The 119,920-nt window shown below is 35.9% G+C and overlaps 2 protein-coding genes and 1 long non-coding RNA gene across 6 annotated transcripts; 2 read left to right on the top strand and 1 right to left on the bottom strand.

The window, feature by feature from the left end:
- Nucleotides 1-347: 347 nt before the first annotated feature.
- LOC137074049 (uncharacterized) lies at nucleotides 348-6,945 on the bottom strand. The gene is made up of 6 exons (XR_010904881.1): nucleotides 6,714-6,945; nucleotides 6,403-6,603; nucleotides 5,950-6,001; nucleotides 4,020-4,093; nucleotides 3,372-3,420; nucleotides 348-782 (listed from the first exon to the last, which is right to left on the bottom strand). It is a non-coding gene; the product is annotated as an uncharacterized lncRNA (long non-coding RNA).
- A 5,009-nt stretch (nucleotides 6,946-11,954) lies between these two features.
- On the top strand, nucleotides 11,955-48,398 carry mnd1 (meiotic nuclear divisions 1 homolog (S. cerevisiae)). The gene is made up of 8 exons (XM_067442746.1): nucleotides 11,955-12,031; nucleotides 12,944-13,009; nucleotides 13,157-13,214; nucleotides 17,352-17,500; nucleotides 20,420-20,494; nucleotides 20,585-20,699; nucleotides 41,235-41,279; nucleotides 47,548-48,398. The coding sequence occupies exons 1-8, from the start codon at nucleotides 12,029-12,031 to the stop codon at nucleotides 47,652-47,654; spliced, it is 618 nt and encodes a 205-aa protein (XP_067298847.1). The 5' UTR covers nucleotides 11,955-12,028; the 3' UTR covers nucleotides 47,655-48,398.
- A 1,070-nt stretch (nucleotides 48,399-49,468) lies between these two features.
- Nucleotides 49,469-119,168, top strand: tmem131l (transmembrane 131 like). Of its 4 annotated transcripts, none has more exons than XM_067441662.1 (34): nucleotides 49,469-49,644; nucleotides 50,342-50,412; nucleotides 61,458-61,498; nucleotides 84,229-84,300; nucleotides 90,247-90,367; nucleotides 90,524-90,640; nucleotides 93,038-93,142; nucleotides 95,750-95,827; nucleotides 96,768-96,921; nucleotides 100,559-100,617; nucleotides 100,733-100,838; nucleotides 100,957-101,059; nucleotides 101,740-101,884; nucleotides 102,349-102,516; nucleotides 102,727-102,796; nucleotides 103,586-103,706; nucleotides 103,862-103,931; nucleotides 104,921-105,030; nucleotides 105,191-105,260; nucleotides 105,367-105,482; nucleotides 107,142-107,284; nucleotides 108,523-108,709; nucleotides 111,418-111,603; nucleotides 111,706-111,852; nucleotides 112,451-112,970; nucleotides 113,164-113,294; nucleotides 114,164-114,297; nucleotides 114,688-114,864; nucleotides 116,065-116,137; nucleotides 116,226-116,335; nucleotides 116,423-116,552; nucleotides 116,651-116,727; nucleotides 116,822-116,958; nucleotides 118,656-119,168. In XM_067441662.1, exons 1-34 carry the CDS (start codon nucleotides 49,536-49,538, stop codon nucleotides 118,986-118,988), a joined length of 4,491 nt encoding a protein of 1,496 aa, XP_067297763.1. In that variant the 5' UTR covers nucleotides 49,469-49,535; the 3' UTR covers nucleotides 118,989-119,168. The 4 variants fall into 4 exon arrangements, with proteins under 4 accessions (XP_067297763.1, XP_067297761.1, XP_067297762.1 ...); XM_067441660.1 differs by having other exon boundaries at nucleotides 49,470-49,644; nucleotides 100,562-100,617; nucleotides 114,685-114,864; XM_067441661.1 differs by having other exon boundaries at nucleotides 49,470-49,644; nucleotides 102,730-102,796; nucleotides 114,685-114,864.
- The last annotated feature ends 752 nt before the right edge of the window (nucleotides 119,169-119,920 follow it).

The following is a 119,920-nucleotide window of genomic DNA, read 5'->3' as shown; positions in this document are numbered from 1 at the left end:
TTATTCATCAAAGTATTATAAAAAAGTATCACAGTTTATGAAAAAATATTAAGCAGCAGAACTGTTTCCAACTTTGAAAATGAATCATAATATTAAAATGATTTCTGAAGGATCATGTGATAGACTGGATGTCACATTTGACACTGAAGACTGGAGGAATGATACTGAAAACTCTTTGCATCACAGAAATAAATGATCATTTAAAGTATAATAAATTTAAATTGTAATGATATATCACAACATTACTTTTTTTCTGTATTTTTGATCAAATAAATGCAGGCTTGATGAGCAGAAGAAACTTCTTTCAAAAACATTACAAATATTAATCTGTCCAAACTTTTGGCCTGTACTGTATACACTGGGTGTGCTGGGTTAAAAACAACCCATGTTGGGTTGAAAATGGACAAACCCAGAAATTGGGTTATTTGAACCCAGTGAATGAAACCATTCCAACAACCCAATTTCTGGGTTTGTCCATTTCCAACCCAATTTAGAGTGTATACACAAACATTTATGTTTAGATGTGATTAATCACAAATAATTGCTTTAACAGCACTAGTTTTTTTTTAAATCCAAATGGCAATGTTCTTCACACAACCTATCTTGTATTTTACAAATGTGCTTTTAAAATAAAGTTATTTCATTATGCATCCTCTAAAAGCGTTTCCCTTATAAGGATCCAAGTGTACCTCAAAAGTATACCTCAACATGTAAAATGTGCAACATTGGATATGAGGACATGAGGATGCTGCTGAAAACAGCATCAGGTCTGCAGCAGCTACCTGTAAAACAAGTATGGGGAAAGATTATTAATACAAATATGTACCAAACTACACTGACTATGTTGCTGTGGACAAATCTATAGACTTTTGTGTATTTCTGTGTTGTACAGAGTCTTCAACAATGCTGTATTATTCATTTAAAGTCGGCATGAAACGGAAGTTGTGATCGTTTGCTCTTCCCTATTTTGACGGATATCCGAGCAAAACGGATTCTTGAGAAAAAAAATGTAGGGCGGGACTTGATTTTGTCCATAGAATTGATTGGATCAGTGAATGGTTGTGGTGTGCTGGATGTCATGTGACTGAAAGGTTGTCCCGCCCTTGCACCGGCGCACATCATCAGCACCAGCGCAGAAGAGATGTCGCTTCAAGAGAGTGTTTTTGATTAAAATATAATAATGAGCATGGATAAATCATTCATAATAAATACTGCAATATTCCATTATAAAAAATAATTGATCTCATGGTGACTTTAAGACATAAAACTGCAAAGAAGATCAGATTTGTTTCCTTTTAAACTCAATTCAGCATAAACAGAGCTGTGCCTATACTCCTTAGCTGATGTGGCCTCAGATATTATCCCTTTATGTTTATATAAACCTTAATTTGTCATTCTTGACATCACCTAGCCTTTGTGTAGCTTGCTCCCCCATAGCGATTGATACCAATCAGATCCTGGGAAAAACACAGTCTGCATGACGTAAGCTTACATTCCTGGCTTGTGGACTCTGACCCTCTGGTGTTCCCAGGGAGAGCGAGACAGAGAGTACGCAAGAGGGGAAAAAAGAGGCCCTCCTCATCTCTGGCCCGGTCGGAGCCGTGCTTCCACGCATGCCTGCTGTAATGACTACCAGATGTCGATGCTGGCAGCACCGACCCGGGGGTCAGAAGTCAGGCAGGCACAGCTTTTCTGTTCCTCGTACGCAGCCTCATCAAAACAAACTTGACAGAAGGACATAGTCTGTGTTTGTGTCTGCATTAGTAAGCAAGTGAATGTCGTTGGGTGTTTGTGTAAGAGCCGCTCGCACCTCTGTGCTGATTATGTGGAGGTCATCAGATAATACTTCTGTTTATTATTCTGTTAGAGTGCCACTTCAAAACTATTTGACAATCTACTCACTTGACAAGAGTCAATATATCACTAAAAGTGTATTTGTGTCTTGACTTTTCAGGGGTTTTTGTTGTTTTTTTTTTACAATGTGTCATTTCACTTTACAAAGTAGTGGGGATGCACAAACATGAAATGACTTAAAGGGTTAATTCACCCAAAAATGAAATTGATATCATTAATGACTAAACCTATTGTTGTTCCTCACCCGTAAGACCTCCGTTCGTCTTCGGAACACAGTTTAAGATATTTTTATATTTTAGTCCCAGAGCATATGCAGTCTATGCACACTGTACTGTCCATGTCCAGAAAGCTAATAAAACATCATAAAAGTAGTCCAAATATGACATCAGTTGGTTGATTAGAATCTCTTGAAGCATCGAAAATACATTTTGGTCCAAAAATATAAAAAAACGACGACTTTATTCAGCATCTTCTCTTCTGTGTTTCTCAAATAAAGATTCAAAAGGTTATGAATCAGTGAATCGATCAATGGTTCGGATCGCCAATGCCACGTGATTTCAGCAGTTTGGATCGTGTCAAACTGCCAGAATCACTGAAATCACGTGCATATGATCCCCAACGCTTGAGTCACGGTTGGCCTTAGTTGAGAAGCACTTATTTTTCCATGGTGTTATTTCGATTCACGATATTTACATATGAAGGAGGATGCTGTGGTGTTTGAGACTCACAGTATGTGATGTCCATGTACTGAACTCTTATTATTTTACTATTGCAAGGTTAATTCAATTTTTCATTCTAGAGCACCTTTAATAAACTGAATGTTAATAAACAGGAAATAAACAGGAAAATGTTTACACGGGGAATGTTGTTGTGTACAGTAGCTCTTGACTTGACTCTGAGGGGCATTCCACTGGAAAGTAAAGTAAGAGGTAACCTAATGTCATTTCACAGTTCCAGGAAATGATACCTTACACATTACATTACAGGGTGTGACACACACACAAACACATTTCTTCACGCTTTGTCTTGCAGTACTGCTCTGTGTTTCACATAAAAATGGGCAAAGTTTTACCATGTCCAGTTTTGCGGACCCCCATTATTTTTCAAATGTCTTTGGAAAAAAACCCTCCACAACGCCCAGAAGAAAAGGCAAAGTTTCACGTTGCTGATGAACCCAATGGCTGCTGTGTATTTTGCATTGACTGTGTTTTTTGAAATGTTATTACAACCATTTATGTGACTCTTCTTCATTACTTGGAAATGATCTGAAATGCAGTGAAATATGATGTGCGAATGTAAATAATCAAGTAATGCACAACATCTGTCACAGATCTGCCCTGAAAATTAAATATTTGCAAGCTAGTACAATGGCTTTCCTGTTACTAACCACTAGACAGCTGTCCAAGCCAATACTGTACTGTGAATATGCTCTGACTTTGTTCTAGAAATTGTGTAGCTTTCCCAGGTTTGGACTACATCTTGCATAAAGGAGGGAATAATAAGTCTAGTGTACTCACTGAAAAGCTATTCATTATATTTGGCCTGTGTCCATTTTCTTGCCTCCATCTGCAAGTAAACGATAAAAAAAACACACAGATTCTTTATGTTAAAAACATTAAACAAAGTATGTTTCACTTCTTATTTATATTATCATATAGAAATAGATCATACAGTTACACAAGCACTTCACTTTAACAGCATTGTTCACAGTACAAACAACTTCAATAAATACAGTCTTTACGTATGAAGAATGTTTTAAACCTTAACTTTGAAGTTCTGGTGGATGAAAAATGGGTTGTTTAAGTGTGAATACGTTTCAGAAATCTGCCTAAACAAGCTTCTTTCATGCAGCTGAGGAAGTTTCTTAGAGCATTTGCATGTTTTTAATGCAATTGCTCCCCCTGCTGGTCAAAGCGCAAACTTACTGAATTCACTAAAACTGAAGCCTGTTGACATTCACGTTCAAATTAAGCGTCAGTAAAGGACCTTTAGCTTTCATTTTGAAACAAGCATGTATGCTGTTGTTTTTTTAGAACATCAGATTGTGATTGTCTCTAGCACTGGTTTGGATTAATCACTACAAATGTGCAATATCTAAAACACGCCGAAGCACAGATATGGACCATGACTAAGAGTCAGAGGGCGTTAGATGTTTCATTTGTCACCTTTTGATATCCAGTTTTCCAGATCTTCCATTTCCAGCTCCATCACTGATGGGACATCATCATCAAACATGGGCCTGGGAACAAAAAAAAAAGAACAACATGCGTTTGCGGGCTGTTTATTATGAGGAAGTTATTTTTGTCTGCTGTTGGCCTGTGACAGATTTTTATCTTTAAAGAGGAACCGACTAACCATGAACAGCTTTTGTGGAACATCCATTTATGAATAGGCTATGTGAACAATCTGAAATGCCAAATCAACCTTTTGGACATTTTTGTCTTTTTCAGTTTTTTTTTTTTTTTTGGATCATTTTGTGTGTGTTAAAGCAAACTCCATAAATGTTGCCGCAGGTGTGTATTTTTATTGGAAAAATAAAAATATTTTTATTTTTCCTTCATTGTGTGTACCGCACAGCTTTGTTGGCATTAAAAGGGGGACATTTGGTAATGTGCCCAAACAAAATCTTACTGAAAGCTATTTTTTTGAGTTATCAATCTCAAATTTGGAAAACACAACTTTTATATTTTTTATATTTTCTAGCAGTTTTAGAGTTCAATGTTTTCAATACAATTTATATTTTATATTAAAAAGCATAACAATTTTATGACAGTTTTTTGACACTGACATTTTTGTCCTCTAAGGACCTCTTAGGAAAAGGGTAACTTTTTTAAATTGACACACAAGGGTTAAATATGTGTATTAGTGTGAAAATTGTGTATATTATACAGTACAGGGATTCTGTTGATGTTCACTGTGAATGTCGAAACATGACTTTCAAAGTATGTGCATTTCAGGCGAATACTATATAACTGGGATTAATAAATACATTACTAAATAAAGACACATGGCTGTAAATATCAATTAAATTATTGGAAGTTATCAAAATGTAATTGCTAATTAGTCAGTGGTACATGGTCTTAAATTAATTTTAAAAATGTATTAAAATCATGTAATGCTTAAAACTATTTTAGTTTTATGCTTTGAAAGATTAAAAAAAAAAAAATTATGAATTTGTATTCTCAAGGTCTGATAACATCCAGTTTTGCACCTCTGGTTGCTGGTTAGCACACTGTAAAAAAAACATTCAGGCCCCAATTGAAAATTTTCTAGTGACTGACAAATTTAATTTTAATTCAATTTAATTCAGTTAGGCCAACTAAAAAAAATTAGATGCGATCAGTCACTAGAAAATTTTAAATTGGGGCTTGAATTTTTGTTTACAGTGCAACAGATTCATTCCGATCATAAAAGGGACTAAGCAACATATTAACCAAACAACTAAAATGCAGGCATACTGTATATCACTGATGATACACACTGTAAATCCAATTAAGTTGGCAAAACTTAAAAAAAATTAGACAATCATTTTAAGTAAGCAGAACTTGCAGATTTTTATTTACCCATACATTTTAATTGCTTTTAAATATTTGAGTAAGCTAATTTATAATTAATTTAAATTAAAATGATCAACTTTAATTTGACTAGCTTTAACTTGAAAGTTAAACTAATGCAACCTTGCTAACATTAGCATAGCATAGAACTTGCTGAATAAGTACAGGCCATGCTCCACTCATCACCATGATGTTAACACCCCACCCCCTAAAAACCCAACATAACAGAAACTCTTTTAAACTAACATAGCAAACATTGAACACTACTAAATATCCCACTTAACATTAACCCTTTACCAAAAAAAAAAAAAAAAAAAAAAAAACATTGGACAAGACTTTCAGCATTCTCTCCCTTTTTGAGTGCATGCTGGGAAATAAAAATCCCAGCCCAGTTTCAGTTAAGTTCAGTAAAGTTCTAAATAATCATAAAAGTGAGTAAACTAATTTGTTTAGTTTGAGATGGCTTTATGGAAAACCAATTAATTATTTTGAGAATTTTGAATTTAGAGAAATATAAAATGCTCTTAAAATGTATACTTACATTGGCACCTTTTCATGGTCTTCATGATCCAAATAAGGATCTTCTTTTGTGCCTTCAAAAAAAAGATGAGAAAATAGTTAAACATTACACATTTATTAAGAAGTCATTTTCTTCATTTATAAGACTTCAGTTTCAGTAGCTTTCAAAGGAACTAAAGGGGAAAAAAACTTTTTTAGTCTCAAAGTGATGGATGTTGCAAAAATGTAAGTAATATTTGTATTATTTAGTGTTCACATTTTTTATTTGTAAAATGAATGAGTTTACAAATGCCGCCCAGTGGGTTTAAACTACTGTGCGTCCATTCTGATTTATTCTCCATTCAGTTTCATCTACTGAAGTGTAAATATTTGTGTCTTTCAGATAGCCTAAATATGTAAACACATGTAAACACCCCCTAACTGATGCATTTAGCTGGTTATTTGTGTAAGTACGTTTGAAAGCATCCTGACATACCAGCAACTTTTCTCCCCCTGCGGTACATTATGACTACACACACAACCACAGTGATGATGACGAGTGTGAGAAGCAGGGGTATGATGATCATGAGGACTGAGATGAGATTCTCTGGATCTTCTTCTTGATCTGTCTCAGCAGACAGCTCTATATTCGTATTATTAACGTTACTGTATGGTGTTTGGCCTGAATCCGGGTCAGCTGCAATTGCATAAGATTTAAGTTAAGGATCATTTCCTGAAACCTGAAATATAAAGTTTGAAATGCTTATTTCAGCTTGAGGTCAAGCATGTGAAAAGTGCAACGCGTACCCTGGTACTTCCCATCTCCAGATCCTTCCGGACTTGCTATAAAGAAATAAATGAATCATGAAAATACAAACAACAACACTTAAAACATTTTATAGCTATTATATTGACACTGTTGAACAAACAGCTTTTGGTGCCAGTGCTTTTACTGTAAATTTACAAATAAATTGTTTTTACAGTTCATAGAGATTTTCAAACTGTGGACCACAAATGGTTGACTAAATTTGAGAGAAAAGAAAAAGAACTTACGGAATGGCTGATTTTTATGAAATTTTAGGGCTGCCAAAGTTAACTAAATGCTTTAGAACAATATTATTGTGAAAAGAACATTACAAATAAATCTGAACTGCAACCGTTCTTTTCAGGTTTTCATTTAATAGTAGAAAATACACGTTTGGGGGATGTTTTTGAAATAAATGTTTCTTCTCTTATGTTAACCATGGCTGCATTTATTTGACAAAAGTAAAGTAAAAACAGTAATATTGTGAATTAATATTACAATTTAAAATAACAGTTTTCAGTGTTAATATATTTTAAAAAGTAATTCTTCATTTATGTGATGGCAAAGCTGCATTTTCAGCATCACTACTCTTTTGCATCAATTTAATCCATCCTTACTAAATAAAAGTATTAATCTCTTTCACACGAAAAAATACGGACTGACCCCAAACTTTTGAACAGTATAGTGTATAGATTATCATTTCTTTTTGTTTGTTTGTTTTGTTTGTTTTTGTACATGACAATATATAAATATCTTCTTTACATCACATATGAGGTGTCAAATGTAATTACCACCTTCTTTTTCACCTTCTGCACTGAGAATCCTTAAAACTGCTGTTAAATGTATAAACAGGTCAGATTAATTTATGAGAGAAAGTGAGTTCTCATACACTATACCTAGATGAACAAACCCATTCTAGACATACAGAACATTGCTTCAAATGAAAATTCATTTTTAGTTCTGTGGCAGTGACCACAAGAAAGTAAAAGCCTGTCTGCATCACATTGCATATAAAATAAAATAAAAAAGAAGTGTTCTAAAGCACTCACATTCCTCTTCCTCCGTCTCTCCTTCTTTACACTGAACTGTAATGACATATAACTAAATTACTTTACACATTTAAGAAAATGACTGTAAAGAAACTTCATTTGATTTTTTTCACTAAGGATTAGTTCAGACATGTTGAAGTTCAGAAGAAAGCTTTTATCTGAGCATCAGTCTCTGAATTTACCTGAGAGATTACTTACACAGGAACATTACTTTTCCTTCCTCATGAAATTCATCCATGATTTTTTTTCTTTAAAAAAGTATTTTTAAATAAACAGCACTGAAGTTTCTGTTAACGGGCAGGTACAAAAACATTTATTGGGAATTAAGGTACAAAAACATTGAAATATACATTGCCGTTCAAACGTTTGTGAATGGTAAGATTTCTCTTATGCTCTAAAATGTAAAATAACTGTTTTCTGTATATTTTAATATGTAATTTATTCCCGTGATGGCAAAGTCGATTTTCTTTAGCATCATTACTCTAGTCTTCAGTGTCACATGATCCTTAAGAAATCATTCTCATATGTTTTGCTGCTCAAGAAAAATGTATGATTGGCATCAGAGTTTTTAAAGATTTTCTGATGAACAGAAACAGTATTTACCAGAAATAGATAGCTTTTGCAACACCGAAAGTAATTGGTCAGTAAGATTATTATTATTATTATTATTATTAATTATTATTATTATTATTTTTTTGGGGGGCTTTGTGTGGGGGTCAAGAAATTACTCAATTAAAGAAATTAATACACACACACACACACACACACACACACACACACACACACACACACACACACACACACACACACACACACACACACACACACACACACACACACACACACACATATATATACATATATATATTATATATATATATATATATATATATATATATATATATATATATATATAGTTAATTCATGTTCATTCCTTAAAAATTAACTTATGTATAATGAAAGAAAATGGATTAGAATTATATATAATTTATATGTTTAAATCCTTAAATGTCAGATATTTAGAGAAAAATATAGACTAACATCCAGCAACATTTATTGTTTATTTCAAAGCTATTGTATTAAATATTGTTAATACGTGTTACTGTTATCAACATCTTCTTAACTACAACATATGCTAGCTAATCTTGATATCAAAATTCATATTCAGAAGAAATTCAAGGTAAAAAGGAAACGAGGAAACGAATGCCATAAACCACGAGGAAGATACATTTGTCCTGAATCAACATTATCTTTGCTCATCCACAAAGACGAGCTGTTTTGTGTTTTGCATGAAACCAAGAGCGACAAAATGAGTCAGAGAACTAGTTATAATGTACCGTGACCATCCTGTCCTCAACTTTATCATTGTCCATTGTGGTAAATACGACAGATCATTTGAATGCACTCTTAATGGCCACATGACTTCACAAGTGTTGTGTTACCTATAGGGGCCAATTACAGTGTAAAATCATTTCTGAGGACCCTGACGAAGAGAGCAAACAGGACAGAGGAGAGTTACTGTAGGGAAAATGGAGAGAGAGAGAGAGAGAGAGAGAGAGAGAGAGAGAGAGAGAGAGAGAGAGAGAGAGAGAGAGAGAGAGAAGAGAGAGAGAGAGAGAGAGAGAGAGAGAGAGAGATTCTACCTAAAGAAAAAAAGTACCTACCAAAGTCCAGTCCGGCTAGCTGTCAATGCCAAGAGCAGGAATAGTATCAGATTCATTTCCCAGAGTCCTTGGTTGAAGCACTGGCCCACACTATGAGTAGACAGAGACACAGACTCATTGCATAGTGACTGGAGGCTAACACGCCTTCATGACATCCTGCTTCCTCTTTCAGACCTGATTCACCTACCTACGAAAAAAAAACACCACCCTCTCGTTCGCTCCCTCGGATGTGATGCAATCAAACAGTGAGCTTGTCACCACAAGCCAAGCTGTTCCTCAGTTAGCTGTGAAAACACATTCCTGCATATATGGTATGTGACCAAAAACAGAAAAAAAGGGAAATACCAAAAGAGCTGAGTAAACAGAGGCAGCTTTAAATGCAATGACTTTAAAACAGACTGAAGAGATTGTAAAGAGTCTACACTGCTACATCTGTCTTTGTCAAAACAGTTATGTAGTTTCTTATCCACTTTTTAAAAATGGAATTACCAAAAAAAAAAAAAAAAAACTGTGACTGAATGTAGATGGAGCATTTAGATGTCAATTAAATGTAGCCTACATGTAGGCTACACACAAAAAAATTGATTATTATTACAAAATGTTAAATAACCTATCTTTCTAAACCCTGTAGTTGCACTGGTGACGGCCCGGGGTGGTATAGGCCCCTTCTTTTGCAAGGCCCGTTTCAAGTAAAAGAGGTTAAAAAAGGCCCCAACTGCCCAGGGCTGGATTAACATAAGGGCTAGGTGGGGCTGAAGCCCCAGGGCCCGAGCACAGAGGAGGCCCGTTATTGGCCGAGGAATAACTGACAGTCGATTGGGAGCCCCTAAACTTTTCCTGGTGGGCCGCTTGCCAAAATATGGTAGCCCGTTTCAGTCACAAAATTAAACTGTCTAATAGTGATTCCCCCCCCCCCCCCTACAACTTACAACTGCGTGATATAAAGTCACAATTCTGAATTATGACTTTATCACCCGATTGTGAGTTTATATCAGAATTCTGACTTTATATCACCCACTTGCCAGTTTATAACGCATAATTCTGACTTTATATCACCCAATTGCCAGTTTATAACGGCATAATTCTGACTTTATATCACGCAATTGTGAGAATTAAAGTCAGAATTCGGAGGAAAAAAATACATTTAGCCTACTCTTTATTATTTTGTGGCGGAAACGGGTTTCCATAGCAAACCAACTCGTTCAGCAGTTTCACCGCTCTATTGAATTGATAACGAGCGTCAGGCAGTCGCTTTATCCATTTGAATGTAATACAAGCACAACATCATCATGTAAGGCTTTGTGGTGAAACTAGCTGAACCAGACTGCTCCTGCTATGTAAAGTGAAGTGTTGAGGTAAACTTATAAGCTGCCTTACACGACTGTATCATGACCTTAGTCAGCTATATGAGCTATGAGTATTTTTCCAAGGTTTAAGCTACATAATAAATGTTGTGAAATAAGTGACTAATAGAGTATTAAACTACTTTTGCTGCATGCTATCTGAGCTACCCTGCCTTCGGTCGGTCACCGCTCGTCAGTGTCAGAACATTTGAGATCAATGAAGCCTTTATGTTCACATTAAGTAAAATAGTGATATAAATGAGAGTGATGAAATGAGGAGAGAGGAGGTAGCCATGACAGATAATCCTTGTTTGCTTTGACCTCATATCTGGAGTTAATACATTTATGTTGGTAATCTGTTATATTTGTGAAATATTAATATATAGGCCTAGGCCTAATTAATATTAAAATGTAATATTCAGACAGTATATTATATCTGTGCTTTGAAGATTTAGTAAAAAAAAAAATATATATTGCTGTGGTAGAAAAAGTTGTGGCACCAAGATCGGCTATGGGGCCCTTGGGTTTGTTATCCCAGGGCCCTACGTGTTCTTAATTCAACATCATATTTTGATGTCATTTAGGGTTACAAACATTGCAAAATGAATGCATAGCCTACTATTTACATAAGAAAAACATTCAGTTCGACCTCTAGGCTAACATCAATATTTTTTGTTTCACTGACCATTTGCTTATTTAGGTTCAGGCTCTTGCCTAATATGTATTTGCTCAGGCAAATGTTCTAGTAACTTTCTTATGGCTAAGGACTGAGTCATGAAGACTCTTCAAAAAGACTCTTCATATTCTGTACTAGGCTATAAACAAAACAATATGTGCTGCAGTTAACTAGCATACTTGATGATTAGGGGCAGTAGCCCAACATCCTGGAAAGCTTTGCAAACATAGAGAAGCAAAATTGAAATACTTTGGACCTTTTACTTTTCCACTGATACTACGAAGACAACACTCTTAAAATCATAAAACCTGATGTTGTTGGTGCATGAGACACACATAAAGGCATGGCAACGCAGTCAATAAATGAATAAAAATAACTGATATAGGGTTATCTAAATGGCTAATATTTTCAGTACTATTCTAAACTACAGCATACTTTTTGCGAATCTACCACCATCTTCTTCAGATAAAAAAACAAAATAAAATTCTGCCGCGCATGCGCAGTTCTACACTCAAGGAACACGCACGCGCAGTGAGTTTCCCTTCACATCTCGCGCCAAACTCAAGCTGTGTGGAAGTGTCAAACATGGTAAGAGCTTTAGTTATTGCATGTAATAATATTATTACTTCGCATATTGTTTAGAGAAAGCCGCTTATATGAATAAATCGCACTAAGGGTTGCAGAACTGTGATAAACAGGTCGAATTATGTTAGATTGTGTTGAGATCTAGAGTTAAGAGTTAACGTAACGTTTTTTGAACTGTGAATAATGTTAACTTACATTTGTCAAAATGTATTTATGACAGCCAAAAAAGAGGGTTGTATTTAGGCAGTTGTATCAAGGTTAAATTTGTTAGATTAGTTTTTGACGAATGTTTACGCTGTTGGACGAAAATGTGCAACGTTATTAATTCATGTTTTAATACGTTAGTTATTCGAACCCACTAAAGCAATATGATGATGACTGAGCATTCAGGTCGCTAGGAAGCTATTTACATCAAATTTATAATATTACATTTGTCACTCACTACTCCAATAAACACTTGTGTATGTGAACAGCAGGATGAGGTTATTTTTAATTTATTTATTTGTTTGTTTGTTTTTACAACACCATGCTCATCATCCTGATTCCTGAAGCCCCACCCCCACCCCCACCCCCTAAGACTATCGTGCTGAACATTCTGGAGCATATAATAATTGAGCACTGAGCTGTAAAAGCTGCTTTGACATAAATCAGTTTTTGAACCAATTTTTTGAGTTAAACAGCCTGAAAGAATCAATTAACAGAACATTTTTCTAACATTTTTCACCTGAAGTTCCACTTGGTTAGAAACATATTTTTTTTTCTCTCTGAAAGATATGATATTGAAAGTGTTAACAAATAAAAACAGCACAACTAATTAGTAATAATAGCTGGATTATTTTTGTTATTTATTTAATACAGAGAAATGCAGTGTGTTTAATATATTGATATGAAGGCTTTATTTCCTATAATCCACAGTCTAAAAAGAAAGGACTTAGCTTGGAAGAGAAAAGAAGTCGTATGATGGAAATATTTTTTGAAACCGTAAGTAGGCACGATTTCACGTTCCCATTTGAATATAAATTCATTAAGGTTCTAAATGTTTGGTTGTGTTCATGACTGACACATTTCTCTAATGATTCTCAAACTTTGGAAGATATTATTAATTAAGTATTATTTTCCCCCTTCCAGAAAGATGTGTTTCAGCTGAAAGATATGGAAAAAATTGCCCCCAAATCCAAAGGAATCAGTAAGTTTTATCAACCTGTAATACTTTTTAGTTTATGTTCCTGACACTGAAGGTCAATGTCACAGATAGAGGGAGCTCAAATTGATCCTGCACATTTGTTTAGAACGTATGGTTATCCACAGGAGGCGCCAATTTAATGACTAACCTAGTTGTAGAAATGCCCAGGAAGGCAGGCCAGTTGACCTGAAATGAGAGCTGTTCCTATACCCTCTTTCCCTTCCCAATACTGATTCCGATACCTGGGCTCAGAGTATCGGCCGATACCAAGTAGTGATCTGATACCTGGGTGTGTATCTGTATACAGCTGTAAAGCTCTGTATGAATAACTAGAATTATTTTATGGTGTGCTTCAGACTCATCCCTTAATAAAACATGAACAAATACATAGAGTGAACTACTGTATTTATTACAGTATTTGTATTATCTGACATGCATTTGATAGTAATATTATTTACTTTTTCTGAAGAGAAAAAGAACCTCAAATGCAGTTACAAATCTAACACCGCAAACTGAAAACGGTATTTTTGTTTTTAAATATAACTGTATAAAATCTAGAAATATAAAACATTATATATTATTCAGAAAAGAATCTCTTTACAACAAATCAAGTGAGAAATAAGCACCCATCTAAGCATAATTATTATTATTTGTAGAGACTAGGGATGTCATAAGTACTGTTAATTCTGTACCAAGTCGGTACTGAAAAAAAAGAAGTGACGATAGCATTTCTGTAGTACCAATAGTACAGACTTCCGAGTGTGTTCAGTCACTTCTGTGTTTATCTAAGCGCAGGGCTCCAGACTAGCCGAATACATACTAGTGTCTATGAATATTAAACTGCAAAATACAATTTCAATATTACTCCTGTCATATCATGAACACCGTGATATGGATTTTGGTGCCGTGATATCCCTAGTAGAGACATATTATTGCTACGTAGTAGGCTTGGGCGGTAATTCGGTAAAATGGTATACCGCGGGATCTAAAAATAGCAACGGTATCAGTTTCAATACCGTCAAACCGTCAAAAAAAAAATCAACTTACATATTGCTGATCAACAATTAATTATTAAATATTTAATAAGTTGAACTAATTAAACTATTTACATATTAAATACTATTTATTTATTAAATGCCTAAATATGTGTATGCGTTGTTGTGACAGCGTCGATGAGAGAGAGAGAGAGAGAGAGAGAGAGAGAGAGAGAGAGAGAGAGAGAGAGAGAGAGAGAGAGAGAGAGAGAGAGAGAGAGAGAGAGAGAGAGAGAGGGGAAAAGACGGCGATTCGGGCACTGAGTTATTCGGTCTCGAAAGAGCACAACTTCTGCAGTTTGGAAGTATTTTGGGTTTTGACGGTAAATACAGACGAGGCAATTTGCAAATTGTGCAACAAAAAGATGACCGCGAGAGATGAAAATACCTTGAACCTAAGGGCATATATCCGAAACCACCATCCACTCACTGCTGCGTGGATGAAAAACCGAGCGCACCCTCGGACTATGCTGTAATATTGCCGAAGCCTTTTGTCACACAGCTGGTAATGTAAGCAATAAGCATGAACTCCACAAAAATCAAGTGGACATGGGACTCACAAAAAAAAATGTCAATTGTCGGACAATTGTCTCATAACGGTAAGCATAAAACGTGCAGAGAGTTTCTCAGGGGCAGGGGCTCAAATGTAAAAAATAAAATAAAAATATAGGCCTATATATATATATATATATATATATATATATATATATATATATATATATATATATATATATAAGCCAAGCCAACAGTTTGTTGACGCTGTCTGGGCCTTACATCATAATGTTTTAATTATTCACGGTAATACCGTATACCGAGGTAAAATAGGAAGGAGGTTTGACGGTATCAAAATTTGGATACCGCCCAAGCCTACTACGTAGAGACGTAGATAAATCTACTGTATGCTATATTCTGTCAATTTCTTCACGTAAAACCAAACTTTTATTTTGGCGGGTTGCTGTGAAGACCTCTGAGTGTCTGTGTTCATGATATGACAGTTTTCTCAAATGAAATGGTAAATTCTCATGAACTGATGGTTTATATACAGTATATCATGTTATAGTGACACTTTACTACATAGACAGCGAGCGCGTGTGTGTGTCTGCGCATCTGCGCCCGTTTTCCACACAGAGATACAGAATTTGCAGGAGTAATATTTAAATAGTATTTTGCAGTTTGATATTCACAGACACTAGTATATATTCGGCTACAGTCTGGAGCCCTGCGCTTAGATTAACACGGAAGCGGCTGAATGCAGCTGCGGGTACCGGATATACAGCGGACATACTGCTAACGTGTTTTCATTTCTTCTTCTCTGCTCTAAAAAGTAGTTGCTTGTTGCAACCATAGACCGTAAACAATATGGACGACTCGGCATCATCCGTTTCCGCTTGCCCGAGTTGAAGCTTTCAGGCAGCCTGCACGGCTCTGACATCTTGGGACCGAGTCCGCGCAGTAGCGATTTCAGGACCGGAGTTGCGCAGTAGAGAGCAGATAGTAGAGCAGGAAGTACAGCTGCGATATCAAAAGCCCGCCCACACTCTCACAGATGCAGAACAATTAATTATGTGGGTGTGAAATAAACAGTTATGGAAATGTAGAAATTAAAGCTAAAGCACCAATCTGCTCCCAAAAATCCAGAAAAAAGTCTGTTAGTCACTCAGAGAAGACGTCGATCTCAACTGTCAATCATGATGTCACACCCCCGTTTTATAGCATCAAATAACTAACTAAAACTAAACTTATTTTAAAAACGAACATTCGAAATGAAATCACTGTGATGCTAACTGCCTTCAATGACAAACTAACTTTGGGGGAAAAATATTTGAAGTGTTATTTTATTGTTTAGTTGGCCTCGCATCCATTAGAAAACACAGAGGGGCAACTATACTGGGACCGGTCACCGGGGGTCGTTTGAGGCGCGAAAGCTTCAGTATCTGAGAGGGGTACTGCAGGCTTAGTTGCAACACAGTATAACTTCCTCTGTTTGCAATGCATTCTGAGCAGTGAAAATCTGTGCAGCGGTTAGGCAAAGCTAGGTCATAATAACTATGGGTCTTGTTTGAGAAAATGGTATCGGATTGGTACATGGGTTCAAGTACACACTGATAGCGATGCCAGAATTTGTTGTGGTATCGGTGAATTTGTTGTGGTATCGGTGATTTTGCCGATACTAGTAACGGAATCGGAACAGCTCTACCTGAAATTTAAGAAAAGTTCTGCATTATAGTTTTAGAAGCATCTTGTGATGCTGCTGAAATCTTCTTGAAAGAAATGATGATAACAAAAATAAAGTGGTATTAATTTTAAAATCAGAAAATCAATGTCTGTTAATCAGCACAAACGTATACCAAAGCCTCTTTAAGGCGAACATCCAGGGTAATGCAGTGGGACATTGCAAAGGAACCCTTTTTTAATGGATGTCAATGGATGCTCTGCAAACAAAACTTTTGGAATATTGCAGAAAATAAGCTCTGTATCCAAAATAAGTTTGATTTCGATTAATCGTGCAGCCCTAATTAGTTGTAGTTTTTTTTGTTTGTTTTTATTTCCTCAAAAAATTGCCATGTACTGTATCTGATATATTTATATCCAAAATAATCGATATTGAATCTAAATCAGAATTGAATCAAACTGAAAGCTTGTGAATAAAAATCCAGCCGAATTGTGAAATTTGTGTCAATATCTAGCCCTATATTGTTTACAGTTTATAGGAAGGTATTCCCATAATTAATGCAAAATGGGCATAGGAAAAAGGTGGATTACTGATGTATTTTATGTCAACATCACATTGACATCATGACAATTCCCAGAAATTGTACAGCTTTATTGTATTATAAAGTTATATTATGCATAACAGAACTGATTTTTACTAAATCAACCATGTTATCCTGGTGACAAATCAGCAAATTTTGCAGTTTTGCCATGATGTAGAGAACAGCACAGCAAACCAAATGCTTATCTTTGCAAAGTTTAAAAGTTCATGGACATGACAAGTTTTGACAAATTGTCTCAAACTTTCAGTGGCAATGCAGCACTGCCCTGAAAGGGCAAGTGATAGTTCTCGCTCACATTGTTATTGGAGAATTTGTTTAATCGGTTTCTTTAGCTCCCATGTCAGTGAAAGAGGTGTTGCAGAGTCTGGTGGATGATAACATGGTGGACACAGAGAGGGTGGGCACCTCCAACTATTACTGGGCGTTCCCCAGTAAAGCCCTGCATGCACGGAAACGTAGATTAGAGGAACTGGAGAAACAAGTAAGAGCATCTCTTTCTGATGTCTGATATCTCATTAATCTGCACTGCTGCATTTCTGCTAGTTGACATGTACACTGTAAAAAGTATGTTATATTTGCTATTTAAAAGGCAGCTGTGGTTGCTGCCTTTTTTAACAGTAAAAATTGGTGACAATGTTTGCCATATTGATGCCGTATATACCAATAAATCCAAACTAAATGCCAAAAGACAGTTTGTAATATTAACATATATTATTTCATAAAATAAAATAATGTACAGAAAGCGAGGAAAGATCGCTGCCATTAAAATCACTGAAAATGTCAATACAGTAAAATTATCATTATATGTATTTTAAAACAAAATGTATGAAGGGTTGAGGAGTGACACTGAAAAAAAATTATTCATGGGTCTTGTAATTTTCACCAAAAATAGTTGTGATAATTAAAAATAGTGTGTATTTTTTCTTAAAGCTACACTGTGTGATATTTTCCCCCATCTAGCAGTGTAAAGGTATATGACAATCCAGTGAATATTAGTTTCTGTTCCTCTCAATTCCAATTTCGTTTTAACTCCTATGGTGGCTGATTTAGTCCAAGATTAACATGGCTTCTAGTTCGACCTTGTTCATGAGTGCCATTAAGTGTTAAAACGCGAAAAGCGAAGCTTGAATTTACGGGTATGTCCCTCTTTGGCTACTGTACTTTCAAGATGAAGGGGCAACATGGCGACATTCCACTAATAATATTTAATTTATCATAAAAACTACTGAAATATTATGTAATATCTTTACCATCATTTTTTAAAAGTAGATACTGTGTAATATGTTTTACAGTGTAGATGTGTGTAATGAATAAATTACAAAATTAATGTAATTGTTGTATTACTGAGGTAAAATGTGTAATTCAGTTAGTTACTAATCATATTAAAAGGAAATTGCTTTGCATTGATAAAGTAATCCAAACCACATTTATAATGGGTAGCTTATAACAGTAAGCAATTACATTTCCAAAGTTACCTTCCTAACACTGAATGTATGTGAGATTCAACTCAACTCATGAATTTAATTCTACTTCCTGTCATTCCAATTATAATTCAACTTCCTGTGGGGCAGAGTCAATTCAATTCAAATTCCAGTTCATACATTAAAGAGAGAGACCAATTCTGAAATTCTGAATTTTGCACAAGCCTGCAACAAACTATATGTAATGAACTCTAATGTGGGTAAAAGTTGAGTCTTAATTATAAACACTGTATTGCCAAAAGTTTTGGGACGCCTGCTTTTACATGCACATTAACTTTAATGACATCCCATTCTTAATCCCTAGGGTTTAATATGGAGTTGTTTCCCCCTTTACTGCTATAACAGCTCCAACTCTCCTGGGAAGGCTTTCCACAAGGTTTAGGAATGTGTTTATGGGAATTTTTGACCATCCTTCTAGAAGCGCATTTGTCAGGTCAGCCACTGATGTTGGATGAGAAGGCTTTGTGTCATTATATTTCTCACAGATTTTTGCTCATTCTAAATTATATGCAGATTAGGGATGGAGAAAACTAAACATTTTCTTGACCAACCACCAAGCCTCATTAGCCGGTTGAAACCGGTTAACCGGTTAGTTTAAAATATGCTGCGCTATTTGAAATAACAGCCACGAGCCGCGCCTGCAATTTTGCAACTCTGTCGCATCTCTGCTGCTCTTCCTCCCGCTCTAACACACACACTGTCCCGGCGTCGCCGCCTCCCTTCCACTCACGTCACTTTTTAAAAATCCCCTACAGTGCGAAACATGAGTCCCGCAAACGCGGAGCCGAGGAGCTTGTTTGTAATCGGAGGACAAATGGCTCCTTAGTTTCAAAATGGTTTGGGTACAAGTTGATCTCGTTGAAAATAAAGGCATTTGTCTAGCGTTTGAAGCTCATTTGAAACATTGCCGCGGCTCATTTAAGAAAGTGACAGCTCCAAAGAGACGCCGCTTTAGTTCGAGGTAGTGCTAACAATAATAAAGAAAGATGATGATCACCTTATGTGTTACCACTGAAATGTAGATGTAATATATTTCCAAATGTAAGCCCATCTTATGTGGAATGCACTCTTCATACTGTCGTCTGCCTTGGCTCTAACCTCGAGTGTTTTAGCCTGTTTACTTTTTGCAAACCCAAACGGTGTTACCTCGCGCCAAATGTTTTTATTGGTTTATTAAGTACAAACAGGCGAGTTATGAAAAATTGAGTTTGAGGGATTTGTTCACTTCACACAAAAAGATTTTGGAATGAGATGGCTAACTGTAGTAGCGTTTAGTCCACTGTCTATAATAGCGTAATTTAGAGATCACTTTTTTTTTTTAACCGACAACTTTGAGTGGTTAACGTTGATACGGTCAACCATCGGTCAAACGGTCATCAGTTAACATCCCTACTACAGATAGATTAGCACAGTAAATAAAACATTTATGAATGCATTAGTGATTGCATGTGACTTAATTCTACCTTCTAGTAGCGTCTATACTAATAGTGAAGCTGTGGGTTTTAGTTATGAATATATATGCTAGAAATGTTCACTTTCTAAGCTTAATTCGTCGACATCAAGATTAAAGTGTCTTTGCAAAAGTATTTGCAACCCAGATATATAAGGAAGCTGACATGGCACTAAAACGCCAACCAACCACAGAGTTACATGATGAATCCGAGTTCATGGCCTGCTCATAAAACATAGTCAATACACATTTATAGACATTGCACAGGGTCAAAACAATGAAAATGAACTAAACTGAACATGCAAAAAAACAACTTATGTACATAGCTGCTTAATTGTGTTATCAGAATCTGCTTATTTTTGTTGGCTTTAATATTATTCTATTAATGTACATGCAGAACATTCTTTTCTGAGGAAAATACTCTTTTGCAGAAGTGTATTGTATTGATTTTTCTTTTTTTCCTGAGTAGCATGAAGAGGGAAACCAGCGTAAAAAAGCCCTTCAGCAAGCAGTTGACAAAGCCAAAGTGGGACGTGAAGTTAATGTGGGTTCACCTCTGTCTCTTTGAACTAGATTACTATACATGTGTAATGTGTGATGGCTGTGTCTAACTACTGATTTTGTGTGTGTTTAGGATGAGAGAGAGGATCTCCTGAAGGAGCTCACCGCATTGAAAAGTGAGAGAGATCATCTGAAGGTTGAACTGGAGAAGTACAAAGAATGTGATCCAGAGGTGGTGGAGGAGATCCGTAAGTAATATTTATATCCTGAATATTAAGCATGGATGAAACTAAGAAATCAGCAGTTTTGCCATTAACATTTTTGTGGGCTGCCCTTGACTAAAGATTTTTAACTAACTAGCGGTTAGTCGGCTATTAAGGGGGTAGGCCCTTCTATTTAGAAATATAAAAAAATATATCATAATAATACAAAATGACAGAAATAAGCAAGTTAAAATGAAAACAAAAAATATAAAAAGTAAAAGGTTATTTAAAATATTAACAAAAAGTATAATAGTATGTAATGTTCAAATAATACTGAAAATTAACATAGAGGAACCAAATAGTTAACATTTCACCCTCCAGATGGAGATGCAGAAAAATAGAACAAAATGCACAAAAATATTGATCCTCATTGTTGTATGCTCACATGCAAATTAAAATAGGTGGTTTGTTTTAAAGTGCTTCGTTTGTTTTAAAGTGCTTCGTTCGTCCAGAGAGACTAAAACTAAAACAGGGTTTTTCCTTTAGGCAAAATGGTACTAATCCTGATCTCTACCTTGCCTTCAAACACTGATTATCTCGTCATCATGGAAGTGTTTCTGGGTGGGATATATTAGGATTGACAAGGGCCAAATTGTGATTGCTGGATGACTGGGTCAGAGCGTTTCCAAAACTGCAGCTCTTGTGGGGTGTTCCAGGCCTGCAGTGGTCACTATCTATTAAAATAGTTAAAGGATGGAACAGTGGTGAACCGGCGACAGGGTCATGGGCAGCCAAGTTTCATTGATGCACGTGGTGAGCGAAAGCTGTCCTGTGTGGTCTGATCAAAGTAGACCAAAGGTAACGGTACAGATATTCGTACCAAACCATTTCGGTACAGGGCTTTTGGTTCGGTGCACGTGTGTACCGGACGGTTAAAAGCAATCTGCAGTCGGCTTTAAAAAAAAAAAAAAAAAAGCAGTCTGCTTTTTTTAAGCGCAGATAACACTTCAATCCGAGTTCCCAAACGAACATATGAAGTATTCAGTCCCATTTTATCATGAAATTCAAACAATAAATGCCGTTTTTAATGCTCTTTAATAGGGCTGGGTATCAATTCAGATGTCTCAATTCGATTTCGATTCACAAGCCCTCAAATCGATTTGATTTCGATTTTGGATTCTCGATTCAACTCAAATGAATATAGATTTAATACAAATACTAGGTATTTGTAAAAAGAACAGTGAACATAAGTGGGCAATTAAAAAGAAATGAAGAGCCACAAACCTGTATATTAAACTTTTTATTTTAGGTACACCTGAGTACATTAAAACAGAATGCATCTCTATATTTTAAATCCATACAATTGTTAAATACAATTTTGATGCAACTTTGTTCTAAAAAAATTATCTGAGAAGTATTTTATGGATGTTTTGATATATTTATTGTAAAACATAAAAAGGATATTGGATGATTTTTTTTTTTTTTTAGCAATCTTCAGTACACGACAAGCTTTTCTTGCGATTTTGCCGCTCGTCATGTGTGCATTTACTTTTCATACATGAGAAACGCGTTCATTATTTTTTTACAGTCTATGGTTAATTCCTGGACACGAGGAGTTGCCTTGGTAACGGACAACAATACCTTAACGTGCTGACTTGAGTTGACTGTGGACTAACTATTATTGGAAGAAATCTGTTTATAATATAAGTTATTAGGTTTTGAATTATTGGTCCTGCGCTGTATATGGACTATAATTTGAATATGTCTATAATGGCTAACCTACATGCTTAAGAGACTGCTCCTTTGTAGGATCATGCAAGGCAAATGGGTGACATCTAGTGGAGAAGACTAGTAATTAGATTTACGTTAATCTTATGTTCAATGTTAGCAGAAATAAATATGGAAAAAAATTGATTCGTGGCCTTTGAGAATCGATTCTGAATCGACCAGATTTGAAAAAACGATTAATCAAATTAATCAACAAGTGGATTTCTTGAAGGGGAAGTGAAAGAGAATTTTACTTGCCCAAGGGAAGAGACTAAAATGCTAATAACAAAAAATAAAAATAATAACAAATCACCAAAATGCAAGAATGATTCTGCATTAATTTGGTGTAAGTGGTGATTGATAGTGGATATGGATAAAGGCTAATGTAATGAACTGACGACCACAACACACTGTTGACGCTCGCGCATCTTGACGAGAAATCAAAAGAGCGCTGCTCACACATAGTAATTGAGGTTAGTAATTAGTTTTTATATTTATTACATATGATATAGTTAAACAACATCACTCAACCAAATGTGCTGTTTTCCTGAATACCATCATGACTGAAAATGACACATATACATATGACAGTTCCATAAACAATGAATTAACATTTAGTTACTTACATTTTAGATGCAGTAGTGTGTTTTCTATTTCAGCTGCAAAAATAGTTCCAAACAAAGATTTCAAGCAACAAAGTTCCAAACAGCAGAACCATAACTTGTCTCACATGTTCTGAATGATTCAGTGTTTGAATCAATTGGTTGAATTAAAGATTCAATAACCTGTTCGTAAACGACTCCCTCAATCTTAAATGAATCAATCGTTTGATTGAATCGTTTGAATTAATGACTCAATGACTCACTCATTAAGACTCACCTACTGCCACCTACTGGTGGTTTAGTTCCATATACTTTTCAACATTTATTTCTATTTATTCAAAAATACAAATCTCAATACATTATTTAATGCAGTTGTAATTTTTCCAGGTAAATAATTTAATTTGATTGGTAACAGCCCTATAGTGTCTTATTTTAATTTAATGTATAGATCAAATTTAAGAATATAATATGAAACCTGAAGCATAGCTTATATTTAATATGATTATTTTAATTATTTAATAAGATTATATTTAGTTAGTGAAGTCTGGTGCCTTTAGTCTCTTCAAGGAAGGTAGCCTATAAGGTGAAAGGTATACAGTTTATTAATTTAACAATAGTATCGGATCGGTATCGGGTATCGACACAAAGTCCAGCCATGGGTATTGGTATCGGGAGTGAAAAAGTCGGATCGGTGCACCCCTAATTAATGTTTAACATTAAGGCCTTCCCTGTACGCCACCTAGCAGGAACAGCGCCGCGTCAGACATGCTTTTGGTGTGCATAGAAAACGCCACGCAGCAGACACACAACAGAAACGCATATGTACGCAGACATATGTTCGGTTTGGCTAACTGTAGTTTAACTGTCTGCCACAAGTTGATCTTGTAATAAAGGTTGAGGAAAAACATGCTGTATTTTTGTATTCATTGCATTTTTGAATTATAAAAGTTAAATAATTAATTTTATTATTAAAGTATTATTGATTAATCCATAATTAAGTCATAGTTAATTCTTTCGAAGATCGACTAAAGGCTGGAATACACTACACGATTTTTTAAATCTGAACAGATTTCAAAAACACTAGGCATCATACACTTGCCAACTTTGTAAATGGTTACAGAGAAAAGCTAGGCATCATACACTACCAGACTTTAAAAACGTCTGGAACACAAACTGAAACAAGCGCCTGGTTGCTAGGAGACGCATGACAGACATAACAACAAGCATGAGATGATCAGGAGATGAGCGCGGTCATTTTTTGAAGCGACTATCTGTGCGCTGAGCAAAAAGTCAACAAAAAGAGCCAAAACGCACTAGACGTGGCCAGTAATGGTCAGATTACAGCGGGAGTTAGAGGAAGTGTTTTTCTGTGCTGATGAGTCAAAATACTGAGTCTAATCTGTAAGCGTGTTCTGTTTATTTTATTTTTTTACATTTTTATTGCAACACATGTAATACAGCTTTCGGATTCATGAATGAATAGATAATTAAATCATTTATTTATTTATAACATTGAGTTTTTCATTAAAGAAACGCTGTTGTTCGAAGAAGCACACATGCTCTGGTGTGGCTTTGTTTGGAACTACTTTCATTAACAATATTGAAGTTACTTATACAATAGTTTTGCTGTTTTGATTCATACACTAATCTCACACAGACAAGATGCGTGAGCATCGAGTAACGCGACCTTGTTTACGTTATTAAATAATCTGTTAACATTTATTGTAATAGGCCTACAATTAATAATTTGCAGCTATTGACACGCTTTGATCACGTTTAAACACGTAACGTTATCCCGGGAAAGCGTTAATGTAAAACACGTAGGCTAATGGTAAGTGACATAATGAATAAATTAAGACAAATGTTTACCTCAGAATTTGGATTGCGAAATATTAGTATTATTATTTGTCTTTGCTGTATCAATAGGCAATATATTTATATTTAACATGAAGTATAGGGCTTCCCTGTAAATGTACAGCAGCAGGCGGTGCGTCAGACACGCTTCTGGTGTGCAAAGACAGACCCTGCGTCTCAATCAGCTCCCTAGTTCACTAATCAGGGCACTGATCAGGACATAAGTCAATGGGCTGACTCCCTGATCAGTGCCCCGCGGCTGACACTACGCAACAGAAACGCCACGCTCACAGGCAAAAACGATAATTGTTGTTTTTTATTATTACAATTAGGCCTATATCTGCATTTATGTTAACCTACAGACTTTCAAACATGAACATGTCATTTATTAATATGTATTTGCGTCAAAATGACATAAAATCAGCTTTTTTCTTTGTCTACTACCGGTAACAGTTGTCATCCACATTATAGAGACACTCGTGCTCCTGCCACATCTGAATAACTTTTTCTTCCATATGGTGGAGTTCCACTTTGTGATCCTGCTGGTCTCCATTTCTTGTTTGTTGATTTTCGTTGGCTTGTAAGTCAGTGATTTCCGGTTTCAGTAGCGATGCGTCATGTGTTCTAAAATCTGCTCAAAATATCAAACATGTTTGATATTCTCCGACTGGATGGAATCAAAATCTGAAGCAAAAAAATTGGAGTCTATGGGCATGATATACTACGAGATTTTTCATGGAATCTGTCGGCTCAAATCTGCAGACTGGCTCTGACTTTTGTCAACTTGTGTCAACTTGTTCAGATTCTAAATCGGGGGAAAATCGGGGCAAAAATCGGGTAGTGTATTTCAGCCTTTAGAAAATTCAATCGAATGCCCATCCCTAGTCAAAACACTTACTATCAGTTAACGGTTAACAAGTTAATTATGAGCATCCTAAGTATAGTCAATACAAATGTTCAAGTTACGTTGAATTCTAATGTTTTACTCTTTTTCAAAATTTTGAAAACACTTACACAGTCATGGAAAAAAGGTGATCAAAGTCTGGGAGCCCTGGGTCTTCTGAGTTCTGCACTGTTACACTTTGACTTCTGTTGGATGATGATTCACAGACTTAATGCTCACTCTGCCTCGTCAGAAAAGAGGAAGTTCTGATATTTCTTAATGTTATCAATCTTAAATTGATTTCACAATTAAATCCATATGACACTCTTTAAAAAACAAAAAAACAAAAAAAACATCAGCACTGATTTTGTCCTCCTGTAAGCATTATCTGTGTTTGTCTACATTCTCTCATTGATTTATTATTCAGTTGTAGCTATACTCTGCAAAGAGTCCAATAGGATGTTACTGCTAAATTTAGTTTGTTTTCCTTTGGTTCTCTGTTGTAGCTGGCTGAATTTCTTTTCTAGTGTGATTTTTTTTTTTTTAATTTATTTTTTTATATATTTTTTCTTTCTTTTTATTTTTTTAATAAAGCATTCATCTTCTGTATTCTGACAAGACACTTGGGAGCATGTAGCACAATAAAAAAATCAGCTACAGACTGTGCATAATTCTGCATCATAACGGGAACATTGCTCACAGCAAGTTTAAAGTCTGACACTGATTATCTAGAAATGTACTGTTGAAGGCGGTAAATTTGTACACAAGTGGTGTTTTGATGACTGTAGCGACGGTGCTTTATAGGAGATGATTTGAGAGAATAAACTTCCCATAGAGGGAAGTTAAAAATGCTCTCCATTTGCTCAATTGTTTAATAATTGTGTATCTCTTTAAATGCACAACCACTAACAATTTTAAGTTCTTTAGTCAACTTCACTAATCAACATCATTTGGTTGTTGTTTTATAGCTTGTTGTATTCGGCACCTGGCAGTTTCTCAAGGCACACACAAAACCACAGTGTTCCTGCAGGTCCTTAAAAAGTTTTAAAATATCTTAAATTTCCCTATAGTCAATAATTGTATGCCTTAAAACTCGTTTAAATGTTTTCCTGTGAAAAACAAACAAACAAAACTTGCCTTAAAATAGCTTGAATATAACTACAACCTTGCTTCATTTAGTATATGCGAAAGAAGAATATGCAAATTAGCCCTGACTGGACTCCTCAATGCCTCCATGCCTTTTGCTTGACTACATAATCAAATAGCTTGTGCTGCTAATGTTAACCAAACCATGTTCCCATTCACCATCTCTGAGTCAGACAGCTGCTTTCTAAAAATCACCATTCTCAGAAACGCTTTGAACAACTCAGAATGTTAATGGAGTTAGGCATATAGTTCATCATAACATCGTAATAAACATCATACACCCTCTATATTCCTAAATCTACACAATTTTAGAAACACCACCAATTTCAAACCACGTTTTTTAGACTGTATTTAAATCACTGCTAGCCTTACAAGCCAGACCCACATCAAGATGTTTGGTCTGGAAACTCACCATTGACAGGGCTCAATCCAAGGGGCGGGATAAACGGTTGTCTTTTAAACTCCCTCTGCACGCATTCGGATAGCGCTAAAACCAACCAGAGCAATGGAGGTGAAGCGGAGCTAGTTGACAGATTAAAATTTCGCCGTATCCGGTCAGCAAAACTCCGAACACATCTTCCCTTTTTAAGAATGACTTCAGTGCCGTTCTTTTCTCAGAGAAAAGCTCAACTCCAAGTCTTCCAGAGTTGCGGTCAAAGCTGATTTGAAAGACCGCTGTACGCCATGGCTTTTGTTTTTACTAGAAGCACGCAAGCGCAACTCTGCCATCATTATGTTAAGCCCCACCCACCGACTCTATACACAATGTGATTGGCCTGACCAGAGTTTGGTTTTTACAGCTCAGAAGGTATTGAGAGTTGCTAGACGATACTTGCGGCAGATTAGATTTGCTGACGCTAGGGTGCGTCTAGATTAGGCTAAATCACTGCAGTTTTAAAGAGAAAATATTCTGCAATGGTGTTGACTTATGAATTTGCACATGGTTTGTCTTACACATAATTAAAACACCACATAAACATATAAACACCATTACAATCTTGATTTCCCACCACAGGGGGACTTTAAATAAAGTTTTATCAAATTTAATGTCATAAGTTTTAAGTACCTTGAATGGTATTTAAAGGGGTCATGAATTTAAAAATCAACTTTCCCTTGAGCTTTTGCTATATAACATGTCATAGTTATATAAGAATATTCTGTAAGTTTCAGAGCTGAAAGCTTCCTTGTTAGTCAAAGATTTGTGAATGTGCGTCCCCGTGACAGAGTGCGGTGAAACGTCGCCTCGAGACGAAAGCCTGATTCTGTAGCCCTGCACACCGACTTGTGCCTGATATAGATAAATAACATATCCCATATGCCTACGTGCGTGGAGCTAGACTGGATCGAACTTCCAAGCAATAAATGCAGCATAAATTTAATTCACATTGCAATATTAGGAATGTATGGTTGAACCTTTTTTTTTTAAATTATGGTACAGCTCACGTGGGTAAGACATTGCATGTTTGTTCGCTTCATTTCACTGTGGATTTGTTTGCAAACAAGAGACTGGACTTGCAGACAGAATGAGATTAAGAAAATGATGTGTGTTGGATCTGCAATGGTGCAACACACCACTTGTGTGAGTAAAACATTTTTGTATATGACAGGATTGCATTGTTACAGATCATGATGCACTGAAATGAAAATTCTGGGCCGAATCCGAAAATGTAGGATGCACTTAATTGAAGTATATATTATTGCTTGAATTTAATGGATCTGAAATAAAAAAATCACACACCAGAATAATAGAATAATCATGTTATGTTTTCCTCTCTGTAACAAAATAAACACAACAATATTGACAGCGGTGGTAGCAGAACGAAAGCATCTGATTATAACAATGTAGATATGGATGTACCAGCTCTGCAGTTGAGTACATGAAATGGCACTTTACAATAGACTGCTTTAAAGAAAACGGCTTTACAGTATTAAATATAAAACAGTCATTCTGTCATGGAATGGACTATGCAATTTCTGTTGTTGAATAGTTTAGAAATGAAAAACTGCTATACTGTGAACCTCTAAAACATATACACACAAAGAATCCTGCAGTCACTTTACCATTTCCTTTTACTTAGATTGCACAAAATAGTGATTAGTGATATAAATGATACTGTATTAATTTAATAAAACCGTTACTTGTCATGTTTTATGTATATGGTTGTTCTTTATTCTTTTAAATTATATATTTCTTAAAATACATATATTGTATTGTAACCCCTGTATTGTGATGCATATTGCATCATCAGAAAATATACTATTACTCATTCATTGTGGTGTTTTTCAATGTATCAACAACCACGCAAATGTCATCCTTTGGCCTCGTACGACCGTATAAAAAAGCCAGTTCATGATCATGTATTTTATCTTTTTATTAGGGCTGTCAAACGATTACATTTTTTAACCACGATTAATCGCATGATTGTCATGAGTTAACTCACGATTAATCACAATTTAATTGCAGATTTTTATTTGTTGTAAATGTATCTTAAATTAAGTTTGAATTAAGTTTTTAATACTCTAATCAACATGGGTATATGGACAAATATGTATGCTTTATGCAAATGCATGTTTATTATTAGTAAAACCATATAATACTTATTCAATAATAATCAATAAAACAGCATGAAGATTAGATATGTATCAAAGGTCATAGATGTTTATCAAATAATTTGTTAATGTCTCTTAAGCCTAGCTTAAAAATTTAGAATTAGCAGGGATTTCTCTCATTTTAAAAATATAAATAAAGGTAATATTACTGGCAGTTTATTTCAGAACAGGGCACAGTTCATATGAAAAACTGGCAATGTGAAAGCTGTCATGCGGACCTGTGAGCACATCAGTAACACACCATACCCGGAGGAGGTCCATATTTCACGAGTAGGAATATAGTGCGGCCCCTTTAAGAGAGACGCACTCTCTATTGAACTGCCGGTATTTTGCGTGTGCGCTGAACTATGCCTCGATTCACGTGAACAGTCTGAGAAGCGGAGTGTTCTTGTTCAGAAGAGTAACCTGTGCATTCGTTTTAGCCGATTGTAATGCATTTAGTTCAATATAACGCATGTACTTCAAGTGGTGATGTGTCAATGATTTACCTCAGACATGAGCGAGAGTGAGCTATCACCAGACCAAGCTCAATTTAAAGGGCTACTTCAGGAATTAGCATATGGCTTTCTTTCAGTAGAAACCCTGGAGTATATCCAAATGATCTTCTCAAATTAATTCTTATTAAAAGTTAAAAAGGCATAAACTGAACACGCGCCATGAACGACTGCCGTGAGCGCAGACGTGTTTACCTCAGCTCTCATCACGAGCTCATTCAGCTCATTCATCATGGGGAATATAATCTGACTCTTGCTGCGTTTGTGCTGTGACACTCCCTCAGCAGCTAAATCACATTAAACAGACACGTTCAGTTTTTAATTGTAGTGTCTGTTCTCTAACTGAACTGATCTACTACATTTAATGACCCAGTTTAAATACAGATTCATCTTCCCATTGCTGAAGTACCTCTTTAAGATTGAACGTTGGTCAGGGGAGTCTGCTCTGTATTTTCTACTACACCAGAGGCATGATCAACTGGCATTATTTGAATAACCCTGTACGCAATTGGAAAGTCCTTCAACCAGTCAGACCACAAAGAGAAATGATCAACGGGGAAAGACTTATCGCTTCTCTATCAGTCATCATGTTAAACCCACCAACAGCACGCCAGGTGGATAAGTCAGTCTGTGATTGGTTCCCGCAAAAGTGTAACAGAAGCAGTAGGAATGAATGGACAGGTTTCTAGACTGAGTTGGCAGGCGAAATCAAATCGCTGGCAGATCAGGCTGGGTTTACCCAGTCTACGTATAAATATCAATATCAGTTCAACTCTAATTCATATATTATGATGTAAATACAATATAAACCAATTTTAGTACACTGAATATACTGAATAAAACATTTCTGAGTATTTTAAAACTTTTGCTGAAAAGCAGTATTAAGTTCTTGTGTGTGTCGCAGCCTGTTTAATTAAAATAATCTGAGATGCATGATTCATTTTGAGATTATATGGTCTTGTTCTGTATGGACGTGTGTATTAACTTTATTTGTGCAGTCTTAAAAAGTCTTAAAATTAGTTAAATACTGTAGATACTTTGCAACCAACAAAAGTTCTACACAAATGTTCAATGCCTTGTTATAATATTCCTGACCTATTGAGCATTTCCTACCAAATTCAGCTATGAACGTTCTGTGATCCTCTCCAGGCAGTCCTCCAATCAGCCGTGAATAATCATCTTTCGCAGGTGCTGGTGGAGATAATGACTCTCGTCTCTTGAGAGAAAACATAATTTGTAACCTCTCTTTACATCATCCACTGTGTTCATCACCCCATCCATGCAGTTTCTCTAACAACCCCTCTACTTTAAATGCTGTGAAAATGTCAGTGGTTCCTGCAGAAATACTCAATGCTTTCTCTGCCTCTGGGGATTTGTTGTTATGTCTATATTTTAATCACATTTAGAATTGGCTCACAGACAGTCTGAATTATTGCATCTCTCTGAGGTGCGATTTTCTGAAATATGTTTAACAGAAGAGCACAGAGCACACATTTCACACAAATCAACAGGCAACAGATAAAACATTTGTATCTATTTAGTGTAGGGTTCATGATTCCCATTTAGAATTCATGCACTTATGCTCGTAGCATTGAAAGGATATTCCTTTGTTTCTTAATGTGTTAGTCATGGTTAACATGGCTGTAAACGGTTGCTTAAAGGTTGGTCTTTTTTAAAATGAATTCACTCATAGCTTGTCTCAACCTGCTTTGTTGTGTTGCTATATAGGATGTTTGGTGGTAAGCAGAGCTGCTCACATGAATTGGGGTGTGTTTTTTAATACATGGGTTTAAGTCGTTATCTACCAGTAAATTATATCAATCTTAGGCCCCGTCCACACGGAGACGGGTTTAGTTGTATATGTATACATTTTGTACCGTATCAGTGTTTCGTCCACACGGATCCGGCGTTTTGGAAGCATGAATGATATTTTTTGAAACCAGGTCCCAAAGTGGATAAATCTGAAAACGACAATCTTCCGTTTTCGTGTGTACAGCGAATCCGTATATTTTCTGCAACGGTGATGTCATCACACTACGTCCAGCATGGTGAAAGAGTTAAGGGATACAACTACGGGCACTGGGCATGCGCACATCAATATTGCGTCATTCAATTACCGCATCTGCATTATTGTAAGGGTATGTTTTGGGTTGGGGTAGGTGTAGGCATTAATAAAATACATCTGTTAAGTAGCAAATGTATTTATTGTTATTTTATTGTGAGATTTTTCACCTCCGACCACTGCTATACTCCTTCTAGCCACAACTCTTCTTCTCCGTTTTTAGTGTATTTCTGTGGGAGAATTACAGCGCCACACACTGGCCTGGCATGCAAACTACATCGTGTTTAGATATTTCTTGAAACAAGGGAGAAAAAAAAGATCGGATTGGGAAAGCTCTGGCTTCGTGTGGAAGGGGCCTTATTTCAGAGCATTGTAGAATGCTTGATTCTGATTGTCGAGTTACAGCATTCAGGGGTCAAATATTTATTATACTACGGGCTGTTGAATGCTTGAATCTGATTGGTTGGCGAACGTTCTACGTGCAATTGTAGAGGGTGTCAATTGTACCTTTAGGGATACAACAGCTTGTCACTGGGGCAGTACCCTTTATACCATTGTCTTTATTCCATTTACCATTGTCTTTATGTCTTTATACCATTTTGATTACCACAAAAAGGTTCATAGTAGTACCTTCAGGTATGCAATTGTATTAGGGATGTGACGGTGAGAGAATTATCCCACCGGTTAATAGACGTGTGAAAACAGATAAAAACGGTACCACAGACGCTAGTTTTAAACTGAAAGTAAAATGCGCATAGCCGCTCAGGCATTCATAATGGAGCAGTGCGGAGCAAAGTGAGTGTTTTCAATGAATTCTGAAAGATAGGCATGAACTGGACAGAACAGACTGGACACGCACCACGAATAAATGTCAATGTGGCTGTGCTCATTTTAGTTTCGGTTTAGAATTAGCGCCAGTTCGGGGGAGGGTTGCTTGAATTATGGGTTCATTAGCCTATATTATTTAAATCATTGTCATTTAGAGATATTTTAATGATTAATCGTGCTGCTCTAATATCTCATATTTGTATACAAGGTTACATATTCTTGTATATACATGTAAAAATGGATATGCAAGCATACACACACCTACACATGTATAGACATACAATGGTCACAAGGTGCAACATATATTACTATGGCTGGACTTAACATTGAGCTTCACTAAGCTACAGCACATTTACGTTTGAGTTTCAGTTATGCCACTTAGAAATTATTGTCCACATTTCCAATGTTGGGCCTGTGAGAGAGGCTTATAAACAGGCCAACCAGGGCTAATAGCCTCCAACTACGACTTCAAGGCCAAAATCAAACTGGTATTTAGCATTATTTAACATAGAAGGATATGCATATTGAATTGCATCTGTTTCCATTTATTTCTGATCATATAGCTTAGCTACTTTAAGCCCAAAAGAGTGCACATTTAGAAAGATTATATGTTCTTGCTTAATGTCTTTACAGATATTAAATATTACCATATATACCCGAATATAAGAAAAGGTTTGTGTCCTAAAAATAGGCTGAAAAATGGGGGGGTCGAATTATATTCGCGATATAAACAAAATCACGGGGGAAAGGGAGAAAGCAGGGGAAAACAGTAGAGGGCGGCAGCACGATAGGCTACGTAATTAGTGACAGTGTTATGAATTAAATAAACAGTAAAGTGCCGCTATGAAGAAGAGATCCTCTTGAGAAAAGAGCATCAAAAGTTGGTAAAATAAACCAACACGTTTGAAACTGTTAGTTTAATGTGCAGCATAAAGGCCCATTTGCACGGCTGTTCTTATTGCAACCTCACAGTTTGGTTTGTTTCAAGACTTTAATGTCAGATGTGTTTGATTAAAAGCAGATGGTTATTTTCTATCTATCTTCACAGTACCACAATTACACACATACATAGGCTTACATAATTGTTGTATTTTTGTGAAAAAGTTATTCATTTGACATTCATTCATTTATGAACTCATTGACAGAGTGCAATTTATTTTGACAAATTAATCCAAATATTTAATGAATGGTGTTAAAATATTTTTTTTACCCCCCAATGAATTATCAGTAGAATTTTCAAATAAAATTCTTCCACAAAAATCTATTTTTCCCACAAAAATAAGTCTTTGGGGGGGTGGGGGGACATTGTTTTTAATACAACAGTTAGATAAGTTAGATTTACTGAGTAACTTTCATAAACACAACACGTTGTTTTTGCTCTGTCAAAGATAATAGAACTTTATTATCTTTATGCTAATAGAGATAATTAATAGAACTTTATGCTGCACAGAACCGTTGCGTCTCCGAATCAGAGCAGCAATGTGTTTTGTTACTCAAAGAATCAGCATATTTGAGCGAATCAGAAGAGTAAATTAGGTTGATGCTGTCAGGCTACATATTCATAAATACAGTAGTTTATTTAGTCAAATTAAAAAATTGGTTGAATTAAAAAAAATCAACTGACTCATTAAGACAATGACTTGCCGCCCCCTACTGGCAGTTTAAGTTTCATATTTAAAAAAGTAGCCTATTATTCAATTTTTTAAAAAATAATTTAATATTGCTACATTAAAAATGTTATATTCAAAACCTTAACCTCGTAACATAATGATTGTACTGTAATTGCTATGTAAATCCATTCATGACACATCTGAGCTGCATTAATATGTGTTAATCCAAAAAATGGATTTTGTTGATACTGATTGATTTCATTTGTTTGGTAATATCCATACACTGTGCATTTATGGCATTATGTATTTAGCAGGCGCTAAAAAGCGACTCACGACTGAGGAATACAGGAAGCAATCTGTCATGAAGAAATGCAAAGAATGCCTGAAATACTAAGTTTTGGACATTACTCAGTGTAGCACAAGCTAGAGTACGGAGGGAATTTTTAAAACTATTAAGATGAGGTTAAATGCTCTCGGAAGAGATGATTTTTCAGCTGTCATTTAAATGTTGTCCGTGATTCTGCTTGAGAACAATTTGATTCTTCTGGGAAGAACGTTCCACCAGCAGATTCTGATTGAATTTGATTAAAAATTACATAATCTGACATAAAGGTACACAGATATGACGATACATTTTAAAAAATACTGTTAATCTTATTGCTCAGTGTTATTTCAGGGTTTTGATCTTCTCTCAACTGAGAGAGCACATCCTGCATTTTATTGTATTTTAATGACTATTAATATTAATAACCTCCAATCTTTAGCTAGGAATGTTGCTTATTAATTGTTCTAGGAACCTCAAAGCCAAGTTTAATGTTTGTGTATTTTGTGCTACTCCTTGTACTGATGTTCTAGTTGAGGTCATTTGTAGAGTAGGCCCCCTTATTCCTGCCCTGTATATTGCATTAATTAGTATTTATGTTACGGTCATATTGTACAAGTTATATTAAAGGTGTCATGAACTGGCTCTTTAATTTTTTTTTATACTGTTGTCTGAGGTCAACTTATGATGTTCATGGAGCTGTTTGGATTGCGCTAACCAGCAGCAATAATCATGCCGAAGAAGATGGGAAGATATTGCGCTTTTCCTGGTTGTGGAAGAACACAGTCACTGCATAAGCTTCCTTTGGATCCGATATGGCCGATATATATAGACATATGGCTGGGCAATATGGCCTAAAAAAAAATCCCATATTTTTTTGCCAAAAATTCGATTTACAATTTAAATCGATTTATTTTGTTTTCCTTCTAAAAATTAATCTGCAGATGATAAAAATTGTTCAAAACAAGTTTTAATTTTTTGTTTAGGTAAAACATTTGCTGCTTGGTAGCGCCTACCTGGGGTCCATTCAGCATGTGAATAATCCCAGACTATTTCACAGTATAAATGGACACCATATATTGTGCAATATACAGTATACATATCAAAGATTTATGAACTAATATGCAGATAAAATTGACTTTTATTAACAACAGTAATGTGCAATAAAGTATAGGGAAAATTTAAATATTAATCTCTTATTAAATATAGGTTACCATTGTTCTTCAATAGTCTCACATTTAACTGACAGACAGCTTCAGTGATTATTAAAGGAGCTCTTTACTTGTTTTCTGTGTAATCTAGTCACAATTTGAAGACAAGTTTTGTTCTTCATAACACTTTATGACGTCCTACTTTTCTCCATATATAAGGGCGTGGAAATGGCTAATAAGTCAATAAGTTCTTCTCTGCCACCACGGTTATAGTGGGATTTTCTTTTCCTTTTTTTTAAATAAAGGTGCTTGTTTGCCACAAAGTGGTCTACACACATTGTTGTAGTTCAGATTAAAAGTAGTGCAGGATTGTGAGTGCATTATATTATAGTGCAGACTTAATTATATTAAGTCTGCATCCCAGAAGAATGCACATTTCATAACCTTTAATGCATTGGTGGACTACAGTATTTTATATATATATATATATATATATATATAGTTTTTTTTTTAATGGTGCTTGTTCTTATTTACGTTTCCGAACCCTCTTGTTCTTGTCTATTGAAAAGGTTCTATTCCCAGTGTTGTGACTTTGGAGAACTCTTATATTTAGTTAAACCCTTGTATTTATTTACATTCACCCCCTGACCTGTTATATTGCCCTGTGGTTCTACAGTGTCGTGCATCTGCTTCTGTCAAGTCAGTATGCTCAGAGAGAACACAAGGCATTAAGACTGCAGATTGATCTGCCTTTTTACAGATTGGATTTGACCCAAAGCCTTGAAATGGCTTTTGAACATTTGTTAATCTAGCTCTGAAATTGAAGTGGTCTGGGCAGCACATTCAGTATGATGGATTACATATCAAAGTGGGTCTGCTAACTGTCTTAGTAGAAAATCTATGGAGTCTATGGAAGAGAGACTAGCCAGTGTGATGCAATACCATCTGCCGGACTTTTTGTTCAGTTTCTTTAATCACATGTAGGATCTGCAAATTTAAGTTTTAACAAGGCACCAACTGCATCTAGCAGATAAGATATTGAATGTCATCAACGAATTTACTGACAAACACGTCTGTTAGCGAAGTGTTTTTATTTTGCAAATGGTAATGAAGACAAGACAAAAAATATGTTGAGATAATTTAGGATTATGTAAAAATACTGTTGAAGAAAACAGGACAAAAAAACTAATTTGAGAAAGAATATGATTGTTTAAAATAATCTAATCACACAGGCATATACACAACATACTGGTAAGCGTAATATCAAATATCAAAAATGATGCATAAAATTGTGCAAATTCATGTAAACTTGAATTGAGTTAAATGCTAATCAGAATGTGATGTTCATATTGTGAATACACTTTTTTGTGTGTACGCACAGGCCATAATAATATCAGCATCACTTGGCCAATGTGTATAGTTCATATACTCAAAGGCTCTTCACATGCATTTATTATATGGGTGGTGTTGAATAGATTGTTTAGCTCCTTGCTTTCTTTACCATGTTGACAACAGGTTAAGTAAAAATAAATTGTGATATAGCATTTTACAAACACATACATACTTACATACCATAGACTGTAAAATAAATATGGATGTAGTTGTAGTGTCTGTGACATCAATAGGATTCTAATGAGTCACCGCGCGAGTATTACAGCACTGAGCACTAACTGCAGAAGTGAGATAAATGAGCTGATGAGCTCTCGTGATGAGAGCTGAGGTAATCGCGACTACACTCGCGGCATACATTCACAACGCAAGTTCAGTCTGGCACGTTTCAGTTCATGCTTTTGCAAGCTTAACTTTCATAGAAAATAATTTGAGAAGTTAAAAGACTTATATTGCTCACCGTAGCTCCGTTTAAATGAGTGCCTGTAGCTGCGAGCTGAGCTGTGAGTGTGATCTCCCATCCCCCATAAGCGGGTTCAAAACATGCGGAAATGGCTCCCTCTGCTGGCTGTAGTCTTTAGCCTTTGGCCAAACATTCCTCCTATGATGCAAATATTATCAATTTGTGTCATAGGAGGAATTTATGACAGAAATAAAATGCATAAATCTCTTGTCTCAGGGGGATATGAGGGGGGAAAGCACAATCATTTGAATATACTCCAGGGTTTCTACTGATACAAAGCCATATGCTAATCGTTGAAGTAACCCTTTAACATGGGCTCAATAAGATTCTTCTCCCTTCTGGAGCTTGTCCCTAGTGGCCAGTCGAGGAATTGCAGTTTAAGTCACTTTTGCATTGGCTTCAACAGAAACTGGACGAGATTGCCACTTGATAGATACATACATGCATACATACATTTAGCATACATGCATACATAACAGGCGTGCGTGTGTGCACGCGTGCATACATACATACAGACATACTACTGGTCAAGGCTGGGAAGTACTATTTTCATTGTTTTTGAAACACAGCAAAAACAGTATTATTGTGAAATATTTTTAGAATTAAAAATAACTTTTTTCTCTTTGAATATATTTTAAAATGTAATTTATTTATTTCTGTGATGCAAAGCTGAATTTTTCAGCATCATTACTCCAGTCTTCAGTGTCACATGATCCTTCAGAAATCATTCTAATATGATGATTTGCTGCTCAAGAAAAATGTATTATCAATGTTGGAAACGGTTGTGTAATTTTTTTAAAATCCAGGATTATATAAATTATAGCATTTATCTGAAATATAAAGCTTTTGCAACTTTATAAATGTCTGTCACTTGATCAATTTAATGCATCCTTGCTAAATAAATGTATTAATTTTGTAGCCCCCCCCCCCAAAATAAATAAAAATAATAACATTACCGACCCAAACAGTAGTACAATGTTACAAAATCTTTCTATTTCAGATAAATACTGTTTCCCCGTGCAGCACATCTCATTGTTCCTTTTAATTAATAAAATAAATATAAAACGAAGGAGAAGCCTAAAAAAAAGGCCCGAAGCCCGGCCCGCGTTTTAGGTATGACGTGAAAATTAGCTCGAAGCCTTCCCCTAGGGGCATAAAAAATTCGGGGCCCGTCGGGCTCGGGCATAAATGCAGGGCTTTACAGACAGGTGTTGTAGTAGAACCACCCTTTACCGTCAAAGAGCACAGACGGACCCACCGTCCCAGATTATTGTTGTTTAAAATTAATTACTAAATTTTTTTTATTAATTATTGTTAAAACTTGATCATACCATGGGCATCGGAAGCAAAACTGTGGGTGGTCTCAGAATTTGTTTTTGTTGGAGTAACGTTAGATACAAATATACCGCAGTTTACTAAACGATTGATTGCGCCAGACAAAATTATGGAAATCACTGAGTTATTTGCCCTGACTATAGAGTAGGGGTTAGATACGCATGACATCAAGTTTGGACGCAAATCGATCAGAGGTTCGAATCCACCTTTTGCCGAACTCGCTCTATTCTCTTTTCACATCACATATCAGATGGAAAGGCATTTATTTTCAATAAAAATTGAGAAAATATTAGAAAAGTGAAAAAAAAAAAAAAAAAGAGTCAAACACCTAATAAGTTTTTCTCGGTTAGGGGTACGTAAACAGACGTGTTGAATTAGTGACGATAAAAGTGAGTGGGTCCAATGTCATTGGTCTTAAAAAGTGGGTGGGTCTTGTCCTCACGACACACAATTGTTCCGACGCCCATGGATCATACACAGGCACACGTTAATCATCACTCATAAAGCATCCTTTTTTTTTCTGTTCATAGGCTACATACAATATCCAGCATCTGCCAGGGCTCTTAGGCCATCATGTGCTCAAATTTGGAGAAATAATGATTCATAATCAAGTTTGTAAAATATCGTGTGTGTCCCGACCTCAGCAGACTAGTGAGACATGTTAACGTCCAGCTCACCTCGCGGATGTCTGAACAGAATTTGTGTCGGTGTCAAGGTCAGCGTCGTTGTTGTTTACATACTTTATTTGAGAAGATTTTCCAATTTTACTTTTCTTAACCGTGTTAGTAACGAGTTTTGTATTGACAAAACATTTTATCTTACCGCTAAGATTTCTCCTAAATAGCAGTAAAAGTTCTTAGTTACAAGTTTTCTCTTGAACCTATCCACTAAGCTGCTGAGAGATTTGAGAAGATTTTCCAATTTTACTTTTCTTAACCGTGTTAGTAACGTTACTCAAAAAAAGTCTAAAAATGCGTTTCTGCTGCTTATTGCTAGCCATGACCAAACGAGAGTGAGTGAGGTGACGTGATGGTGACGAAAGCACTTCCTGAGGAATTATTAAAATAATAAATAATTAGTTTATATCTTATCCGCTGCCCATTATTTTAATCCCATACTAAACACAGTATGTTTTGTCAGTCTATTTTAATGTATTTTATTTCATTTCATGTTTTAAATACAATATAGTTTTAGTCCATGCTATAACGAGGGGGGCTGCTGCCCCCGCAGAACCCCCCTTCCCACGCTACTGTTGACATGCCCCTGTTGTCTCTCTCATGCTGGTACAGTCAGCGTTGTTCCTCGATAGAAATGAGTGATTTGAAAAGCCTGATATTCTTTGGTCTGCCATATGCGAGAGACTCTCCATGCATTTTCTTGGCAATGATTTTTCAGGGGTAGGTTGCCAGGTCTTTCCCCCCAACCATCCTCCCACGCGCACTCATGCATTCACACCTACAGATAATTTAGCATTTCCAATTCACTTATACTGCATGTTTTTGGATTGTGGGGGGAAAAAAAGCACCCACACAGACACAGGACTCCTGGTTCAGCCAGGACACAAACTGGGCACATTCTTGCTGTGAGGCAACAGTTCTAACCACGCACTAGCTATGTTTCCATCATGCTGTTTTATTTTTATTTTTTTATGGGTATTTTTGAAATATTACATCAGAAACAAGTGATTATAAACTGCAAATCTGGAAAAAATAGCAATTAAGTTTTTGCACTCAATTGAGTGTCACTTGAGTGGTTTTTGACAAAAGAAGAGTTATGGGAACTGGAAACACATTTGCCAAATGCATTTTGATGTAGTGAACATTAAACCCATATGAATAATCTGCTGTTTCCGCTGCTGATGGTGTTTTATTTACTGTTGGTTACTAGGTTACCAATACCAAGTGGTGGAAACCCAGTTACTGTATGAATATAACATTATAAAATATTGAATACATTTAAAGTATATTTTAATTTAAAAAAAAATTAAAAAGTTAAATGAAACCCTGAACTGCACAATGTAACCTGTGAAATATGGCCTTGCTAACATATTCTTCATTTTTCTAGGTAAGGCCAACATTACAGCAAAAGAGGCTGTGTCTAGGTGGACAGGTAAGTCATTTGCATGCCTCACACCTTGAAATGTTGCCACACACAATCCTGACAATCCAGTTTTGTCAGATCAGTCCATGATCAGTCTAGCCTTACATTATCTATTATATGCACATTATCTGTTATTGTAGCACATATAGTTGTCTCAGGCTGTTCTTTCACATGCAGTGTTTTGAAAAAAATATAATTGAACATCGTATGCGTCTGCACATGTAATGCTTGCAAAGATGATGTGAGGGCTGCATTATTTTAATAGATCATTTTTTGGATTAATCAGATGAAAGAGCCCATCATTTTTAAATGACACTATTCCTCATCCTGCACAATACATAGTGACAATACCTTAAGGCTGCAACGTACTCTGCAAGAACAGAGAAAAAAGTTCTCGCAGCTTGTTCTCGACACATCGCCTAAGCAGAACTTTTTTCTTGCGGGTGTCTGAGAACTATTGTGTGGTTGGTCATACATTTAAAGTAGGCGTGGTTAATGCGGAGAAAAGCAGATGATCAGAACCTGCTTTTCTCGGGAAGTATGAATGTACTGGCTAGAACGAACTTTATTCTTATTCTTGCCACCTCGAGTAAACAAACCAATGTTTTTGTTCTTGCAGAGTATGTTTCAAGCTTTACAAAAATTAACCATGGTTTTACAACAACAACAACAACAACAACAAAAAAATACAAATAATATTTATATAATTTATAAATGAGTAAAACAAACAAGTTTTGTATTCACAAAACATTTTATCTTACCGCTAAGAGTTCTCCTAAATAGCAGTAAAAGTTCTTAGTTACAAGTTTTCTCTTAACCTATTCACAAAGCTGCTGAGAGCAGCTTTCACTAAGGAATAGGGAAAAGTCTTAAGCTAAGAGTAAGGCCGGGGTTGACCTCGTTGCTAGGGCTGGGCGATATGGCCAAAATTTCATATCCCGATATAGCTCATTTGATATCCCGATAACGATATACATAACGATATAGCAATTTTTCTGTTAATTCAGTTTATGAATAGTCTATACAAAATTGCAATGTGGAAATGCAGTTTGAAATGATATACAAAACAAATAAAGGTAGTATGGACTACATTTTTATTTTATTTAGAACCTTTTTTCAAGCAAGACTGTTGGTTAAGTTAACACCTGCCTATGGATGTTAACCGATGACCGATGGCTGACCGTATTAACATTAACCGATCAAAGTTGTCGGTTAAAATAAATAAAAAAGTGATCTCTAAATTAGGCTATTATAGACAGTGGACTAAACGCTACTACAGTTAGCCGTCTCATTACAAAATCTTTTTGTGTGAAGTGAACAAATCCCTCAAACTCAGTTTTTCATAACTCGCCTGTTTGTACTTAATAAACCAATAAAAACATTTGGCGCGAGGTCACAGCGTTTGGGTTTGCGCGCTCACAAGGTTTGCAAAAAGTAAACACTCGAGGTTAGAGTCAGGGCAGACGGCAGTATGAAGCGTGCATTTCGCTTAAGATGGGCTTACATTTGGAAATATATTACATCTTCATTTCAGTGGAAACACATAAGGTGTTGATCGTCTTTCTTTATTATTGTTAGCACTACCTCGAACTAAGTGGCATCTCTTCGGAGCTGTCATTTTCTTAAATGAGCCGCGGCAATGATTCAAATGAGCTTCTAAAGCTGGACAAACGCCTTTATTTACAACGCGATCAGCTTGCCCAAACCATTTCGAAACCTGAGGAGCCATTGTCCTCTGATTACAAACAAGCTCCTCTGCGGCGCGTTTGCGGGACTTGTGTTTTGCGCTGTGGGGGATTTAAAAAAAAGTGACGTGAGTGGAAGGGAGGCGGCAGCGCGTGTGTGTGTGTGTGAGTGAGTGAGAGAGAGAGAGAGAGAGAGAGAGAGAGAGAGAGAGAGAGAGAGAGAGAGAGAGAGAGAGAGAGAGAGAGAGAGAGAGAGAGAGTGCGGCTCGCGGCTGTTATTTCAAATAGCGCAGCATATTTTAAACTAATCGGTTAACCAGTTTCAACCGGCTAATGAGGCTCGGTGGTCGGTCAAGAAAATGTTTAGTTTTCGCCATCCCTACACCTGCCATTAAAATATTTCAATATATGGCTATATGGTGTGCCACGCGTAAAAGCCCGCCTGTGTCTGGAGTTTGTTTTGAGCGCTTATGACACTATTCTGGCATAATTACTCTGAGAATTACCCTGGTCTGAACCGCGTCTACTACCGTCTTCCTCCATGTTTGTTTATGTATGGCAGCGTGCATGGGCATGCCGTGGCGTGACGTGCATCTTGACGTAAAATTCTGCCATAAACGCCTTATCGTGGCGTAAACGATAGAGCCTAATATAAAACGATAGACATTTTCTATCGTCCAGACGATATATTTCGTCATATCGCCCAGCCCTACTCGTTGCTATGTATGATGTCATCACGCTTACTAACTATGCCCGCAGTGATGGGCTGATAGGGGAGGAAATATTTATAGAAATATTTTGTTGAACAAGGTTTCATGTTGCTATATTCAAATAAATATTTAAAAAAGTAGGCTAAGTGTCACTCGTTAAACTAGTATATGTTCAGCTTATTGTCAGACTCTAATGTCTGCATCTCGAGAGATTGCAGAATGTTTTTTTAAATAAATAAAGTTCACGAGGAGCACGTTCAAACTGTCTTTCTAATCAGCGCGAGAGCAGGCATTAACACAGCCAAATTTGGGTTTGGGCTCAGAGTCCTCGAACGATTCGGACTGCACGTCAAATACGCTTATATTGTTTTAATTTATTTAATCATTTGTAAGTGTGAAGTCGTAAAAAAACAACTGCCACAGGTAATCTGACATTATTTTTGTATTAAAGAGACATTAATTATCACTATTGCCTCAATGTTGTATAGTGTCTTTGGGCTGATTTCAGCAACAGCCATTAGGATTGTTTGTGATTTGGTCTTAGTGACTTAGGAGTCCTCTTGACTACTCCTAGTGTTTAACAGATTTTGGAGCTAGTTTTAGTGCTAAAATGCTTTGTGAAATACTTTTAGAGCAAAAATGTAGGAGTCCTAAAACTAGGACTGAAATGGGCATTATTTTTAAGAGTTTCCTAAATCGGCAAGTTAGGAGTTACTTTTAGCCTTAAGATATTTTGTGAATACGGCCCCTGGTTTATTGTAGTTTTTCCATTGTAACCACAAATGAACCATAGTTTTGCTTCAATCCATAGTTTTACTATGTTATTTGTGTGCAGTGGTTAAATTGGGATTTGGCAAGTGGAGGAACCTTCAAACTTTGTGTAGGTGTAACTGGGAAAAATGGGACAACATATTCAGTATCATGGTATAGCAATATTTTTTTAGGATAAGGGTGTCACTAGCACCAAGATTGTTTTTATTTTGGTCCATCTACATCTACACTGATATGATGATACTATAAAACTGAGGATGTTAAAACTGCTGAGCACCACAATAAGTAAGGGCTATAACAAACCCGAGAGCTATAGTAGACGATCTTGGTGCCACAAAGTTTTCTACCACAGAGATATATATATATATATATATATATATATATATATATATATATATATATATATATATATATATATATATATATATATATATATATATACAAAATGAGTATATACTGTCTGAATATTCATTTTAATATTAAGTAGGCCTATATATAAATATTCCACAAATATAACACATTAACAACATAAAGGCATTAACTCCAGATATGAGGTCAAAACAACAGGTTTCCAGAAACAGCAACAATGTTTTGAGCATATGCAACTGCCTTAAGGAGTTTTAAAACTAGTGAGCTATTTAGGTGGGTTTGGGGGGCATGTTCCTCTAAGATTTTGATTTCTCTGATCTACGTAAGAGCATTTTAAGATGGCTGAAGAATATAAAAAAATAGTTTTTAAAACCATGTTGGGCAGTAAATTATCTGTCATCTCTCATCATTCCATCACTCTTTCAATCTTTCTTTTTCTTTTTCTCTGTCTCCTTCTCTTGCCCTGTAGCTCTTCCCCTCCATAAGCTGAGCCCTGACTAATAGTCTTTTCATTTTTGTCTGTGCAGTAAAGAAAGTAAACATAGGGTCAACTGATATTTATCCTATATTTCATTAAGCATTTTAATATGTTAATATTCACTGTAGGCTGGAAGTGGGGGTGCTGGAACTGTGCTGGTTTCCCAGGATTGCAAATGCAATGCAATTTTTTTTTTTTAAATTTACATCAGTAACTTATTTGTAATAAAAACTTTTAAGTGGCCCATTAAAAAAATATTATTTATATGTTGAATTATGTTTTTAAAAACACAAGGAGGTCATATTGTGACTTGCGGTGTGTGTAGGAAGAATGTAGAGCGGTAATAGGCTATTTCCTCCAGATTGGAGGGCAACTTTCTGAAGATTACTTTCATTTCTAAAGCTCATTCTGTGCCCTCAACCCTGCAACCCAACCCATATGCCCTTTGTGACATGCTGGTTCGAATGAAGGCCTATCTGAAATACTGCGGCCAACTTTATTTTTATTTTTTTATAGTAGTTGTTCATTTGAGCCGTTGTTCAACCAGCACTGGCGCCTCCATGTCATTGTCTGCTATATTGACTTAATATTTATTAAATCAAGACAATTGGTTGATTAAACTAGATACATGTTTTAATGGCTACAAGAAGTATAGTAGGTTACAGTACAGAGAAAGTTCATGTCGGAGCGGGATTTGAGCACACATGGTTTTACGGGTGAGCGGTTCATGTGCTCTGTTCACTTACATGCTCTGGTAAGGTAGGCAAGTTTTTGTTGTTGTTGTTGTTGTTGCGTTCATTTTTATTTCCTGCCGCTGTGCACATAGCACCCCAACTTAAAACATTTTCCTGCGCCCCTGCCTCTGAAAAATACAGAGGTCTGGACCTCAGTGACCTCATAGCTGGCTACGGCCATGTCGTGTAGGCAGCGGCGAGCAAGTTTGTCAGCGCTGTGTGTGAGATAATCCAGCAGCTCTCGCACTCTCGCATCAATTTATCTGAGGTGCCAGAACGCAGTTCCGGACCTGTTCCGGATATAACCTGAACGTTTTGCGCTGAGGATGCACACGCATCTGTGAAAGCGCATGACAGGATATGTTAAACACTAATGCATTCGCTTGACGCTTAAAATAAAGAATTGTCATGTTTTGGGCGTGCATTGTTTATGCTCCACTATTTTTAGATGCATTTTGTCCATAGAAATGCATTATTCAGTGCTGTAATTTAAGGCGACCGGTGGAAGTTGGTGGCAGACCATACTAATCGCTAATGAGAATTGTTGTAGATGATTTTCATTATCGATTATTATCCACTTTATCGACTAGTTGCTGCAGCCCTTGGTGATGCAGATGTGGTGTTGACTTTGATGCCATGGCCCACATTTCCAGTCTTGTTTGTGGCCGAGTAAAATTAACTTGTTTTTCTAACTCCTGACTCATGCTGTGAAGTCCAAACCCTTGGTTATTCCCATGCATGATTTTTCTGGAATGCAGCAGACACAGACATGCACACCACTTAACTTCAGGATGGAAATTCCTTTGTGCACTCTGCAAACGTAACTACAAAAGTGGTCTCAGATGAGCAGTGTTCAAACCTTTTTGGTGCAGGCATGTTCAGGAAAACGGCAGACTTGCTTAATGGGAAGGGTTTAATGTTCTGTTTACATTTAATAGATCAGATTTCAGCCAAGAGTCAAACACAACGTACACTATACACTAGGGAAGCGCAAACACATTTACAGAATGAGCTCATAGATGGAATGGTTTGTATCTAGAGATGATGATTTACTGTTACCTTATTCGTAAAACAAACCTGATAATGTCAGTAGATTTAATGCAATATATGATTTAGCTGAATAATGAGCCTTTCAAAAAGTGAGAGCAACTTAAATCTCTGTATTAAAAGGCAAAATCTGTTAGTTATCTTCAAATGTATAATTACACTTAACTATCATGCTGTTTGCACAGTGGACCCCTTTTACATGTTCAGGGTTTTCAGAAGCGGAAGTCATCATATTTGTGTAAACTTTTTGTAAACTATTGTAACTATTGTGGTAAATACATTTTTGTACTGCCAAGGGAATATAACACAAAGTGTACCGTTATAGATGTATATATAACACTTCATCACAGTGTGTGAAAAAGGGTCCATTAGAAATGCAATTTCAAGTTTGTTGCACAACGGCTAAGATGAATATTATTATTTATAATTTATCTGAATTGTTTTTTGTCATCTGTGTCATCTTTCACTTTCATTCTTTTCCAGATAATGTTTTCGCAATAAAATCCTGGGCAAAGAAGAAGTTTGGCTTCGAGAACAACCACTTGGACAAAGCTTTTGGAATACCAGAGGACTTTGACTATATTAATTGACCAAAAATTCACAGCCTCCTGGATTGTGTTTATTTGATTTGTTCAACACTGCGCAATCGATAAGCTTTATTCTTTTGCATCAGTTGTACATTTTGTTCTCAGTTCTGCATGTTCGACACAAGGCTGTGAGCTATATGCATTGTGAAGAGTGTGGTGTAAATTCTCAGGTGTGCCCCACCCTTGAAATTTGAACCTTGTCTAGTCCAAGGCAAACTTCAAGATTGATTTGTCAGCATAAAAGGATAAACGGTGGTAAAAATGCTCCCGGTGTGTAAGTGGAGAAGGTGTTGTGTTAACCCTTGGCTGCTCAGAGATGTACCCCATAACCAAACTGACTGTTTGGACACCTGTTGATAGAGAAACTGAGCTTCACAGATGGAGCTAGGTTAATGAATTAATGTGCACATCAAAAGGTGATTTAAGGAAAGGAATCAGGTTAGAGTTAGTTTAAAGGAAGGTAAAATTGTTTATAGAAATACAATTCTGAATAGCATGTTTCTGTTTAAAGTATTCACATGTTCATGTCAATTCTTTGTTTAAATTTTTTTTATTTGTGGCCACTTTTTTACAGTGCACATTTTTGTATGTTGTACATATGAATAATTGTCAATGGCTAATAAATGTACATGTATGAATACAAATTATATTTCTACAAGTGTATTTTTATGATCAATTTGCAACATCATAACTGCACTTAAACATGGAAAAAATGTTGTGACACGTGTGTGTATTTTTTTTATATAAAATAAATGCTTGTACAATTAGTTCTAAGTTGGTTGAAAATAAACATGCTTGTGTTCATTTCAACAGTAATATTGAAGTACGATCCTGAATAAGTGTAATCAAGCAAAATAATTTTATCAATACATTAAAATTTTAAAGTAATATAACCAACTTACATAAACAAGGTCCATAAAAATCCTTAATTATTTAGTAGGTTAGTTAAATGGCTGAAAAAACACAATTACAAATGTCTTCTTTTTTAGGAATGCTTTAAAAATACGTAATTGGAAGTAGATTTTTATGTGTAGTTTATGTTGTTTTCTTTTCATATATATATATATATATATATATATATATATATATATATATATTAAATATATGAAAAAACATGTTTTGATAAATCTTAATTATTAAATAGTCATTATGACGACCTAAAACTCGAAAATTATGATGTATGTTATTAACATAGCCTATATATATATTAAGGTTTTTTTTGAAGTTTCATCTCATAAATGACATGTCAGAATTTAGACTTTTTAAGTCATTGTTTTATGTGGTGGAAATGGTCTTCCATACTACATTTGTAGATGCAGATACAGATGTTTAATATATAATATTAAATATTTTTTGTCCTCATTAAAAAAAATCATTCACATCCAAAAAATCATTATGACATAAAACAAACAATGATGATGTATGTTATTAAGTTATAATTATGACCTTTTTAAATTTTCATCCCATAAATGACTGTCACAATTTAGACAATTTAAAGTGATATATTTTTTTTTTTCTAATGTGGAAATTGGCTTCCATCCTACATTTGAGATGTGATAATATTACATATAAAAACAAAAATGTTTGCACCATTATTTTTATTTCAATGAACACATTACATTGGGTATCATTTTTAAGGATTAATGTTTTCCATTTATTTGTGAATATTATAGAAATACGGTAAGTTATCTGATTAAAGCAGTAGCCTAAGTGTACGTTAGCAGCCCAGTGTTGTAGATGGTTGCGTCGCTCGCAGTGTAGATGGGTTGTCTGGCTGTAGTGGGCGACACTCACTCTAACATAGGTACTGCTGAGAAAGGAGCGGAGGGAGGGTGTTAGAGAGAAAGAGAAAGAAGTGAAGCCAGGGAGCTCAGCACAGCCAGCATGGCGAGCCAAAGGGACTTCACACACAGAAAAACATGGATTAATGTCCTTCTGCGACTCTTACAGCTGTTATTGCCGTACATTCAACACGGGGGAGCTCAGTTTCCTGGTGAGGGAGACCTCTTCGTCTTATTTATTTAGTTCACGATTGCAACGCGAGTGTGAAAATGTCGGAGGAACTGCCGAGGGCTGATTTGACAAGTATTCAAGTGCACTCGTTATGCTAAAACGGCACAGTATTCACTGTATTTACCTTAAATCCGGGTTCTTTTGACAGTGGTTTCGTTCGTATATCTATATTCTTAACGTTACGGTTTTATATTTTGATTCAAATCTGAACAAAGACGGATTAAGCGTTTTTTGGCCAGTTATTGGTTTTGTTCGATTTCCTGTGTAATGCATTATGCTACAAAGCTCATATAGCTTCATACAGCTGTTATTCACTGCAGTCTATGGGAACTAAGCGTATATCCGATGTTTACAATAGAAAACATAGGCTAAGAGTATTATTGCACATTTAAATGTGTTTCCAGCTGCATGTATGTGGATTGTTGTCATGGTGTGAGCTCTGGACTAAAATAGCTTGTCCGTTCAATTGCACGCCTTTGTCATACATACACGCCAGTTAATTTACTGCTTACAGTTCAACTGCTGCAAACCATACATATTTGATAACACATAATAAGACAAACACTAGTCATTTTCCGATTTCCTGTATGTTTGTGTAGAGGTAAGAATTGGCCTGGTGTTTGTTGTTGGTATGCTTGCTTGATGATCTACATGTTTCTCATTTTCTCTTCTTGAAGCACGGACTCAGATGCCCAGCGTGGTTGAAGTTTGGCAGGCTGAGGACGCAGACTTCTTCATGCCATCGCAGGTATGTGAGCTGGTTAAAAAAACCAAACAAATATGACGTCATAAGCTGGACGTTTTTATTACAGTGCAACTTCACTTCATTGTGAGCCGAGAGCACGTGCGAGACGTGGTGCAATGTACTGTTACATTTGCAAAGGTGGCACACAAAAAATAAACAACTTTATTCTTTTCATATGGATGTTTCAATATGATTTATTGTGTATTGATTTTTGCAGTGCTTATATGGGCAGGGCGATTGTTTATGGTAAAATGCGTTTCCATGTGGAGGCGGGAACAGACGGGCATCTTTCTGTAAAAGAAAGACTCGAAGAATCTGAAAGAACAGAATGATAACATTTTTACATGTTTCAAGTTTTCGTCTCAGATAACAAACAGGCATCAATTACAAGCAGCACATATTAAAACAATCTATTATGTTATTGTTAAAGTAGCCTTTTAAATGGATTTCTTAAAGGTATAGTTGACTCAGAAATTACAATTTCATCATTTACTCACCTTCATGCCTATTTGACTTACTTTTTTCTGTGGAACACAATTCATTGAGGTATGTTTTTATAGGGGTGGATTTTGACTTATTTACACTAATTAGTTCACCCAAAAATGAAAATTCTATCAACAGTTACTTAATCTAATGTCGTTCGACACCCGTAATGCTTCTTTGGAATAGAGTTTAAGATATTTTATATTTAGTCCGAGAGCTTTCTGTTCCTGCACTGAATACGGTATACTGTCCCTTTCCTGAAAGGTAATACAAATAGTCCATATTTGACATCAGTTGGTTAGTATCCGATGTTCGGAGGTTATAAATGAGCATATTGATTCATGATTTGGATCGCAGGTCACACTGCTGAAATCACGTGAAATTTGCGATTCTAATTCTGAATCAATACTCTGTAATATTTATTAGTGGTAATATGATATCATAACAGTTCGAATCTTTGTTTGCGGATTGAAAACAAACACGAAAGAGAAGACAATGCTGAATAAAGGTGTAGTTTTGGTTATTTTTCGATGCTTCAAGAGATTATAACTAACCAACTGATGTCAAATATGGACTACTTTGATGCTGTTTTTATTACCTTTCTGGAAAGGGACAGTATACCGTACATACATTCAATGGAGGAACAGAAAGCTCTTGGACTAAATATTAAATATCTTAAACTTTGTTCCGAAAATAAATGGAGGTGTCAAATGACATTAGGGTAAGTAATTATTGACAGAATTTTCATTTTTGGGTGAACTAACCCTTTAAGATTTCAGAGATACTCATGATAAACATGGGCAAAATTGCACAAAAAGAGTTTGTTGTGTGACAGCATTTCTGTGCCAAATACACTCCTTCAGGATGTTTTTTGTTTTTTAGTATGGCCCTGTATGACGTCATATAGAACGTAACAACTTGTATGGGCACTTCTCACAGAAGAACACATGCGCACATCAACCAGAGGGAGAGTACGACCAATAACAAGCTTTGTTCGGGTTAAGGAAGCCATCGGCAGCATTGTAATTGTGTTTTTAGACCATAAAATCAACAGTGTGTTTTTGGTTGTGAGGGAAGGATAACCTTGTTCAGCTTCCCAAAGAATCAAGTGTTAAGGCCGGCGTACACTGTTAGAATTTGGACACTTGGGAGGTTGTGAGATATTGCAGATGCTACGAGTAATTTAATTTGATCATTGCATCAAATCAGCTTGTACACGACACAACTGTTTGCACCGCGAGCCAGCCGTGATCACTCGAGCTTTCGTGTTAAACGCAGATACCGGAGCTTTCAATGTTGCTGATAGCTTTAGATGCAAAAAAAATAAAGAAAAAATATGTGTGCAAATGATTTTTTGAAAAGCTGATAACAGTAGCCATTTCTTTCAACCGAAACAACCAGAGGGAGTGAGACGGCACGCCGCGTGAGAGAGAAGTACGTGTGTGCGCGTGTGCGTGTATGCGTGCGTGCGTGTTTGTGTACGCTGTATGGTTGCAGCCACTGAGCTATATAGCCTAATAATACTCATAGATCAAGCCTATGTGACGTGGTTGTGCATGATTTGGCAATAGGGAACAGCCATACGCTGGGGAAAATCTAATTTTTTAAACATGCTTAAAAATTATTGTAAGGTCGGGAGGTGCTGCTAACGTGCTCGCCTTGTTTTGAATTTCCTCTCACACGGTGCGAGCCACGACTATACGAGCATCCACGATGTCCACACGATTTCTCCTGAGAGAAAAAAAATCGTCTGCGAATTTGTGTTGTTTACATTATACATTTAGAGTGAGTCAAAAGGTATCCAGGTATTGTGCGATTAATGTATTGTGTGTGTGTGTGCGCGCGTGCGCTCATGAGTCTTTAGCCCCACCCAATGTACACTTTTTCACAAGCTTGGCTGTTTTTGGATGGATTCAGAACAGCTTATCTGTCTTTTATTAATCTCATAAAACTAAAGACTCTTCTGAGATATGAATGATATGACCACTCATATCATTCATGCTGATTTGACCACTCTATAGGTACATGAGATTGGCGGAAACTGTGTGTGTTTTGACCCCTTTAACCAAACTGTTTTGGTAACTATTGACTTCCATTTAATGGACAAAAACTCAAAATATCTTCTTGAGGGTGAGTAAATGATGACAATATTTTCATTTTTGGGTGAACTGTCCCTTTAAATGGCAATGTCAACCAAAAATGAAATGAATTTTGTTCCAAACCTGTACGACTTTCTTCAGTGGAACACAGTAGGTGATGCTAGGCAGAATGAAAGGCTCTCTCACACTTTCATGGTATGGCAGACTGAGAAAAGAGTCCCTAACATTCTTCTTCCCATTGTCTTTTGCATTTCACAGATTAAAAAAAAGGCATACATTTTTAGAGCAGAAGGGAATGAGGGGAAAATAGTTTTTTTGGGTGAATTATACCTTTAAATACCTGATGTCTTTGCGTTGTCATGACCTTTGTTTGCCCTCATGGAATGCTAAATGGTGTGTCTGTTAATGAGTCTAATTACAAGCCATATGTGAGTTTGAGGCAGTATTATTATAGTTAATTGCTAAAACTTAAAATGATAATGGAAAATCTACAATTAAAAACTCCCTCCCTTCCCTCCCTGTGACTAAAAACTAAAAAAAGTTATTAGAAAGTAAGAGTTTTAAGTATGATCTGTATGATCAAGTATGATCTGACACAGATTTGCTATAAGATGCTTCCAGCCCACAGAGGAATTATATGATAGGTCACACAGAATAAAATAACATATTTCTGTATCTATATATTCATAAACATGTGCAGAAGAGGTATGCATAGATTGCATGATAAAATATTCTTTTGAATGAACATATAGCTATGCAAAACTTGATGTCATTGGCATTTGAGCCCAACACCTGGAACAGTAATAAAGGTGTGCTGTTTTTAGTGGTAGTGGATTTTTTGTTGTTGATTATGATCAGGCACACGAGACTGATTGAATCTGATAAAGTCATATATTTTTTCATGTTTCCTTTTGGGGCAGGAAGCTTAAACCACACAAACATGCACATAGACTGTTGCTGCATCAGAGGTTGACAGACAATTTGCCATTTTAGTGGTTAACGGTTATGCAAGCGACCTGTCTTATGGCTTGAGAATGGCTACAATCAAAGGGAATGGAAAATTCCATTTATAGTTCTCCGTTTGTTTAAAGGGGCTTGGTTTGTTGTCTTTGACAGTAGTGGAGGTGGTTGCAATGTTATCATATAAATCTGTACATGTTCATTTCTGTGATTAATATTTAACTTGTTAAAAATAAGTAACAAAGCAAAATCTTTTTTTTTTTCATGGCATCCTATAGCATTTACAGTATGATCACCCTACTAGATGGTGCGCATGTTGGCCTATTCCATGGCTCAACTAAACAGTCATTTAGGTGCTTTTAAAGCATTTAAGTGCAATAAGATGCAAAATCTGCATTGTGAAATGCATACACAAGAAACCACTTTTCAAAAAGTGTCACAGTACTGATTTGAGTTCTCTTTTGCATCTTCTCATGCTTGAATGGAAAAAATGTACAAAATGATGTAAACATTTTAGCAGAATATCCTCTTAAGCACAGTCTGGTGTTCCTTGTGTGGCAGTTAAAAATAACTCAAATGAAATTAATGTACTTTTTTAAAAAAAAAATTAATATTTTGTATTTTGGGGGAATTTTATGGTACCATATTATATTTTTGTAGTAGTTATAATCCAGGTATTTACTTTTTGAGCATAGTCCTGAAAATAAAATGTCCAGTTCACACTGTCAGAAAACTTGAATAGAGCACTGACTTAAGTTAGGTCTCCTTTTTAAAGAAGACACACGTGGCAGATTGCTAAAGTGAAAAAAAAGTGAGCTTTAAAAAGTTAGAGTCGAGACATTTTTGGTTATGAAAAATGCAAAAACATACTATTTAATTTTTATACATTTATACATTTCCCAAAACTCAAAAAAGAAAGTCTCTCCCTGCTCTTAACTCAATAACTTTTGTAGCTTAAATAAAGATGAATCTGTATTTAATTTTATATGGTACCGTTTTTTTATACACACACCTAAAGGATTATTAGGAACACCATACTAATAATGTGTTCGACCCCTTTCGCCTTCAGAACTGCCTTAATTCTACATGCCATTGGTTCAACAAGGTGCTGAAAGCATTCTTTAGAAATGTTGGCCCATATTGATAGTATAGCATCTTGTAGTTGATGGAGATTTGTGGGATGCACATAAATTTGTGGGATGCCTATAAATGCATTGTTTAGCTGTTTCAGGTTTGTTTGATTGGGGTTGTAGCTAAACTCTGCAGGACAGTGGCCCTCCAGGACCGAGATTGTGGACCCCGAGATTGTGGACCCCTCATCACGACTGAAAATGAAACTGCTTTCATATGACAGTTTCATAAATAATTAATTAACATTCACTTACATTTACATTCACTTAGTCACTTACATTTTAGATGCAATATTGAGTGCTTTTGTTCGGATTTCAGCAGCGAAAATCGTTCACACACAGCAGAACCGTAACGTGAACAATTCAGTGTTTGAATGAATCGTTTGAATCAACGACTCAATGCCACCTGCTGCCACCTACTGGAGGTTTAGTTTCATGTTTAAACATACTTTCCAACATTTCTAATGTGTCTATTCAAAACTACAAATCTCAAAACATTATTTAATGCAGTTGTAATTTTTCAGTGTCAATTATTTAATTGTATTGTTAACAGCCCTTATAGTGTCTTAATTTAATGTATTGATCAAATTTAATAATATAAAATTAAACCTGAAGCATAGCCTATATTTAATAAGATTAGGGGGGAAATGCCCTTTATAAAAGGTAAAAATATCACACATTTGAAATGATTCAATAAAAATTCACAAATATGCAGATTTCAATATGTCAAAGCTGATTGGACACTGGTGAGAATATTGCTTCAGAATAAATTATAGTTACAACACACACACACAAAATAAAAATAAAAATCTAACTTTTTTCCGGACAAGCACATTTTTTACTCGGACAAGTGAACAAGCACATGAACATGCTTAATGTCAAGCCCTGATCAGTGAGCCTTGGCCGCCCATGACCCTGTTGCTGGTTCACCACTGTTCCTTCTTTGGAGCACTTTTGATAGATACTGACCACTGCAGACTGGGAACACCCCACATGAGCTGCAGTTTTGGAGATGCTCTGACGTTAAGCATTTAGACGTTTAGTCGTTTAGCCACCACAACTTGGCCCTTGTCAAACTCGCTCAAATCCTTATGCTCTAACATTTTTCATGCAAGTAACGCATCAACTTTGAGGAAAAATGTTCACTTGCTGCCTAATATATCCCACCTACTAACAGGTGCCGTGATGAAGAGATAATCAGTGTTATTCACTTCACCTGTCATAATGTTATGCCTGATCTATCAGGAAATGTGTGTAAATATATACACACATCACAGAACTATTGATTCCTCAGACTGATGAAATGCATGAAACCCCTTCAGTGATGCAAGACCCCTCCGCTTCGCGTCGGAGTCCTGGTCACTCTGTCGAGGTTTATTCTGCGATGATAACCGGCTGTACATTATCCTGCTTATTACATGGCTAACGGTTACTTGTCTCATCATGTAAATTAGACACAAAATATTGTCTTGAGTTTAAATATTTTATTAGCCCTTTAATACGCAAAGCTTCTGCAAAGAAAAACGGGTCCAAACTGCTTTAAGCCATTGATCTATTGCTGAAGATTTTTTTTATTTTTACCATATATGTTGAAATGAATGCTGACAGGCAGAGATTACCCATGAATGAAAATTAGCCCATGATTTAGGTGTCATCCTAGGTGTATATGACATTCTTCCTTCAGATGAATAAAATCAGAGTTATATTTAAAAAGTCCTACCCAAGAGCCTGTCATATATACGGCATAAAGTCCATATCATATGCACGGGCAAAACTCATTTTGGCGTATACATTCCACGAGATTGCACACTCGTACAATTGATATGCATTATCACATGATCGTGTTGGACATTAATAGGCTGTATGCGTTTAAAAAAGGGTAACCTATTAAAAATTTACAATTGCTCAATTCAACGTGTTGGGAAATCGGCATTTTGTCCTGTGTCATCTTTATTTCAAACGATCTGACCCGAATATCATTAAAGATATTTTTGGATGACTCGTACCCACCCGCTCGTTTTTGATCTTTTTTTTTATTATAGTTAGTTTGGCAATTTGGCAAGTTAGTTTGGCAATTCAGTGTGAAATTATTTATCACACTGTAAAATGATTATGAATTGTTTCCGTGCAAATAATTGCAATTAATCACAGAAATGTAACACTTAAAAAAAAAAAAAAATTTAAAGGGGGGGTGAAATGCTGTTTCATGCATACTGAGCTTTTTACATTGTTAAAGACTTGGATTCCCATCCTAAACATAGACAAAGTTTCAAAAACTAATGTTGTACGTTTGATGGAGTATTTCTGTGTTAAAAGAGAGAGTTTTTTTCGAGTATGGGTCAGCTTGACGTCAAAAGAGCGGAAAGTCCATGACTAGAGCGAGAGAGGAAATGCACGGCCATAATACTCTCAGGTGCAGATCCAGTCATCTGTGAACGCGTCTATGGTTGTGCCGCGCTCCACTTTATTCCTATGGTTGACGTCGAGCGACTTCAACGCTTCAGCACAGCATTCCGGGAAGGCAGCGCTGCATTTGAACCGATTTGAACGCAGAAATGTTGGGAAGCTTCACAACATCGCTTCAGTCGCGTCGCAAAGTGGATCTCCACCGTTCACTGCTGTCAGGACTTCACCAAATCATACCAAACAAGTGTGTTATTGACAGAGCGGTCCCAGCGATAAAGGTTCGGTCCTGCTTTGGAAGCAGTCGGTGAGTAAAACTGCTTCAAATGTCTATGCTGTTGTCGCGTGAGTAAACATCAGTAAACGACACGATCGCGTGCTTCGGCATTCAAATGCGCTAACGGACTCCATTGTTGTATAACGTATAATCAATGAGATCATCTATGTATAACGTTACACTAGTCTGACGTGCAAAACCGTTTGGCTTGCTACTGCTAAGGTTTAGTCGCATACAATAGTCCATAAACCGAATCATGTCCTCATAAACTGCGAGTAAACACACACAAATGTTGACAGGCCACTAAATACAGTACATACCACAGAGATGGACGTCCTGCTGTTGCTGTTTCTCCTGTTTAATTTATTTCAGCCTCCGGATCTGGTTCTGGATCATATATCTATTAGCTGAGATCGATAGCGATGGGCTTCTCCCCGTTTGAGGACGTCACCGCTTTGTGCTCTCGTCATTCTTTAGCTCCGCCCACACGATACGCTTCCAGCCACTCGTTTTTTTCCGGAAAGACTCAGTACAGCTCATATTTCTTTTATAAATATAATAAAACTAAAGACTTTTCGGAGATATGAAGGATGCAATACTACTCTATAGGTACTCAAGATTGACATGAGATTGACTGAAACTGAGTGTTTCACCCCCCCTTTAAATTGATTAATAGCACCAATATGTGGTCAGCATATTTTATGCCACATGTAAATGTCATAGTGAAACTGAACCATTGCTGACACAAAACAAACCAGAAGTAATACAGCGTGGGGATATACTATTACTTTAGGTAGTTTCAGCATTTCTCATTTTCTTTTAGTTTAGCTTGCTGTACTAAATAGGGGTATTATGAAACGTAGTTGATCCATCAAAGAGTAAAAGTTTATAATTTGCAAGTGTTTTATCTCGTTTAAGTGTTGTTAAACCATTCCAGCACAAGAGGAGGTGAACAATTATTCAATTTGGTACTTGCTCACACATATGGCTTGTTTTAGTGAATTGATTCCTCTTTTGTGTCTTCTTGCGCTTGAACGGACACATGCATTCAATAATGTCAAAATGCTTGTCTTGGCTAGTATTCATGTGTAAACGGTTGATTTTGTCTTTAGTGATGTGTTTAATTTATATTGGATCTGTGCATTCTGCCTTAAAGTGACAGCGCATATATATACTGTCTATGTCATTAATGTAAATCATACAACAAAACTTAGCTTTAACAAATATTAACCTATATTTAAATTATACAGTTAATATGCTTTTTTTTTTTTTTTTTTTTTTTTACAATTTTAATTAGATTTCTGCACCTGAATTCTTCAATTAGACCTTGCTAACTTGGTTATTGTATTTATCTTTGCTTATAATTAGTGTATTCTAATACACTATTTTTGTTTTAGGAAAAAAAAAATCTTTTTTTTTTATACTGACTATTTTTAAATATTTTTTAATTATACTGACTGTTCACTTGTCTCTAATTGTTTGAAGTTTTTGCTGAGTTGAAAAATTATCCAATCTGTGACTCAAAAACCGTTATATGATCCAAACCGTGAGTTTTATTATCCATTGCACCACTAGTACTAAAATAACTAAAACTAAAATAAAAAAATATATATAAAAACTATGTAGACATATTCAAAACAGACAATAAAAGAGTTAAAAATACACCATCAGATTGGAGTAGTGTTTTTTTTCTTCTTCTAGTCAGCATCATGGGAATATTTAAATGAGATCTTGCCGTTTAATGCTGCTGTGGTTCATTACATAACTGAAAAACAGTACAGGAAAGTCATAAGAAAGTGGGTTACAGTGTAACTGAATTATTCTGAAGTTCAAAAGGGTAACTGTATTTCCCTTATGGACTTCCTCTGATAGAGACCCTGTTACTAATAGCATATCAAATTATAATTTTCTAAAATGTTGAGATGTTTTTATTTAAGGAAATGGGCTTAATAATTATTTTAATATGTTGTGTTTAGAACTTGAACAAAATAAATAAATAAGGTCAAATGTACAAACCGCTTTCTATTTAAGAAACATTATCGGCTCGACAACTGGTTAAAAGCAGATCCATAAATAGACTTTGATTCATTTGTAGTCAATATAGATGTCAAGAGTGATTGAGTAAACCTGCAGCATTCCATTTAAAGAGAACCACCCTCACCCGATGATGGATGAATGCTGCATTTACTACAGGTTCCCTGAATGTTTCCTAGCCAAGATTCATCCAATCATTGTAAAATGTGCACTTCTAGTCATCTGACACCAGGCAACCAAGTGGCCCCTTTATGCATCTATTGTATGCCTGTAGGGCTATAGTTAGTTCCTATGGAGACCCTTTTGTAACAGAGCGCAGATACACTCGTCAGTCATAGATTCAAGGCTCTCTGTAAGATGGTTATTTCAGTAAATTGCCTATGATGTGCTACAGGCAGTTCATGCAATAGTATGGCTGTATGTGTTGAAATCCTACAGTGTTCCCTTTCAGCAGTGTTGCTTTCAAAATAAGCTCAGCTCAAGTATACTTGTACTCTGAATTTGCAGGTTTCTGTTTCCAGCTTTCCAGGAAAGTGGGTTTTTTAGGCAGCACTTTTACTTGCAATGCTAAAGTTAAAGGAGTACTTCAGCGCTGGGAAGATGAGTCTGTATTTAAACTGGGTCATTAATGTAGTAGAAATGTGAAATTATTTTTGAATTCGGTGCTTTCTAGTCTGAGAAAAGATAGAAAATGTATTTTTTTTCTCATGGGGATGAAAGACAACAATTCTCAGAATGCTTTGCTGCCCTAAAAGGCCACTCCCAAAGCCACTGGTACTAGATTACTGAATCACTTTCACTTTCCCACCGCGACCACGTTCATTTTCATAAAATCAGTTCAGTTAGAGAACAGACACTACAATTAAAAACTGATCATTTGAATATACTCCAGGGTTTCTACTGATACAAAGCCATATGCTAATCGATGAAGTAACCCTTTAAGGAATGTAATGCATACATTTCTTGGATATTACAAGTGTGTTCATAATGTGCACTACTGTTCAAAAGGAATAGGGTCAAGTCTGCATTTATTAGATCAAAAATACAGTAATATGGTAAAATATTACTATTTAAATAGCTTTTCTATTTGAATATATTATATGTTAAAATGTAATGTATTGCGATCATGGCAAAGCTGAATTTTCTGCATTATTACTCGAGTCTTAAGTGTTGCATAATCCTTCATTCTAATGCTGATTTGTTCAACATTTCTTATCAATCTGAAAACAGTTGTTCTGAAGTTTTAATTTTAATTTTTAATACGTTTTTACTTTTACGTTTGATGGATGGGAAATAAAAATAACAACTTGAAATCTTTTGTAAAATTATATTTAAAAAAATTGTTTTCACTTTTGGTTTTATGCATCTCTTCTAAACATTGTGTGTCTCTTATTCAAAAAAAAAAAGACAAAAAGAAAAATTGGTAGCACTTTATTTTATAGTCCTGTTCCCACTAACCCTGAATCTACCCCTAAACCTAACCTCAACCCATGTAGTTACGTTATCTTTACCAGTTCTTACTTAGGCAAGTACACAGTAAGTACACATACTGTAAAGTGAAGTGCAATCAAAACATTTTACTCTAAACCTCTGTAACTGTGCCTATGTAATATGCTGTTATATAATCTTTTGAATATAAAAAATATTTTTTTCCCCTTCCAGGCAGAGGAGCAGCACAGTGAGAATGTTCCTCGAGAGGAGAGGTAAGAATTTTTCTTAACCACAATCCCTTTGAGACTTTCCTAGAGTTTGCTATTTGCATTTTTATTTCTGTAACTTTTCTTCAGGTATGGTTAATAAAATTAAAAATGTTAATGTTGTTGGTAACCCACAATTTGTTGCATTTAACGTTACATAGTTTATTACATTTTCATGTCCAAAACTTGAAGGACAAAATTTTACCTTTTTAGTATTTAGTCTATTTTGTAACTCCCCTAAACATTTTTTTGAAGGCAGGGCTGGTTTGTTTCAACAATGCAAGGCAAAAACTAAGCCTTTAGAGAACACCAGCTTTCTGTTTACTTTACATTTGCATTCATTTGACTGGCATTTCCTAAGATCAACATATGGTTTTATTAAATATATTTCAATTGCAAGATATGAATAAGAGCTCAGTATGTAAACAAAATGGCAATGAAGTCTATGGAAAAATGGAACAAGCCTGCTAGGTGATACATTGTTTACAGCTGTGTTTTCTTATCTGACCACGGCTGCATATCTTTTATTGTACCATTAATGATTAGTGCTGCCTTTGACACCATAGATCACAAAATTATCATTTCCACAACAGATTAGAGAATTACATTGCCATTTTTGGACATATGTATTTACATTTTCATACACATGTATCCAAAGTTACTTTCAATAAATGGTTTAAGACAAATAGGGAGCACTGATGACATGAGTTGACTTGCTTTGAGTTCGAGTCCTGGCTTGTGGTCCATTCCCAAACACATTTCCTTTTCTTCTGGCACTTCCTGACACTGTTTCTGCTGTCCAATTATAATAAACCCATGCAAAAAAAAAAGTCTATATACAGTAGAGATTAAAATTAGAGAACAACATACAATTTCCTAAATTTCAAGGTCACTGCTTAGTCCTTTTTGAAATTATCCTAACAGGAGCTTAGGAAAAGTAACTTAAATAAGACAATTGAAAAATTACGTTGGTCAAAATTAGAGAACACTTTCAGATACCTTCAAGCTTTGGGGGTTAATCTGGCACTTGCTGCTAATTTCCGTAATAATCTGGCAAACCCTATTTAACTTGAAGCAAACTTTCCAATTTCCACTGACTTTGCAAGATGGCAAGCCACTCTAAGATTACTGAAACCCTACGACACCTGGTTGTCCAGATGAAGGCCAAAGGGATGACCCTTTCAGCTATTGCAAAAGAAGTTGGTCATTGCAAATCTGTAATTTCTAGAATATTGAAGCTTTACAAAGACACTAATTCATTCACGTACCCAAAAAGGTACGCAAGACCAATGCACGAGAGGACAGGACAATACAGAGACTTTCAATGTGGAATTGGTTCAACACTGCAGCTGGAATTACTCGCTAGTTCAGAGCTGAACACAGTAAGGATCTGTCTCGCCATACAGTGTCTTGTCATTTAAGAGAATTCAGACTGAATGCTCACTCTGCAGTGACCAAGCCCTAACATCAGCAGAAAGAATCAAAAGGCTAGACTAACCTTTGCTGAGGAGCATGTTGTGTGAACAGAGGAGAACTGGTCCAAAGTTCACTTTACTGATGAATGCAAGTTTAATTTATTTGTGTCTGAGGGAAAACATTATGTTCAGCATCAAACTGGGGAAAGATTGAATCCAAAGTGCTCAAAGAAGTCAGTGAAAGATGGAGGAGGAAGTGGCATGGTTGCGTGGGATGTTTCTGCTGCAGGAGTTGGGCCTATTATACAGCTACATGGCAGAACCTCAGAACCTGCTTATCAGAACCCCCTTCGGCAACATGTGGTTCCTTCACTGCAAGCATATCCCAATCAGCCCGCGTTTTTTATGCAAAGCAATGCCCCTGATCACACTGCAAAATGGGTAAAGCAGTTCCTTGAAAGTGAAAACATTGAAACAATGAAATGGCCAGCCCAGAGTCTGATCCAAACCCCATTGAAAATCTATGTAAAATCATTGGCGACAAATTTATGGCTAAGAAACCCACTACAGTTACCGGAATGTGGAAGAGACTGGAAGACCAGTCCAAGAGACTGGACCAAGACGACACCGGAGCAGTGTGAGTATCTAGTGATGTCCTGTGGCCGCAGATGTGCTGACCTCCTTCAAAGCAAGGGCCTCTATACGTCCTACTAATTTTTGACTGCTGTAAGCATCACATTTTAGTTGTAATGTTTTTTTTGGTTTTTTTTTGTGCTGCAGTGGTTATTGTTCTCTAATTTTGATCACAGTGTTTTTGACAAAATAAAGGTTTTTGTTGAAGTACCTTGATATTTTCTAAAACATGCTAACACAATGGTATAACCACAGCTAATCTTCCTTTAAACTTCAAGCAATGAATATCAACAATATTTCTGAAAAAAATCTAATGTTTCTAAATTGTTCTCTAATTTTGATCTCCACTGTATATAGGCAGATGATTCGCTGTGGCGACCCCTGAAAGGGAACAGCCGAAAGAAAAGAAAAAATTAACATATACATATTTATATTTAAGTGATGCAACAAAACAGTTAGTCCATGGTTCAATACATACCTCGGTTTTTAACCACGTTTTTTGTTTGGTTCGCTTTTTGCTATTCTATTCTTAGGTGACAGGAACAGAAAGTTTTTATCGTTTTTATACTCTTTCTTTATTTTACTTAAAAAACTCTTAAAAATCCTTACTTAAACTTAAAACTACTTTTATAAAAACCATTGTACACATTCCTAGTGTATTGTATAATATAAAATATATATAAAGATTTAAGCTGCAGTGGCAGCTCGGATGTACAGTAGCATTTAATAATGAAATTGAATTAAATGTAGGCTAAAATTAAAACTACAGTCTTCAATTTACAATATACATTGATTTAAAGTTTTTTTTCAGTAAGTGATTTGTCTTTGTCTTTTGTTGTTTTATTAACATAATTTTAGAGGTGAACTGTCCCTTTAAGGACAAGTGTTCACGGCCTGCTCGCATCTCATATACAGACACAGAGATTTTACTTTCACTTTAGACATAACCGACTGTGTTTTATATATGTTAATCTTGTGTGTGTTTGACAGTATTAGCGCAGTAAGACTGATTAGTCCAGTAATCACGTGTATTTGACAGGATTTTAGTGCGCGCTCAGTGCATGTAAAACAGTGCATGCACGCGAATGAAATGTTTAACTGGCAAGGCTTTAAAATTCATGCAAATAATGAACTTTCGTGATCGTAAATAACTGTAGTGTTCCTTGAGTATAACTCTGACACCAGCATTTCAAGCGTGGCTAAACACCCTCTAACTTTAGTGCATTGGATATTTGCTCTTATCAATGCATGGACTCACAATATTTAAAATGGAGAGAAATAGAAATAATTAATGAAATGGAAAACCGAGAGAACTTCAATTCACAAGCGTGTGTGTGTGTGTGTGTGTGTGTGTGTGTGTGTGTGTGTGTGTGTGTGTGTGTGTGTATAACAATTAAATGTTGGTCGACTGCCACTTTTCCAGAATAAGGAATATACAACTAAGAATATTAGGGCTGAACGATTAGTTGCATCTGCAATAATATTTTTTTTTTAACTGCAAAGGCTGCGATTGCACTCTGGTCACATGACACGCGAGAGTAAAGCAGTCTGCAGAAGAAGCGTCAACTTGGCATGTTATACCTACAGGCCTGCCCAACAAGAAAGAACATTTTGTTTCATTTATCTAATATTGTGTTGGTCATACTATACAATAGAGGTGGGAGAAAAGATTCTCGATCCAGTGATTCGGGACCAATTCTGAGATCCGATTTTAACTGCAGGTGCGCAATGGTGGTGCGTGTGTTTTAGAAACACCTGTATTCAATTATTTCTGCGATATCCAATGCTTAAAAAAATGGATTGAAGCCCGGCTATGATTTGAAATCTTTCCCTCACTTTCTTGGGGTTTGACTCTGTCACTTAAAGCAATTCATGTATTGGTTGTTTGAATTCTGCACAATAAGAAATAAGTTTGCTTTATTAATTGTTAATTGTATGAAAAACATGATGTGTGCACTCCAAGCCAGTGGTATTTATTTTGATAGATTTATTGCCATCAATAACTGTGGATCATTTGTGTAATTGATCATATTCCAAGACGACTAAATACATCTGTGGTGCATGCAAATTTCACTCTCACTCTCTTTTAGGAACTTTTTTTTTCACTTCATTGTGTCTTTGCCACATCCTCTCATACTACCCGTCCCCTATTCTGTAGATCTCATACTGCTATCTCCCTGTAGCAGATGTTTCATAGTTCACATTGTCTTTTCATTGTTGACTCAGGGTAACAGCATGTTCTGTGGGTTAGTCCTAATCAGGGACTATCACCAAGCACAATGGCTGCTTTTAACACAACAGCATCAACAAGGCTCACTTCCTGTATCAACAGCAAAGTGCAGTTTCATACCCTTGCTGCAAAATGGATATCGCACACGCTGTTGAATGCTTGTAAAAACAAACAAACAAAATATTCACTGCAGAAAATAAACTCATCCATCATTTTTGTAATTTTTAGTTTTATTTGTTTTATTTTAAATAGAAACGTTGAGTTTTAAATAAAGCTGCGGGTGACTCTGGGTTTCAAAACAAGGAAGCAGAGATGATACTTTCACTCTGATAGGTGAGAATTGAATGAGTAGAAACTGTCAAATTTAAATGAAATCTGTCGATCGTCCTGCAACAGTGCATAAAGCATAGTCATACTACTTGTGTAATAATAATAAAAAAAAGATTGATAATACAGATTTAATTATTGTAAACTAATATATGAAAATACAATATAAAAGTATTGTGTTTATTATATATTTGTTCTTACAGTCTATTATGTGGGCTTGGATTACCCTTTTCATCTTTCACGACCTTGCAGGTATGGGGAAAATGTATGGATTTACAGGCATGAGGGTTTAATTATAGTTTAAAGTAGGGCTGTGCAATATATAGAAATTATCTAAATATTGCAACTCTACATGTCGCTATATGCATATCGCAAAGGCATGCAATATTTGTATGATTTTAATAGGCTACTTCAACATTGTGAAAAGTGTTAATTTTGGGTCAACACAGAGCAGAGAATCGACTGGGCACATGACTGTTACTCATTTGACTTGTTTGATGTTAAAAAGAGTTATTAAACACAATAATTTGCAGTCTCACGCTGTCTGACACACACACACACACACACACACACACACACACACACACACACACACACACACAGACACACACCGAAACATGAATGATTTGTGACATAAATGTTTGTTAAAACACTGCTGGTCACTTTCAGAAGTTGTAGCGATGCTTTCTTTTCCCAGAAAGACTGTGAAACACAAATGGTTTCATTGTTTTTTAAATATTTTTTTAAAATATAATTTAAATAGATTTTACACACTAATTGCAAATCGTATTGCATATCAAATGTCGCATTATTTAACAAGATGTTGCATATCGTATTTTTCTTCAATATCGCACAGCCCTAGTTTAAAGGTTGGTGATGTGTTAAACAGAACTGAAAATACTACTATACAATTATTGGTTGCTGTATCAGCATTATCAGGTTAGCCAAGGAATTTAATAAACAAAAACAAAAAAAAGGGATGTGGTAAAATTAGTTACTACCATTTTAATTCCAAGGCACAGAATCTGTTACTTGAAGAGCAACAGAATGCTATATATATATATATATATATATATATATATATATATGTATGTATGTATGTATGTATGTATGTATGTATGTATGTATGTATGTATGTATGTAATGTATGTAATGTATGTAATGTATGTAATGTATGTATGTATGTATGTATGTATGTATGTATGTATGTATGTATGTATGTGTATGTGTGTGTGTGTATGTATGTATGTATGTGTATGTATGTATGTATGTATGTATGTATGTATGTATGTATGTATGTATGTATGTATGTATGTATGTATGTATGTATGTATGTATGTATGTATGTATGTATGTATGTATGTATGTATGTATTACAAATTGACCTAAAGTGCCGCTGAAATATATTTCTAATCAAGATTTTTTTTTACAAGATATGGCTCATTTTAATCCCACCAGCTTTTGTGATAATGTTTCAGTGAAAAACTAAACTTTCAAAAAGTATTCTAATATTCACAGCTTGGTAAAGCCCATTGAGTCAATTTTTGCAAAGACATAAGTGTTGTCACCTTATCATATGAGCTTCACCTGTGACACCTGTGTGTATAAAAAGAACCCCAGTACGCTAGACCTTCACATCAACTGCAACTAGACCTCTGCAAACATGCCTAAGATTCACCCAGAGACTAAAGTTTGGATTATCAAGAGGCTGAAGACCAGATCCACTGCTGATGTGGCAGACACCTTCAATGTGTCTCAGCGTCAAGTACAGAGGATTAAAAAAAAGATTTGAAGAGACTCGAGACGTTTTTGACAAGCCCAGGTCAGGCAGACCCCACAAGACAACTGCTCAAGAGGATCGTTTGTTGGCTCAAAAATCCAAGGCCAGCCCATTTTCCACTGCAGCAGAGCTCCACGAGACCTGGTCACCTGAAGTCTCTGTGTCAACCAGAACAGTTTGTCGGATTCTGTCTCGAAATGGCCTCCATGGTTGAATCAGTGCCCAGAAGCCAGCACTAAACAAAAGACAGTTGAAAAACCGTGTGGCATTTGCCAAGGCCCACAGCCTGATAAAAGGATGGTCGCAGGAAAAGTGGCAGAAGGTGGATTTTTCAGATTAATCTTCTGTTGAATTACACCACAGTCGCCGCAAATATTGCAGGAGACCTACTGGTGCCCGAATGGATCCGAGATTCACCCAGAAAACAGTGAAGTTTGGTGGCGGAAAAATCATGGTCTGGGGTTACATCCAGTATGGGTGAGTGCGAGAGATCTGCAGGGTGGAAGGCAACATCAATAGTCTAAAATACCAAGAAATCTTAGCTACCTCTTATATTCCCAACCATAAAAGAGGCCAAATTCTGCAGCAGGACGGTGCTCCATCGCATACTTCCATCTCCACATCTAAGTTCCTCAAGGCGAAGAAGATCAAGATGCCCCAGGATTGGCCAGCCCAGTCACCAGACATGAACATCATTGAGTATATGTGGGGTAGGATGAAAGAGGACGCATGGAAGACGAAACCAAAGAATATTGATGAACTCTGGGAGGCATGCAAGACTGCTTTCTTAGCTATTCCTGATGACTTCATCAATAAATTGTATGAATCCTTGCCAAACCGCATGGATGCAGTCCTTCAAGCTCATGGAAGTCATACAAGATATTAAATTTGAATCTCACAGCACCACAACTTAATTTACTGACATATTTTTGTATTTGCAGTAAATTTGTTCAATTTCTGTATAGGCGACAACTTTTGTCTTGCCAAAATTTGACCTTTCTGTCTTGATTAAATGATAAATATTTTTTCTATGAAAATTATTTATTTCAGTGCATTAAACATCATTTGGGAGGGTTTTATTTTTTCATATGAGCTATTTCTAACACCAATTAATTAATTAAAAGTCAGGTTAATATCAGGTATTTCTAGAAAATACAAATATATTATGTGTATGCAGCATGCTTTTGGGAATTTCATGGGAGCAGTGTAACATTCTTTTGCAGGCAAGCAGAACAGGGCTAGTGGGTTGTCCGAACAGAGAAGTGAAATGTTTTGACCACACTGCTTGTGCACTAGACAGAAGTCAAATTGACCAACTGAAGCACTGACCAACAAGAACCTGCTCTAAAGCCAATGGCGCAGTATTTTTTGTTATTTAAAGAGCGCGTTAGTAATACACGCATATAGACAGGTGCACCACGTGCGTACGCTCTGCTTGTTACACACACACAGGGACGTAACAGCAGCACATGAACATGTTTGAATATTAAAAATAAAAGGATTCCTCTCTGGAGAAGAGTTCAATGTTTCAGCTTGCAAAATCCTCCATGTAAAAAGCGAATCTGCCATGGTACAAACACAACTGGCTTTTAAAGCCCTAAAATTATTCTACATGTTTCTAATTCTTTTTAAAAAAAAATGTTTTTATTACAAGTATAATCCTATTTATATTTTTATTACAAGTATAATCCCCCCCCCCCCCCCAAAAAAAAAAAAAAATTAAAAAAATAATATAAAAATAATCAACTTTAAACACGTGGATTCTATCTTAATCTTAATGTATAACTAAAATGTAACATTAGCAGGCATTGAGCTTGTCAGGGCTTTGGACTTCTGATAGTATTAATACTGCCTTAAGCAAGAGAATGTGCGTAGGACATAGCTGTAGGACCTGATAAGCTATTATACATTATACATTGCACCAATAGCAGTGCATAGATTGATTAACCTTCAATGGATAATTGTCATGAGTTAAAACAAAAAAACCTAATTCCATGTATCTGGTCCACTATTGGAAGAGTATAATACTACTGGTGTTCAGAGTTTGCTCTTTGAACTTTGCTCTTGCACTTGTGCATCTATTGGCAGGGGGGACTGTGACGGCATATGGCTGTGTATTGCAGATTATTGACTATCTACAGCATGCAGAGCAAAGAGAAAGAGACCATGTTATGGGTTATCTGAGGTCTATAAGATGACACATGGATTTGAGTAGCTAATTTTTTTTAATTGTTAATGGATTTTATCTGCATCTAAAACACATTATTCTATATTATGAAGTCTCTTTTGAAAGCAAAAATGCCAAGTACTTGACTACATCCCTTTGGATTTGATTTAAACACTTTTGAGAACTTAATAATATAACAATTTAATATATTTAATTATTTTCATAATTTAACTAATTTAATTCCCAGAACCTGTCAATTAAACCTGTAAATTTCTTTCTCGAGTTAATTTTTTTTTCTCATGAGGTAAATGAGACAATCTATTATTAGGTATGTGTGATACATATTTTGGAAACGCCTATTTCTACACAAAAAAGAATTTCAGGAACAATGATTCTAACATCAGACAATCAAACTAATGGTGTCCATTGCAAGTTTACAAATTAAAGGTGTCATGAACTGGCTTTTTTATTTTTTATACTGTTATCTGAGGTCAACTAATGATGTTTGTGTGTTTTTTACATTCAAAAACATCATAACTAATAGTAATAGGCTATTTTCTACACTGGTTTTGAGGCTCTCTCCTGAACGCTGGCTTTTGATGGGCGTGCCGCACTGGAGACTTGGAAGTTAAGGGATAAGGTTTGGATAAGATTTGCATATTTAATGAGCTTCATCTCCTCTGTCATATCTATAGAGACAGAGCGACACGCGTCATAATCTGAAAGCCACGCCCACCGGGGGGGAAAACAAACCAACCGTCTCCATTGACTTTCTATTGCGGGAAGCAACCTCCTTGTCATTTCAGACTTATTACAAAAAAACAAACAATGTCTAAAAGCTGATGTGACGAGGTGTACAGAAAACAAGCTTAAAAACCCAGGAACAAAAACCCAGAAGTTTTTATAAACTGTTGACCCAAAAAACGAGTGTTTAAGGACAAAAAAAGTGGATACAGGCACTTGAGACAGTGCGAGATGCTATATTACACTGAGAACTACGCCCACTGGAGGGGAAAGTAATCAGCGACAGGAAATATAATATATAATACTGACATTTGGATATTTGACAAAATGTTTACTGCACATGTAGGCATACTGAGGCATACGGAGTATGAGCCTGTATCCACTTTTGCCTCCTTAAACGCTCGTTTTTTGGGGTCGACAGCTTATAAAAACTTAGTTATTTGTTTTTTAGCTTGTGTGCTATATACCTTTTCACATATCAGCTTTTAGACATTGCGCTGTTTAGACATTACAATATTACTTGGCCAGCCCAATCGGTGGATATAAGCGCAAACACACGCACTCACGCCGGCGGGCGTACGTTTTGGTAGCCCGTCTGGAAAACGCATAGCCCCTGGACTACTATTACATATAAAAAAGACATTTTACTCACATAAGTGTGTTGCACCATTCTTGTCGGATCCAATATACAGTTGAAGTCACAGTATTGTGCTTTAATCTCAATATGTCTGCAAATCCAGTACGACCTGAGACTTGTTTACAAATGACTCCGCAGTTAAATGAAGCGAACACTCGTACATGTCTTCCCCACATGAGCTGGAACTTCATTAAAAATGATCACACATTCCTAATATTAGGATCCAAAGGAAGCTTATGCAGTGACTGTGTTATTCCACAAGGAAAAACGCAATATCTTATCTTCTTCGGCATGTTTATCTCTGCTGGTTCGAGTGATCCGAACAGCTCCATGAGTCAGTGGGCGGGGCTACTGAACTACACATGCTTATTGTTCTGTAGAGGCGGTGTTTCTTCACTCGATGATGATGTCGTCCACACGATCGTTTTTTGGGCCTGGTGTCTATAAAAGCTTTTCTTTGACTAATAATTTAGTTTTCAGCTCTGAAATTTACAGGATATTCTTATATTCCCATGACATCAAAAGCTCAAGAGAAAGTTGATTTCTCAATTCATTAACCCTTTAATACAAAATAATGTATGCAGTTTTGTCAGATAATTTTAGGAAGCAATGTTTTTATTATATCTTTTGGATGAAAGATTTACAAAGTATTTGAATATTGTTTTTTGGCAAACAGATCTACATCAAAAGTTAAAATTATATGAAGTATGATGTAATTGACATTAGATGGTCTGTTGTTTTCATATCTTGTGTAACTGGAAGTGCTCTTGCCTAATTGTAGCTCATTCTTGATTGCGCTGACACTGTTTGTACACTATTTCAAATCTTAGAAAATTTTAGCTCTTCCAGCAGTGCTTTCAGGATGTTACACCATGTTTATCACACAAGTAAATGGAGTCTTGTTCATGTGAGAACATTTCTTCTTTATTGTAAAAAACATTCTTGGTTGGAGGAAGTGATGGCACAATGACTGCAATGACTGCTCTTTATGGCCTATATTGTTCATTTTTAAATGTAGTGAAAGACAGGAAAGGGTTTAAAAGGCCCTCGGGCATTACATTAACCTATGAATAATGATAAATAAAATCAATAAATCAAAAAAAAAAGAAAAAAGAAAATAGTTAAAATAATAAAATAAAAGAGTGCCACACTTGTGCATAACCTCCTCAGCTAGTCAGTTGCTCATAAACATCATGAGTTTAAGGAGCTTGATGTTGCACTTGATCAAACATATGTCCCTAAAATATTATTTTTAATTTGCATAATAAAATTTGCCTTTTTTTGTTGTGGTCCAGTTTAACACAAATAAATTTTAACTGAAAAAAACATTAGAGTTACAGGAAAGTACTTTGTGTGGAAGTCAATGGGGCACATTTGTAAATGTTAAAATGCTCACTGTTTCAAGTCAAAAGATATGGCCGATTCAAGACACAAGCAAATTGGCCGATTCCGATACCTATTGCCTATAAACTGGCCTTAAAAAAATAAAAATAAAAAATAATAATAATATCTGTAGCCAATTGAAATTAAAGGCAGCTACTACATTTTAGGCATCATCCAAACAAATGTCAAGGTTTAAAGCAAAAACAGAATGGTCTGACTTTACCTTTGTGAAATTATGCTTCATAAAACATACCTGCACAAAACAAAAACTGCAGACGGACTGAATAACAATGTAAATTTAAATGAAAAGCATGGTCTTAAAACCCACCATTTTAGCGGAGCATTTGATTGATTTGTCTTAAATTTTTTAGTTTTATTTATTTTATTTTATGTACTTATATATTGTTGTTGATTATTTTAATTCTGTAGCATTCTGAGATTGTGTTTAATATAAAGTGCATTACAATAAAATGTATTTATTATTATTATTATTATTATTATTATTATTATTATTATTATTAAATTCTCTCTCTGGCAGTTGGTGGCGCTTATGAAACAGCAGCAATATATAATTTCCTTGGTTACCACTGTACACAAAGCAGCACTGTGCTTATCAACACTAATTTAATAGGAATTATATGGATGTATCGTATGAAATAAAGCCATCAAAACATTTCTGAAGACAGTTGGTTCCCTACAGAGATGCATTCATATAAACACCCACCCCAAATTCAATATTTATATTTTTCTTCCAATATTTCAAGTATCACAAACAGTGAGCTTGTTGTGACTGGTACAGTCCGCGCTCTCTTCTTTGTGTTAATCTTCAGCGTGTCCTACCTCTGTTAACGTCATTTTTACAGACTGTAATATTTCCACACAAATGACAGTTTGGTAAATGAATGCAATGATAGAGCAGTCTGTCTGATGTAGTGGATCCCAGAACTCATTCGTAAATGTGGCATAATACCCTCCTGAAGCAGAAATGTGAAGATAGTGTATAAGAAGCCATAGTGTAGAGCATTCTCTCTCTCTCTCTCTCTCTCTCTCTCTCTCTCTCTCTCTCTCTCTCTCTCTCTCTCTCTCTCTCTCTCTCTCTCTCTCTCTCTCTCTCTCTCTCTCTCTCTCTCTCTCTCTCTCTCTCTCTCTCTCTCTCTCTCTCTCTCTCTCTCTCTCTCTCTCTGTGTGGTTGCTAGTGCTAATTTTCACACCTCCTGCTGTGATACGCCCTCTCATCCCTTCCTCTGCCCTCTGCCAACACCACAAATAGCTTCAGCTCCTGGCATCAACTGCATTCCATTAAGTCCAAAACATTTCACAATGTTTCTTTTCTTATTCATACACACTGATATTTAGGGCAGTATGCTTGTGTTATTGTGCATGTGTATTTCACTGGGGGTTGGGGGGGGGGGGGGGGGACGGAAACAAAAGTCAACCATTAACCATGTGCTTATTGTGCTTTTATTTTCCACCATTGAATTGTAGAGGGATGGTTGTGTGTCTGTGTTTGTTTAGGCAACTATGATGATCACGTTGACCAATTAGTAGCAAAACATTTATTGCTTGTGTGTTTATTGCTCTGTTATGTAGCAACCAGTAACTGTGGTCATCTATCACAATGCCGTGCCAAATCTAAATCTATTGGATCTATTGAAAACAGAGCTGATAATGTTCTTCTTTTTTATATTAGTCTTAATGTGAAGCGGAGCAAGTTGAAGTTTTAACTTTTACCGTATCCGGTTGGCAAAACTTCGAACACATTCTTAAGAATGACTTCAGTGCCGTTCGTTTTTACAAAGTGCAAACGGAACCTCTGCAACTCTGCCGTTTTGATGTTACGCTCGCCCACCGACTCTGTACACGATGTGATTGGCCTTACCAGAGTTTGGTTTTTCCAGCTCACAAGTCTATGGAGATTAGATATGCTGCCGCTAGGGTGCGTCTAGATTTCAACAGTTTTTATGACCCCTATTGAATTTAGGTTAAATTATATTGCTTCCATTGAAAGTGTTGTCGTGTTGGATATGACAAACCGCAGGCTAGAGTCCATCAGAAGTGTTAGGACAATAAAATTCAAATGTAATGATGAATGAATTCAAAGGTGTGGAATTATCCTATTGCTTAGGTGGTGCATATGTCTTAAAACTGTTAAGACGACAAATGTGAGAAGAATTACATTTAAAGGCAGTAGTTATCTTGAAGATATTTTTATGGAGAGATGGGACAAACATTAACACTATCCACACACACACACACACACACACACACACACACACACACACACACACACACACACACACACACACACACACACACACACACACACACACACACACACACAATATACTAAAAGACATTTGTTCCATGTTTTAATTACTATGTGATCTATATTATATACTTGAGTGTTCAATGTATGATCTGCAATACTTTAAGCAACTTGACTATTATTTGTTAGAGTCATACAGACACTTTGTGGGTAAAAGATTACATATGAAAATTATTATTTGCCTCCTTTGCATTGGAATTCTCTATTTTACCTTAATTACTACACTAATTGTAATATAAATAATAGAAGTAAAATATTTGAAGTGGTCATTAATGGACCATAATTATTGCACAAATAGTATTTAGTGGAGGGAGGAGCGGACAGACGGACGGACGCGAGGTGGAGCGGAGGGAGAGCTAAGGAAATGCAGCTGAACGAATATGCGTGCGTCTTTTATGGCGTAAAAAATATTAATTATTAAGCAATATGTGGTGGCCGGTGTTGATTCTGTGGCAGACCGCCACAAATTAGTCTATGTGGGAAACACTGCCATTGATTCTTAAGTATTCAAAATTTCTACTCATTTGATGTAAACCATTTTCTAATAGTTATAGGATGTGGAGAGCATTTTTGTCCCCTCCCCCTTTTATACATCATCAGACTCTTGGATCACACCACATTATGTACACTAATCTACAGTAAAAGCAGCTTAAGACATTAAAACAAAGTTGAACTCCGTTCAGCTACTAAGTGTCATTTGTATACGCCTACCCCCTGCATTATTCAAATTACCTACAACTTCCTGTTTCAGCGCACACAGGAAATGAGCAGTACTATTTCAAACATCAACTTTTTTTCTTTTGTGATGGGAAGTGATGCTACTGCCAGCAAAGTTGTGCATGTCTGTGTGTGAAATGTCAATCACATTTTAATCCCCTTTCAGTAAGATTTAAAAATAAAAAAAATAATAATAATGCTTTTATTTAGAAAGATTTTTATTTCAAAACACTGTTCTTTTGATCTTTATATTTAAATAATTATTTTTTAATCAGGTTCCAGTTTTAAGCTCCACAACTGTTTCAACAAGATGTTTCTTGAGCACCAAATCGTCATTTTAGAATGATTTCTGAAGGATCATGTGACTGACTGAAGACTGAAGTAATAATGCCTTGCCATCACAGGAATAAATTACATTTTTAAATACATACAAACAATAATAAAAAAGTAATTTTTAATTATATTTTTCAGTATTGCTGTTTTTTTTTTTTTTTTTTTTAGCAAAAAACATTGATTTCTCAATGTTAAGTGGTCTCTCATTTTTTTCCAAAGCTGTATTTTGATCAAATAAATGCAGCCTTGGTGAACAGAAGAGACATTAGAAAACCTTACCTCTTGATCTTTCGACATACAAGCTATAAAAATACTATACTATATTGTACTATAAACATATCCTTTAGGTTTCAGAACTCTTAACTTAGTCCACTTACTCTTTGTTAGTCCAAATCATAAAAAATTATAGACAACACGACTTCATTCTCTTCCACTGAAGAAAAGTGAAACCTCCAGTGGTCCGAATATGGCACTGAATTCTTGCACAGATTTGGGACCAGAGTCTGCGCAGTAGAGCGTAGGATGTAGAGGCGCGATATCAAAACCCCGCCCACACTTCCGCAGATGCAGAACAATTAATTATGCTGGTGTGAAATAAAAAGCTATGGAAATGTAGAAATTAAAGCTAACGCTCCAATCTCCTCCCAAAAATCCTGGAAAAAAAACTCAGAGAAGCCGTCAATCACAATGTCACATCCCCTGTTTTATACCATCAAATGAATGACTAAAACTAAAGTTATTTAAAAAACAAACACTTGAAATAAAGTAATCGTGATAAAACTAACTTGGTGAAAAAAAGATTTGAAGTGTAATTTTATTGTTTAGTTTGTCTCGCATCCATTAGAATACATGGAGGGGGATGGGGTTACGAGCTATACTGGGACGAACCACTTGGGGGATGATCAGGGTGGCTGAAGCATAGGCTTCAGTTTTTTTAGAAAGACAATGATGCGGTGCCGACTATTTTGGATCCATCAGTGACGTGAACACACAAGTGTGAGTAAAACCGGGTACACACTCTGATTTTGCCCATGGTTTGGCCGACAGAGAGAGACATTTTGCAAATCCTAAAAGATTCCTCTGATCCTAGGCTTAAATCTGAAATCTTTGAACGTTATTTTGACATGTTCACCCGGCAGCCGTTTAATGACCGCTGCAATACAATTTTTACTCAGATGAAATGCATTTTCTTGTGTGCATCCGTTTTAGTGCGCCTCAACTATCGTACAGTCTGACATTAATGACAACTTAAGCCCCGTTTCCACCAAAATTACCCGGAACAATTTGTACCAGGAACTTTTTTACAGGAACTTTTCTCCCCCCCAGACCTGCAGCTGTCTGCGTTTCGACCGCGATAAAGTTCCGAGAAGATTAGGCAAATTAGTCCGGTGATGTAGGACTGCGCGCGACTGCTCCTCCAAATCAGTGAAGGACATGTAATCATTTTTAAGTGTACCGATTGAAAGATTTAGTGAACTGTTTACATGAGACGTTATCTAAACCGATCTGGTGTTTACATGTGATGACTTTCAATCGCAATCATTTTGTCACATGCAGTTTGTCTGCCGCATCAAAAATGTCAACGCTGTTTTCTCCAGCAGCTGGAGTGTGTTGACTGTAGCCATAGCAACTCTTAACGGCCACCAGGACTAATACAGTATTATATTATAAGCTATTTGTTGTAAAGTGTAATAATCATCTCAGAAAAAAAAATCTTCTGTCAGGCTCAGTTAAAGTAAAAACTGCCTGGGGCAATATACGCTGTGTCATTACTCCATTATCTTCATAACTTACGAAATAAAAAGTTTACCCCTCAGAAAAATGTACTTTCCTCTCTCGTCAACATGAGCGCGGCGCGCGCCGTCACGTCATGTAAGGACACACACTTAAAAGTAATCGGTCAGGTCGTTTACATGGTGAAAAAAATTAATAACGAGTATGGAAGAGATTCAAGCTGTGCTGCTTTTGCTGGTTATGTATAGGTTTACTAAAGAGGTAATTAACAACGACAGAAAAGAGCACTAATATGCAGATTCAGCAGCATGCAGCATATTCAGAAAGCTTGTAAAGCTAGATTTAAAATGACAATGTATATTATTATCAGCTATTACGGACATTGAACGTGAGATGGCTGAGACGAACGCGCGCCATCAGACAGAGAGCAAGACTGATATTTACTGAACGCAGAACGAACCTCGCAAAAGACTTTTAAAAATGCCGGTTGAACTAAAATGCTGCCTGAGCTCAACCAATCAGCATGTTCAGCGCCCAAGTCCCGCCCTCGAAAGTTCCTGAACTTTGAAAAAGTACTACCTCGCGAGCAGGGCCGTTTGGAGGGGGAAATATTTACCCGGAACTTCATTTATACCCTGGTTCCTGCGGTCTAAACACACGAAGTACCACCCAAAGTTCCTAGTTCCTGGGTAAAGTTCCTGTGGTGGAAACGGGGCTTTAGATCTTACAGTGTGACATGGCTTACAGAGGAGATCTTGTTCATACATTCTGACAAGAAACAATCATAAAGGACTGTTAGAAATCGCACAGTGTGCACCTGGCTTAACAATGTTACCATGTCAAATTCTTCCCTTTGCTTCAGCATTTATGGGGTTAATGTGTTAGATTATCAGATACAGAAGAAAGCACGTAGAGAATGCTGCCTTTTGTTATTGTTTTGATCTGATCAGTATTCTGGAATAAAAGTTTCAGTGATCGAGATCTTCTGTTTTGTCATTAAGAAGACATTACAACATGTTTCATTGTATTTAAAACACGACTGTGCAATGACAATGTATAAATTTTAAACGTTCTAATTGGCATATAAGAATGAATGTACGACAAATAATGGTACATTCATTCATTATTCTGTTTACATGAAATACTGTGGTAACTCCAAGTACCGGTGCTTAAACTTTATTTGCTACAACCAAGACTAAGAAAGCATGTTATACACATAAATGTTTAACAGTTGTTTCAACTATGCAACAAAATATTTTTGAACATCAGAAGTTTTTAAAATAATTCCACACATGTAATGGCAGGGACATTTAATCTGCAAAACTATTACCCAGTCATAACGGTGTGTGTTTACTTCCAAGTCTTAAGTCTCGATGCATAGCCATTAAAACTCTTTTCTTAAAAAGAAAAACTAATTTTGAATTAGAAATTTTTTTTAATGTAAAAATCTGGATAACAGTATAAGTGGACCTTAGAGAACATTATAAAATAAAAAATAGGTTTGTGACCCCTTCAACTACTTGCTGTCTACAACTAGTCAGTAACTACACAGATTAAAGTTGTTAACCTCATGTGTTTGATTCACTAAAAATGACTGATTCGTAAGAGTCATTTGTTCAGGATTCAGACTACATAGGTTGGGCTCATATCGTACTAGAATAGTTTGCAAATTTTGGTGTAAAAAAATGGAAGTGATTCTGAATAATAATAACCGTAGTTCCCAACCATAACAGAGTGGCATGACAGCTAGTGAAGTGCCTTTCATACATATAACTGAAGAAATAAGTTCACTTAAAACTCTTTATTCTGTAGTTCCTGTTTCAGCATAGATACATACATGGTTCAATATCAAAATACACTTGGTAGTTGATCATCTGATGTTCATGCAAAACCATTTTTGCTGTGCTGTGATTCAGTGAATCTTTACACACTCTTTGAGCCAGTGTGCAGTGTTTCTGTTTTACCTCCAGGTAATATGTTTAGGGTACAACATTGTGCTTTAGAAAAAGTCAAACACTTGATTGTGTTTTTGCTGACATTTCTTGTCAGGATCATGAAATGTTTTGAGGGGTTCTATAGCTGCTCTCACCATCCATCAGCTGCCATTTGATAACATGGCCAGCTGATGAACTTTTAGATCCGGTATCAGATCTACCCAGTGTCTTTTATACACTCACTCAGTTATAGTTGAGCTCTGTGTAGCTCTGTGTAGTCGAGAATTTAGAGGTGACTTCCAAAAAGGTTAATAATGTGAACGTATTTGTGTATGTGAACCAGTGTGATAATGGCCAGACAGAGTATATGGGGCCCAGGAACCTGTGACCTTTTTTCGTCTTCTTTTTTATTTTATTTTAAATCAATCCATATTTGATGTACTTCCAGGTTTTCCAGGTTTGGTTTACTTTGTCCATTTGCCTTTTATGGAGAACTTTGAAGGCTGTTCAGAGTTATAAACAAGCTCTCTAATGCTCCGATGCTACATAAAAGTAATTTTGGTTTGTTTCATATGTTCTTTCCTGGAACTGGTACAGAAGTGATTCATACCTAGAGTTCTCCTCTTTCTTTTGGTAATCACTTACGAAGGCCACTCATATGTGCGTCTTCATGTCAAAGATCCCAGCTGTTGAAAGCCTGGACAAGCCACTGACAGTGTGACGAGAGGAAGGGTTCCCCCACGACTCAACAGATGGTCTGTTCTACTGACCAGAACCCCCTAGAGCTCCAGTTTTTGAACATTTAAAAACAAGAATTAGATAAAAGAGGGGTCTGGCATTTTATTAATAAAACAAATGAGATTATGTATAACTATTTCAAGCTGGTTATGATAAATATTTGTGCAGTTCCTCAAGATGAGCTATTATTGCTTTGAGATGTGTGGTTTTAAAGGGGCTGTAGGTACGTTTTTGACTGTACTAAACTAAAGCATAAATATACCATTACATTTTTGCAGATATATTTAGGAAACATGCCAAGTTCACATACTCGTTTCTCTGAAAAAGAATGATACAGCCAGTTATTTAACTTTGAAATGTGCGTTCCATGTTGTTTTTCCCCAATAGTATTTCACCACCACAGGTTGCCAGTGTGTGGAAAACACAGCATATTACAGCCATAGAACCCAGTGAACAAGCTGGGTCATAGATCACAGAAACAAGCTTTTGAATCGGTTGCTTTTTTTATTTGCTTTGATTATATTAGTGTGATTTGTCCTTTTGAAGTATTCATTAAAAGAACCAACTCAGAAGAGTCATTCGTTTCAGGAATCAGGCTTCTCAGCCTGTGTTGTTGTTAATTCACTAAAAGCAATCATGAGTCATTTGTTTTTGAATCACACTACTTTTTTTTATTTTTTTGCATGCAACCTTTGAGGACAACTTAACAAAATAGTTTTTCATATTGCATTATTTTAATAACAGACTGTGAATTTGCATTTATACACAAGATAAAATATGAATTTAATTTATTTTGCCATGGTGCTAAAGATTCTGCAGTGAATAAATGTTCATGCAGGGAACCTTCTTCATGATAATATTTGAAAGCGTGACACAGTGACATCTGCAGTTAAAATCTTTGGGAAAATATGTAAATGTATACTCTGCCTGGGCAAAAAAAAAAAGAAGTTGCTGTTTGGATTTAAATAGGAAAATGCTTAACTCAACGATTGTATCATTACTGCAGTGATTTATTATGTTTCTAGCATGTTATATGTTTGGTGACACTTCTTCTAACCCTAATTGATGGAGCGTGTCTGTTTTCTGATTTTAAACAACCATGTAGGAAGACATCATGGCCATATTCCAGGTTTCAAGATTCATCAGGCTCAAATTTTGAAGGAATGGTTGGGAGGGAACTTGGGGAATCATTTCCACACATAATAGAAGAAACATAATAACAACTGCAATAATGATCTAATCATAGACTCTTAAAGGCACAATGTTTAAGATATTTAGATTTAAAATATACTAAAACACTAGAACAATGTTACATATTTTGTTGACTTGTGTATTTGCATTATCCCAAATGTTTCCAAGAATGTTTAAATCTAGAGAAATAAGCATTTTTAACCAGGACACAGACCTTGTCAGTGTGTCGCCTATCAATGACGACATACCCTCGATTTCCAGTTTTATTCTATAGAAACCATGGAAACGCTAAAGTCTAGAGTTTGACCGTATTTAAGTATTTTTACTTTCCAAGTAATTTTGTTTCTTTTCAACATTCCAAAACATAATATTGTACTTTTTACTGCAATACATTTCATATTGAATATAATTTATTGTAATTAATTATTAAAGGTAAGAAGAAAACAACTTTTATGAAATATGCAGTAAAAAGTATGACATTATATGTATATGTTATGCTTTGGAATGTAGGGAAGTAAAAGTTTTCCAAAGAAAAACACTGATAAAGTATACGAGTAGAAAGTAAAAATACTCCACTACTGTCCGCCCTGCTATAGACGCTTTAATATATTATGTGCTTTATTAGAAAGGTGAGCAAATCTTTGGATTTATTAATCGACAGAAAACGAATCATTGTAGCTCAACACAGTCCTATTGTTTAAATAAGTAAACCATGCAAGTACCATGTTTTACCATGCCTAATATATAATATTGGCAGGGCAGTGTATATACATAGACAAAAAAAAGTGTATGTATATTATATTGTATGTATATTCTTTTTTTTGCACAACCCCTGAAATTAAGTATAGTGTAGAAAGGATTGGGAATTTTAAGAATCTACATCACAATTAATCGGAAAATTTAATTTGTACTTTTTTTTAATTTCACGAAACACAAGGATGTTTATTATCACGCAGTACCAAAGCTCAGCAAAACTTTTCGGAACAACTTCATAGCTCTTTTTGTTTGCCCTGTTCACCTGCATTAGTAGGTGTTTTCAAAGAAACAGATAATTTATAAAGTATTAGGTGAGTATAAACAAAGGTGTTGATCATTTGGTCTGCTTTGCCCTGCTGCCCACTTAAGCTTCCTGTTTTTTTTTAGTTTCCTGTCACCCTTTTGCCACACTTGTGTAGTATTTTCTCTGGTGTTTGTTATTTATTATAGCTCACTTTGAAGTTTCTGTGTTGTTAACTTGATAGCTGATGGACGTTCACTTAACTTTTCTCTATCTTTCTCTAATACTCAAAATACTGTCTGCGGGTCCTTAAAAAGTCTTAAAAAGTCTTAAATTCAGATTTGATGGGTCTTATTTTTGGTCACATTACCGTGACATTTTCTCCAGTCTGACGGACACAGTGACTGTTATCATTGGACAAACCGCTGATTTCACACCGCTGCAACGTTATTTGCGCGTCGTCATCAGAGAGAAGTGCGGCGCAGAATCCAGTTGAACTACAGCTAACGTTAGCTGACCAGCCTCACAACTAGTTCAAAAGGGTTTGTGCAAGTTTACACAAATGGCAGCATCATATCCCAAAAATGATTTTTCTGATTTTATAACATTCAGCATAGTTCAGCGATGGCTAGTTTATTACTGATGTCAGTGTTGTGCTGCTGAGGCTCGCACGCGCTGTTAGTGAAAAACATTCAATCTGGAAATAAAATGAACGCCATGGCAAACGTTAAGAAATTCACAGAAAAACATACTAGGGTAAAAATTCAACATGTTTAGTTTATTTGTAATATAGGCATATAGTTAAATAATATATCATGACAAGGGAGCTATTTTGTTGTGTTTATTCTGGGGTGTTGGTAGTTCTTTCTTTCGCTACAACTAATAGTTTGCTGTATTACAACTACAAATGAGACCAACCATTTGACTAGGTGAAATCTGCAGATACCCTGTGTATTGTAAATGCGGTACGAGTGTTTCTCAGGAGGAATGGAGTCACTCCCTGAGACTGCCAACAAACTATGCTGTTTGTGGTTTATTAACGTTCATGCATGTGAAAAGATAACATTGTGTGAAAAGTAAATTTACTTTCGTTTTGTCGAACTGGTGAAATGTTTGTTCCAGCAAAAAAATTCAAAATAAATAACAAACAACAAAATTAGTTCTCAGTGCTGTATTTGAATAAGGCTTTTGGATCATGAGATCTGCAGTTAACTTAAATGGCGTCGAAAATGCTTGGTTACATGGGCTGCATAGTCATATTGTTTTGATTTGTTCACATGTCACTGCTTAGCAGCATATCATAAAAGTTTTCCCTCCTTCCTCAGAGAGCAACTCTTAATCCTTCCTGATGGTTTTGATTCTCTTGCTTTGTATTTTTTAGAGCACTTTTTCATTTAAAAAAGCATCAATCTACATGACTTTTCACATTTCTTTCTTTTCTCCTCCTCAGCTCTTCGTTTTATGTGCAGGAGAGTGGGAGACGGCTCCAGTTTCGGCCGCCCACACTGGACTTCGGTCTACAGTAAGAGTTTTACAGTTTATACATTTTACCCACAAATATCAGCAAACACTTTGTCCATAATAGGCTTATAAACATTTTAAGTAATGGCAATGTCAGAAAAAAATATTTCCATTTTTTAAAACCATTATAATATATTAAATATATATATATTTTAAAATATATTAAAAGACCCCCCTGTGGTGAAAATCAATGTTTATATGTCTATGTGGTGTTTTTAATATGCTTTAAGACAAACAATGTGCAAATTCAACAGTCTCAAAAACACGGTTTGCAATCCCTGGTGTTTCTTACCTCACAAACTACCTAGTAACCAATCACGTCAATGTGGAGGCGGGCTTTAGCATATCATTAACTATGCTCTGAAGCAGGGCAGCCTAGAGAGAAGCCAGGTAATCCCGGTATATTTTTCTGTTGATATGAAAAAAAAAACCTACACCCCATTAGGCTAAACTTTGTTCATGTTGAAATGTGGAAGACTTTTTCGTTAGTGTTGTTGTTTAATGAATAGTACTTACTTACCAGATTGTCATTTTGACCAAAAAGTGCATTTGTTTTTTTTAAGGAACATGTGCATACAATAATGTATTTGAACATTCAATGTCCATGAATGTAACAAAAACTAAATGTAAACTTTATATGCGAGAAACTCTGTGAGTGGACTCAAATGGCATTACAGGAAACTGAAAAGGTGACAGGGGAACAATCATGTTGTGAATCATGTAAATGAAGATATTCATTTATATTTATCCAGACCTGGCTCATAGTAAAAGTTATGTTTGGGGCAAAATATAACTAAACATCTTTATATAATACAAAGATTTACAAAGATTATTAATTTAGAAATTTGCTTGTTAAATATGATACAGTAGGCTATATATAATATATTAAAAAATATGCATTATGCTTATTGTTAAACAGAATTTTACAAAGAATGTTCTAAAATGTTGTAACACGCATTGCCAAACAATCTTTTTCAATGTATTTATACCCTCGAACCAGCAACGAATCCTGGGGGATACAAACATTAAAAAAAATAAAAAATTATAATCCCAAGAAGATGGAAAAAGGCAATAAATACATTTTCAGATTTATTTTTATGGTCTTGCCATTTAAAGGGTTAATGTCTGCTCTATTTTAAAGCTGAACTTGGCTTGTGACTGAACTCTGCAGACAGGATGACCAAATATGGCTGGAGTTTATTTTCTTCTGATGGAAGAACAGTGGCAGAGTTTGGACTGCATTGGTTTCATTTTGACCTTAAGAAATGACTAGAGTTGTAGACGTTTTAATGAGTATAGTTCCATTTGGTGGAAGTGTTACTGCATGTTGTGACCTTTCCTTAGGACAACACAGAGCCAGATTTCACAGCTGTGTGTGCAAAATATTATAGGTGTGATTAGATCTGCAACAACTTAGATAAACTTGATAATACTTGTTAATGAACATGCTTATTTACATTGGAAACTTAAAATATTTTTTTTAGTGCAAATGTTATTTATATGGTTGAACACAAGTTCCTTATATCTAATATATCAACCTTATATCTAAAGGTGTAGGTCAGGGCACATTTAACATTTAAAAAACATTTCCTCAAATGCAAATAATTTTAATTACCAATAGCTTCCTTATGATCGGCCAAGGTGTCCCTTTTCGCCGTGACATTACTAATGTTTTATTTTTAAAAACAATTTTAATGAACAATGTTTTTATGAAGAAATGAGTCATCCAAACAAGAAGTATGTATTGTTGTTAAACTTGAAATATTTAGAGCATGTGCATACATGTCAATCATAAGTAAGGGAGTGCACACCCAATATAATGAGATGTCATATAAGGTATCTTTACTAGTGAAAGACAAGTAATGAAATGATTATTTTCTCTAGTTTTAGGCCTAATAACATCTGGCAAAGGGACTACCAATGAAAACTAGCCTTTGGGCTGTTTTGGGTACATTTATATTCATGAATGTTGATTAATGTACACGGTCCCTTTTTAAAAATAAATAAATAAATATTAAATTTAATATATCACATTATCCCTGTTTCCCCCTCTTAGATTTTAGCTAGTTTAATGTTCTTTTAACATATTTTTATTAATATTTTAATCATTTTATATCAATTAAATGATTCTCAAAATGCATCCCTTGCTACAATAAACACTTTAGATGTTGGGGAATCTTAAGTTGGTCTTCAAACAGTATTAGGTCCAAAAATGCACAGTGTGTCTTCAATGATTATGAAAAACCCGACCGCTTTATTTGTTTTGTAGGGCTGTAAATCTCGGTTGACAGTGGATCCATTTGATTCACGATTCTTTGTTTTTCAAGCGCAATACAAACATTGTAAATCCGAGTGACTAGAGATGGGAAGGTTAATTTTAAAAATGTAATTCAGTATTTAATCAGTAACTTTATCCAAACATTACAGCCTGAAAGTAGTTACCCTCTGGATTTCCTCAAGGCCTCAAAAACAAATAAAAGAGAAAAACAATAGGCAAGGCAAGTTCATTTATATAGCATGTTTCATACACAGTGGCAATTCAAAGTGCTTTCCTCAGAAATGGAATTAAAATATTCATAAGAGAATAAAATAAAAACATTAATCACCCCTAACTGGACTGGAAGAAAATGGAGAGTCAGGTTTACGATTTTACTGTTTATATTTATCAGGTAACTGTGCATTTAAACACTACTGTTGCAGACAAATCTTCTTAGAATCACCAGTGCTATACATATCTATCCATCAGAGCAGATCTAAATGGATCGCCCTCGCATTGGAGGAATTTCAGAATAAAAATATTTGTCAGGTAACTGTGTGTTTAAACTGCACTCTTGCAGACCGATCTTCCTGGCCTAACTCCAGGGCTAACTTTAAAAATATTTGTCAGGTAACTGTGTTTAAACAGTACCCTTGCAGACCAATCTTCCTGGCCTGATTCCAAGGGCTAACTTTAAAAATATTTGTCAGGTTACTGTTTCTTTAAACCGCACTTTTGCAGAGGAGTATTCCTGGCCTAACTCCAGGGCTAACTTTTAAAAAAATATATTTGTCAGATAACTCTGCGCTTGAACAGTACCCTTGCAGACAAGTCATCCTGGCCTAACTCCGGGGCTAACTTTAAAAATATTTGTTAGGTAACTGTCCATTTGAACAGTACCCTTGCAGACAAATTATCCTGGACCCACCAAGGCTATACAGACCTATCCATCAGAGCAGATCTAAACAGATCAACCTAAAGCCGGAGGGATTTCGGTTTAAAAATATTTGTCAGGTAACTGCTTTTAAACAGTACCCTTGCAGACAAATCTTCCTGGCCCAACCACCAAGGCTATACAGATCTATCTATCAGAGCGGATCTAAACGGATGGTCCTCACTCCGGAGGGATTTTGGTTTATCGCTCTCCCATCTCTTCCACTCTTCCACCTTATATATGTCCAGCCAGACATACTGTATATAATATAAGGGAGATGATTGAATGACTGGATGGAATAAATGGTATTTTGTATACCAAATAGGCCATATTGTTTTATCTTTTAACATGTTATATTATAAAAAGTTTGTTAAATGATATATAAATACTATATTTATATAATATCTTGCCCCATATAAATGTAATGTGATTGGGAATATTATAAAACATTTATACAGAATTAAAGCCTAAAGATTAGCCACTCTTGCCAAACCAAATCATTACTATCTTTTGGTTTTAAATATCAAATACATTTCTGTGCAGGTGTTTTGATACTAGCTGCTCTAGATACATAGAGGTGTATTGCATAATAATGTTTCTTTGCACATGTATGCACAAGTAGGTAGTAGTCTACGCCTTTCCCCCAAAACTTGTTCCTGCAATGATGCAACACCTACTACTGCATAACCAGAGAGAGAGACACAGAGAGAGAGAAACAAACATGTCCTTGTTTTGTCTGGTTGCTAATTTCATCAGTGCTTCTGCACCACCATCTACATCTTATTATCTGCCTTACACACACACACACACACACACACACACACACACACACACACACACACACACACACACACACACACACACACACACACACACACACACACACACACACACACACACACACACACACACACACAGCCCTCACACTCCCAACACCTCTTCCATTAGGACACATGGACAACAGCCTAGACTTGGAATGGCAATTCTCAGGCATTGTTATATAATTACAAGTTATACTGGATTTCAATTTTGGAAACCTCTTGGAAACTATCTTTTTCATGACTGATATTATATGACATAATATATGACTGATATTTATGCACAAACTTTTTATTGTTTTAATTTATTTGTATATGTGCAATAATAACTTGATCATAAAACAACTTCAACAATAATAATTTATTTAAATTTTATTATGTCATATATTAAAAATAATGGTTGTTGTTATTATTATTATTATTATTATTATTATTACTCTTTATATTATTGGTGTTGTTGTTTAAGCCATTACATTTCTAAATTATGCCATTGTTATATTATAAATTGAATCAGAATACATTTTCTACGTTTTGATATGTCAAAAATTTATTTTTGGTAAAACTTTATTTTATAGTGTCATTACTATAGTAATAACTATAAATAATGCATAATTACATGCAACTAACCCAATAGTAAGTACATGTTTAATAATTTTATTCAGCACTTAAATGTATAATTACAGTGTAGCAAAGACATCTTAAAATAAAATGTAACCATATTTGTTTATTTCTTTTACGGAAAAGTTTTCTTTTAGCTACAAACCAAAAATACTGTTTCGGTAATTACATATGGATGACTATGTAATCCAACCTGGTATACTGTTTTGAGTATCATATTATCATGTTAAAACAGATGTAGATCATTTCTTTAGCAACTGTTCTTCCAGCTCTTGATATTTTATTGGAACATATTTTGTGTATTTGTACTCTTGATTTTTTTCTTTTATTTTTGTCATGGTTGACATCTTTTTCTGTTGTAGCTTATCCATGCTGTGTGCATGAGATAAACTCTGAAACAGTCAAAATGCTTTATTGGACAATCACCAGTTAAACAATACTTGAAAAAAATTTCAGACTAAATGGTTTTGCTGTTGATACAGAACTCATTGCGATTTTTAAATCGGTCTAATGTTATTCTTTTTTTTCTTTTTTTTTTTACTTATCTAAATGATTATTTCTTACTTGATGATGTTTCTTATTTTAATAGTTGTTTGTCTTTAATAGTCTTATTTTAATAATTTTAATTCTAATAATTGTCCATACAGCTGTTGGATGCTATTCTTTACAGAAACAGCAAATGGTGCAGATAACGGGTTAACAAGTTGGTTACCTAATCTGTGCATTAAAATAGTTGAGTTTTGGTATCTCTAGATGTAGTAGTCAGTACACTTATGAACGCTTAAGATTCACTGCTGGTGAGATCTGGATCTGGAGGCGTTTTTATTGGTCTCCGTGTTTCACATGCTGATATTCACACACCTCTTTTGAAGCTGGCCTTTGACCACAGGAACATCATAACATAAAGAGCTGAGCTGCTAAGCTTTCTGTGGTTAGAATAAGCTTTGAAAGGTCAACTCAAGTCTTTTAATAGATGTTTGTGGCTTTGAATGACATTTACTTTCATCTTTACTCAAGTGTTGTAACACCGTTGAACCGTTCTCATTGTGATGCTTTAGGGAAGCGTGCGCTGTGAGAGTCAGCCGTTTCTGTCCAGAGACTTAAATAAATGATCTCTTTTTGAACAAGGTTATGCTTCAAGGCAAGAACGTTCATATAAGTGTAACATTCCCTGACGTATCAGTCATTTAGATCAGCTTTTCTGTTTCACAATGGTTACGTTTACAGTGACACGCTTTAACCGAAACATTCTGGTGAATGTGATTTTGGAGTCTATAATGCAGTATTCGCTCTTTAACATGTGGATCTGTCGTTCTGCAGGCCGGTTGGGCTGCCAAGAGCTGAAACCGTAAATATCCACAATCCCAGCCCAGAGTTCCCAGTCTCTCTGCTTTCGGTGTTTACATCCAGCAGTTTTCACATGCCTTCCTTCCACAGAAGGGTAAGTATGTACTCCAGTCCAATCCAAGCATTTGGTCCTCTCTCCCTCTTCCTCTACATGAATTTAATCAGTCTCATTGTCCCATATACTTTGTGTGTAATCCAGTGTTTCTTGTCATTCCGTTTCTTGTAGATGTTATTTTCTTTTGTGTTACAGGTAATTCCACCCAGAGGGACAACATCTTTTAAAATCATTTTCCTCCCAACAGTGGAGGGCAATGAAGAAATCTCTTTATTTATTAACACATCAAACCATGGGATGATATCATACCAGGCGAGTTGTATAAAACTATAGCATTACAGTCACTTTTGCACTTTTTAGAGGTTTCATGTATGCATAACATATTACTTAGGGGCACATATGGGATATATTCACATTTTAAAGAGGTTTATTTAGCTTGGCAGCAGTGCAAATTCAGCCGGTTACATAAAATGAAAATGATGTTGTAAATGGTACTCCCATAGTTAGTGATCACTTAAGAATGCTTGTTTTTTTCCCTCCCTCAACCAAAGTGCGTGTTTCAGCCAATCATTTTGGGTAAAATCACATGACATAATATTCAAGACCAAAGCTTCGCCCAGGGCAATTTGCGTGCAGTTTGCTTTTCTCATGTTTATCTGCCTTACTCTTTATATGTCATCTTATATCTTATAACTCTTATATCTGATATTCTTTCAAATGTTTAAAAAATTTAACCAAATTAAGGTCTCTATCATTCTGGAAATGTAGGGCAGTTATTTATTATAATACATAGTGATTAGCAACAAGCTTGATGGTGCAGATTCCTTTGAAATAACCAGAATAGTGTGATGCTTTATGACTGTCATCAAACAAATTCACTAGTCAGCAAAGCAATCTGCACTGGCATATATTAGTATTCAGGTCATGTAGCATACGTTGCAAATGTCTTCTGTAGGCATGTTTTCATTATGAATAAGTTCCTGGTGATCTGATAGAAGCTGTAACACCATGGTGTTCATACTTTATGTATGAACGAAACTCTATTGATATGCTGATTATCGTACAAGTGAAAAGTTTGGAAACGCCTACTAAATCTTTATTTTACTACCGCTAAAAAAATTGGGGTTGGTAAGATTTTTCTTTAAATGTCTTTGAAAGAAGTCTCTTATGCTTAAGAAGTCTACATTTATTAACAGTAAAGTAATTTTGACACAAAAAAAATGGTTTACTATTTTATTTATATTTTAAAATGTTATTTCTTCCTGTGAGTATTTAGCAGCCATTACTCTAGTTTTCAGTGTCTGATTAATATATAAACAGTAAAAAAAGATAATTAAAAAATATATATTATTCGAGTATAACTTTCAAAAGGATAGCCTTTATTTGAAATAAGTCTTTTTTTTTTTTTAGCCTTAAAGATGTTTTTTCATCTAGTTTGATCTGCACCATAATATTCCAATTTCTAGCAAACTCTGGAACAGTTAGATTTAGTGAGAATGCAATCCAGTCCAATGACTTATTTGCTCACATATGACTTTAAAGGAATAGTTCACCCCAAAAGACAATTTCCTGATTATTTACTCAACCCATGGCCATCTAAGATGTATATGACTTTCTTTTGATATTGCTTTTGATAAAATATTTCCAGAATTTTCTTGACCTTCGCCATAAGGTAATGGTGCCGGTCGTAGGGCATTTTTGATGGTCCAAAATCCATAACTAGGCAGCTTCAAAGGGCTCCACAAGACCAATCAACAATCCTAGAGATCCTGGTGAGCCTGTCATCTGTATGCAAAATTTAGTACACTGCTGTCGTGTAAACGTACCCTGAAGGCACACTCACACCAAGAATGATAACGTTAATGAAAGATAACTATATTAGCACATAAATTGAGCCAGGATCACCAAGATATCCCGGTTTAATCCCTTATCCTAGTTTTGTGCAATAGGTCAGCTCTGCATTAATGAGAAGGTTTAGTAAGAGAGAGTTTACCTTCTGGATACACGAACGGATAATTTCTAACAATAAATAGAAACAATTACTAATACAGAGCAATCATCATTCGCCACACTTATAAAGAATTATTGCATGTGCGAGCTTCACAACATCCTCACATCATGAGAGAGAGGTTGTGAACGAGCTGGAGCATTTGTAGTTAAAAAGAATTTAATTTTTGTAATAATAATAATAATTTCTGTAAATGACTTATTCATCGGCTGGGGTAATGTGGAGCCTTTTAATGCTGCGTAAATATGGATTTGTCTGTGTTGGACACCATAAATTTTTTTTTGGAATTTTTCATCCAAAACCTTAATTTTTCTTAAGCTGAAAGTCAATATAGTTTAAATGGCCTTGAGGTGAGTAAATAATCAGGACATTTGACTATTCATTTAACAAATTTTGGTCTGTTTTAAAATGTTGGCTTGTGAAAGCGAACTGAACCAAGAAGATAAAGCAACTTTATAGCAATGTAGTTCCTATTTTGGAACACAACAAATAAAAGACAGGTCAGAAAAGTTACTAATATTCTTCAATAATCTGTTTGGTAAAAAGAAAGCACATAATATGAGCTCAATTTAAATTTGTCTACAAAACTACATTGTCTACCTTTTCATTAAAAGGTTTTAGCAACAGAAATTTATACTTGTGTGTATTTATGATGCTTTTATTATATCATGAAATGTGTGTCGTCTCTTTCTCTCTCCTAGGTGTTTGGGGTTGGCGTCCATGGGCGATCAGTCAAGGATGTCCAAAGAAAAGATACCATTCTGATATTTCCCCACATACAAAGCATTAATCTAACACAAACTCAGGTAAGCATAATGCATGTGGTTATACTGTTTGCCCAGTTGTGAGCTTGCATGTGCAGATGTTCTTTTTAGTTTACTATCCTTTGTGCTGGATGACATATGAGGTCCAGTGACAGCTGAGTGCTTCTGTCTCCTATTACTGTCATAGCCATTAACACACACACACACACACACACACATATTCAGGTCATCGTACATGGAAAAAAGCCTAAACAGCAGAGACAGCTAGGCAAACCCACTTGACTGCAGTTTCTCTCGTGTTGATATTTTTTTATAGTTAGCACTGAAAGCAAAAATGACTGCATATGGGGCCGTTCACACTGAACACGTTTGCTTTCTACTGTGGTGCTTTTCCATTCTTTTTGTCTGTAAACATTCATTTGACTTTTGCATTTGCATCTTTTGCAGCATCTTGTGCATGACATGGTGTTCTAAACATGCATTGCTCAAGTTAAGAATTATTTTAGAACTTTTAATAAACAATAATAATGAATATAAAAATCTTGCAAGATAGATGTTACATTCCAAGACAATAGTGTATGAGTTGGGTTTGGCAATTATTTTATTTGTATTAAATGCATTTAATATTGGATAAACATAATACTTTATACTTTTATACAAAAGTATAAAGTATATTTTATACAACAGCAGATACATTTACCCCAGGACTGTCAAAACTTGCAACACTAACTCGTGCTCAGGTGTCTAAAAATATAGTAATTGCTGCATTGTTGATTTATGTCAGATGTTTTTTCTAAATCACTATTTAACATGCATCACAAGACCACTGTATGTTTCTTCTCAGTGTGTTTTATCGCGTATAGGTGTTCTACTGGGTCTTGGCTTTCATAAACAAGTTTATATATAGACATACTCCTGTTGTAGCAGCCATGTTTAATTTGAGCTGTGGATGAAGCCACTGCAGTGTCTCATACTGAATGACAACTGAATATAAGTTGTTATTCCTCTTGAGATCCAGCTGACTTATCTGGTGGGCAAAAAATTACCCCCATTCTTTACTTGAAAACTTTTGATACTGGGGACAAACCTGTATCCGCACACTTCCCTTGAATAATTCCAGGCTTAATGTGATCATGTGTAGCGCAACTCTAGCGGTTAATTCTACCTGATTAGATAAAAGTAATTGACCAGATTATTGACAAGATACATTCTTAAGGAGCGATGATGTAAACCTGCTGTTCACTTGTAATTGTAATTTAAGTGTCAATATACTCAAGTATGTGTTGAATTTACCAGCTCAAAACAACTTGATAACAGTAGGGTGTTTCACCGATCGACAACTTCTGAAATCTTGACTCCCCTGGAAGAGACATGCTCAATTAAACCGGTTCCTCTGACATTTCACAGCATTTTGCTGTCATATTGTAGTGCCATGATATTTCACCATGGGCAATCAGTGTCTTGCTGTAGTGTTTGTAAAAATGTGCATATTTCCCTTTTTACAGGGATAAGCCCCTTCAAGCTACCTGCTGTTAAAATAGTTTGCTGTGTCACCATTTATTTGCTCTCATGTCTTTCTAAACTCGTACGGATTTCTTTCTTCCATGTGACACAAAAGAAGAATCTCCAAGGTTCTCAATTCCATACAGTAAAAGTAATGATGATTGGTGGAGGCTGATATATTAAAAAATGACAACACGCACAAAAATGAAAATAAAACTTTTTATAGAATATCATCATCTCAGGCTTACCTGTTCTTTACCAATCTCATTTGTTTATGAAGATGCAGTGTGACCGGTTGGTGGTTCTCGTGTAACCAGCGCAACATATTTGAATATGCAACTGCACAAATTAGATTTTCAGCTAATAATGGCTTAAATTTCAGTCTTCAGAAGACTTGAAATTTGAAATAGACTACCTTCTTCTACTTCATCTATTTTCATTATATGTATTAAGAGTTAAAAAATGGCCTGAATCATCTTTTGTGAAGGTTCATCTTTTGTGCTATATTGTTTTGGTATGGCATGATGGTGAGTAAATGACAATTAAATCTTTTTGGTGATTGGTTTAATGTTCATGGATGTGGTCACATACACCTCCCACATTCAAATCCCTTAAAACTGAAATCACTTAAATTTTAATAATACTGAAAAACCGTTTAAAAAAAATGTGATGGTAATCCATTAGCTTTAGAATGTATACTCAGTAACATTTGGTAGGCAATGACTACCTTACTTTTAATGAGGCCTGTCTCATTATTGACTGATGGTCTTGAATGTATTGAATTATTCTTGTTGCCTGAAGAGGTGGAGGAAGTGAAAGTTAAGAGTCTTTAATGGAGGAGACGCAAAAAAATGAACAAAAAAGCTGCACTGGGCCCCCAAAGATATATTCAGTTCCTTATTTAGAATCATTTACATTTGAAGAAAATATCTTTGTTCACTATGGAAACTGCCACACAAATTGTGTATTGTGCAACTATGGAACTATGCTTGTCATATAATATATCTTAAGTTGCTACAGATGGAAGTTTCTTCTAAATAATGTAAATGACTATTTATTCTGAAAATATAAATTCTGCGGTTATTTAATTTATTCTAAAAAGAGCTTCTGAACTGATGGGTTTTAATGTTCTTTTTTTTCCTGCAGGAAGATGCTTCTAATATAACTATTTTAGGTCTGCTGCTTGACTGCAGTTTACCAAAAAAGTTCTACAATCAGCCCCAGGTATGAATGTTACGTTTACTAACACTTTAAATATTTTGTAACTCTTACTGAGAGGTATGTCATTACATGATTTGAACTTGATCTTTCAGCTAAGTGTTAGGCTTATTTCTTGACTGTACACTGTTAATGTGTGAATCCCAGTTTCAGGGAGTGTTTCAATGCCTGGATGAATATTAGGTGCGACAAAACATGTGCTGATACGTCTGTTCGGACTGACTCAATGGCTTCAATGCAAACATTTTCATGGAGAGGTGTTCTAATTTCTGCAAAGCAAACTGGCCAACCAATAAGATTTGTGCATTTCGTCACATGCTCAGAGCCACTGCTGTTACGTAAAACTTTGAGCTCACAGACAGACTATTTTACTAAGCTTTAGTGAATTACAAACAGAATCAGGAACCGAATGCAAATCACCTTTCTAGCTCCTTTGTTGGTAGCATACAACCAACAAAATATCCAGGAACTAACAAAAGCTCAGGTCCGATTGTTATCCTCCATCGTTGTTGCTGTTGTATCAAGGCCAGAATAAATGCATTTTAATTTTTTTAATTTTAGCATAACTGTGTTGTACACAGCAACACCGTGAGTTTACCATTGTAAGTTTGAATGCAGGAGGAAAAAGTTCTGGAAGCACACGGCAGAATACATTTCATTAAGGTGTCGATAGAGCCTTTAACAGCAATCCATCCAAAGAAAACGTTCACACCGAAATATAATATGGTTTAATGATGCTTACACCTAAAATCATGTAGTTTAGGAGATGGAGATGACAGCTTTAGTTGCCTCGGTTTGCAAGTTATCTGGTGAGTGAATGCTCGGACAGGGCAGGTCTTGTTTAGTTGGAACGCTTCGCATTCCTGTAATTTTGTGTTGACGAGTGTGTAGCATGTTGATGAAATATGCGCCTATAGCCTTTCCATTTCACTCTCTTTGCTCACAGGGTTGGTGTTTAGTATCTGAAGAGGGCAGAATTGCACTTCAGATCAGTCTTTCTGAAAGAGGGGAAAGGCCAACCTATCTGGACAAACTCAAGCCATATGTGCTGGAGAATATTGTGGTGCTGCTGGTCCTCCCATCACCAGAAGATGCTGTCTGTATGTCAATTTGTACTTTTATACATATATATTTTTTTTAATTTTCCATTTGACGCTTTTGCATTCCAAACCCATATTTGTTGTCTGCTGCAGACACTTGAAGTGCTTAACATTATTTTTGACATATACAGGTCCTTCTCAAAAAAATAGCATATTGTGATAAAGTTCATTATTTTCCATAATGTAATGATAAAAAATAAACTTACTTATATTTTAGATTCATTGCACTCCAACTGAAATATTTCAGGTCTTTTATTGTTTTAATACTGATGATTTTGGCATACAGCTCATGAAAACCCAAAATTCCTACCTCAAAAAACTAGCATATCATGAAAATTTTCTCTGAACGAGCTATTAACCTAATCATCTGAATACACTAATTAACTCTAAACACCTGCAAAAGATTCCTGAGGCTTTTAAAACCTAGCCTGGTTCATTACTCAAAACCGCAATCATGGGTAAGACTGCCGACCTGACTGCTGTCCAGAAGGCCATCATTGACACCCTCAAGCGAGAGGGTAAGACACAGAAAGAAATTTCTGAACGAATAGGCTGTTCCCAGAGTGCTGTATCAAGGCACCTCAGTGGGAAGGAAAAAGTGTGGCAAAAAAACGCTGCACAACGAGAAGAGGTGACCGGACCCTGAGGAAGATTGTGGAGAAGGACCGATTCCAGACCTTGGGGGACCTGCGGAAGCAGTGGACTGAGTCTGGAGTAGAAACATCCAGAGCCACCGTGCACAGGCGTGTGCAGGAAATGGGCTACAGGTGCCGCATTCCCCAGGGCAAGCCACTTTGGGCTACAGAGAAGCAGCACTGGACAGTTGCTCAGTGGTCCTTTTTTTGGATGAAAGCAAATTTTGCATGTCATTCGGAAATCAAGGTGCCAGAGTCTGGAGGAAGACTAGGGAGAAGGAAATGCCAAAATGCCTGAACTCCAGTGTCAAGTACCCACAGTCAGTGATGGTCTGGGGTGCCATGTCAGCTGCTGGTGTTGGTCCACTGTGTTTTATCAAGGGCAGGGTCAATGCAACTAGCTATCAGGAGATTTTGGAGCACTTCATGCTTCCATCTGCTGAAAAGCTTTATGGAGATGAAGATTTTATTTTTCAGCACGACCTGGCACCTGCTCACAGTGCCAGAACCACTGGTAAATGGTTTATTGACCATGGTATTACTGTGCTCAATTGGCCTGCCAACTCTCCTGACCTGAACCCCATAAAGAATCTGTGGGATATTGTGAAGAGAAAGTTGAGAGACGCAAGACCCAACACTCTGGATGAGCTTAAGGCCGCTATCGAAGCCTCCTGGGCCTCCATAACACCTCAGCAGTGCCACAGGCTGATCGCCTCCATGCCACGCCGCATTGAAGCAGTCATTTCTGCAAAAGGATTCCCGACCAAGTATTGAGTGCATAACTGAACATAATTATTTGAAGGTTGACTTTTTTGTATTAAAAACCATTTTCTTTTATTGGTCGGATGAAATATGCAAATTTTTTGGGATAGGAATTTTGGGTTTTCATCAGCTGTATGCCAAAATCATCAGTATTAAAACAATAAAAGACCTGAAATATTTCAGTTGGTGTACAATGAATCTAATATATATATGAAAGTTTAATTTGTATCATTACATTATGGAAAATAATGAACTTTATCACAATATGCTAATTTTTTGAGAAGGACCTGTATTTAAAGGTGCACTCACAAGTAAATTGGCTTTTATTTATTTGACTTTATTTTTGACAACTATGAGCATTATTATTATTATTATTATTATTACTATTATTATCATTTGTTATTATTATCATTCCACACCAATAAAATAGATTTTTAATGCTTTTCCACTCACACTCTTTCGTTTAGACTGCTGAATCACACCCGTGGGTTTGTGGGGCCCTAGGCGATATCATAAAAACGCACACAAGGGTGTAAAATGTCATAACATACTTAGAACCACAGCAATACGATTTTTTCTTTTGTGAGAAGGCACACAAATATCACACTACATAACTATGGTGGGTGTAATTGATTAGTTAATACAACAGATTCAATGTAAACAAACAGTTGAGGCTGACATATATGCATCACATTGCTCACCTTTTTATCTCTTTACAGTAAGGCCAGCCAGACAAATGTCATGGAAAAAAACAACAACTACTGTCCGGCTGTACGTTCCTTACATATATTATTGTGTGAGAGAAATATTCACTCCAAAAGTGTGAGGAAATCATGCATTGTTTCCCAAATATTTCAATGCTTGGTCATGTGATCTCATCATGGCCACCCCGAATAAAGTGTAGAATAAAGCTGCTTTTCCCTCTTCCGATGCGATTTTACATTATAAATGTAGTTATCCTACTTAATATTATTTACTACTTAACATCTAAACCTTTTTACTGATTACACCTTTAGCAAGGATCAGTGGCCTTGCTTTACAGCTCCATGTTTGTTGCATTAATGGATGGTGATCTTATTAACCGCTGATCATATTAGATGCTAAACGGCTCACAAGAGACAAGGAGACTGATCTTAAAATGTTCAAGGGGCTGATTTAGGATCAGTTGATGTATGATACTGATGCTTTGTCAATGCAAACACAACTGTCCCTGTTTATATCAGTGTTTTGCCTTACGATTTTTAGTATAATTCATTTAAAGATCAGTATGATTTAAAAATAAATAAATCAATTAATACTATTCAGAAAAAAGATGCATACAAGTGATCAAAAGTGACAGTAATGGCATTTACTATGTTACAAAATATTTCTGTTTTAAATAAATGCTGTGCTTTTTAACTCCCTGTTCATTAAAGAATCCTGACAAAAATGTATCATAGTTTCCAAAAAATATTAAGCAGCACAACATTGATAATAAGTCCTCTTTCTTTAGCACCAAATCAGCATATCAGAATGATTTCTGAATGATAATGTAACACTTTTATGCATTATTGTACTTACCACTAAATGCTTTTTAGTTTACACGCTGTTTTATATAGTAAAATACCACTGAATTATTGAAAATTAATGCACACTCCGAGGGGATAATATGGCTGATTCAAAGCACCTTTACCTTTCTGTCTTGATTTTTTTTAAGGTATTAAAGGGTCTAATGAGTCAGTTTTCCCGTTTATACCACAGATGTGGCAAATTATATCACCTGTGTCCTTGTCATACATTGTATCTCTTCAAAACCATTAACCTTCTTGAACTCTTCAATAAACTATAAGATATGAGCATTAACCTCATTAAATATAGCAATATGTTTTGCTTCCTTAAAATACTCCTTGGATCTGATGCATGATGACATAACTTTAGGAATGAATACATTTAAATAATTTAGAATGATTTTTGAATATTTTTGGGATTAAATAATGAAAAAATAATTGTCAAGAAAAAGTCAGTTCTTAAAAGTGTTGTTTAAGCACAGCTAATAGGACAGAAGGGAACCATAACTTCCTAGATCTTAGCTAGCACCTACTACCTGGATTTGAAACATTTGTTGCCAGCTGCTTAGCCACCACCGCCCAAAAAACAACTTTCCTTGGTATCACAGCGCCACCTTGTGGCTATGCTAATGTATATTCTCTTTTCCAAGTATGAACAGGTATTTCTTATAACTAACTATTTTTAATCCACAGCAGATCCCAGAATAGGAGTGTTCATGTTGAACTCGGGGGATAAAAAGCTCTTTGTTAAGGTATGTGTGCAGAGGATAACATTGTTTTGTTGTGGCTAATTTAGCATATAATCAATCAGATAACATTTATAAACATGTGGATCATGTTGCATGACATGTCTTGTGTCTTTTTAAGGAGATCCAGCTCTTGTCAAGAACAGACAGCAGCGTTGAACTCACTGAAGTGCTTCTCAATCCTTCCTCTACTAACTTTACTCAAGTGGCTTCACTTTTCTGTAGACGTCAGTACTTTACCATCAGCCTAAAATTTGCATGTGTATTCTGGTAGTTCACACTGGACATGCTATGATGTTAGCCATGCTTATTTGCTTGTCTTTTCCTTTTATTTATTTTTTAAAGGCTCTTTGTCAGCTAAAAGTAAAAGGTGTAAAAGTCAGTTCGGGCTGGGGATATTAGCCAACAGAACAGTGAATTTATATCCACTGCTGGAAAGCACACACAGGTAAATATTTCTATATTAACAGCGTATTTGCTGTAAAATAAATGAACGCTTTAATCATTAGCATTATCTAAAGTTGTTATATTATATTATAAAACTAGCACCATATTGTTTTTCTAGTTGTAATGGTTATATTGCATACGTACACTACCATTCAAAAGTTTGGGGTTAGTAAGATTTTTTTATTTATTTATGTTTAATTATTTTATAATTTTATTAATACTTTTATTCTGCAATGATGCATAATGATACACTGCAATGATACATTGATTTACAAGTGACCATAACATCTTTCATAACACTTCTTAACATTGATTAAAAAGTTTATAAATGTTACATGGATACTAAATCAGCATATTATAATGATTTCTGAAGGACCATGTGACACTGAAGACTGGATCATTGATTCTGAATATTCAGCTTTGCCTTCACAGGAATAAATTACATTTTAAAATGGAAATATAAATTGTCATAATATTTCACAATGTTACCGTCTTGACTGTAATTTTGCAGGCTTGGAGAACATAAGAGTAAGACACTTTCAAAAACATTTAAAAGTCTTACCAACCCCAAACGTTTGAATTGTTGTGTACTAAATACTGTGTTCATGCTCTTTGATGCGGTGCTTCTGAAGCTCTAGTCAAGTTTTTTTTTAAAGAGCGGTTTCTCTCTGTGTGTTTCAGATGGTCGGACGCCGAGCTGAGTTCTTTAGTTCAGGTCAGACAGAGGCATAGGGGTTCAGAGCATGTCGAGCTCTGGTTGTCCAACCCCTTCCCCTTCACCTTCAGAATCACTAACATCTCACTTTCCCAACATAAACTCTTTAAGGTAATGCTCACCTGAACACCAGAGACTTAAATGTGCAGTGACCGCATGCCTTTAGAGCAGAATGGATTGCAGGACACTTAGAGACCAAATTGTGTAAGTTCTGCTTATTTTGCTGGGAAATAGAGGGATTGAGAAATTGGTGGCTCAGTGGTACTTATATTCACTTCCAGATATTTGGTTATTGAGGGATATGCAAAGCTAACTGTTTGTGGACAGGTGTTTTTCTCCTACTATCGCCTTGTATTGAACAAGTGCAACTGATCATGTGATCCAAGACTAGTCAAAAAAAGCCCAAGTGGTCAACTAGTGGCAGAACTATAATCAGCTAATTAGTGTAGCATTTAGAATACACATTAAAAGGTCGATTAAACTTACACAGAAATCAAACTCACAAAAATTGGATATGCCAAAAAAAAAAATTGACCTTGCCGTTTTATTAAGATATGCATTTTCCCATCTTATAGATTGTACATGTAAAGTCTCTGGAAGTGAGCCCTGGTAGCTCGGAGCTTATGTCTCTTCAGCTACTCAGCAAATCTTTACCCATCAACCTCAGAACCACAATTACTATGACAACCAGTGTGGGGGTCCCACTGGAGCTTCACCTCCAGACAGATTCTTCTGCCTCAAAGGTAAAGCTTATACTACATCAGCATGAACACACCTAAATAAGAATAAACATGCTTCCAAACAGAGTTAAGGTTATTGCTGTGTTGACAGAAACCTGATGAGGGTTTTGAAAAGAGAATACATGTTTATACTGCATGTTCGCACTTCATATTAACAAATAATCAAAAATCTTTTGCTCCCTTTTGTCTGAATTGATCACTTCCTTTCCTCAGCAGGGAGATGTTATGTTCGAGGCTGCTGTGGAGTGTGAACGGCTCTGTCCTCTTCATATGTCCAGAGCAGGTGAGACAAACACAACCACACATTTTAGCATTTTTCTAAGTAACTAAAATAATTGTAGTTCATGTTTTTGCAAGGATTTAGCTCATAAATCTTCCTCAAAGGGAATTTTACTTCCAGTCAATCATGACAGAAAACTTTTTGTGTGTTTTGGCCGTTCATTTAATGACTACAGCTTTTTGAAGGCCTGAAAAGGCAAGGTTTTGAAAACTGGTTTCAAAGTGTAAGTTTGGAAAACTATGCCTTTACCGTCTCCATGTAAACAACAAAACCCCGATTCTGTGATAACGATTAAGGATTTTGTTAGATATTTATATAATTTTAGACTTGAATAGTAAACATTTTATTTATTATAAAATGCCGATGGACTTTTAAAATTAGGATGCCATATATATCTAGGTTTGCCAAGACTGTGGGAACAGTTACAAAGTAAACAAACAGTTGAGGGGGTACATTTAAGAAAGAAATATTTCGATTTTTTTGTTTGTTTGTTTTAGCTTATTTTAATGCTTACTTTGTGTAGTTTTAGAGTATGTTTACATGACAATGATGTACTAAAAACAGATCACAACACTGTCAAAACATTTATCTGATTTTCATTTTTGGGTCAACTATCCCTGTAAGTCTTAAGACCCTCTTGGAAGGCCCCCTGGTTGAGGACCACTCACTGTTCTAGACTACTTATAGTAACCTTGTCTAATAAATGGATTGAAATTATTGAGAGCAACATACCCACAAAACATGCACAAACTAGTGCTACAGTCTAAAACTATGGAATGTCCTTCTGTGCAGGACGTATCGAGTGGCAGCAATCCCTTCGCCCAGAATCCTCCTCCTCTCTCTGGAGAGTGGACAGCAGCCTGGCCTCTACACTCTGTGGCCATTGGCACTGTAGCAAAGAGCTCTCTTGCAGGTAAACATGCAGTATGTGCTCAAATATAGACAGACCTGTGAAGACGAATACTGTTTATTTAATTTTGCATGTTAAATACACATACTGCTTTAGAAAGTGAATATTTGTATTTGTGTGTGTGTGTGTGTGTGTGTGTGTGTGCGCCTTTCGTTCAGGTGGCCCAGACTTCCTGCAGACCACTCTTCACCCCTGGACTTTGGGCCCACACCTGTCAATGACAGTAAGGTATGCGAAGCACTTAAAATGATCTTTTCATTGAAGTTTTTCTGTGAAACACAAATGTAGTATCTTTTAATAAGAATTTTCAAATGGAAATCAACTTTTGATGCATCACATGCAGTTATTATCGTGTGAACTATGTTTTTAAATCATGAATTCGGTTTTAGAGTGCGTTCACACATTAACAAAAACAAAACATGTAGTCCTGGTCCGCTTAGCGTTCACACTGGCATTTTTAACAGCGAACCAAAGTTACCAAACCAAAGACATGGGGATATGGTCACAACCAGATTGGTTGGCTTTTATGACATATTTCGTGATGGAGCTTGCTTGCCAAACATTCAAAACAATGCTGTGTGCTGGGTTAAACGTGATCATTTTTTGCGCGTGTATATGGTTTTATTTTTAACAGCTAAGAACTCAGAGCTCATAAAATGATAAAAACATTAAAAACAGCACCAAAATTTTCTCCGTCGCAGAAACAAAGATCTGCTGCAAAAGAGACGGCAGTTCTGTCATCTGTATGGGCAACACAGGGCCTTTGATGAGAAGAACCATATGCTATTTGTGTGATTTTTTTTCGAGCATTCTCGAAACAGGTTCGTCGGACCAAATATTGATGAGGCACTTCTCTTCTCATTCTGGATACACCGATCTTTCCGCAAAGTCAAATCAGCTGACTTGTAGCGTCGCATCTTGTGACATTACGTCCTGTTTTTGGTTCGTTTACATGTCTTTGGTCTGTGTTGCGTTCATATATCAATCAAACCACACCAGAGTTTGTTTGGAAGTGGACCAAAAAACATCTTTTTAGCGGTCTCGGTCCGCTTGTTTGGTGCGCACCAGGGTTCAGATGGTAGTGTTCACATGTTCAAATTAAACCACACTAACCGAACAATCGCACCAGGGATCGTTTTAATAGAACCAAACATGACAAGTGTGTACTTGTTAGACCTATTATTTGGACCATAAGATTGTTGCACTTTTTATTTCAGGTGAAGAATTTCACTTTGAAAAACCCCACGGGGTCTGTGGTTTCTGTGGAGATCAGAACCCTCTCCTCATACCCAGTTCCACTTGAAGCCCTCGACATGCTGACCAAATGGTATATACTGTAAACACGCACACTCTTATGGCCTATAGTCAGTTCTGTCAGAAAAGTTAATTACAGTACAATGGCCTTTATATAAAATAAAATATCTAATAACATTATTAACATCTGTTAAAGTCTATAGGCCTTCACATCATGTATGTATATGTTTTAGGTTTAATATTAGCCCGCTGTCCGTGAATATTACTACAACAGAGTTTCTGCTGTTGGCTGCTAACCATAAGGTGAGTTCATGACCTTGGCATTAAGTACTATTTAGTGTACATTGTGTCGTAAACCCTGGTCTTGTGGTAACTCTGGTTATAGTGTACTCATATTTTTTGCAAACAGGAAAGTGAGCGAGGTAGTGTGCTGAGAGTCATCCTTCAGCCGTGGGAGTCAAGGACGGTTTCAGTGGCATACCAACCCACAGAACACAAGCCTGTTACCTCACTGCTCCTGATCAGGTACTTCTCTGGCCCAAATGACTTGTACCTGAGGTATTTTCAGGACTTTGATTTGGTTTACTTATCTCAAATCTGTTTAATGGACTAATTAAAAAAGTTTTGCTTTTGTCAGTGTGTTGCTATGCAAAGGACTGCATGGTTTAAAACAACCTTGAATTATTTGAAAAAAAAAAAAAATTGTGTTTTCCATGCTTGGAAAAGTCAGGGAAAATTATTCATAACTTGATGTTTCCACTTGAGCCTGGTCCAGCGTGGCGCGATTACAAACCATTCTCTCCCCGGAATTCTCTGCACGGTTGTCTAACCTGCTGAATCGTGCTGGTAGAGTCCGTGAAGTGACGTTGCCACGCTACCCGTTTCTCTGTAGCTGGCTAAGTGCTCTATTTGAGTGACGTAAACGCAAATTAATAATAAAATTTAAAGAAATAGCGGATCATCCTCCATTATGTGTCGTTATGTACATCTCATGTCATCAGTAAACCACTGTGTTACCAAGGCAACGACTGACACTTTCGTATTACATTCCAAAGAGCTCCGTTATTAGCCCCACAGTGGAAAGTGAAAAATGAGAACCGTACCAGCTGGATTGGCATGGAATGGAATGTTATGCAATGAGAACCGTTCGGCCTGACAGTGGAAAAACCACTTTGGTCTGAATGTGAATGATCCTAATTTATTTAGCACTTATCCTTCCGGAGCTCCCACGTAGGATTTCAGAATGGTCGCGTTGGTGTCGTTCATTAACATTGGCTTCACTGGTCTCACTCTACTCCTAGGGCTCTCGGCCCCGCCCTGCTTCTCGCCGCAGTGTGGTCACATTTACCGTTGCTCTGTGAAATGTAAGGGTGAAACATTTCCCCATGGAGATTTTTCCACACAAATTCAACAGAAAGCTGTTTGGTTGCATGAATAAATGAACTGCAGCTCAAGCTCCTGCTGCTGCTTTCCATTTGTGACGGATCCAACCATGATATGTGGATAAAAAAAGTCATTCAGAAAAAGAGAAAATAACATGTTCAGATATACTGTGATTTTCCAGAGTAAAATACTGCATTTTAACATAAAAATACTGCATTCTAACGTTAAAATGCATGTTTTTATGTATCTTTCGCACACTATGTTCATCCCAAAAATGAAAATTAGCCGATTATTTACTCACCCTGAAGTCCTCCTAGGTGTATATGACATTCAGATAAATAAATTCAGAGTTATATTAAAAAATGTCCTGGCTCTTCCAAGCTTTATAATGGTAGTGAAAGGTTATTTCTGTTCTGAAGTCCATAAAAGTGCATCTCTCCATCATAAAAGTTAATAAAGGCCTTCTGAAGTTATCCGTGTAAGAAAAGTAATTAGTAATAATATGTAATCTAATTACACTATTGAAGATGTAATTAGTAACTAGTAATTCATTTCTTTTTTTAGAGTAACTTACCCAACACTGGTTTTAAGTCACCTAACCAACGTTTTTGTTCATTTAAAAACAAAAAACAACAACAAAAAAAACATTTGGTCATTAAAATTGTGATTTGAAATTTTCATACAGTTTCATTTGTAGTTTTAGGGACCTGTTACACTATTGACATTTTTTTTTCTTTTTCTTTTAATTTTTTTGCTTGATGTTATCAAACAGTAATTGTAGCTTTATTTGTTCTTTAACAGGAACAATCTGACCGTGTTTGACATGGTTCTGGTTAAAGGATTTGGGGCAAAGGAGCTCCTGAGGGTGGGAGGGAAACTCCCCGGGCCGGCAGCCTCACTGCGCTTCAACGTGCCCCAGTCTAATCTCATGGAGTGCAGAGATGGTGAGACAGTTGAGCTACTCCTAACATGTCCTTTCTGCGTGTTTGGTGAAAAGTACACTAGCGTTGGTACTTAGTGATTGTTTACAAATGAATTGTTCTCTTAAATATTATTATTATTTTTTTGCAATGAATTTAGTGATTTCAATTACATTGAATTACTAAGATATTCTTAAACTTTTTTTGTCTGCCGTACACCTTTTACCTAAATATTTGCTAGCACCCCTGAGAATTAAAGTTAATATTTCAGTCATTTTTCAAAACATTTTCATGATCACAAGTAGCCTAACGTGGTCATTTTCAGTTCTAGTCAGAAAATGAGTCTTATACTGCTCCGTTGGGCTGTGATTATGGGGTGTTTCAACCGAACTAGGAAAGAAATCAATTGGATAAGACCTACAACCAATCAGCGCAACGAAGTGACACATAATATTAGTTGTCAAATGTCAACAGAACTCCGCTGCACTGTGTTGCCAAGTCCGCGTTTTTTTCGTGGGTTGTTTTCCATGTCTGCGGGTTGAAGCGACTATTATGTGATATATAGACCCATGAATGCGAATTTTAGCAGGCAACCTTGCCAAAGTAACACACATTTTACCCCCCAAATGCCATTTTTTTTACTAGGGATACACAGTTACTTACCAACATGATTATCATTTCAGAGAGAAATAGTGAAGGTGAATGCATATACAAACAAGCTCTCCGTTTAGGATATCGAGCAAATATATTCCAAGCCCCTTTGATGACGTGCATGATTACGTTACTGTTGATCATCTGTCCGTCATCGTCTAAAGCCCGTCCTGATGATTTCATTGGTCCGAACAGTTTCTGCGTTCAGCAGAACTTTTTAAAAACTTTGCGAGAAACGCAAAGTTTCTCGAGGGAAACACTAAATATTCTAAATATATTTTTCCTTCCATCTCATATTTTTTTCACCACCAATGTCTCTTTAGGTGAACAGTAGAACTCCATCTGTTTAATCACTGACTGTATATTTAATGACATAATGACTTTTAATGTTAATTACTTGCAGAACCACATATATCTTCTATATTATGGTTATGCATTGCCATAAATGAATGAACAAAATCATGGGTCTTGTAAACAAAAGTCAATGAAATACGCACAATTGAAAGTAGAAAGTAGCTATATGTGTTAAAAGAGAGCTAAATAATAACGAAAGAGGAAATGATACAAAATGCATTAACTGCATTTGTATTCTATTTCTTGTCTTTTCACAGGTTTACGATCAAGTAAGCCTTCGTTTGCCATCCAGAAAAGCTTCAAAGTGGAAAATGCTGGCGAGTTGCCATTGACTGTAGTATCTATGAACATTAATGGATATAAATGTCAGGGTTATGGATTTGAGGTGCAGCACTGCAGAGCCTTCAGAGTGGACTACAACTCATCCTCAGAAATCACCATTGCGTAAGTCTTAGGGTGCTAATGTGAAAATGGAAATGAATGTGAAACTGTTCAGTTTAGAGTGCAGATCTTATGCCGCCCTTGAATGTTTTACAAATAACTTTAGGACAGTAACATTTTGTAGCCTATGTTCTGCGGCTGTTTAGTGCTGTTAGTAGATTTCATACTATCTGGTTGAATTAACGACCGTAAAAATGGTATTCTGATTAAAAAAAAATGTTTTGCAAGCAACCAATTTATTTGGCAATATTACGTTGTTATACCATTTCTGGCAGAGCCACTGCCATTGAATGGGACTGCTAAATTATAGCTTTCTATGGGTATTATATAGATTTCCTTAGGCAGTCTCTTCCGGAGGGAGTCATAAAATATTATAATGTCATAAAATATTATATGCATTTCATAATTTTTTTTAAAATTGAGCGTTATCTCTAGTGAGGCGTGCATTTTTTACATTTCTTTGACTTTGGAATGTAGTCGTCAGATTACTGAAATGAAGCTGCCTTAATGATGAATGCGACCTCCAGATGACACAGCCTTCAAAATGAGACCTAATATTTTATGTATGAAATTTGTAATATACAGTGGCTTTTCTGGCTTCTACTGCATCAACTTTAATTTTTCTTAAGCCCTATTCGGATGGTAAAGATTTCTTCCCGGTGGGCGAGTTGTGATCCTACAAACCTCCTTTCCTCCTTTTAAAGGGAGATATATCGACGAACATTATAGTTAAAATAGTTTTCTGTCATGTATTTTTTCTCAGAATAAAGGATGTAATTTTATTCCACGTGAAAATTAGCGGAAATAAGTTAATACAGTCTCTTATTTACATGAGGAAACATAAAGCTGCTTGGTTATTTTAACATATATATTTGCTGCCTGCCTTAACGGCCCATTTCAAATGTTTGTGCTTTTCTTTTTTTTTCTTTTTTGAGCGGTGATATTGCTCTTGTAAATACTTGCCAGCTTTTCGGTAATAAAAGTCTAGATCTTTAAAAGGCATCCAAATTACAGCGAAGTGCAACCGTACGTCAAAAACACAGTGGTCAAAAAGGAAACAGTGAATTTTAAAGTGATATATTCTTGAAAACTCAGAGATGTGGATTCGGACAGCAATTAAATCACCACAAGACATTGGTGTTTGTCAAAAAATAGTACAGTAATTCAGCTGGGTATTTTTACACCGATGGTGGGAGAAAAACATGGACATTCTGGATTCGGACTGCAAAAAAAAAAACATTGACTAGCCCCTCTAATTGATGAAATTACCTTTTGAGCCCAGGAGAAACAATTACCGTCCCAATAGGGCTTTAGTGATATTTATGATTTTGTTTTTTGCAAATGTTTTATGCAATATTTCAATTGGATGAAAATATAGCTAGTCTCATATCTTCCATGTACCTGCATTCAAATCAAAAGTGATCTTTGTGATATCTTGTATAATGCTACGTGAGAAGCTGTCTGTGAGTTGTATTAAAAATACAGGGAATAGTTGAAATTGTATGATTTCGATCCAAAGTACTTGACTGATCAGAGACAACGTGATGGCCCCAAAGCCCATTTTAGGTTGCTCTTTTTTTGTGCTAATTTCTAATTACTTATTGCCTTATGTGTTTCGGTGATCTAAAGTTAATAAACATTTTTAATTGTTTTGTAGCATCTAATGATTAATTTTCATAATTGAAGATAATGAATTTTAATTAATATTCAGTTAGACTTTCTTTTTTTTTGTCATTCGCCACTTATTTTACTTTTCTTTGTTTTCCTGCTTGTTTTTAAAAGGGATATTTCAACCCCAAAATAAAAATTTGGTCATGATGTCCTCACCCTCATGTCATCTCAAACCTGCATTTCGTTCTCGATAACCAAACCGTTTACGTTCACATTGAATTTCATTGTATTTTTTTGTCCATACAATGGAAGTCAATGGGTACCAAAACTGTTTGCTTATCAGCATTCTTCAAAATACCTTATTTTATGTCCCACAGAAGAAAGAAAGTCATACAGGTTTTGAACAACTTAAGGGTGAGTAAATGATGACAGAATTGTAATTTTTTGGGTGGACTATCCCTTTAATCTCTCTGTCTATTTTTATATAGTTTTGTATTGAGTAGTACAGAAATTATGTATATTTGTAGACCATCCTGGAAGCTAGACTAATAAGGTCTGTGACCTAACAAAATCTTAGGACTGTTATACATTTGTTTTTTGTGATAATCTACACAAACCCAACTTTTATGAATTCAGAAGTCAAAAGCTAAACGTGGGCTATAAATGAACTACACTGTGGTCACATGACTTCAACTTCACTAAGCTTCTGACAACTCTTACAGTTTTGGTTTAAAAACATTTTCCCTGAAAGTTTTAAGAGTTATAATAGTTTGCAAGAGCTTGATTTATAAACCCAATGAGGCTCAGTAGATGAGTTTACTTGTTCGGCTGATGAACAAGAAGGTATTACAGATGTATTTTATATCACATAAACGAAAATGAAAATATTTTGAGCTTGTGTTTAACGCCTTATTTCAGACAATTAACTAAAACCTATTAACCTTCAGGACAAAGAAACCCGAAATGCTAAAAGGCTAACTCGGTTCTGGGTTTTGCCCTACAAAAATGTTATCCCTGCACCCCTCCGTATAACCCATCATCCTATTTTCTAAAACTTTTTTTTTCTCCCCATCTCAACCATTCTCTCTGTATCTCTCTAGATTTACTCCAGACTTCACGTCTTCGTGGGTGATCAGAGACTTGACTCTGGTAACAGAGCGTGGCTCCATTTTCCACTTCACCCTCAATGTGACTCTGCCTCACCACATGCTGCCCCTGTGCGCTCAGGTGGTACCAGGACCCAGCTGGGAGGAGTCCTTCTGGGCCATCACACTCGTCCTGACCTGGTTAGCAGCCCATATACAATCTTAAACTACATGAAATGCTGCCCTGTGCATGCAACCTGAAATGGATTCTATGTATTAATATCAATCCTGTTCTCTCTGCAGTTCCTCTCTAGCTGGTGTGTGTCTGATGGCTTTCCATCAAGCTCAGCACATTCTGAGTGACTTCTCCGCGCCAAGTCCGCGTAGCAATCACAACTCTGTACCTCGTGAAAATAGCAGTGTCAACCACAGCTCCTCAAATGGTATCAAGTGAGTCACAATCAACCTTTGTTATCAGGGCTGCACAAATAATCCAAATAAAATGGGAATCTCACACACAATAAAATGTTTTACAGCGATTTGGTTTACAGTCAGTGCTACTCTACACAAACTCAAGTGCTCTGAGTTATTGCTCTCTTTATATAATAAAAATATAGAATAAATTATATATATATATATATATATATATATATATATATATATATATATATATATATATATATATATATATGCATAATTATTATAAACCACTAAAATTGTAAAATAAAGATTAGTATTACTTACATTTTATTGTATAAACCTTATTATTCTTGTTATTATTATTTAAAAAGGCTTTTATTGTTATTTAAAGAGGTGTTGCTTTTTTTGGTTGTGATTTTTGCATATAATATTTCTGTGTTTTTTGTCTCTTTCTTTATTTACCTGGAAATACAAGCAGCAGTATGTGATGTTACGAGGATCATATCACAGTTCAAATTACAATTGATTCATGTTCTTGTTAGCTGTTCAATATAGTTATAATTTCAATATAGTTATAATTTTGTGCGTTGGAGACATTTTTAAATTGTTTGTTTGTTTATTTGTTTAGTAGAGGAAAAGGCAGCTGTAAGACCTACACTGACACAAGCCACCCCTCTGACAAAGGCAAAGGGAGGGGATCTCCAGCTGTGGCCAATGGGACGGTTCGGTCACAGTCCTCATCCAAGAAAAGTTCTGGAGGTTCTTCCCAACCTCCAAAGAAGCAGACTAAGGTGTCGTTCCTCTACAGTAGATATAAAAATAGCACTGCAACAGCAGCTGCTAGTGTTTCTGCTACCTCGGACTTTTGCAACCATTCAGCCGATGAAGATAGAGATCTCACCTTTGAATCAGACCCAGAAATTTGTAATAACAACAACAATAATAATGATATATTAGACGAAACCCTTCTCCCTGCTGAGAAGAAAAAGCACTTTAGAGAATCGATGGATGACAAAGCTTTGCCAGCTGATATGTTTCCTATGGAAACACTTCCTGGATTACCTGAAAACGTCACAGATGAAGTGATGGAAAACGAAGAGTGTAAAAGAAAAATCTATGCTGAAAAAAGCATTCATGTAGATGAAGAGGTAAGAGCCATAATACAGCATAAGAGCATCACCTTTCACTTTTACCCTGCTAAACATTTTACAAATCATTGTTTACATTTTAACAAAAGGTTCTCAGTATTGCATGATTTTATTTTTTATATATATATATATATATATATATATATATATAAACCTCACTATGAAAAATGAATCATTTGTTCCCCTCCCTTAGAAGATAGAAAGAGGCGGCAGTCAGAAGAAAAGACCGGAGAAAGATGCAGAACTTGGAGTGTCTGCCACCAACACCAAAGCAAAGAAAAACACTGGCAGGAGTCGCAGAAAGGCAGCTGAGCTTATTCCTGGGTATGTGTCTGCGATGAAACGATGAAAATGTTGTTCTGCACAGATGAGCTTTAAATCTTGACAGCAGATTTAAAATCATGATTCACTGGATTCATGATTCAACATATCAACATAACAAAGTTTTCCCCCTACACGAAAGAACATTGGCACACTCTTTTCCTTCATTATAAACACACCACATTAAAACATCATGATTCAATGGATTTTTATCATTTTAAATCAGTTCTTGACTGCAACAAGACACTTTACAATTACGGTAAGTTATATTTATTAAAATGCAAAATACTGCTATATCCCTTATTAGTCTTAGTTTATGTTAATTTCAGAATTTACAAAACTATTATTAAAAACAATTGCTTCATAAAAGTTGCATCTGTTCATCATTAGTTCATGTCCGGTTAGGTTGATTAACTAATGTTAACAGCTTTATTTTTTAATAACTAATGTTAAAAAAGATTAATGAATACTTAACAACTGTATTTCTCATTGTACGTTAATTTTAATTAACTTTAACTAAAGGGACCTTATTTTAAGTGCTACTAAATTATGTATTGAAACACGAGAATTAAAACATTTAAAATTACCAAAATCAAAAAATAAGATAAAGAACCACATCAAAATATTATAGCGTTCTCTTTATTTGTAAACATATTTTATGTCATGAGAACTATATTTATCAGAAGAAACTTTTAAGGACTTGTAAGATGGATCCGGAAATATTTCCAATGTTTATTACCAGTACACTTTAACAAATATATTTAAATAAACTTAAATAAAACACATTAGATATTAATAAGATGTCACTATTACTTCTACTGTATTTGTTTATGGTGGGATATTTATTTTCTTGAATTCTGGCAATCCAACAGACTTCCTGAAAACAGTGTTGTCATGGTAACAGAGAGTGAGAGAGAACCTCCACGCAATACTGCTAGAACCCGAAACATGAAACCTGATCTACCTAAAATAGGAGTCAACCCAGAGAGCCCTCTCAAGCACAGTGGTGAGGAAGTGATGTACAGCAGTTCCTTTCTCATTTCTGGATGTGTGCATGATCCTAATGTTACTATGCTTGTTGAAGACAACCTGAAATGATTTCAAATGATTAAAAGTTTTGTAAATGTTTTTTAAAAGAAGTCACTTATGCTCACCCAGGCTGAATTTATTTGACAAAAAATACAGTAAAATTGTGAAATATCATTGCAATTTAAAAGAACTGTTTTCTATTTTCATATACTTCAAACTGTAATGTATTCCTGTGATGGCAAAGCTACATTTTCAGCATCATTAGTCCTGTGTGTGTGTGTGTGTGTGTGTGTGTGTGTGTGTTAACAGACCTGAGGTAACTCTCCACATCAGTTTTGTTAATCAGTTTCTTTTTACACAAAAGCAGGCACATGTTTAGTCAGACCGAGGCGCAAGTGTCCAGAGCGTCGTCTGCAGTGGGAGTCGGGTTCTGATTCCAGCAGTTCATCAGGCAGTGTGAGAGCCAGCCGAGGCTCCTGGGGTAGCTGGAGCAGTGCCAGCAGCATAGAGGGAGAAAGAGACCCCAACAGACACCCCTGCAGAAGTAAGAGATCACACACATGCACTTACCACAAACTTTTGTGTAGTCACGAAAAATGTGTGGTCACGTCATTTCAAATTTCAACTTGTAAAATGTGTTTGTCCTCGTAGGGCTTGTAAGATGAGAATTTTCTTGAGAGGTCCTACTTGTACCACGTGACTGCTGTAGATTAATTTAGCCTAGACTAGAGCCTACAGGCCTACCTGCCTGTGTATTACATAATAATCTAAAAGAAAGTTTATATCATATTTTCTGGCTAGTTCTATAGTTCTTTATAATACGCCATACTTTCACCCAAGCTGAATAATTAAAAACAAGTTTAAATGGGTTAATCTTGTAGAAATATTTGTGATTCTTCATTTTCTTTTCCGACATACCCCAGTTCTTTTTATAACACACTAGACATGCATATTCCGTGCATTTTGAGCACTTTTTGTGGGAAATGAAAGTAATTTATACAGCAATACTGGAAATTCTAACTCCGATACAATACTTTGACAAATGTCGATATTTGAGGCAAAACAAGGCAGGTGAATGAGGAATAGATATAACTGATATTCCCATTCTTCCCCAGTTGATTGATTGCATTTCTGAAATGTTATGTTTTAATATGCAAATGAGGCCTTAACTAATTAAATGTGCACTCATTTGCATATATATCCAGTAGTAAAAATTTAAACAGTGGCTAAAGCCAGGCTCAAAATTATTTTCATTTTGTTGACATTGCAAATGTCATATAAAGTCAGGTGAATGATATATGAACCAACACTGAGAGCTCTCAGAGCTCTGTTCTTCATTTTGTTTTCTGACATACTCAGTTCTTCTTGTCATAACACACTAGACATGCTTATTTTGTGCACACATTTTGTGGGAAATCATATTTGTTTAGCTTTCACATGAATTGAGCGTCAGCAGCGCAGCACAAATAGACTGCGCCGCGACACTCCTGCTCGATGCTCACATGATGATCCTGGTCCTGTTGTGATTGCACTCAGCGTTTAACGTGCACACTGAAAAATATTTCTGTTAATAGTGGTGCCATAGAAAGGCATAATTCTCAGTCCGAGGATGTGAACAACTCTGAATAGAGCGTCATGTATTTCTTGAGCCTACAGTAATTACGACATGGTGTGAATGCTGCATGAGCAGCTGAAGGGGAATTGTTATGAATGACATTTTAATCCAAATTGTTTGTTTTTTTAGGAGACAACATCCAGTACAACCCATATCCAAAAGATCGGGAATGTTACCTGAACTATACCTACAAAACCCAAAGGTTAAATGACTAATAATAGTTTTTTTTACTTAAGTGATTAAGGAAAAACTAAAAGTGATTGACAATCTATTTACACATTTGTCCACAGCATGAACAATCTATATGTCAGGGAACCATGCCAAAGCCCAGAAGTCTGTCCTGACCCAGTACTCCCTCACAGCTTCGCTGATGTAGCTGCAGGTGTGGACAAGAACATCGGTGAGGGACATTCATAGAGAGGATCATTCCGGTTAAGTGTATGATCTTACATTTTATTTATATGATTTTGCATTTTGGTTCCCACAGATGTAATTGGCTCTAATATGATTGAAGAGACGTGGTCAGCTGCCTCCGTTCCCCTGACCAATGGATTCAGGTACAACATGACCGAATCCCTTCCATTTGTCCCTCAGAGTCCCTCATCAGGATATGACGGGTATGCCTCAGGCTTTTAGTCCTTTTGTATTTTATTTTTTACTTCATTCATGTCCATCCACTGACAAAATCAAATGCTAATTTATCGATATAATAAAGCTTCCCGTGGAACAACATGAACAGCCAGTGTACCAGTCAGTATCCCTATAGTGATCAGACGAACTACATGCCAACAGGTGAGGGGTTTTCTGACACCTATGAGAAATTTCTCACAGTTGTGCGTAATTACAGAAGGATGAGTGACGGATTTTCTTTGCTTTGTCCGTGAAGGTAACGGCAATTACCAAAATGCATTCCCATGCCATGAAAGCCAAACTATGACCCAAAGCCATCAGCCAGTCTGGGGAGATAATGCCAATCATGACATGAACTCCACATGGGACACTGGCAGTTGTGTGGGCAGCAAGGTGAGATTTACACAAGTGTTCGTTTTTGTCAAGCACATTCAAAAAAATAATCTATACCGCAGTAGTGTTGTCACGATACTGACATTTCTAACTTCGATACAATACTTTAAATATATTGATATTTGAGGCAAAACAACCCAGGTGAATAAGGAAAAGCGTAACCGATATACACAGATTTCCCTAGTTGATTGATTACAATACTGAAATATTATGATTTCATATGCAAATTAGGCCTTAACTAATTAAAAATGCACTAATTTACATGCATTTTCAGAATAGAAATCCAAACTAAATTGCTAAATCCAGGTTTAAAAGCCAGGCTTCATTTCACTTTGTTGACATGTTTTAAATGTCGTATAAAGTCAGGCAAGGGATATATGAACAAACCGCTGTAAAAATGTTCAGAATATAGATAGCAATAAACCTGTAACTTTTGTTGCAAGTGCTACCGCAGTGGAGATTTCCGACTCGGTGCCTAAAAAAATGCAAATAGATAAAGTGCAATAAAATAAATGTTTAAACGGTATTTTGAATGTTTTCTTTCCACCAGTCTGAAACAATATGAAAAGCCAAGTAGGCCAAAATCTCAACAAAAAAAAAAGTTTTTGCCTGTAATTTCTTGTCTTAATACCATTTTCGGTATTCAGCCATTACCATTTATGATAAATTCAGCTTTGATCACAGAAATAAATTGCACTTTATAATATATTAAAGAGAACAGCTGATTTACATCCGAATAATATTTCACTGTATTACGTTTTTTACTGCATTTTTTATTAAATAAATGCAGCATATATATATATATATATAATAAAATATGTTTGTTTTTTTTACGTTGCATAAAATCTATGGAGACTTAATGCACAAGTGTTTGAAGTACATAAACCAATAATAAATTAGGCATAAAATATAGGAGAAAAATATTATAGATATTACTGGTTTATTGATCAGCAGTGTATTTGATATCTTACCAAATTAAAAGCAAGAGATGCAATAAATTATATCGGTCAAAAAAAACGGTATTATGACATTTCTGTCACTTCAGGCTAAGCCCCTGTCAAAGAACCTTATTGAGTTCAAATTTACACACTGCATTGTCAGAGAGAGAGAGAGAGAGAGAGAGAGAGAGAGGAGAGCGGAGAGCGGAGAGCGTGCAGCTGCTAACAGTTTATCAAAAGGCAGTTGAGCTGCAAAGTTGTAAGAGAGTCTCATGTTAACATTTAAACTAGAACATGACACTTTATCTCTTAACATGCAGCTCAACCACCTTTTGATACATGTGACTTGTGGTCTGTGTGGGGCCTAATGACACTTGACTGTAACAAGCACTGTCCTTCAGATGAGACGTCAAACCTAGGTCCTGACTCTCTGTCTGTCATTAAAAATCCCATGGCACTTCTCGTAAAGAGTAGGGGTGTAACCCCGGCATCCAGGCCAAATTCTCTCAGTTGGTCCTTACTAATCATGACCTCCTAATAACCCCCATCCTTTGAATTGGCTCGATCCCTCTCTCTCCTCTCCATCTATAGCTGTCCACCTATATCATTCATGTGGATGCTGCACACAATTTTACATGATTGTAAAACACTGTGTACAGTATTACATAGTAAATGTACTATAAAAAATAGCTCTACATTCATTTAATTATTCATTCATTTCTCAAAGGCTTGCAATTTCCCCTTATCTTTCTTCTCCAGCCATACTTTTCAGGAACCAGAAGTCTGTCACCCATGTCAAGTCTATTTGGCTCTATCTGGACACCTCAAAGCGAGCCTTACCAGAACCACTTTCACCCAGAGCGCTCCGCTCCTGTCTCGCCCCACTCACCCATCTCACCCGTCGCACCCGTTGCACCCGTTGCACCCGTCGCACCCTTCAACCGTGAACCAGGTGGTGCCTGCCCGGGAAAACAGTACTCCAGCTTCAATCCCTTTGGACCACACATGAATTTGGACATATGGAACTCCTCTTCAAACCGGAGCTCCAACTCTCAGCTCTCCAACGATTCAGGCTACTGTGGGGATATGTGAGGAAACGGTGCTTTTGAATAAAGAGGAAAAAAAGAATGTGCTTTTATCTCTAATGGGGGAAAATGTGAATATTCTTCTTTCTTTTATGTTTGTTGTTGTGGTAAGGTTCAGCATTTTGTTGTATATTTTTCTAGATGTTTTGCAAGTTTGACCATTGAAAATAAAAAAAAAAGTTTTGTATTTGACTCTGTGTTGTGAATTACTTTAAAGTAATTTAATAACTTAACTTTATTAAAAGACCTGTTTAAATACTCTAACATGCTATTAAGATCATGACAGTGAAAGGAAGAAATGCTATCAGACAACGTAGAGAATATAGTTCATAGATTTTACAGACATTGAACAAAATAACACATTTTCTAATAAAAATTATTGTTGAAGCATTTAGATTTAGAAATTAACATAATCTAGATAAGGTGACTTAGATTTTATAAAATTGTTTTATAAAAAAATCTGTTCACTTCAAAAATGGACACTGCAAAAATCATTGAAAGGACATCAGGGGAATTTCAAGCTAAAACATAACAAATATAGTTGTGAGATTATAATATGCTTTCTCTAAATGGATAAAACACTAGATCTCTCACTTTAATGTTAATCTTGCACAAAAAACTATGTAACACTTAATTTTGCCATTTACTGTCCCTTTTGAGTGTCGTAGCAAAGCATGCTGGGAAATAGAAATCACAGACCAGTTTCAGTTAAATTTAAGTTTTGCAAAATGAAAAGAAACGTGTTCATAAAAGTAAAGTACAAAACACTCAGGTTAATTTGTTTAGTTTGAGTTGGCTCTACTCAGAACAATCAATTATTCTGAGCGGTAGGGTTTACAGTGTGCTCCAACTTACTACGTGAGTCCACATAGTAAGAACACAGTGAAGCTGCGAGGGTTTATGATGGGTAATACTTGATTTCGATGGTCCACTTCAGGC

This window comes from Pseudorasbora parva, chromosome 4, assembly GCF_024679245.1.
Source record: "Pseudorasbora parva isolate DD20220531a chromosome 4, ASM2467924v1, whole genome shotgun sequence".
Classification (NCBI taxonomy): domain Eukaryota; kingdom Metazoa; phylum Chordata; class Actinopteri; order Cypriniformes; family Gobionidae; genus Pseudorasbora; species Pseudorasbora parva.
The sequence above is the reverse complement of the archived record's forward strand: the minus strand, read 5'-3'. Positions and strand labels throughout refer to the sequence as shown.

What these genes read in the sequence shown, in the direction of transcription:
- mnd1 (XM_067442746.1), top strand. An exon ending in TAGAGGAACTGGAGAAACAA is followed by an intron (nt 17,501 to 20,419) that starts GTAAGAGCATCT and finishes TTTCCTGAGTAG; the next exon opens with CATGAAGAGGGAAACCAGCG. An exon ending in GGCTGTGTCTAGGTGGACAG is followed by an intron (nt 41,280 to 47,547) that starts GTAAGTCATTTG and finishes ATTCTTTTCCAG; the next exon opens with ATAATGTTTTCGCAATAAAA.
- tmem131l (XM_067441659.1), top strand. Translation starts at nt 49,536, where the DNA reads ATGGCGAGCCAAAGGGACTTCACACACAGAAAAACATGGATTAATGTC. An exon ending in ACACTGGACTTCGGTCTACA is followed by an intron (nt 84,301 to 90,246) that starts GTAAGAGTTTTA and finishes GTCGTTCTGCAG; the next exon opens with GCCGGTTGGGCTGCCAAGAG. An exon ending in CCCTCATCAGGATATGACGG is followed by an intron (nt 116,553 to 116,650) that starts GTATGCCTCAGG and finishes GATATAATAAAG; the next exon opens with CTTCCCGTGGAACAACATGA.